A 132,582-nucleotide genomic window follows, 5' to 3' on the forward strand; every position below is an offset into this window, starting at 1 on the left:
TTGTCTGTTTCCCGTCTATTTCCCAGGCTGGGGTGTGGACGGAAGACCGCAGTAGTGTGTGGGTCAAAGGGGACCCTTGCTGAGAGGGGAGCCTCAAAGGGGGTTCAGCACAACGATATTCCTTCCAAACGGGGAACTCGATCACCCTCCGTTAACTCTGTATCCTTACAAATGGGTCTCTGTTTTTTTCTGTTTCTAAATATTTTAAGTGCACTTAAATGAAGGGATTATTTAACAATTTCTGCGGGTTTTCTGGAATTTGTTTTGAGGGTTTTTTTTTCCTTTTTAATTTTGTTTTTGTTTGACAGTGTTGAGTCATCAAAATATTGTAAAGCACTTTTCTGGCTCACTAATTGATACACTCCTGCCTAACTGCCTGCTGTTTCATTTCTTCTTTGTTAAAATGACACTAGGTTTTCAGTTTTGTTGCTTCCCAAAAACAAACGGTGTTGCTTCACTACCCCTCCATCTGCACCTCCACCAGGATGACAGCACGCACACAGCACAAACTCCGCAGATCATTGGTCCTGGGCAGGGAGGGAGGGAGCAGGAGCCGGGAAGGAGGGGGCAAGGGACAGTGGCCTGCCCAGAAAGCTCCCCGCATTCCCAAAGCTCCCCCTCCAGCACTCCTGCCTGACGTTATCTAGCAGATCTCCCGACATCCTCAGCAGGTCTTAGTTGTCTTTGCCCTGAATTGCCAAAGGATTTTTAAGGCTCCTAGAAGAAACTACCAGAAACCAACTGGCCTCAAGCATAGTACTGTGCTTCACAGGCACCCAGCACAGGTGAGACCCCACCTGATGCTAGTAGATGTGTGGACCCTTCCCAGCATCCTACCTATCTGACCTCTGGCTTTGACCTCACCTTGAATCACAGGACTTATTGTTCTTCTAGCCCCACACAGGGTTTAATGTACATGCTGGCCAGAGACTTTGTCCGGGGGTGCCCCAGGCCAACCTTGTCTGGCTCTGACCATGGGCTTGTCCATGAGGCCCTGCCTCTTCCAATTTTACCCAGGTGCCAGGATAGGAAAGCAAACCCCAGTAGTGCTTGGCAACATTAGAACTTCAAAGGGGTATGTTTTTCTGAGAATACCTCTGCCTTTTCCCGAGAACCTTGCCAAAACCAGAGGTTGATCGGGAACCAATATTATGATTCTGACCGCCTGTACTATAGAAGAGAAAATACTGAGGCCCAATGAGAGGAAAGTAGAGTCCAAGGCCACAGTGTGAGACAGGGACTGAGCTGGGACCAGACCAGGAGCCGGATTTCTAACCTGGTGCTATGGTGCTAATTCCAGACTTGACTTCTCTCCACCTCTCCCAGAACATCCACCTGTTCTCTCTTTCTGTGGACCATGTTATAGCATTTTCTAGAGTCCGGCTTGTGAGTTGAGTTTAACTCTGAGGTTTTCACAAGTTTTCTTGAGCTTAAGAATTATCTGGAGTGCTTATCAAAGAAATGGATTGCTGGAGCCTAACCTAGACATACTGGTTTAGAATTTCTGGGGAGAAGTCCTGATATTCCAGTAATTCCTGTCATCAAGAAAGTTTAAAAAAACGTTGTAGAGGTAACTGGGAGTCATCGAAGATGACTAGAAGGTGACTAGAAAGTCTGTTAGGAAAGACTGCAACTAATTCACCTTTGTTTCTATTCAAGATTCCTTGGACAATGATTACAACACATCGGCTTGGCCTTCCAAAAGTATTTCTCTGACTACAACTCCACTTGTTCCATGGAAACTCTGAATCCTCTAAACTTCCTTCCAGCAAGTTCTCTAACTCAAGAGGTTTCCTATATATGAGCTTGCAGATGAGACCTCTGAGCTACCATGAGACATATGCAGTTTACCTCTTGTCCTATGAGAGCTGTTACAATATCTTTTTCCTTTACCTACTCAAAGAGTGGGGCCATGGCCCAGTGCCCAGCATGGCCCAGTTGCTGCTTATTAGGCACTTAAGCTCAATGCCAAGTGCGCAGGAATTCAATGTTGCTGCCATCCCCAATTTCAAATCTATTTACGCCTTATCTTTTCTATGTCCTAGAGACACAGTCAACACAGTTACTCATTCAATATAGATTACTATGGGTCTGCTTGGTACCAGGGCCATTAAGATACAACCCATTCAGACTCACTTCCTTTAAGGCTCAGACATCTGTTGAAAGTATCTGGAGCGAAGGACTGTCTTCCTTGGAATTCCACCTCACCTCCTAAAGGACCCCCTTGACCTGAAGCTATACATATGCACCATGATGCTGTCTTTCCCTCTCAAAGTTCATGTCAAGAGAGACCCAGTGCCTTTCTCTGAATCAATGGTAGGGTCAAATCTCACCTCCATTCAGTCCTCCAGACCAGGCTAACTCCTAGGGCAGACATAGCCTAAGCCCACACTAACTAATATCTCCTGAATATTGAATGAATGTCTTTCCCACACAAATCCCATACAGACCAAGACATTCCCTCCAGTCTCCTTCTTGACCGTTCATACACATCCTCCCACAGCACAACTGAGAAGGCTTCATGGCTCTTAAAGGACTTCCAACAGTACAGTTGAGGGCCTCGTAGCATCAGGGAGAAGTAATTAGAGAGTACAATTATATGAATCCTCTTTTACAGATGAGACAAGTGAGGCTCAGAGAAGTTAAGAGCTTCTCAGAGCTAGGAGCATCGGATATGGTATTTGAATCCAGGTTCTTTGCTCCTAGTTGCTGTGCTTTTCCAGTGCTGCTTCTCTCAGAGGGAGGGAAAGACACCTGACCAAACACGTGCTCTCTTCCAGCTGTCTTACGTGCTTCATCTCGTCTAATCCTTGCAGGGGCCCCAGGAGGCAGAAGTCATCACCCCCATTTTGTAAACAAGGTGCCTGAGATACAGGGAGGTCAAGTCACTTGCCAAGATCACCCTACAAATAGGTAATGAGGGCAGGTTTCCAGTTTAGGTCACCGGGGTCTGAACCTCATGACTTTGCCCTTCACCACGTTGCCCTGCCTTGTAGAAAACTCGATGTCTTAGGATGGTCTCATTAGAAAACCAGCCCTCACGCTACCACAATCCTCATAAATAAGTTACTTCCCCAATCAATGCAATAATGAGCAGCAAAGGTGCTTTAATTCCCAGACTTCCAGCCAGCCGAGTAGAGCGCTCGGTGTAGCTGGTCTGTGCTGTCCCTATGTAATGTCACACAAATTCCCAGCTGAATAAGCACAAAATGTTTTAAAGTTAACAAGCGCATTAGCCCAAACAGAGACATCTTGAGACAGGACTGAATGCCCTTCCACATCACAGAAGTACCTGAAATCATCAAACTAATAGGAGTTCGATGGGCAATTGAAAGGGTCATTGTGAAATCATATTCGGAGGAACTTTATTAAGACACAAATTATGCCCGCTACAAACTCAGATCTTAGCTCATTTTCTCAGATAGGCAGTGACACAGACTTTCTTAGATCTTCCCTCCTACAGTCTTCCTTTCCCCACTGGGAAGAGAAATGGGGGAAGGGAAGCGGTGGGTGAGGCAGACTTGAGATCCCAGCGGGTGCAAAGCGTCTGGGCCACGGGGCAGAATGCGCCAGGACCTCATCTGGGGACCACAGGAACCCCTCTGGGGTGGTTCCTAACAGACACTACCTTGCCCTTCTCCTCGTGTCTTCCCACCCCTGCCCTTGTCCTGTGGGCCAAGTGGGGCAGGGAGAGGACATTGAGGACACCAGCCCAGCAGGCTGCCGTATGGAAAATGAGTCCTCCTGCCCCCGGGGCCGGCCTCCTCCGGGCGTGGAGCTCAGGCCACAGTACTCCCATCAGTTCCCAGTCCCCTCATGCGCGGGTTTGTCCACACTTCCTCCTTCATCTCATCCGACATGCTGTCCATAATTCAGAGATTCCTCAGGGTTTGTCTCCTGCGGGTTAAACTTACTTTCGCTGTAAGGAGCTCCCTGGGGGTGTGAGCACAGACTCACAGCGCACTGAGTCTGCCTTCTCAAACTCCTACGCCGTTTCTCCAGCTTTCTCCTGGCGCACCAAGTACTTCCCCTAAAACACTGCCCGTTTGAACCCGAGCTGCCCTTACGCGCCAACAGCAGAGGCGGGTAAATGACAGCTGGCTTCAAGAAGCACCCTGTAAAAACCCGGACAGGACTTGAGTGGCCAGGCAAAGGTTTCTGAAAAGGCAGCACCATCTTATCATGCCCCAAACTGAGCTCGTTGTCTTCCTCAGCCGCCTTCTCCTCGCAGAGGCTCTGCCCTGGTTAATGGACTCATCAGTCAGTCAGTCACTCAGTCCAGAAAGCCGGGGACAGCCCTGAACTCCTATATCCAGTCAGCGGGCAAGTGCTGTCAATTTAGTCCCCCGATACACCTCAAACGTGCCCCCTTCTCTCTATCCCTAGATAACATTACCTGACCAGCCCTTCTCACCCCCCACGTGGATGATGGCGTTGGCTTCCCCACTGGGCTGCCCCCTGAATAATCCAATTCTCCCCCAACTCCGCTGCCTTAGGGGTCTCCAGGCAACGCAGACTCTAGGCTCAGTAGCTTTCTGTGCATCCAGCCCCAGAGCGGCACAGACTCTAAGCATTTTCCCGCCCGTACTCGACAAGAGAGAGCCACTCCCAGGCGCACAGGCAGCCATCCTAATTTGTACCCATAATCCTCAGCGGGTCTGTTTTCTTCATCTAAATCCCCCTGTCCAGGTCTCCCTAAAACATTGCCAATCACCTGCAGGGAAATCCCTACTCCTCTTCAAAGTACACTTCAGGGGGCTCCTGGGTGGCTCAGTCATTAAGCATCTGCCTTCCACTCAGGGCGTGATCCCAGAGTCCTGGGATCGAGCCCCGCATCGGGCTCCTCTGATGGGAGCCTGCTTCTTCCTCTCCCACTCCCCCTGCCTGTGTTCCCTCTCTCACTGGCTATCTCTCTCTCTGTCAAATAAATAAATAAAATCTTAAAAAAAAAAAAAAGTCCACTTCAGGTACAGTCTGATGTACAAACACTTACCTGCCCCCTCCAATCTCCCCTTAGCGCTAATGAGTCCTTCCTCTATATCTTTATATCCTCAAGCAAATGTGCTTACCTCCTGTCTGTCTCCCTGAACCACTCAAGAGCAGAGGGCTTGCTTTCTTTGTCACACATCCGGAGGGCCTGTCCCACTGAATGAGCGGAACTCAATTCAATCAACCAACCCACTGCAGAAAACTTGCAGTTCATTGCTTTGTGTAAAGGGTCTAAGTATATACTTCTCTATCATCCCTGAAAATGATATTTGAAGGTAATAGATATATCAAGTGACATATTTCAAGTTAAGGTAAAATAACTGACTCCCATCCTAGACACTGGCAAATGGCACAAGGTACACTGAGACGAACAGGGGAAAGCTATTGAGTGGGGCAGCGATCATGAAAACAAGTCACCCGGTGCCAAAATATAACAATTTTTATGGGAACTACTTTGGAATATGATTCTGTGGAGCAGGATATGAGGAGTAAAGAGGACAATGACCAAAAAGACTGCATCTGGTGGCTGTCAGAGGACAAGCATTTTGTTAAACATTTTATAAAGATTGACTCCCTCCACAATCATGCAAGATGCATGCTATTAACTATTTGCAAATAAAGAAATTAGGTTAAATACAGAAAATAGTCCTAGTTTTAGGCTAACAAATGACAAAACAAGAATTTAAATTCAAACCTGATTAGTTCGAAGACCAGCTTCCCAGACCAAATGTCAAATCAAAATAAAGACCATGAAGGTCATGATATGAAATGATAGGCAATACAAACTGAACACCAAAAATCCTACCTACAGCAGGTAGGAATAAGTTCGGCTTCAGTCAACAGTGACGGGAAGAGACAGTGACTCAAAACAGGTAAGTGTTCATGTTTGTCTTATTTCCAAGTCTGAAGATAGGCGGGCCAGGGCTGGGTTGGTGTCTGCGGAACCACTGGTCACTCCCATACAGCCCACCTGCTCATGTCCCACCATGAAGCTCCAGGCATCCCATCCATATTCCAAGAAGCAAGGAAGGAAGGAGAGGAAGAAGAGAAAAAGCACTCCAAAAGCTACTGTAAAATAATGCCATTTAACCCTATTGCCTGGAACCTAATTCCATGACCTCACCTAACTGCAGAGGAAGATGGGAAACGGAGTCTTCATTCAATGCAGCCATGAGCCCCGGTACAAATCAAAGGTTCTGTAAAACGGAAAATGGACATTAGGGTAAACGCATACTGCCTCTGCCACAAGCACTTAATATTAAATATATTATAAATACTGCTATTGCATGAATACACCACTGTCCCTGCAAAAGTAAATGTATACATTTATATATTAATGTGTGCTCATTCAGAAGGACTCCAACCTTTATTAACAAGCCTGGCAAGTAAGAGAGTATGAAAGCGAATGATCGTTAAACTCCTCATGCCTTGGGGCCAGGTGAGGAGGGGAGGAGTGAGTTTTACCATTAATTACGATAATAGATGTGGTTATTCGGAGTGCACATCACATTTAATGCAGAATTGCTGAAGGCTTTGGCTCTCCAGTTGGTAAGGCAAGGACACCTATTTTTACGACTCTTACTTAACGCTATGAGAGATGACAGCCAATCAATTAGACAAGAGGAGGAAACCGCAATAAGAGCAAAATAGAATGTATGGTTTGTATATCAATAGAGAAAAACTCAGCCTTACCCAGTGAAAAACAGGAAAGACGAAAAACACACAAAACAAATGGAAACTAGCACATAAGATGGCACAGGTCAGCTCTCATCAAATAATAACAAAAAACCCAAATGGGTTAAACTTACCAAAATGAGACTCCCACATTGGATTGAAGAAAACAACATCCACCAACACATTGTCTTAGACACATTTCAAGCCAAGAAATAGAGAAAAGCTAAAAAAAATTTAAAGGGGGAGAGATACACCAGATGAATATGAAGCCCAAGAAAGCTGGGAAAGCAGTCCCAATATGGGGCAAAATGGAGCTCAAAACCCAAAGAATAATGTTACATATTGATCAAAGGAAATAGTAAAAATATATGTATAATTATGAATATTTATGTACCTTACGATATAATTGCAATAATAATTCAAAATATATAAAGCAATAACTGACAGGACTGTGGGAAGAAATATATAAATCAACAATTACAGTTGAGAATTTAATATCCCCTTCTCAGACAGTAATAAATAAAGCCATAAAAATTGATCAAAAATAGAGACTATCTGAATAATGCAATTATTGAAGACAGAGGACTTCACACTGGATAAGTACAGAGTATTCATTCTTTCTAATTCTATGTTTAACCTACACCAAGAATGACCATCTATAAGAACACGGAAGTGTCAATAAATTCTAAGTGGTCTGTTCTACTGTAACAGAGGTATCAATGTTCTCTACTCATATTCCAATAACGTTAGAAATTACCAACAAAAAAATTAAATTCAAAATTCTATGTACCAAGAAATAGGATTACATACTACTAATAACTTTTGAGCTAACAAGTCATAACTGAAATTAATAACTGTCCTAAAACTCAGTAAGAATTAAGACACTCGGGGGCGCCTGGGTGGCACAGCGGTTAAGCGTCTGCCTTCGGCTCAGGGCATGATCCCGGAGTTGTGGGATCGAGCCCCACATCAGGCTCCTTTGCTAGGAGCCTGCTTCTTCCTCTCCCACTCCCCCTGCTTGTGTTCCCTCTCTCACTGGCTGTCTCTATCTCTGTCAAATAAATAAATAAAATCTTTAAAAAAAAAAAAAAAGAATTAAGACACTCCACTTCACAATTTGTGGGACTCGCTGATGCAGAACTTTTCAGATACTCATAAATTCATCAAAAAAATAAAAACAGAAATTGAAAACATTCAAGAAATTGCAAAAAATTAAACAGAGCAAATAAAACAAATAAAAAGAAAAAAAAACCCATAAAGGCAAAAGTAAGTGAAATTGATAATTTAAAAAATAGACATTTTACAAAACCAAAAGCTAGTTCTTTGAAGAAATTGACAACATGGAACTTTGGCAATACTAATTGGGACAAAAGGAGAAATTAAAATAAACCAAAGACAGAATGAAATAGGAAATACCTACAGGCACAATATAAATAAAATGATAATAAACAAAACAATTACACCTTAATAAATCTCAAAAACTGAGATGAAATGAATAGATTTCTTCACAATGCTTCTGGCAGGAGCAGAACGTGGGTCTGACCTAGTGAGCAGCATAGCCCACCTTCCCAGCCCCTACCCCACAGACTAAGGGTCTGAGCCCAGATGCCAGAAGTCCACCTGTCATCCTTTATACCCTGAGGCTCATCTCTGAGAGGACACCCACCTTCCATCACTCTAGTCCCAGAATTTTCCAAAGCTCAAATCTGACCAGATAGCACCCTTGTTTAAAACCCTTTGGTGGCTCTGGGAAACTCACAGCCAAGGGGACCCTAAGGAGACATGACAACTAAATGTAACATGTTATCTCTGATGAAATAAATCCTGACACAGAAAAGGGACCTTAGGTAAAAACTCAGGAAGTCTGAATAAAGTATGGGCTTTAGTTACTAATAACATATCAATATTGGTTCGCTCATTGTGATCAATATACCATAGTAATATAAGATGGTAATGATAGGGGAAGCTGAGTATGAGGTCTATGGGAATACTCTGTTCTATCTTGGCAATTTTTCTATAAATCTAAAAACTCCTGTAAAATTAAAAGTTATTAAATTAAGAAGAATCTAGTAGAGGGGAAAAAAAACTTTCAGTGATTCCCCAACCCTTCTAAATTCAAGTCCCTTATCTTGGGAAATGCTGTCCTACTTTGTGCACTGGCATTCCTAGGGGGGTGGAGACCAGTGGCCAGGGCACCAAGAATAGAGAGAGCTGGGAAGCCTGTTTCTCATCACTTACCCAGGCTACAGAACAGAATGGGGGGGGGGGGACACTTTAAAGATAGGGCTCAGGAAAGAAAGAAAAAAAAATGGCTTTGGCTTGGGAAGGGCCCTCATTTTGATCAGCAAAACTTTCCCCGAAAGGAGCCTTGGCATGCCTTGGGAACATGTAGTCACAGCTATAGGGACATCTGCTGGTCGGCACCCTAAGCTTGAGACCTACGGAGTCGCAGGAGCCCCGGCTGGAATCCCAACATTGGCCCAACATTGGCCCAACAGGGGGTTCCTCCACCATCCAAAGCATCGAGATATGGTCCATCAAGGTTTAGTGGTCTCTAAAGCGCCTGCCTGGATCAGATGCTGCTCCCATGGCTGCAGCCGCATTTTCCGATCGCCCTCAACCCTTGGGCCAACAGGCCCAAACATAGACAATAGCCATGGGTCTTCGTCCAAGCTTGCCCCCTTCAGGTCAAGTTCCCAGGGCTCGGCCCAAACCAGCTCAAAGAGTGCCACAATTATATAACTAGTGCTAGAACAGAATAGATGACTTCTACAAACCTTTCCAGCTCTAAAAAATTCTCTGAATTTTGGGGCACCTGGGTGGCTCAGTCAGTTAAGTGTCTGCTTTTGGCTCAGGTCATGATCCCAGGGTCCTGGGATTGAGCCCCATGTCAGGCTCCCTGCTCAGCAGGGAGCCTTCTTCTCCCTCTCCCTCTGCTGCTCTGCCTACTTGTGCTTTCTCTCTCTCTCTCTCTCTCTCTCTCTCTCTGTCAAATACATAAATAAAATCTTTTTTTTTTTTAATTACCTGAATTTCTCCACCAACTTTACGAAGCCAGGCTCAAATCTCCTTCTCCTACCTGTTTCAGACTCATTTTCCATTCCTCTGCAATTCTGCTGGAAATGAATGAAACCCCCTAAGAGCCTCCAGCTTTCCTTCCATCCAGACCCCATGAAAAGAGATTTCTATGCTTGAAAACCCAGTGTGGGCTACAGGAGAAATGCCAGGTGGCCACACATAGAAGCTACTTTGCAAGTTACATTTCATCCACATCCCCCTCACTCATCTTTTGGCAAAGAGCAGAGAGAGGATTAAGAATGAGGAGGATTCCATCAAGTCAGGCAAACTTAATTAGCTGCAATTTCACTGCTGAGCTGCCAGGTAAATTTCACAGTGTAATCACTCCAAGCTCCCGCATTAACACGACAATAACACCTTATAAGCATTCACTATCCCATTTCCCTCCATGCATGGTCAAGCCTAAGAATTAGGTACTAGCCCAGCTACCATGCTTGGTTTGGATCTGGGAAGAATCAAATTTTGTAGAATGTTTCCCGTAAAGAAACACAATAGCTGCTATCTCCCTTTTCCTCCTCCCCACTCACCTCTCCACTCTGGAAGGAGGTTGGACTCCTGTCTCTGGGCCTGTGGGCAAGGCTAGCTGGCAGCGTTCTCGAGCAGAAAGCGGGTGGGAATCGGCCATGAATCCACTATGTAACTTGGGACATTTCGCCCCAACTCTCCAGGTCTTAGTCTTCTCACCTGTACAATGGGAACAATGGCACAGTCTTGTGTGCCTCCAGGCTCGATAGAATTACTTGGGATTATGGAGTATTGTTTACATTTTGCTAACTGAACAGCCCTCCAGTCACAAAGCATCGTAGCAAAAAACAGCAAAGGCTCGGTTATTTAGACAGGAGCCCTTACACACCCACCCTTCACATCCACCTCCCAGCCTGAGATCTGGTGAGTGTCAGTGTCAGCGGCAGCAGGAACACTGGGGGCTGCCAACGTGGGTGGGGTGTCTGTCCCCCATTGCCCAGAGCGGATGTTCGAGGAAAACCCACGTTTGTCCTCAGTGAATATTCCTTAGCTGTTATTCTTCAGAAAGAGCTGACATATCTGTTGTTGGACCTTCACCAAGACATCGATAGCTAATTGTTTTTCTCTAATGGCTTATGGGAAGAAACACGGCGATCCCATAATTAACCAATGAGGTGGACAAGCCAGCTTGCACGGGAGTCTGGACGACCACAAGGAGTGTAACCCCAGCATTGAGTCAGTTACGTGGATAAGCTTTGGAACCAGGCCAGCTGGAGTTTGAATCCGGGCTCTGCGACCTCATCTTTCTGCAGTGTCCTCACTCTTCTATGGGAATGATAATACCCACGTTATTGAATTATTGAGATGCACGTAACACAGCATGTGACTAGCGCTCAGCGTAGCCTTACACGCCAACAACCATGTGGCTTCCACCAGGCGGCAGCTCGTTGATGGGCTGATTTCCACTTAAGAAAACTGAAGATAGAAGAAGAAACACTCAAGGCGATTGGGAGCTTGTAGTATCTGGATTACACTTAATGGCCCAGAAAGCATAGAGGGAAGACAAGCTTGGGCCCCAGAAGTAGCCTCTCACATCTGAGAAGAAGCAGAATGAACTGGAAGGAGGACACGCATGCCCCCCGACCGCGGCTCACCAGCCTGCACAGGTGGCTGACTCAGAGCACACCAGCCACTGGGAAGTCGTCCCGTGTCGAAGGAAATCTTCGCGGTAGACCGGTGTGGGCTCTGGGTCTGCCCTCTGCTGCCACACAGAGCAGCTCTGCACCTGCTTCCAAACGTGGCTCAGAGAAAGCACCTCTCGTCTCTGCCGAGGACGCCCCATTCCTTCCTCCGTCCCCGGTGACCAGACAGAAACTGGGTGGCCCAGTACTTAATTGCACGGGCTCTGAAGTCATGTGGATGTGGAGTGAAGCCAGTTTGGCCCTGGTCCGGCTAGTTTACCTTTCTAAGACTAAACGCCTCTACTGTAAGACGGAGAATTTAATAGAGAAGACACCTCATAGTCTGGTGCATAATGTGAACATGGTCTTAACTTATAGTAAGCACTTGCTAAATGTTAGTAATTTTTATAAAATGGAGGATTTACAGGAGAAGATTGCTCATCGAGTTTTATGCACAATGCAAACGTAAGTCTTACTGCATATTAAGCATTCCGTTAAATACTAGTAATAATTCTTCCTTCAAACTCTTTTGTATTTATGATTTTGACACCTTTAATATATATAGTATTTATAATATATAAAATTATAATACATATAATTTATATTATTTATGCATGCATTCATTCATTCATTCATTCATTTATATGGCTCCCTGTAAGTGTCTACTTTCCTCCTACCTCACTGACTGACACCACTCATTGTCCTTTGTTAATGCAGGCTGTTTGGAAATCTCCAAGTGGTGGGTACCTGGGCTTTGTCCTAGGCCCTCAAACCTCCTCTATCTACCCCCAGCATTTAATAACATCCTTATGTCTAAGACTGCCCCCAACCATGTTAACTCTAGCTCAGATATTTCCACTGAGCTCCACACTCATATATGCACCTATTTACTAGACATTTCCATGTGGATATTGTATAGTAAAAAAGTTTTGCCCCCAAAAAGATCTAGTCTTTGCCGTTCACTCCTGGGAGCTCATCTGTAAACCCCTGGAATGTCCTGACTGATAGGAGGTCTTAATTTGCCGAGAGCCTTGGATCACATCAAAGACTCTACCAATGTGAGTTAGGTTACACAGTATCAGCACAACCAGAGGGACTGGAAATTAAGCTCAGCCACACGAGTGGTCACCAAGACCTGGGTGCCCAGAAGAAGAAGAGAGTTCAGTTAGCCATCCCTGCCATAGTTCCCATCAATTTAGGACTAGCGCTCAATTCCTTATTTCTGTTCTTCAAACACACTAGGTTTATTCCTGCCTCGGGATGCCCACTGCTGTTCTCTTGGCCTGGCTCTCTGCGTGGCTGGCTCCTTCTTGTCATCCAGACCTCAGCTCAGACGTCACCTCCTCAAAGAGGGTTTTTTTGGCACTCAGTCTAAAGTGGCCTCCACTCACCAGCTACTTTCTGATACTCCCCACGGTTCCAATTTTGTCATGTGACTACATCAGCATCTGAATCTGCCTTGTTATTTTTGAACCTGTTTATTACCAGTCCTTACATTAGATTAGGAAATCCATGAGTGCTTGGCACTGGCAGATGCTCATGAGTATTTCTGAATAAGTGAATGAATGAATGAATGAATGAATGCTTTTCTTCCACTCCTCTCTCCAGTGAATATCGATATGATCATTACTTTGAACTCTTTATCAGGCATATTGTTTATCTCTGTTTCATTTCCTTCTTTTTCTGAGGTTTTTATCTTGTTCTTTCATTTGGAGCATATTCCTTTGTCTCTTCGTTTTGCTTGACTCTCTGGGTTTGTTTCTATGACATAGGCAGAACAGCGACTTCTCCTAGACTTGAAAGAATGGTCTTGTGTATGGTCATCCCTTGTGTAGACTGTGTATGCCTGGTGACCTTGGCTGGCTGGCTTAAGCTGTGGCTGGCATGAGCTGGGGGTTCCATGCACTTTATGCTGGAGTTGCCCAGGTGGGATGGCATGGGGGTGAAGTAGGAGTGGGCAAGGGTGTCCCAGGGCTGTCTGCATAGAGGGCACCCTGCCAGGTAACTGGAGCCCAGATGAGTCATGGGCTGGGGGTTCCCAAAAATGCTCTGTGCAGGGAGCACCCTGGCAGGACAGCTATAGCTATAGTGGGTGTAAGTCAAGGTGTTCCAGGGTGTGCCATGCTGGGGACGCCGTGGCCAAGTGTCTGGAACCTGAGCCAGGAAATCCCAGAATGCTCTATGCCAGGGGTGCCCTGGCAAGCCATCTAGAGCTGAAGTGGTATGGGCCTGGAGTATTCTGGGGTGCTTTGCCCCTGTGTCCATGATGGCCTCCACTGTAATGAGTGCTGACCAGGGATGTGTCCCACTGTGTGCTGCACTGAGGCCACTTTGGTGGGATGGCTGGGGCTGGTGGGCCAAGGGGCCCAGAGCTCGCTGAGGCAGCCCACAGCTATCGTGCCCAGGCTTGCTCCTGTCTGCACTATCAAGGCCCAGCACGAAAGTGAAACGTGGCGCTAGTCGGCCTCTCCACCCCAGAGAGAGTTCTGGCAGTTCCTCCATCACCTAGCAGGGTTCAGGAGCTGGATCTTTAATATGCTCGTTGCTCTTGTAAACCATTGCTTTTTTTCTATGCCTCAGAGCGGACAAATGTGCTCCCTCCCTCAGCGCTATTCCTTCCCACTGCTTCCCAGTGTCAGCAGCAGGAGGTCCCTTCTCTCTTGTCATTCTATCTTTTGTTGTGCAGAAACTGTTCAGTCAGCCCTCAGATCTTCTTCAGGAAGAATCACTTTATTTTTTTTTAAGATTTTATTTATTTATTTGGGAGAGAGAGCACGAGCAGAGGGGCAGAGGGAGAGGGAGAAGCAGACTCCCTGCTGAGCAGGGAGCCAGATTCGGGGCTTGATCTCAGAACCCTGGAATCGTGACCTGAGCCAAAGGCAGACACTTAACCGACTGACCCACCCAGGTGCTCTGAAGAATCACTTTATAAAGAGTTATAGATTTGGTGTGTCCATGGTGGAGGTGAGTTCAAGGTCTTCCTATATCGCCATCTTGGACCAGAATTGGAATGAATGCTTTGATTGACCAAACACCATCTGAACAGTATAACCCAACCCACAGGATGAGATCTCCACAGAGCAAAAACACCCATCTTTTCTCTGCTTCTGCTATTTCTCCAAGCAGAGCCCATGACCTCATGAGCACTGAGATTAAAACCCTTCAGCCTTTTTTGGGTACAGCCTAAACTCCGCCCCTTCTGACTGACTTGTACCTGTCTAGTTGACATTAAGGACCGAATAGTGAACTTGGGAGTTATTCATGCTAAAACTCACTCTATTTTATCTAAATGATGCAGTTTGTCTCTGAGGGTCTGCTCAATGACCCGTTGTATTGGTTCCCCCTTCCAGACGGGGTCAGTGCGTGAACTGACTCTCCCCACAGAGAGAGAAAGCAAACTCGCGCTCTTGCAGTCCATCTATCAACCTCGCCCCAAACAGCAGGCGAACCCTGTCCTTGTTCAATTAATTCCGGACAAAATTAAATAGGCCCTTGAGCCCACCTGCCCTTGGCATTCACCGCGAGTCTCAGATTCTCAGGGCTCTGTTCACCCTGACACTGTCTGGCAAGGCCAGGCTCTGCCTCTGTGCCCCTCCCCCCACCTTTCCTACATGTGCCCTGTGGAGCCTCAGGAATTCCTGCAGGGGCCTCTGCTGTCCCTCACTGGGCCTGGCATCCAACAGGCCAAGCTCGTAAACATGGTGTATGACTCTGGCTGGGCCTCCGAGTCCTCTTCTGTAAGATGCGGGTGATCACGCTCATTTGCAGGGCTGTTGTAAGGATTAAAGAGGACGAAATGTGTAAAGCCCAGAGCCTGGCACAGACCAGAACCCCAATAAGAACGTTCACGTCCTCCAAATAATCCATGCTTCATGGGTTCCCCGAGTCCTTTACGCTGGGGGCACCCGGCACTGTCTGGGGTGAGTGAGGGCAGCTGACTATCCCTCCACAGAGAAGTTCAGTTGTGCCAGAGCCCACCATCATCGCTACCTCAGACAGGGGCACAGCACTGACTCCTCTCCAGCGACAGGCTTCCAGCTCGTGCCAATGCCTCAAAGCAGGCTTCGGTGGGCTAGGTCCCTGCCGAGGCAAGGGTCAGGGGTCCGAGATGAGAGCTGACCAAAGTGTAGAATGTACCTGTTGACCCAGCGGTTCTTACCGAACACTCCCCCGCTCTGTTCTAAAAGCTTCCACGGGGCAAGCGAGAGAACCTGCCAGCCACCCAAGACGTGGTCCTGCAGACAGGCCTGGCTCCCGTGTCCCTAGCAGAAGGCCGACCACGCCGCAGGGACATGGACTGCTTCCTCCTCACTTAGAGACAGGTGAGAGGTCTGCAGGGCCACACGCCACGTAGGCTCGGCTGGAATGAGGCCAGGTGAGCACGGGAGCTGACACCTTCCCATCTCTGCCTGCCAGCCCAGAGGGGTCTCTGCCCTGGGAGATCCCCTCTGCACAGGTTGAAGAGAGAAGGCCTTCGCAATGGTGGAATAAAAGGCAGCTCAAAGACCTTTCCTCCAGGAATAAAGGTAGCTGGGGAAGAATGAAAGAGAGAAACCTTCGTCCTTTCGTTGTAGCATTTTTTCCCTCGATAAATCATATCTGAACGGTCACTCTTTGAGATTGGTGGCTTTCTTAGGAATGTGCTTTCTCCCCACTGCTCCGTCGTGGGGTCTGCATATCACAAGACAGAGAGGCTGATGCAGCGGCTCCTCTTATAAAACCTTGGACTGCAACAACATAAATAGCTGAAATAAAACTTTCCAGGGCTCTGAGGTTCTGGCCTTTTTAAGAATTGAATTTATAGGTTGCTCTGCGTGCAGATGTCCCTGCCATTCTGGCTTCTGAAAAGAACCATAAGCCCTGAGTGTGGGGCGGGGTCTCCAGAGCCTCTCACAGGGGCAGTGAACCTGGTTTTTCCAGCCCTAAATGCACTCATTATGTCTGCACCCACCCATCCGTCCGTCCATTAAGGCATTCATCTGTTCTTGCGACAAATGGCTGAGTGCCAGGTTCTGTCCTATAAAGGAGGGACAGAGCAGCAAACTCCCAGACCTGGTCACCAGTCTCGGGAGTGCCACTCAAGGCGAATACAGACAAGGAAACGAGAGCAGCAGCATGCTTTGTCAGAAATAAACTATAACCCGGTTTAGAAATAACTGTGTCTTATTCCCTCAAAGAGACAGCCAGGGCCTTTCGTCTGAAGGCTTAGGCTTCCTTTATCTATCCGATGAGTGCATGAGTAAGCTTTTGTGTCCAAAAATCTGGGCAGGTGATCTCACACTGGTCCCTGAGGGCCACCCTGTTTCTGCTGTCTCCAGCCTGCACGAGGCTTTAAAAGACACCGGATCTGGGCGGGTGGGAGACTTGGTGTCCTGTGTTAACGTTAATCACTCCCTCTCTGCCGCTGGGTTTGTGAACCTTCTCCATGCTCGATGAAGAGGAATTGGGCTGGAGCAGATCTCAATCTTGACTACAGGTTAGAATCACCTGGAACCCTTAAGTCACTATGGCCAGACTACATCTAAGCCAATTAAATCAGGAAATCTGGAGGTAAAAGCAGGTCATCCTTGGTGTTTCAAGTTCCCCAGGTGAATTCAGGCAAGAACAGCTAGTCTAAGGGGAGGTGTTGGCCCCACTGAACAGTAGAGACTTGAGATCAGCTGCATTAGAAGAAGGGTTGGGTTTCTGCTCCTCCTGGGAACTAGAACGTCATCACAGCAGACTTCCCAGGGAAGCAGCAACGTCATTAGCAGATGAAGTAAAGAAGCAGGGGCGCCTGCGTGGCTCAGTCGGTTAAGTGTCTGCCTTGGGCTCAGGTCATGATCCCATGGTCCTAGGATTGAGCCCTGTGTCAGGCTCCTTACTCAGCGGGAAGCCTGCTTCTCCCTCTCCTCCTGCTTGTGCTGTTACTCTCTCTCTGAAATAAAACCTTGAAAGAAAGAAAGAAAGGGAAATGGGCAACCACTGTGGATATGAAAGTTTCAGGGTACTTGTCTACGGAAAGCCCAGAATGACTGGACCTGTTTCTTTATAAGCTGAATCTCAGAGCTGGATTTTCTATTAGTTGGAAAAATTAGGAAATGTGTCACTTTTTGTACCCCAAGTATCATCTAAGCAATTCATCTCTTTTATGCACTCAGTGGCCATACAGGGAAGCAGGTGCTACGAGGGAGGGCGATCCCTGCCACAGTAGCACAGAGGAGGGTCACCAAACTGGCTAGTACCCCCCTTCTTTTTCTGGCACCCTTCAGCCATCCACAGGTGCCCTGCTCAGCTCCCAGCCATGCCCCACAGGGTCATATCCGCTTGGCAAGGGCTGGCAATGGTACAGAAGGGTATCAGGGCCCCCAGGGAAAGGGACACTTTATCCGGAGGTAGAGGGAGGTGGTAGGTAAAACCTTGGTCTCCAGGCAGCCAAGTTCCCCTCAGATTAGCAGAGTTCTTCCTGTGACTACAGATCCCAGCGTACATGTGCTCGCTCAGCTCCCCTGCCTCCTGCCCTCACGCCCACTGTCCTTCCCGCCCCATGCTCCAGCCTCCCTCCCAGAACAAGGAACCTCAAAACATCTGAAATGATTGCTGAACCCCTTTTTCTTCTGCAAAGAGGCTTCTATTCCATTCTTCTGAATTTCTTCTCTTGGCAGCTAAGCCCAGACCCCAATTTTCTCCTGAAGCATATGGCTTCAAGAACCTTCCCTTGTTTACCGTTGGGACTATTGACTGTATTTTGTACAAATAAAAAACTAGAAGTTTGTTCTCTCTGTTGGCACAGCCAACAAGGAACAGCTGGCACCTTTGTAAATGACTCCATTAAGTCCCCGCTCCGTAGTGGGGCAGAGATTCCCACAGCCCAGCGCATCTCAGCTTCGCCTGCAAATGGAATCACCTGGATGGGGTTTTAAAAATGAGTTGCCGGCGTCCCCACCCCCCAGAGGTTCTGTTTTAATTAGTCTGCAAGAGGTGAGGTGCGCCATGCATGAGGATTGCCTTTTAAGACCCCCTCCATGGGATGGTGACACGTGACCAGGGTTGAAAAGCACTGCAGTGGCGCAGGTCACCGGCTTCTCTGCCTGGAGTCTTGCCCCGCCACTTGCCTCCATCACTGACGGAGTGCGTCTCTGAAGTGCCGCTACTGGGGCGGGGGGGGGGGGGGGGGGGGGGGAGAGACATGAGCCAATAAAGCCACGTTACTCACTATCCTCCGGGGTATCTGCAGGTCCCCAGCCAGGGTTTTCATCGCCTCCACGCCCACCTTCGGTTGGCTACAGGCACTGCTGGGGCCACCCCCATCTCTACGCAAATGCGTTTTCCAGGATGAACTGTCGTTGCTTGGTGTGCCTCTCGGTCAGCAACCCTTTCTAAGCATGCATGCGAGGAGGGCGCATCAGACCCAGCCCCCCGCCAGAGAGGAGCAGGTGACCAAGGGGGCCGACCGGCATGTCAATGCCCGTGAATTCAGTGGGAATCCAGTGGGCTTTCGGAGAAGGGGCCGACGGCGGAGACAGCTCTCTGGAGGACGCAGGCCAAGGTGGGACGGGATGGAATGTAGAGAAGGGTAAAGCCAGAGAAAAGGCTTCTAAGAAGAGGCAACACAGTAAGCAAAGGCCGAGGGCAGGAAAAGGTATAACCTTAAGGGGAGGAGATGATGGGCGAAAAGCAAAGAGACAATGGTCCCATGGGGCATCCCTTCCCACTCACCCTATGGCCACCCCTCTGCTGGGCCGTCATGCTCTCGTCTCCGTCTCTGGATCTGTGCCTCTGCCCTCCCTGTAGGTCCCCTACTGTTGGGGGACGCGGGGAGGAGGAGCTGAGCATTTGCTGACCCATCATTTACACCATCAACACATACAGCCTGATTAAACAAACTTCCTCAACATCGGCTGGTTTCCACAAATGTGCGTCCACGTGTTTCACAAACACCCTTCTCGCAGGCGATGTGTTCAGCTCAAGGTCCAAACGGTGTCCACGTGTTGCATTTGGTTGATCTGTCTCTGAAGTTTCTTCTCCTCTAAAACATACTTCCCCACCCCAATTTTTTATGCCGTTTCTGTTTTGAAGAAGTCAGGTCATTTGTCCTATAGCGTTTCCCTCACTCTGAATTCAACTTACTACGTCCTTACGGGAGGTTTAATTAAAAGGGGGAAAAAAAGGCAAAGAATCACCAGCACAGGTGAGAAGCAGGAAGACCTAACTGGGAAATACTCTCGAGAGGAATAGAATAACCGAAACATTGATACTAATCCTTCAAGTTGTGGTTGGAAGAAACAGGGAAAGTGGGAGGCAACTCTGTCCATCCCAAGCCCACTCACAGTTCTAGACTTTGGGCATGTGGTGAGGAAAAGAGTTAGTGGGAAGAAAGGACACATCTGATAGAAGGGAAATGACACTGATGTTTGAACCCGCTCGAAGGAGGTGAACAACGAAAGCCGAAAAAAGAAGCTTTTCCAGTGGCCCCATCCTCTACTGGAACCTTCTTGGGGACGATCAAACCCTTGCTCAGCCATAGCCAGTGGCCTGCACTGCTCCTTCAGTGGACTTTCTCCAGCAATGATGATGGAATCTCAGCCTGGATTTCGTCCAGAGCCTTGGAGAGAGCAAGAGTGCAGGAACGGCTTCCGGAATAGTCTACATGCTGACTCACGTGACCTCCTCTCATGAAGGTGGAGGACCACCCATGCCATCCCCTGTGAACATGTCCTACCGCACCTGGCAGCGGACGTCAATGAGAATGGAGGAGAAGCCGGTCTGAGGTGCTGAGCCAGAAGCCAACCTGTGAGAAAGTTCTCGAGCCATCCCATGTATACAATGGATGCTGGAAGAAACCAGAATGCTCACTGACATTTCGTCAGAATGGGAGTTCTCCCCCTTCAAAAATATACTCAGGAGTACAGTGTATGAGGCTAGAAATGCACCATATATTTCCTCTGTGTTGATGGGAACTGGGTGAAATACAATTTTTTCGGATTTCTTGTTTGGAGAGCACAATCCTGTACCCATACTACAAACAATGAGTATGTGTGTTTCTGAAGTCACGTGGTTGATACAAAGCACATCTCAAGAATACACCTTAAATTTCGATCAACTCTGTTAGCAGAAACAATAGATTATCCTTTTAATTCTTTGTATGAGAAATGATAATGTTCTGGAGAGATGATCAAAGAAAATGAAGCCAAAACAAGTAGGAAGACGTTAGGTACTATACAGGTGCGTTAGGCAATTATTTAGTAAACATTATGCCATCTTGCTGGATTTGAGGATGTTTGTGGTATTTGGCCACTTATTCAAATTTGTGTTTTGTTGTGATTTCTTTTCATATTTTAAACAGTCACTTTTGTACCTGGGGGGAAAAAACTTAGGCCAAAAAAAAAAGTGAAAGCTATAAAATAGATGAATTAAGGAGTGATAATTAGCTTTGCACAATTTCATTTAACAAAAAAAAAAAATTCCTTTAAATAGAGAGTGTATTCTCCCGGGGCTTTTTAATTATGGCTTCATAGAACGTTACCGCTTGAAAAGCCCTTGGAGGGGATCTTCACGCACCGTAGTCCTCTGAGAGCTGGGAGAACTAAGGCGGAGGAAGGAGCCAGGAACCAAAATCACACGGTAAGTTTGCGCAAAAGTAGAGTTAGAACCCAGGCCCCTTGGCCCGCGACCACGTGCTCCTGCCTCCACGTGCCCCGGGGTGGGGGGGCTCATCCGGGGGTTAATCCCATTGTTCACTGGGAAACACACACACACTGAAGAAAGCCCCCCTCCACCTCTGCGCCACCGGGCTCCAGAGCTCTCCAGAAAGCGGAGAGCAAGGCTTTTCCACCTCGGCTTGATCTACACCACACGTAACACTCTCCACGGCGCCCTGACTCTGCCTGAGCCTCCAGTCCGTCTTTCCTGCCACGGGAGAAGCTGGCGGATGCGGCAGGCGCCCCCTGCTGGCCAAATCGAGTATCACAGGCCTGCCTGCCCTCCCCATTAGGGATTTGGCCCCATCCCTCTTGGTTTAAAACCTATCCATAAGCTATGGGGCTAATGTGGAACAATTCTCCACATGGAGGGGGAAGGAAATGTTCCGTGAGACACTGTTCTGTTCATGTTCAGTTGAGACTATGGCAATCGGAATTCCATCCACAAGATCCTGAAAGAATGAAGCCTGGGTAGTGTAGCCCAGAGCAGTGCCTTGAAATTTAATGTAAACAGACCTGCTCCCCTGGGGATCTTGTTGAAATGCAAATTCTGATTAGCTGGGTCTAGGGTGGAGCCTGGGACCCTGCATTACTAACAAGTTCCCGGTGATACTGGTGCTGGCTCACGGACCACACTTTAAGTAGCAAGATTGTGGACAAAAGTGCATGAATTTTGGAGTCAGAAGGAATGGTCTGAACCCCAATTTTCCCACTTACCAGTTGCATGATCTCAAAGGACTTAACCATCTTGAACCTTGAATTCCATATTTGTAAAATGGGCACGTCCACACCTACCTCACTGCATTTTGCGTGGATTATATGGATCCCATGTATGTAAGTTCCTAGCATGGTATCCGGCATGGAATGGGCAGCCGTTCAGGAAATGGTGACTATTATGGGTACTAGTGCATGAATTTTCTCCCAACAGCTTCATGTCCTCAGCAGCTCGCTGCTCATGGATACTAGCAAAAGGCTTAGATTTACACAAACATGGAAATCATAGCATCTCACACTTAGGGACAACATCACGGTCATTTATTAGCCCCCTCACTGCCAAGGTTAGATCTGCCTGTAACCACGAGCCCTGAGGCGTTGGGTCAGTTAGAGCTGGATCCTTAACAGTGTCTCAGGCTTCTTGATGAATGCACACCTTCCCTCACATCCAAACTGGAAAGACACAGAAGAAACAAGATTGATGCCTCATCACCACACTGGAGGTGAGCCGTATTTCACATGTGCTCCAGGCAGACACTGGAACGTGACCTGCAAATAAAATCTTCAGCGAGCCCCCGGGGAAAGTCTCAAAGCTGTGGAGCTAGAAGGTCGGGGTTCACACAGCAGCATTCATGTTCTGTCATTGGGCCACCTCAGAAAAACCTCTAAGTCGTCTGAGACCCATTTCCTCATCTGTAAAATGAGATGATGAACATAAGGTATCCACATGAGACATGAAATGTGGACTGCTTTGAAAATGATCGTCCCCAAATATTTATTTAAAAAAAGAAAGAAGAAAAAGAAGAAGGAGGAGGAGAAGGAGGGGAAGGAGAGGAGAGGAGAGGAGAGGAGAGGAGAGGAGAGGAGAGGAGAGGAGAGGAGAGGAGAGGGGAGGGGAGGGGAGGGGAGGGGAGGGGAGGGGAGGGGAGGGGAGGGGAGGAGAGGAGAGGAGAGGAGAGGAGAAAGAAGAGAAGAGAAGAGAAGAGAAGAGAAGAGAAGAGAAGAGAAGAGAAGAGAAGAGAAGAGAAAAGGATGAACCCCGTTCCGTTGCCTTGGCTCCTCTTTTGTCAGAGGGGCTGGAACTCAAGATAAATCAGGACCTTTTCTCCACAGTTAGTTCTGGACCCAAGGATCCAGGAAGTGAGAGGCAGTAAATGTGACAGAATGTTCGTTTGAAAATAAAATATATTACAATTTATTTTACGGCTGAAGAGTTTAGGTCACTGAGCATTGAAGGCCCATCTTCCCACCTGGGTTACATTTGGAAGAAAAAGCAACAGAAACATAAGGCCCATCTCCATGGCAGAGCCCATGAGATCCTTCTGCAAGGGCCTCTCCAGCTCATCCCTGACTCCATCCCCAATAAGCAGCAAACTTCGTAGTTCCTGGTGCCCTTTCTACCTCCATGGCTCTTCACATGCCCCCACTCCTCGTCCTTTACCTCTATCCTCCCTAAACTTTTGACCCAAGGATGAGTCAGAGCTCTTGGCTGCAACAGAATGTGCCTCCAGGTGACGTAAGCAATGAAACAGCCAATCAGAGGGGGTCAGGGAGCTCCTGGCATCACGGAGAAACCTGGGCAGGTGGTTGGGAATGAAGGAAAGCACAGTCAGAACCATGGCCAAGATCACAGAGCAAACCAGTGCAGGGGGGACCCCTCTGCTGCCAACACCAGGCACCAGAATCCATTGGGGTGTGGACCGCCCATGCCACCAGCATCCCCACCCCAGGCTGACTGTGCCCCCACACTGTCACCATCACCAATCCAAGAAATGTGACTTGTCAGCTGCAGTGTCCAACTGGGCAAGTCTGGGGGACTTAAATTGGGCTTTTCAACTTCCATGGTGGGACAGGTAGCCTGAATTCTAGCCAAACCCACTCAGGTAAAGGGCTCAGATGCCGGGCAGCCGGGAAGACAGCAGACACTGCAACTCTTCCTGAACATCATGGCGGCGCCAGAACTGCCCTGACGTGCTTTTCTCCCCGAGTGTGTTATGCACACATTCACACACAGTCCCTGACCTGTGCTCCCAGTGATGAGGTTATGGAATACACGTGAGGTTCAGTGGGGTGGAGTCTGGAGCCAATGACCAAGAAAGAATTCTTGAGGCATCTTTGGTGCAAAATTGGTGGTTTATTAAAGCACGGGGACAGGACCCGTGGGCAGAAAGAGCTGCTGCCCCGGGTTGTGAGGGGTGGCTGATTATATACCATGGGGTTGGGGGGGGTAAGGAAAAGGGAGGTTGAGGAAATACTTTCATATGTTAAAGAAGATTCACAAGATACCAGAGGCCTTGCCATTGTCAAGTGAAGGTGGTTTTTCCCTCTAGCAAGGCATTAACATGAAGATAGTTGGGAACTTCCTGGAGGCTGCAGATTATAAGGACACTTAATTGTATCTAGTTCCCTTCCGGAAGCTAGGTTATTGGTAGAAATCCTCTGTTCTTGTAAACTGCTAAGACATTTGCAAACTGAGGGAGACTTAAGTCTTGCAGGATCGTGGTATCTATAGGTTAACTATTTCTTTGTCCTTTAGGGCAGCCAGGAGTGCCTGAGGAATGTCACGTACATCCCATGGGGGGGGAGGGGTTTGCGGGGTGTCAGTTTCTGCTTTGTCCTCAGCCTGCCTTCTGTTCCCTCATCACCAGCACCCCTTAAACTTAATCATTTGGTTTTGTCTTTCTGACTGGTTTTCTGTGGCTGCTTTAGGACCAACTCCCCAGAAGTAGACCTGAAGAAGAGGAGTCGAATACCAGTGATTTACGAAGGCGATTCTCCTGGGAAGATCAGTGTGGGGAGGAGGGAGAAGCAGACCAGGCAGAGGAGGAAGCTGAGCAAAGAGGACATCTCCCCCAAAGGTGAAGCAGAGGGCAGCTTCAGGCTGAGCCCTCAGGGGAACTCAGGAGGGTAATCTAAGCCTCAGAATTGTCCCAACCCAAGGCAAGGGGCTGGACTCCCACACTCCACACCCCACAGGCATTGACTAGTGGCAGCCTGGGTGGGAGAAGGAATGTGGGAATAGAAACTCCAAGGTGCCAGTTCTCCAGTAGAGGCCTTCAAGAAGACCAGCAGGGGGCGCCTGGGTGGCTCAGTTGGTGAAGTGTCTGACTTCCGGTCAAGGGTCCTGGGATGGAGCCCCACCTCAGGCTCTGCGCTCAGGAGGAAGTCAGCTTCTCCCTCTCCCTCTGCCCCTCCCCCCAGCTCATGCGCTCTCTCTCACTCTCGCAAATAAAATAAAAAAAAAAAAAAAAGCAGCAGGTGTAAGCTTTAAAAGCACGCCATTGAGAGCAGTGATGGTAAAATGGGGTCCAAGAAGGTAGAAAAGAGCTCTGACACTGTCTGCTCCAATGACCCCACTAGACTGGGAGCCCCCTTGGAAGCTCTGTCCACGTTCCCAGCACCCCACATAGGGCAGGAGCTTAACAGGCATCCAGGAAATGTCCAAAAAGTGGATAAAGGCAGGCTAGAGTGGGCATATTTGCTTCTGGGGGGCAACATGAAGCCACAGGGATGAGCACAGACCCAGACAGGGGCCAAGCGAGCACAGGTCAGGGATTTCAATCTGGATTTACGTTTCCTTTATTATCTTGCGAGTCCTGGCCATACTGTCTCTGTCCAAGGAAAGAATTATTGGGGTTTCCAAGGTCAAAGGACCCCTGTCATTAGAAGGATCCAGTAGGGAGTGAACATGTCTCTAGAAGGTGACCAGGCATGTGGAGTTCTCAGACACAGCTAGCCTACAACCAACTACCCGTCCTCTTCGGAGGATAGAAGCTGGAGCTAGTGCAGATGGCTTCCAGAAGTCACATAGAATACCCAAAGGACAGGGTCAATTTGCTACAGCAACTCACTTCTCTTTATCTACTGGCGAGTGGAAGGCAGGACTGGACAGGCTTATAAGCCCCTGACAGATGTGGTTTCATGGGAGAGCCCCAGAGGCATTCATCCAGGCTGACTCTGGAAAGAGGGCTACTTTTAATCCTATGCCTTTGACTGGCAACCTCAGAGAAAGAGCAGAGCCCTGGGGCAATCTCTCTCTCTCTCCCATTTTAGGATGAGGAAGCAGGGTAGGGTGATTTAGCAAAAGCCCGATTCGGGATGCTAGAGAGATCTGGTCCTTCCAATCTGAAGCAGAGATGTGGCAGACCACCAAAAGAAGGAACCACAAAGTAAGGCCCTCCTTAGGGTCACCATGGCCAAAGTCATGTCATGAGCAAGTCAATGCTTTTAACACTGCCATTGGCTTCTGGAGTTCAGGGCCACTGTGATGGTTATTTTTATATGTCAACTGATGGGGCCACAGTGCCAGATATGTGGTCGAACGTGATTCTGGATCTTTCTGTGAGGGTGTTTTTGATGAGATTTACATTTAAATCAGTGGACTTTGAATAAAGCAGATGGTTTTTCATAAGGAGGGTGGGCCATCCAATCAGCTGAAGGCCTGGATAGAACAAAAGACTGACCTCCCCTGAGCAAGATGGAATTCTGCAGCAGGCGGTCTTTTGACTGAACTGCAACTTCAGGTTCCTTCCAGGTCCTCCAGCTCAATGGCAAACCTTGCAGATTTATATATAGAAAGAGAGACTAGATGAATGTACCTAGAAGGATAGACCCAGGAGGTAGCATGGAGTGTCCACACATCTGGATATAGAGAGCTAAGAAAGCAGACAGAATTTTTCCCAGGTGCCTTTGAGAGAAGGTGGGCCTGTTGGGGCTTTGAAGCCAGAACAAGACTATCAGTAGGGGCGGTGTGAATCTCATGGCTGGGGACAAGATGGGAACTTCCGCTGGGGACCGACAGGAAAGCAGGACAGACCCCAACATCAGATAGGGCTACTCCAGTGGATGTTGACCGGGAAGGAACATCTCCTGCCAGCCCCATCCCACACCAGGAGTAGACACCAACCCCCTGATGCTGTAAATCGACCCAATGAAGAAGACGGGATCGTGAACTGACTAATATTAACCTGAAATACCCCAGTTAATTGAGCAGAATGGGACATAAACTAGTTTCGATTACAAAAAATTAACATTTCATTGCTTGCTCAGCTACCTGAAGTTATGAAGACTGTAAATGGCGTCATCCCACCGAGACAGCACGTCCACGCTATCCTGTGGTACACAGAGGGGACACTTAACCTCTGACACATGGAGCCCGTGTTTTCTTAAAATACACTGATACAGAGACCCCGGCCCAGACAACAGGAAGAGCATCCCTAGAGCAGGAACATTGCTTGTTTGTTTTCAAGATCCCCGGAATATTGTCATGTGAGTACCATTGGAGACTATCTCAGATCTTCCTGTCCATGCCTGGCATGCAATCCTGCATATAGACAACTCGCTGGCTGGACAGACGTAAGCAGACAATTGAGGCTCTTTCCTGTCATTGCTGGTGTGTTTTCTGTCCTTCTGTTGTGGCCAGATTTCACACACAGCCGTCTCAGGCTCCACCAGAAGTCCGAACTATAGTTCAACGTCACTTCTTTCTAATTTTCCAGAAGTCACAGTAGTGATTCATCCCATGCTCTGATGAACCAGTGAGGAAATGACAACAGCCATTTTGCATGGCCATCCCCTCGTCCTGCCAAAACTGTAGAGCAACTGCCCGGAGAAGGCGGAGTCTTCATGCTGCCCCAGCAGCAGGGTCTTGAGGGACGTGCCGGGCTCAGCTGAAGAGCCTCTAGAAATGCTGAGTGTACGGGCTCCAGGTGTGTAGTCCGATGATCCTCACAGATCTCCCGTTGTTACTCTGTCTTTGGAGACCCCAAAATGGGTCAAATGGCCACAGCCAGGACAGAAATGTACCAAGAATGGGTTCATTGCTAAACACGAACGAAACTCACTGGAAAATCCATCAAAATGGGCGTGTCAGAGTAGAGGATGAAGCCACCTGCCATGCCAGGTCCAGTGAGCTCTCCCACGCTGCCTCTCTCCTCAGGTACGGAGGGAAAGGTAAGGGTCACCTGCACCGAAACACTACAGCCATGTTTAAAAGCTGGAAGTTAAGTAATGAGATAATGGCGTCGGCCTTCCAAGCAAGATGAAGAGGCCCATTAACAGACTCTGCAGGACGAACTGCAAGGGTGACAGAGGCGGATGGAACAGGAAAGCAGGCAGGAGACAGATGGGATCTCTGAGTGTGTGAGAGGACTCAAGGTGGTAAGGAAAGCTGGGACAATGTTGGACTAACCTTGCCCCCCAGGGACAACTTTGGCCCCCTCTACGACTTGGGAGGCCCACCTGGGTAGATTTCACCAAGAATTCCAGACCCTCTGGCATAAAATTAGGCCAGTTCAGCCACTGGACACGCTGCAGAGATTAAAAGGAGGAAGGAGGGTGAGGTCAGGGTATTTATTTATGGCCCTGGTGGCCTACCCACAAGGTCACCTGAGGCCGGCTCTGTCCCTGGACACAGTCCTGACTCTCTCAAAATGGCCAACTGCGCGTGTATCTCCCACCTCATGGCGCAAATGTTTCCTCACCTGTCATTGGGGGTGGGGGACGGAGTGACAGCTGGGAAGCTACTAAGCCACAGGTCACTGCACTTTCCAATATAGCTCCCCTGCACCCCGACCTTTGCGAATGAAACTTCATCAAATGACCCTGTGTGGGGACTCCCTCCTCTTTCTTCTTAGGGCTCTGACTAATATAGACACCAACAGCCCCCTAGATCTTTTTCTGGCCACTCTCAGGGTCTCTGGACGAAGACAGATGACATACTCACTGGCATTGAGAAATGATTCCATCTGAAGAAGTAACAAACAGAGACAAGCGAAAAAGCCCATGAAATATGTCTCAAACTTTTTTGAGCCACCATCATACCTTTGAGTACAATTGGCTAAAAAATTAGTGTTCAGGGCTTTTTAAATTGCTGGGAGAAATGGTCCCTCCCTTAAACCAGTAATTGAATTGCTTAATTGAGAACATAAATCTCTATTGTGAATCCTGACAGTTCCTCTTTAAAGGCTCTGTGTGCTACATCTTCCAGCCAGGGCTCCATTGTTTTATAGACGTGTCAGGTAAGTGCTTTTAACGCAAAGTATTCCTCCCCTGGTATGCACTAAGTAATAAAAGTTAAGTTGTTCCTAAAATGATTTTGCGTTTCTGTTTCAGCTATGAGTTAGCGTCTGCTTTTTAAGGTTAAGAATGTGTCTAATGCAGGGTGTCATTAATTAGTTTCCCGATGGCCCATTTGTTCAGGGATTCCATGCCTCTCGAACAAATTGCTAAGCTGTTAATGGAAAACGATATTTTGTTAGGCAGACTTGGGGAGGTGTCGGATTTATTCCTAAAACAGTATGCTAGAGTCAGGCTCTGGGCTTCTAGCTCACAGATGTTTTTTTTTGATTCGGTTATTTATTAGAATACTAATTTTTGTATTTCATTGCAATATTTTGGCCGTTCCATTTGTTTTATTGGCTTAGAAGTGTGCCTTACTTTTTATAAATCCGTACAAACTGGAAATGAGGGGAGAGGCTTGATTACCCCCAAAGAACTTTCTATAGTTCTGTTCAACAACCAACCACCAGTAGAAATATGAGGCTGTAAAGAATATGCATGCCACATATAATGGGGTGGGTCTCTCATCTCATCAAATTGTCCAGCAGCTGCCCCGGGGGGGGGGGGGGACCCATCACATCTCGAAGGGCAGTCACTCGGCCAATCAGAAGAAGCCAAATGGAAAAACCTACCAAAACTCCATGAAGACGTGAGAATAAACGAGAAATTACCCAGAGACACGAGAGGAGAGGACAAGAAAGGTAGTCGACAATACCCAATATTGATGAAAAGATTCAGGAAGAGAGCCATAAGGAAGGTCTACGCTGAATTTTTGGTCAACACCCATGTTATAGGCACAAACTGCGGTTGCCCCACAGGCTTGCCCAAGTGTCCAAGGCGCTTGGCTGGTGGCTGAGAATCTGGGCAGAATGTGTCCCTTGTGATGAATTTGGTTGTGCAAACGCTTAGTATGATAAAGGAGGGGTGGAGGATAGTATGCTGAAGAGCGCCTATCAGGCCTTCATTCACACACACACCCCCGACGTTGGGGTCTGAATGACCCCCGTGGGTCATAGTTGAGGCTTTTAGCCTCACACACGCATGCGCAGACTCTTACATACCTTCACGCCTCTTTACCTTTGCGGATGCCCCTTGTCTCCTCTTTGTAGCAGCCTCTTCTGTTCTTCTTCTGCCATTTAAATTCAGATTTACATTGATAACCCCAAAGAATTACTCTTCCCACTAAACTTTGCTGTCTCCTCCTGCCCCCAGGGCAGGCGAGGGGAGAGTAGGGGGGCGTCCATGGAGAGAAGAAGCCCCTTAGCAAATGGGTTAAGGGTCCCCCTGAGACGAGCTCTGCTGGCCTCCCCATTCTACAGAGTCTGGGGGCTCCCGAGGCCTCCTCTCCTTCAGCTTCTCTCGAGGGGGTCCCTTTGATTGCTGGGCCTCCGACGTTGGGTGCCCCGGGGCAAGAAATTTCCCTGCAGAAGAACAGCTGGCACCCATTTCTGAGTCTGCCTCTGGCCCTGCAACCTCACCATCCTCCGCTTTCCACAGCCTCCTAGGGGGCGAGCTGGGAGCCGTGAGCTCGTTCTCTGAGATGAGGCTGTGAAAGCACAGAATACTCCTCACGAGAGGGCCTTACGCAGCTGCTGTCAGCCGGTCCAGGGGGAGAAGACATTCAGCTCTTATTAAGTGCTTATCAGAGACCCCGTGCTTTACAGATACCATCTTCCTAAAGCCCACCTGCTAACGGCCGCCAGAACACACACGTAACCAAAGTGAGGTGTATTAGCTTGTTGCAGGAGGGAGGGCGCAGGCCGGAGGAATCGTGGAACATCTCATAAGGGGGGAGTTAAGCGACATTACTTACTGAGATCGGGAATGGCTTTGGCAGGGACCGGTCAGCATCTGAAAACTAGGGAGTTGTACAGCACACGAATCGTGCAGGTACACGCCCACGTTCATAGCGGGATTATTCGCAGGCACCAAAAGGCCGAAGTGCCCCAACGTCCACGGATGGACGCACGGATAAAGAAAACGTGGTGCACACATACAGGGGATATTCTCGGCCTTAAAAAGAAAGACAATTCTTACACACGCTACAACTTGGGTGAACCTTGAAGAAACATGCTAAGTGACAAAAAGCCAAATACGGAATGATCCCACTTATCTAAGCTACCTGGAGTTATCAAATTAATACAGACAGAACGTTGAGCGCTGTTTTCCAGGGGCCAGAGGGAGGGGAGAAAGGGGAGCTCTTGTTGAGTGGGTACCGAGGGTCAGTTCTGCAAGATGAAGTGTTCCGTGGACGGGTGGTGGTGACAATTGCATTAAAATGGTCACTTTTAGATCTCCTATATTTTACCACGATAAAAACCAGTCCTGCGGAGTTACTGCCAGACCAGCTCGTGTGATGTCCTCTGAGAACGCAGGGGTCTGCACAGACTGTGAGAAGAGCTGGAGCTCAGTTTCTCCTGCCTGCTGTGGCTTAGCTCAGCGTCTGTTTCGAGAGTCAGAGAACAGCTTTGCCAAGATGTGCTCTCTGTTTCAATTCTCAGCTCGCCCATCTCACGCTAGCTGGTAGCAGAGCTGCCTCAGACGTCTTCAGTCTCCTTGGCTTGTTTGTTTGTTTGTTTGTTCCTCTTTACGACTGAAAGTAGTGGATTCGAGATTCCAACCCAAAGCAGCCATCGTGCACAGCCTGGGCTTTTCGGCGACAGGGCTCCTGTAAAGGGTAAAGCAGGTCTTTGAAAGCTGCAAAGTCCGTTTGTCCCTCGTCTCTAACAAACACAACAACATCCACCGTTCCACGCAGTGATAAAACACCAGTAAATACGGCTTCGTCGGACCCCCGGGACCACACAGACAGAAGGGCAAACCATAATATGTAACACAGTCAAGTGTAGGAAGCATGATAAATTCTAGAAAACAAATAACTCTATGCGCATATAAAGTATCTATATAACTGTGATCGGACGAGCTCACATTTGGTTAAAATCCTCTGATCAAAAAAAAAAAAAAAAAAAAAGAGCCTCCTTTTTGGTTATTTGAGACGGGGTGAGATGTATCCTATTTAAAATGGGAACACTACCGGCAATGTAACACATTCACTTCGGCTTCTCTCAAGTATAAATATGGTGCTGGAGTCTCTCCTAAGTGTAGCTTTAGATCAAGCAGAGCAAGACAGCAGATGATTCCTAACATATGCACATAATTTAAAATCAGGGTCAGCAAGCTTTCTCTGTGAAGGGCCAGATAGTAAATACTTCAGGCTTTTGCAGGCCCTACACAGCCAAAGACTCAGTGTCGACAAATAAGCGTGGCTATATTCCAGGAAAACTTTCTTTATGAGTGCTGAGATGTGCATGTAATATAATTTTCACAGGTCATAAAGTATTATTCTTCTTTTTAATTTTTTCCAACCAGTTGAAAATGGAAAAACCACTCTTGGCTCTCGGGCTGTAGAAACACGGGGCAGCAGGGCGAATTTGGCCTGCGGCTAGAGGTGGCCTCGCCCTGCTCTCGAGCCTGGCTGCTCAAGTGGCAGACAGGCCGGTGGCCTCGGCCCCACCCAGGAGCTTGTTAGAAATACAGAAACTCTGGGGCGCCTGGGGGGCTCAGGTGGTAAAGCGGCTGCCTTTGGCTCAGGTCATGATCCCAGGGTCCTGGAATCGAGTCCCACATGGGGCTCCCTGCTCAACGGGGAGCCTGCTTCTCCCTCTCCCTCTACCGTTCCCCCTGCTTGTGCTCTCCCAGTCTCTCTGTCAAATAAATACATGAAATCTTTAAAAAAAAAAAAAAAAAGAAGAAGAAGGAGAAAGAAATACAGAACCTCCAGCCCCACCCCGCATTTTCAGAACACCCGCTCTGTGTCTGGTCTGCAGAGTCCAGTTGGAGGAGCACTGGTTCAAGGTCTCCAAAGCCAGACTGGTGAATCCCGGTTCTATCATGCGACTTCCCGAGAACTGACCCTGGGGAAGTTCTAAACTTCCCTGTGCCTCAGTTCCCCATGCACAAGGTGGAGAGGATAGCCTTGTCTCCCTCGGCATGACTGTGAGAATTACACACACACACAGCTTAAACAGCATTTGTCACTACTATTATAAAATCTCACATGATGTGACAGTTGACCCTTGAACAACGTGGATGTGAACCGCGCAGGTCCACTTAGGTGTGGATTTTTCCCAATAAATACCATCCTGTACTATGACGTATTTGCTCTTCAGTATGGTTTTCTTACTAACATTTTCTCTTCTCTAGCTTACCTTATTGTGAGAATACAGAATGTAGAACATGTAACATACAAAGTGGGTGTAATTGACTGTTCGTGTTATCAGCACGGCTTCTGTCAACAGTACGCTGTTAGTAGTTAAGTTTTGCGGGGAGTCAAAAGTTATATGTGGATTTTCGAGTGCACTCCCACATGGTTCAATTTCCCAGCCACCACGGGAGACAGGCATGGTTTACCCCACTTCACAGAAGAAACCGTGGCCCAGACAATTGGAGACACTTGCCTAGGGTCACAAAACAAAGGTCCTTCTGGCTCCAAATTTAGTCCTGAGGCTAATGAAGGGTTCAAGGGTACAGAAGGGAGCCGCGCTCCCCAGGCGCCCGGGTCTTCACGTCCAGGGCTCCATTCTAACCCCGAAGAGCCGCTTTGCAGCCTGTGCCCCTCTTAGACCCTGGCACCCCAGGTGTCCAGCACTCCGGCTCTGCCACTCAGCACTCTCCCTGACCGGGACCGGAAGCACTTACCCTTCCATCCAGTGACATTTATCTTCCATTAACTTGCATAGTGTTTTTTACAACGTCTCTTTTTAGTTATAGACTGTAAATTTTCTCTCTGCTGAGTCTTGTAGCTGACTGACTATTTTTCATTATATTTGTAGGGCTCAGGGAAGAAAAAAAAAGCCAATCCCTTTATTTGAGAATCCTGACATTTATTAGCATAATAAAACTCTCAAGATGAAATTGCAGTTTTTCCAGACAATAATTTCATTTGCAGGACAACTTACAAGGAATTTATTTTAAGGCTAGGTAAAACCTAAAATATATGAGAAATGCAGAAAGTGCAGGCCCCAAATAAAATGAAATCAATGTGTTAGGCATAGAAAACTCAGCTGTTGTCTCTCACATATTAACTAGGGGTGACAGGAACAACAGCTTGGGGGCTCAGGTTCTCAGCCCAGCTTGCTCGGCTCTCCAAGCGGCTCCTAGTGTAAGAACTTTCTTCCAACACCTTGAAAATCATCACACCATATTCCCCTGCCACATCACCGCTAAGCCCGAAATAATTGTTGCCGTTTCTGGAGTTGGTATCAGCATTGCCTCCCATTTAGACTGAGGTTTCGTATTGCTCATTTAACTGACCCACCAAAAGGAATAGAAAGAAAGAAAGAAAAAGAAACTAGTGGCAGCCACACAGAAAATCCTCTTCTCAGGAAGACTGAGCCTTCATGGGTTGAACGCCTTGAACAAAGTCACAGAGTCTGTAAGCAGCACAGCCAAAGCTGAAATTCGGTTCCTCTGAGGCTCCTAGAATAGAAGAAGTCTGATAGAAGAAAATCTAACCATAATCGGTTATGGTTTGAAAGCACTTTAGCGTTCAAGAAGCAGGTTTCCCCTCTTCTGTCTGGCTTACGCATTCGGGGGCGCTGGGAGAGAGCGGACAGAGGCCAGGTTGCGAGGCTGATACTACCGAGCACATTTGTATGATGGGTCCTTACCCTGGCTTCCCTCAAAGGCAGAGCCTGCTGCAAATGCCGATATGCTGCCATTTAATGCAGGGGTGCCAGCCCGGGGAGCAGGAAGGGGAGGAAGAGAAGGAGGAGGGACAGACGAGAGGGGGCGGGCCTCAAGATGATGAGATGCTCCGTCCCACAGGACTGTCTTCTCAGAGATCACAGGAAGAACCGCCTGTCCACACAGCCCCCCAGCAGGAGGAGGGGGAAGAAGCAATCTGCCAGCTGCTGTCTCCCATTGATCCAAGGAGTTCCCCGCATGCAGAGTTAACTGCCCTCTCTCGATGGTTGGGGGATATCTTTGGCGTCTGCGGCAATAGGAGATGGGGGTCCAAGGCACCCCATGGGGCAAAGTGGCATGGGCTCATCTCACACGAAGCGGATGGACCCGTAAGGAAGAACAGAGTCCATGCAGAATGACTTGCAGTGGTGGTGACCAAGGTGAAGAAAGGGGCCAAGGATGTGAAGAGGTGGGGAGACAGGAGGTGAAGGAGAGGAAGGGATGTGGGATGTAAGAGATGTGGGACATGACTATCAAGTAAGGTACACCCGTCCACTGGCCAGGCCCAGAGCCATCCCTCCTTTCACTCCCACCAAATACGGTGCTGCCAACATTAATATACTAGGAAGTCCAGGGTGGGGAGTTGAACCCAAGTCGGCTTAATTCCACTATGATATTCCCACCATAACACACTGTCTCTGCATATGTCCGTAAACGTGAGAACCTGAGTATGCACCAAGATGCGATCCCCAAGAGCTGCTGACGAGTCACTGGAAGAATCTTAGTGATATGAAAACTATACTCAGATTAGACTTCAAGGGTCCACATTTGGGTAACCTGCACCAAGAAGGCCAAATCCTAGGGAGCCAAGGCTTTCTTGGATTTTTAATTCATCCCATGTTTTGGGCACATCTGTGGGAATACAGGAAACCACTGGCTCAGTATTGCAAAACCAGGGTCAAGATATGCTTCCGGGACCAAGGAGGGGTGGCAGGAGAGGAAGCAAATAAGGAAGGCAGGGCAGTATCAGTCGCCTAATCTGGAAGCTGGGTCTTAGAAGCCCTAAGTAATTATTCCAATGATAAAATCAATGAGGGCAATGAAGTACATCATTAAAGACACGGCATCTATATTTTCCATACAAATCCTTTGCAATATTTCTTCTATACTCTCCAGGACTTTACAGACAGAACAGGTAGGAAATAACTTAATAGAAAACATTGCTAATTAGTGTTGGAAGACTTCCAGAAGAACTGCATTCATTCAACAAACATTTATTGAATGTCTACCATAGGTTTATATTCAGAGTTAGGCACTGGAATTATTTTGGATTATTAAAAACATGACCCATGTGCTCTAGGAGCTCAGCTTAGGGTGGCCATGGCAAATAAGCTTCATTCTCTGAAGTCATAACTAAACTCTTCATGAAAGAGTTGCATCAGCTATTAGCAATTTCTGTCCTGGGCATCAGGATGGGGACCAATAGCATATACGCCATATATTTCATATCCCTTGAGACATACTAATCTACTTAATCCTCTGGATAGTGGTGGATCTTCCAGAAGGCCATAAGGGTTTGAGCTGGGAAGTTCTTCAGTTGAGGTCAAAAAATGGATGCCCCAAGAAGTCCAACGGATAAGCGGGAAAAAATCATTCAAACAACAGATGGTAGTCTGGTGGGCTCTCCCTCTGTCCACAGGGTTCCTGCAGCAGCTCTCCCCCTGAAACAGTGATAATTTCCTCCTAAAAGGAAAAACAAAGAGGAAGAATTACTTATAACCAAGCCAGGGAAATAAACATCCACCAGAGAGAGGCCAGTTCAAGATAGAAAGTCTATGAATATGTATCTGCCTCCTCCTCACTCAAATTTATAGAAATGACAGAAAAAAACTGCTTTTAAAAAAGAAATAAAGCCATATTGGGAAAATGGAAATAAATCCAATATGGGAAAATGAGAAGGAAGGCCATCAACAAAGCTAAATGTTAAAGAACACTTGAAAACCCAAAGACCTACAGGATGAGATTGTCAGAGGAGTGAAGGTGAGGCAGGGGCTGGAACAAGTATCAGAGGGACAGGCTGGGGAGCCCCAGGGGGCAAAGGTCTTTGCCTCGGGCAGACGGGAAGTGAGGAGAGGCACCGCCCTTCCTTGGGGGCCAGAGTCCACAAAAGCCCAAACATTCCCATGCCCAAAAGATGAGCTACTCCCTGTCAACTCCAACGCTTACAGCATGGAGAGTATGGATTTGGGAAATAGGGACTGTATCCATTGATGGATAAACAGGAAATTCAAAGTTCAGACACCACCTCGTAGCTCAAAACGTATACATACTTAAGGGAGATCATCCCCATAAAAGAAAGACGCCAAACTCAACCATAGAACTGACCCCCAAGAAAATATCATGTTTCTAAAACAAACTGAAAGAGGTTTAAAGGGATGGGTATTCATCTCCTCAGCAGAATGAGAAGATAAATCATCCGTGAAATAAGAATGGGTTATTATTTATGGGGCACCTGGGGGGCGCAGCCCATTAAGCATCAGAATCTTGGTTTCAGCTCAGGTTATGATCTCAGAGTCATGAGGTGGAGGCCTGCATCGGGCTCCACGCTCAGCTCAGAGTCTGCTTGGGATTCTCTCTCCCTCTCCCTTGGCCCCTCCCGCTCGTGCTCACTCTCTCTCTCTCTCTCCCTCAAAACAAATAAATAAATCTTAAAAAAAAAAAAAAAGACTGGGCTATTATTTTTTTTAATTAAAAAACCTGTAAATGAAAAGAGTGCCCATTTAAATAAAAATAAAAATTTCAATCGAAGACCGGAGAAGCAGAATAGACATCACTAAAGTTCAACTGAGTTCCTGGAAGAATTGACGCGTCAGTAAGAAAGGAGACATCTAAGTAGAAAATGGACAAAAGATAGGAACGGATAATCCACAGAAGAAACCCAAAGTGGCCATTAAATATACGAAAAGACCCTCTCTGTCAGTAGTAATTGGAGAAATGCAAGCTGAACAACAGTGAGACAGAGCATCTGCCCATCTGATGGGAAAAAATTAAAATGACTGATAATCCCCAGGGTTGGCAGCAGTGTGGGGAAACAGCCTCATCGAGTCTTGGCAGAAGCATGAATTGGCGCCACATTTGTGGAGGGCAATCTGGCAGATCTTTTCAAATTAAAATGTGCATCATCCTCTATCCGGCAATTCCAGTACGACGGATCCATCCTACAGAAATACTTGCAGCTGTGCCCAAAGGGACATAGACAAGCACATCCCTGCGGCCCCGTTGGTGATCATGGAAACCTGGAAGCTATGGAAGTGGCCATCCTGGAAAAGCACGGGGCGCGTGTGAGGATGTGGCCGGTGCACGTAGTCAGTAGAAGCATTTCAGGAACAGCCAACATCCTGGTAACTTACAAACGTCAGCTGTACTCTTTCAGCCCTTTACACAGGGTATCTCAATGCAACCGCCCAGGGACCCTAAGGAGGTGAGTGCTGTTCTGAAACCCATCTTACTGAGGAGAAAACTAAAGCACAAAAATTTCAGTAGTTGCCCAAAGTCACACACAGGAATGCAGTTGGGATTTAAAACTTAGCAGCCCGCTTCCGGCAACCAGGCTTTGAAAAAAATACACTGTATGATACATTGATCCTGCAAAAAAATTGCTGAGCTATTTGTAAAGAACTGCCTCTGTTTAATCTCACCCCACTATCCTTATTTTTTAGAATTCCCATGGCTAAACTGGTATATTTCAGTTTTTTCTGGAAAAGCTTATCTTTTTGTTTTTTTGAAATATCCATCCTATTGGTATATTTGTTGGGTGGAGAATTGTGTTAAATTTATAGTTTAATTAGAAAAAAAAGAATTGTCTGGTTTATGTGGCAAATAGCAAAACTATGTATTTCCTTATGTACATAAATTTCTTTTTTTTTTTTAAGATTTTATTTATTTATTTGACAGAGAGAGACAGCCAGCGAGAGAGGGAGCACAAGCAGGGGGAGTGGGAGAGGAAGAAGCAGGCTCCCAGCGGAGAAGCCTGATGTGGGGCTCGGTCCCAGAACGCCAGGATCACGCCCTGAGCCAAAGGCAGACGCTTAACGACTGTGCCACCCAGGCGCCCCTATGTACATAAATTTCTGTGTTAATGCCTGGGAAATACTTGGATAGGTACATGGCAAACTAACCCTTCAAGGTGGAGGATGGGAAATGGAGATTTGAAGTGGATAAGGCATTCACCTTGTACTTGATTATTCTTAGAATGTAATCATAAATTAATTGTGTAATTAAAATTTTAATGTATACATGCTGGCCACCAGATCACAAGGGCATAGGTGAACTTCCTCTTTAGTGTAAGAAACTACATTGGAAGTCTCCAACCCTAGATTTGGAAGAGAATAAAGACCTTCAAAAACATCTGTTCTAACCTTCTGATGCAGGAACCATAGCATAGCATCTCTGAGAGATGGACCTTTTCTCCGTGCTTGAACACTTCTAGGGACAAGAAGCTCATCACTGCTCAAAACAGCTTATGCAGGGAGGAAAACCAGACAGCATGGTACAGAGGAAAAGGCACAATCTTTAGAGGCAGATGGTCTGAGGATTAACTCCTGGACCTCGTGGTGCCAGCCATGAAAACTTAAGGAAGCTACTCAAGCTCCCCGGCTTTGGTTTCCTGACCTGCGAAATGGGGCTAGCCTGCCTCCCTCACAGAGCTCTCAGGAAGAGGAAGCAAGAACATGGATGGATGGTACTAGGCATGATGCCAGACACAGAGAAGGTGCCAATATCCACACATGCCCTCCCTTTCTCTTTCCTAGAGTTGTTAGAAAGCTCTTTCCAACGTGGGTAGAAAACTGCCCTAAACCTGGTTAGTCCAGTTTTCCAGGAGTCCTGTCCACCCAGTGTCTAGGTATTTGTAAACAGATAATTTTCTATGTGTTTTACTTACAAGGTCAAGTCAAGAGCTGTCCCTAGAGCCCTGAAGACATCCCATTAAGAAAAAGCAAAACCAATCCAAGAGTCCCTATGACAGCAAAAACCCAATGAGACGGTCCAGGAAGTCTTCGAAATTTTCTACAGCTGCAAAGCTCAGGTAAATGGGCAGCGACCACGACTCTGTCTCTCGGAATCCCTCTCCCACCCTTGTGGTTCACGGAGTTCCACCTTTGGCTTTCTCCCAGTTACTACTGTGCTGACAGCCACATTAACACAAAAGTTGCTTCTGTCTACATATATCATTTGGAAGGCAACATCTTTCCTCATGAGAGGCCTACAGTAGGGAGACAAATAACAAAGAGAGTTCTGGAAAACAAGAATTTCCACACCACTTCACAGTTACAGGGTGCTGTTTTAGACATTACCTCATTTAATGGTCATGGGATCTGAACTATTATTTACATCCATTTGCCTGGTTAGGATGGTAAAGTTCAGTAAGGCTAAGGAACCCGCCCGAGGTCACACACGTACCACATACGTACGCATCCTTGTAGTTGAAACAAGAGACATGGTAGCTCTACTAGAAAAGCTTCTCAAGCCACAGGGTTGACGGCTAGGCTTCAGCTAACTCTAAAAGCTGTGGGAGGCCTGGCTAGAATGCCCTCAAGCAGGCCATCCTGGGGATGAGTTGCAGGTGAGCTGTGGGCTTGGACAGAAGGTGGGTCAACTGGTCCCTGAGTGTTGACAGTAGGGAGCACTCAGATACTTGAGGTGAGGAGAGGTTTAGGGACCAGGGTTGGAGGTGCCTGCATGAGTCAAACGGTAAGTCAGAGAGAAGAACAGCAGGCCCCAGAGCCTGTCTAGACAATCTCTGCTCTCTTCCACCCTGATGTCCCATATCCCTGTGATCCTACGGACCTTCTGGGGCTGCCTGCTCCCTCTCCACCCCATTTCTTAGAACATCTGCAGCCTGGTGCTCCTTCACCTCAAGTCTCTATCAGTCCTATTTCCTGACCAGCACCCCTGTGAAGGATACCTTGTGGAAATCAATGAGATCGGTGAGCGTTGCATGGCGATTGGGGTCCACTCCCAGGAAGCTGTAAAAATCCCCAGAGGCATCCACAAGAAAGTGCTTGAACCCTTTCTGCAGGCGATAGGAGAGGGTGTAACCCCAGATTTTGTCACTGACCCGGACCAAAAATGCTCCCTCTGTCATGTTCTCAAGGAGATCTTCTGCATCTTCTCGGCTAATAATTCCTGGTTTAAAAAAGAAAAAAAAAAAAAAGTCAGTAGGTTCAGCAAACCTTTCCCCTGCCACTCTCCCCGACTCATCCCTGCCCCACACCCTCCTTCCATGGTGTCCCGAAAGAGGGGGCCTCGGGAGCTGTCCAGCACTTGCCTCATTCCACCAAGGACCCATCTTGGCCCAGAGCGCCAGCTGTGAGCCTGGGGAAGAGTTTCTACTAGGACCTGAGTTTAGCACACTTTCCTCCAAATTAAGCCACACTAATTTGGATTAATTGGGTAAGCAAAGAATTAGCAATGAGCCAGAATTAGAACATCTATCGATTACAAATACAAGTCAACAAGCACGGCCCTGTGGAGAGCCTTAAGAGTCTTGCTTTAATGACAACAGCAGAGTGACTTACGATTATACTCCAGTTATCTTGCCAGTACCCATGAACAAGCACCTGAAAACAGTAGGTCCTCTCAAGAAGTAAAACGACTTCCTCCGTCCACTTGTGGGCATTGGGAAACAAGCTTTAAAGGACAAAACTTTCTCGGGCTCCGCAGTCCTTCACAAGCATGTGGTTTCACCACAGTATGGGAGTCAGGTCTGGCCCTGGAGTTGATTATTTGTCAGTGACGATCCCCGAAAAGGCTTTTAGGGAGCTGCTGTCATCTGGATAGAGCACAGGAAGCCGTTTGTGTGGGGACCAGCCTCGCAGGGCAGGGCAGCGGGAAGAGGGCGGGAGCCAGAAAGCCTAGACGACCTACTCCACCTGCCCTCATCTGGTCTACGTGACGCTCAGCCAAGCCCTCAACTTCTCCAGCGTCCTCTGACATTCAAGTGATCGTCTTCCTCCATCCACTTCAAGGGCACATCACGACTTTCAAGTCAGACAAAGAATTCGAAAGCATTTCATAAACTAAGAAACACTGTGGAAATGTGGGTTGCTGTTATCATCATATTTGGGGGGAGAGGAGAAACACATGGTCCTCTTCTCACACCCACTTGTTTACCCTCTGCTTACATTCAGAGGGATCATTTACTGACAGTCACATAGCGAAGGGGTAGAAGGTAGCTGGGCTGTTGGTCCTTGTGACCCTGAGAGGCACTGCACACCGTGACTTCCCCCCCCACCCCCAGCTGTACCCTGGTGCCACACTCAAGCTTTCCTGTAGGTGCTCCCTGCTCCCCCCAAACCCCTGCCATTGCTCTCCTAATTACAGGGGGTGTGCCGGGACTTTCTTTGTGCCCAAAGCAGAAGATATAGAGGCCACCACACTGTCACATGTCCCCCTTTTAAAAACAGCCAACGCAATTGGGGGTCACCTCTGTCCTCCTTGCCCAGAACTTATCAAGAGGCAGTCAAGCGAGCCACCCTCTCCCCAGCCAGGCTGTATAAGTAGGAAACCAGGGAGAAGGGAGGGGGAAGGAAGCAGGGAGCCCTTCTATCACAGGACACCTGAGGAATCATGCACAGTTCCCATGTAGGCAGAAGGATGCACCCTGGGGCTGCTCCAGGGAGGATGTTAGTGCCTTCAGCCAGGGAAGCAGTGACAGCCATAAGAGGACCAAAATGGCCACCTGGAATCTGGTCTCAGCACCGTCCCTCACCCACATCCCTGCCCCAGAAGACCTAGACCCTACATGGGGCTGGGGTGGGGAGAAAAGTAAGAGGAGACAGAGTAGAGTCAAGGGCCAGGAGGAAAAAGGACCAGGAAATGTGGCCCCCACCTCCACTCCACCCACCTCGAGCTAAAGCCCAGACCAGACTGGAAACTGGGATGCAGCAAATTGTTGCATTGGGCAGGAGAAGGAACAGTCCCACTTGAATAGGTCTCGACTTTTAATATCTGAAAGCGACCAGTAACACCAAAAGGACAATGTCATGTGTCTGCCATCGAAAACTTTGAATAACCTCCCTGGACTCTAGCAGAGCCCAGGCTTGGGAACGACAGACACTGGGCTCTGGGACCCCACGCACCCACCGCTCTAGGCTCATTCACTCACTCACCTCGTGCACCGTTGCTGGCTGCTTACCACAAGCCCTCCTTGTGCAGAAGCTGCATGCCCGTCCCCAGCCCCCTTTGTCCCAGCTGACCCTGAATCCTCCTCTTCTCTCCTGGGAAGCCCAGGCTGCTGGTCACCTACACTCTACCTTGTGCAAGTGAGAAACAGATGGCCCTCTGAGTGGTGGGATTCGAAAATGTTGCCTCTGTGGGCCCAAACGGCCGAGCTCACATTTCTGCATTTCAATCCCTCCTCCCCATAACCAGCCCCCTTGGCGGGGTCCCTTTATTCAGTGTGCAACCTGCTCCACCCTGCCAGGAAATCATCGCTGTCCCAGGAGGCTACACGGGATACCCACCTATGAGCTTTCATACACCCGCTCAGATGCTGCAGCGTGTTGTAAACAGCTGTGAAGGGCTCGAGGACAAAACATGGCAACCATGGGAGCACGCTGCTCAGGCCTCCCTCAAGAGAGTCTCTGCTGCAAGGAACAGTGTCCGGAGCTGACAGTCCCCAGCTGCTGCTCGGATCCACCGCTGAAGCGTGCTCTCCCCCCGCTGCTTCTGGCACAGGAGGTACAGGACCCAGTGCCCTCGACTCAGAGCACAGAGGGTTCTATGACTGAGCATGAGGCTAGGGAAGCCGCCATTCCTACCCAGGGTGGGAGGCCTCTAGTGAGCAGTCACTGCCCTGGGGCTTCCCATCAGCCGGAGCGAGACTGTCCCTGAGCTGTGCTCCAGTAGCAGGCTCTTCTTCCCAATGACCCTTCCTTCCCGCCCTCCCTTCACGGGTGTCAGACCTGCACCACGTCCGAAGACTCTCCCCACCTTCACCTGCTCCCTCTCCCCTCTATCCTTCATGGGCATTTCTTCCAGGAAATCCTTGCACTTCTGCTTTCCAGAAGAAGGACTGACACTGAAAGCTGACCTTTGTGCCCCAAGCACCTGGAACATCGGTGGGCTTGTTTGGAGCAGTAATTGAGAGCAGGGACTAAAGTCAGAGCTCAGGCGGGGCCCCTGGGTGACTCAGTCGGTTAAGCGTCTGCCTTCGGCTCAGGTCATGATCCCAGGATCCTGGGATCCAGCCCCATGTCGGGCTCCCTGCTCAGTGGGGCATCTGCTTCTCCCTCTTCCTCTGCCCCTCCCCTCTGCTCGTGCTGTCTCTCACTTGTGCTCTCTCTCTAATAAATAAATAAAATCTTCCAAAAAAATAAAAATAAAATCACAGCTTAGGGAGTTGTTCAATAGGTGGCACTAGGCAGGTAACTTAAGCCTCTCTGAACCCAGGGCAGTGTCCTCGTCTGTTTGGTGGTACCATTAATCCCACCTACGTCGTAAGGGTGTCTGAGCCTACGTTAGATTAATGTGTGAGCGTGCTCACCACAGTGCCGAGAACACAACGCCTACCTAATACACATAATTAGCTTGCCATGGCTGCACCAAGGGTACCGCTCATGCGCCAGGGCTGGATGTCACTTCGTCCTGGGAGCAGCAATGGTCACAGCACTGGCAGGCTGTGCCGCCCACACCCACGCACCCAATCCCTCCAGACAGAGACTGTGGAAGGTGACCTGGGCCCCAGCCCACACCACCCCAGAAGACTCTCTAGGCATCTGGGATAATAAACATCTGTGAACTCCGTCCCCACTCTTTGATACTTACCTAGAAATCAAAACTATAATCTGGCCCAAGACCCAAAGTAATGCAGCTTCATAGTTCAGGATGTCTGACCGTTCCTTAGAAAACCTGACCCCCAGGAGAATTAGTGGGTGGCTGCGAGGCCTGTAGCACACTTACAAGGAGAAGCTGTTACAGTTTCCTGCCCATCCACACTCTGCCCTCCTCATCTCCCTCTCTCTCCCTGGATCGCCTCTAAGCCAAGTGTACTGGGAACTAAGCACTAATCATACCCCAACCCATCCCACCTCTGCCCCTTCTAAACACTCTATGACCTCTTGGCTAAGGAAAGAAGAGAGGCCCTTGCCTCACCCCTTCTCACTGAGGAGAAAGCACACTGCTCGCTTGGGATCATGGGAACTTTCTACCTCTGCCAATGACCAGGGCTGGCTGAGGGCTGCGGCCTTACCACCCAATGCTCCAGGTAGCTGTTCTGGAATGATGACTGGAGAATGCAACTGTAGATCCCTTTGGAGCCAATTCTCACCCACCAATAATGGGAAATGTAATTTTTCCTGTAATTTCTCTCCTTCTTCCCTTCAATAACTATGTATTAAGCACTCTCTAGGAGCCAGGCCTCATGCTGGGCACCTGGGAATCAGCACTGAATGAAAAACAGTTCCCGCCTTCCAGAAGCTTTGACTCTGGACAGAAATAAAGATCGACAGATTTGTTGTTGTTGTTGTTGTTGTTGTTGTTGTTGTTACGAAAAGGCTTACCGTAACCAGTGGTGATCAAGGCCCCAGGTACTGTGGGAGCACCCGGGGGAGGCACCCCCCCCCCCAGCTCTGGTGCCAAGGGTGAAGTGACAGCTAGACTGAGACCAGAAAGGTGAACACAGAGGTATGAGGCAAGGATCTGTTTGCAAAAAGGATTAGCACGCGGTTCTTTGGGGCTGGAGGGAGGGCCATAGTAGGAGCCGGGCAGGAGCCATGGTGAGATACGTAGAGGTCAGCAGGGGCCAAGCCCCCAAGAGCTCTCCATAACATTAGAAGGATTCTGGACTTAATTTCGATGGCAATGAGAAATGACTGATGATCCCCTAAAGAGAAGAAGAATGTGAGAATGTTCAAGGATGAAAAGATGGCCCCGGGAGGTATGAACAGGAGGCAGGCAAGCCAGGGATCTCAATGCAGTGAGGGCTTCTTCATGTGGGGATTGCTTCGTAGCTCCATTTCCAGAGTTGTGGCACTGAGCTCCAGCTCCCGGACCGCAAGTCTGCCAGCGATGGCTTCTGTGTGGAGGCAGGGGGGCCAAAGGACACATCTGGGGTTATGTAAGAAGCCCCCATCACAGCCAGCCCTGGGCACCATCTGGGGACTCTGTGGCCCTCATCTCCTTCGGTCCTCCTAACATCTCAATCATCATCAGTTCATAACTGAGGACACCGAGGGTCAGCAAGAAAAGTGACTTACCGCAGATCACAGAGCTAGTAAGTGCTGGAGCCAGAATTTGAACTCAGGTCCTCGGACTCCAAGTCCAGTGCTCTTTGCTCTACACCCTGTCATCTCATGCACAGGACAGTAAGTGCTGCTGTGAAAGACACAGAAGGAGGATGTGACCTGGGAAAGTCAGGACAGGCTTGAGAGTGGCAACGGAAGGGGATGTGAAGTGGGCCTCTGGGGCCGGGTCGATTCTGGGTGCAAGCAGTGAGCAGAGCTGATGATGTGGGAGGGGAGAAGGAGGGACGCAATGAGTGAAGAGTCACAGCCAAGACTAAGAAGGACGCCCCCGTGGCACATTTATATAAATGGAACATAAGAGAAGCTTAATCTAAGTCTCAGGACAGGAGGAGACACGGAGGATGGGCTGAAAGGCCTAGCACATGTGCGATCCGGATCCTGGAGAATACAGGCGGGAAGGAGAGGAGGCCATATTTAAAGAGTGAATGATTGGGGATTCGTCCAAGACACATCGCAGCAAACCTGCCCAAAGTGACTTCAGGTCTCATTCTGTCAGCCAGAGAGAAAAGGCAGATTATCTCCAAAGAATGAACCGTTAGACTGATGGTTAACTTCTCTGTTACAACAGTAGAAACCAGAGGACAATGGGATACTATTTTCAGTGCGCTGAGAAAAAAATAACAGTATTTAATGAAACTATCTTTCAAGGAAAAGGACAAAATAAAGACAACTTCAGGGGAAAAAAGTTGAGAAAATGACTATCAAAGATAATCTAAAGGATGTACTCCAGGTGGAAGAAATTTGATCCTGAACAGAGAATCTGAGGGGCTAGAAGGAAGGATGAGCATAGACCCTGCAAGTAAATTTAAAAAGATATATTGACTTGCAAAACAATACTAATAATGGATAATTTGAGGATTTAAAGAAAGAATGTTCATACTGACAACATCTGATCAGTTGAGAGTAGAATCGCTGGACTTTAAAAATTCTGTGTGTAGGGGCGCCTGGGTGGCACAGCGGTTAAGCGTCTGCCTTCGGCTCAGGGCGTGATCCCGGCGTTGTGGGATCGAGCCCTGCATCGGGCTCCTCCGCTATGAGCCTGCTTCTTCCTCTCCCACTCCCCCTGCTTGTGTTCCCTCTCTCGCTGGCTGTTTCTATCTCTGTCGAATAAATAAATAAAATCTTTAAAAAAAAAAAATTCTGTGTGTTGAGGAGCCTGGCTGCCTCCATCCAAAGAGCATGTGTCTCTTTATCTCAGGGTCATGAGTTCAAGCCCCACATAGGGTGTAGAGATTAGTAAAATCCATAAAACTTTAAAAAAAATTTTTAAATAAAAATAAAAATTCTGTGTGTTTAGGAAGAGGGTAAAGATACATATAAACTTGAGAATATGTGAAATATGCATGTTACATCCTCTCAATTAGCCACTGAAAGACAGGCATTGAGATGCTATAACCTCCTGCACAGCAGCGGTGGGAAAATGCGAGGAGGAAAGGTTTTTTTTTCAATGAAGCGTGAAATAAGCTAATAACTAAAAACTAACTACGCTATAGTTCCATTGGTATTAAAGTGAAAATCTCACAAAACTAAAGGCTACAGCGTTTGGAGATTACTATATAAACAATAAACGAAGCAAACATCTGGTAGAGCAGATATTCGGGAGAGGGACCACGGCTGGTGGAAGGACCTGGGCGACCAAGCTGAGGAGCACACACGTGCTTCCAGGATGGGTCGCGTTTCCACTTCTGAAGCTTCCTTTGTGCCCTTTACATCCGTATGCGCGCACACGGCAGATATCCGATGTTTAATATTTTACGGATTTAAATATCGTGGCCCTGCACCTCCCCACGCATCCCGCTATGACAGTCATTCAAAGTCGGTCAATGTGCTTTGAGGGATGGGGAGGTTATCACCCAGGAATAAAGGATCACTAGTGAGCTTTAAATGTCAGTATTGGCTGTTTTGAGTCCCTAGAGCAGGGTTCTCAGCCCTGGCCCACCCTGACGGAGTCTTATTTAATTCATTTTGGGTACAACAAGCATCAGTAAAGTTTACAATCTTCTCAGGTAATTCCAATACGCAGCCAGGTTTGAGACTCAGTAAGCTAGAGTGTAAACAGTCCTGCAAGCCAGGGCTGGCAAAGATGTAAAAAGTGGATTTTTACATTCTATGAGCTCCCTCTATATTTTGAGTACTTGGAGGTCTGACCACATTTTACAGACCTACTCTAGAGGGAACATAGATAGGGCCTGTGAGAAGCCGCTGTCAGACGGGAAAGAACTTTTCGTGGGCTGGGGTGGGATAGAGGGGAAGGAGGACTAAAGGGAGGGCCCCCACTCATGTCCCTGCACCCCACAGAGAAGCTAGGAGAGTCCCATATCCCAATTTTGTGGAGAATCTAGCAGGTGCCATGCGCCTGCATAATGTAGCCACAATGAGGCAGCGTGATGATGTATTTGGAGACAGAACAGCCTGGAGGTGATGGCTGCCAGCCTCCCCAAGTTCCTGTGAGTCCTGGAGGGGAGCCAGGACTTCCACCACGTTCTGGTGTGGGATTTGGAACATGGAGGGAGAGCAACCGTCATGTATGGCTGCTGGGAATCAGGACGGGATCAGACTTCCAGAGAGTCACTGGAACACCCCCCCCCATCAGATTAACTGCACATTTACCCTCTGGCCCAACAATTCCATTCCTGAGATATATTATAAAGAAATCCTCACACAGTTCCATAAGGGTCCAGGGCAAGAAATGTAATTGGTTCTTAGATTAATTTGTGGTGCTGATAAGTTGAGGGCAACGTGGGTGTCCAGGACTCGAGGCGAGGATGAGCAAAATTAGGTAACTACACCCTGTGGAATACTGTGCAGCAATTAGAAATAATAGGCCACAGGTAGAAACAGCATGGCTCTCCTCACATATGCTCCATGAGATAAAGTGAGAAACACAAATGATATTTAAAGCACCTCACCTTTCGTGTCAATGTACTTAAGTGCAAGGTAGAGAGGTGGTAGCAACAGCAGCATTTTCCAATCTCTCCAAATCCCAAAGAGAAACAAGCAGAACAAGTCAAGAACAAAACCCAAAGTCCATGGACTACGTTTCCAACAAAACTGGGTGGCAAGGTAGTCCCATGAACCCCAGATACAAATGGAGGTGGGAAGAAACGATCAACGCCAAGACCTTCATGATAACAAGTGTTCCCACAGGAAGAAGAAGAAAGAAATGAGGGTGACCAATGGACCCAAGAGCAGTTAATAGGAATTCACTGGAAAGCAGGAGGCCAACGTAAGAAAGAACAGCAGCTGAAAGCTGGGGAGGGTTTACCTTCCCCAATCCTGGGGAAGGGCAAGAGGCCCAAGGTGACAACCTCTGGGGCCACCTTTGAGCAATGGGAGTGGAATCAAAATTGAGCAAGGTAGGAGAAAAGAAAGGGAAGGAGAAGGTCCAGACCCACGTGGGGGAGGGGAATAGAGCCTGGTTACCCCAGGAAATAAGCTGCCCTCTTTGTGGACACATCACAAAAACAGCAGAAGTAGGGCTCCTGGGTGGCTCAATCGGTTAAGCACCTGCCTTCAGCTCAGGTCATGATCCCAGGGTCCTGGGATTGAGCCCCACAATGGGCTCTCTGCTCAGCAAGGAACCTGCTTCTCCCTCTTCCTCTGCCCCTCCCCATTCATTCTCTCTCTCTCTCTCAAATAAATAAAATCTTTTTTAAAAAATTAGCCACAGAAAAGCATCAAGGTTAAATCATATGTAACGTTACCATGAGAAAAAAAGAAAATAAGGAGTAGAATAACTTCCCTTGGGTGATACATACATAATATAATGTATATACAAGAACCCTTTGAACAGATACTCATTATCATCAGGACGGCTGCTTATTGAAGAGGAAGGGGAACGTGGGTGGAGCATAAAGGAGAGTAAGAAACAAATAAGGGACAGCCTGGTTTCTTTCCACAATGATAATAAAGAATGAGGACAGGGGAATGAAGAGGTGGCCAGTGAACTGAACCTTTAGGACTTAGGGGTATTTCTGAAAAATAAACATCTTTAAGAACACAGCCCAGAAAAGAGGCAAGGTGACCCCAGAACCTAGGTTTATGGGGTGGATGGTCTTCTCTAACAGTTCATTGATGGCAGTTGTTGAAACCCAGAAGGCCTAGCAAGAGTCAAGGCAGGGCCAAGTCAAGTTGGAGGGATAATCAGTGTGGACAAGGGGACCCCCCAGACCCCAACTACTCTCAGTATCCAACATTCACAGGTGCTTCCCACAGCGGTGGACCATCATTGGATTCGTAAACGCAGAGAACACGGTCCAGAGTTGAGGGGCCAACCAGAGCCTTTCTTTGGCTCCCTCCCAAGCCATGAGCTCCCGCTACACTCAGACACCATTTGGGGAAGAGGCCCAATGTTGGAAAGATTGAATATTTGCTAGAATGCAACTGAGTTAAACTGAAAGAGACTCTTAAAACCAAAGAAACTGGACATTTTGAGAGTTATTTTTTAGGCATTATCAGGAAACAGAGGTCCTAAGGTAAGATCACTTATAAAAACAAGTAAACCAATCTTCGCTAAGCCTCCCCTAATCATCTCCCTGCACCCCACGCAGATACTCCCAACCACCACCACCAACTTCAAGTTGCTAGCAAAATATCGATTCCACGGCTGCTAAGTGGCGGCAGCCCCAGGAAAGGAAAGGCACTTGACGCACACCTCCAAAAGACGCTCGGCTATAAGGGACCCATAAATCCACATGTTAGCAAACCCTGGATTCGGTTCCCAGCCCCTCCTCCACCGCCATCCGGGTCCCTGAAATCACTGGCTCCAAACTTAACCTGAGTAACCAAATGAGCTCCTTTTATTTCTGTTAGGGTTTCTCTCTGAAAAGAACAAAATGCAGGCGGGCCAGACACGATGTTTTACTTTTTATGGGTCTCGATTTATCTGATGGGCATATTTCTTACAGCTCTCACTGCAGCTACGCCTCACCGGCCGACAGCTCCTCCATCAACCGGTTAGCCGTTTCTCATTCATTTTTGTGACTTCTCTTTCTTATTGCCATACTTTCCAGACGATATCATTAAAGAGGCTGGAATTATTAAGCTCTTCATTCTCAACAGTTTCTTAAAGCATCCTACAGCCACAGAGATTGCGATGAATGAGTTCACATGCCATTTTTTATAACTCCAAATGAAATTTAACCACGGCCAACTGCCGAGACAAGAGTTTCACTGGACAAGCTTCTTCGTTCCAGATATAGCCGTGCACAATATCCCATGCCCAGGACCGCCTGCTCCAAGCCCACATGCCAGGTTCAAATCACTAACGCTGCTGTTGGGACAGGGGATTCCAACCTCGCAGCAGAAGGACTTCTGAAACCGGCTAGCCAAGGATCCTGTGTAGCACTAACTTCACCTGAAAGTATAAAGTGATTATTTGTTTCATGTCAGTCTTGCTGACTGGACTGACAGTTTCACGAGGACAAAAGACGGGTTTTTTCCTCTCTATGGTAGACATCCTTTGGTCTTGCCCATCCGCGACCAGTTGCCCTTCTTCTGGCAAGGCGACGCGGACCTTCTTTTGGCAAGCCACGCCTCTCACTCACGTCTATGTCGTTGCAATGGGATGGATTCTACTCCTCGCCAGTGATGGTCATGTGACTCAAGCCTGGCCAATCAGAGAGGTCTCGTGCCTCTGGCCATAGTGACTGGTTCAGGAGTGAGCACGTGACCAAACCAGACCCAACAAAGCAGGATGTGGGGACTAGCAGTATTGGGAGTGTTGAGAAAAAAGCACATCCCCAGAGCTGAGAGATGGAGAAAGGCCAGGTTCTGAAACCTTAAGTTCCCTGGATCAGGCAAGGCCTGAAGGCGGCCCTACCTTTGGATTTTTCAGTCACATGAACAAATAAATTCTCCTTTTGACTATATCAGGTTTTTTTCTGTTACTTGCAAATGAATATAAGTTCCATGAGGGCAGGGAAGCTGTCAGTTGAATTTACCACCAAATGCCCTGCAGGGTATCTAACACAACAGAAGCTTAATAATAAATTACAGAAATGCCTTTCCCAGGGAGCCTGCCTCCTCAGGCCCCTGCCCAGGTAATTTGACAATTCCTAACCCTGGCAATTCCCTGTTTTACTCCATTTATTGTGCAAGGACTTTGCAGACTGTACGAGACTTGGAGGTCACTCTTCTGTCATTCTGTGGGAGGGTGGCACTGGCCTAGGAAGGAGCAGACACTTGCCTCAGCCAAGAATAAGGCATGGCAGCTGAAACAGCTGACCTCACGACCCACAGAGGCTAGGTGTCTCCTAAAGGATAGCCGTCTCTTCCTCCTCGAGATGTTCTGGACTGGGAAGGAACTGGCCCCCCTAAGTCCTGCAAGCCCCTGGGGCAGTTATGTAACACAGTCCCTCATCTGTGAGATGGCCACAGGGCTGCTTCACATCACAGATGGAGCATGGACTCTGGATCCGATCGCCAGGGTTTGAGCCCCACGGCCCCCACTCAGTAACAGGGAGCCTCAGGAAAGTGGCTTCAATTCTCTGTACCTCAGCTTTCTCATCGGTGAAATGGGGTTAATGCTAGCAGGAAGCACACAGGATTAAATAAGTCAATGAATGTGCTATTATAAACACTGTGTACCTACCTAACTGCCCCTATTCCTGCCTCTTCCAGAGAGTAGTGTGAGAGGTCAAGGAAGTGTTTCCTTGGCATAGCCAGCACAAAGTAAAAATTTCACCAATTATCTGTTAAAACATAAAAGCCAGCATGACCTCACAGGGGAGGCCAACCAGCCACACCCCATGGAGAGCAAGCACTGCACCCCTGAGGACCAGTTCAAGGTTAAGTGTCCCCTTTCCAGGGATGCCAGCGGCGCTTCCGTGCACCTCCAGATAGACGCAGCCCCACACACGGTCCAGGGCTTCGCAGCAGAGACCCAGGGGCCAGCCTCTCTTGTCCCTCAGCCACCTACCCTCATGCACGACAAAGGCCGAACAGGGGCAACCCTGCCCCTGACAACCTCCTCACACTGGAGAGAAGCCCCAGATACTCCGATGCCCTCTTGGAGGGAAGCAGAGAGGGGAGAAAACCTTAAAGACCTAGTCTCCCGAAAAAAGATGACTCCACTGAATAGGACAAAGTTAAGATGGACTAGAGTTTATTTTTTTCCCCTACGACCCAAAAGGAAGAAGGGGGAGGGGTGATAATTTCATGACATGGGAGAAATGTAGAAAAGTAAAGGGATTCCACTTTCTTTGTGCGCCGACGCTTGCAACTTGACTGCACAAATGTCGGTAACGCCCCACTGCCCGCAGGGGGCGGTGTCTTCGTGTTGATTGCGGGAAGAACCGTACATTGATTGCATATGCAAGCCATGTTGTTCCCCTCCGGGAAGCATTTCTAGACTGTCTCATGGGTAGGGGACACCCTCCTGCCCTGTGCACCCTTGAGGGCTGGTGAGAGGCAGTGTGAATCACAAACACCCAAAAGCAACAGCATTGTTTGGAATGAAACCTGTAAGCAAATGCTCTGGCGCGTAAATCTATGAAGAACTTAATTACGGAGCAGAAGGTAATTTGAGTCTGATAAACTGTTCATAATTATGCATAAATATTAATGAGTTTTCATTTCCAGAAAGGCTTCTCCGCTCCTGTAGCGACTAGACTTTATTCTCTAGCAAACGTCAAAGCCACCATATTGGTTTCTCAGATAAGCAGAGGGAGAACAGCTCCTGGTGAGGGGAGAAGAGTCATGTGATCTGACCTAATGGCCATCAGACTGGACCAGCCGTGCTCTCATGGTTTTGACTAAAGGGCTGTCTGGCTTCAGTTTACACAGCCCAGCAGTGGGTGCTTGGGACACCTGGAGGTGGCTTATTCCATCTCTCAGGACAACTAACTGCCAAAAAGTTCATCAGACTGTGCCAGAGTCAACACCTTATGATTTCCACCTCGTGCTCCACGTCCTGACCTTCAGGCCTCTCACAGGTTGGGGGACCTTAGTGTTTTGAAGACAGCAGCTGTGCCCTGCTCCCCACCACATCTTCCTGCTCAACCCCAAGCCTGCCCTCAGGAAAATGGGAGGCCAATGGCTCTGGCATGAGCTGGGGCGCTGGGTACCAGGGCTGGGAGGAGCTTGGGGCTGGGAACAGGTGGGAAACTAGACTATAGAGTCTGGAACAAAGAAAACCCCAAAATAGCCTGCTGGAGTTGAGGAAGGGTCTAACCTATGATAGGAACGTCCCAGAGTTAGGAAGATAGGAGGGATCTTTTGTCACCACCAGAAATATGATGGGACTGTCGGAAGAATGTTAAATCAATTACATCAACAGACATCATGGTTTGTAGTTACTCTGCTTTTTTAAATCCAAATAGAAAAGAGACAAATTCAGCTCTCTCAAATCCAACTAGATGCCCAAGCCCTGTCCCTTCCCATACATTTTAGTTACCTCCCCCTGTGGATAGGAAGACAAAGATCTCATCAAAACAACCAAAAGCAAAGTGTTAGCTGGACAAGACACAAAAGGCTAAAATCAAAAGCAGGGAGCTACAGACAGCCGGAAGGAAAGAGTTAAGATCTTGAAAACACCATTACGATCTATGCTTTCCTCAAGCAAAAAATAATGCTGCTGTTCTTTGTAATCCTTTTTTGAGACTTTACAGCCAGTGCACAATTTTTTTAAAAGAAGGAAAAAGATTCCTTTATTTCTTAGTTGGAACAGCTTAAGCAAGAACTTAAGAGGAAAGTAGGTCAACTGACCTACTTTTTCCCTCTTTAGAAATTTTTGCATTTGGGATCCGAGTTGGTGGGAAATTTCCACTCCACATTCTGCTCAGGAGAGGAAACTTCGCAATCTGACTTGACGTGATGTATCTGCCACATGCCAACCATCCTTCCAAATGACCCGCGTGTTACCCTCACAGCTTTCAAAACACATTTTAAGATGGGGATCATAGTCGTGATGTAAGAAAATGCAGACTTGTGCTTTTATGGGGGGGGGTAGGCTAAATAAGTATCATCTTCCTTTTATGCAATCATTTGATGGCACCTTTTGCTTTCCTTCCAAGTGACAGCAGTGGCCTAGCCTCAGGGTGGGAGGCCACCATTTACATATTCAAATCCTGATATGCATCTCCAAAGGCTACCGTGTTTATTTATTCCATATGATAAATGTAAGCATTTGTACGCCAGGAATGTTTTAAACACTTTATAAATATTATACATTTAATCCTCATAACAGCAGTACGAAGTGGGTATGACTACTTTCTCTTCAGCTAGTCCTTGCTTAACATGGATTTAGTGCCTGGGTCCTTCTTGCCCGGGTCCCCCATCCCCCATGCTGGCTGCTACCTCTCGACAGCTTCCAAAGCCTCCCCAGGGTCCCCTATCCTCCCCCTTGGGCACCAAGGATGGGGCCCAAGCTGGCTCACTCTCTCCATCTCGGCCCCAGAAATGCTAGCTTCTGAGAGTAACCCCAAAGGCCAAACAGGGCATTCCCAGATGTTCCCTCTAGCTGGGCCAGGAAACCAGCGGCAGCTCCAGTCCACAAGGTCACAGAATAAGCAGGGGTGAGATTTAAAATAAAGAACTCAGGCTGCATCTAAAAGAGGTTCAAGTGAGGAGGGCCTGGGTGGCTCAGTCAGTTAAGCATTCAGCTCAGGTCATGATCCCACGGTTGTGGGATCGAGCCCCTCGTCGGGCTGTGCTCAGTGTGGAATCTGCTTCAGATTCTCTCTCCCTCTCCCTCTCATTCACTCTCACTCTCTCTCTCAAATAAATAAATAAAATCTTTATTTAAAAAAAAAAGTTTCAAATGAACATACAGTAAGGGACAGTGAATCCAGAGGGAAGACTTTTGTGCCCCAATCTCCCTCCCTGAGTAGCAGTATAGTTAAGGAACCGCCAAAATGGAGTAGGAAAGGCCAGGATCCAGAAGCCCTGCATCTCATTCCCGCTCCTGTGCCTCCTGCTGGGTGACAGGGGTTGGTTTCCCAAGCTCTCTGGGCCTCAGGATGACCACCTGTAAAAAGCCAACCGTGACGGGATCGGGAGCAGTTGAGAGTTCCCGCGAAATGATGCTCATGAGCCACCCGTACCCCACACCGGCACGGAAACACGCAAGCCTGCGCAACAGCATCATGCTAGGAGGACCGCCTACGGTCAGCACCGGCCGGCCAATCCCAGTCCTCCCAGCTCCGTGCAGCTCAGAGAAGAGGGGCCCTCCCGGTGCATATGCAGTCCGAGGAGCTGAGTCTAGACTCCATTCCCACCCGGGCTCTGCCTTCGGGCGCCATCTTGCCCACTTCACAAGGAGCTGCCTCCCTGCTGGGCAGCCTGGTGAGTCTGTCTTTCACCCGCAGGACTCCCAGAAGGGCCATCCAGAGGGGGTCCCCCCTGCCGGTACCTCAGCTCCTACACCAGAAACACCACCAGCAACAGGGAAATGAGCGAGGTGAAGAAGCCAACAGTCACGGGAAAAGAACACCCTTCATCCTCAGCCCGCAGACTCCCGGGCGCCCCCTAGTGGCCATCCCTGCGCCCTGGCCGTAGTTTCCAACGCACCGGAGCACCAGAGAAAACTGGAGGCTCAGCAGGAGCAGAGCCCGTGGTCCGGAGTGATGACAACGGAACATGCGCTCAGAATCACACTGTGTCCTGGTCGCCAAGGACAGAAAGCTTAAAGACCCCCATCCCCTCATCCGGTAAGTCCACCAGCCATCGAGACTGCCCAGTAGTAAGCTGTAACCACCAAAAAGCTCTTTCTTCTCTTGAAGTGAAATGTGTCTCTTTGTAAGTCCTAGCCCTCAGCTCTGAATATCCTCTTGAATAATCTCCTTTTCTCAAGACAAAACTCCAGAGATTGAGAAGTGGTGGCCCTGTTCTCCCATCCATCCCACACCAAGGCTTTTCCAAGACAAACATTCCCCTGGGGTGGTCACTAAAAATGACCACAATGACATCTATTTCCTTCCCTTCCCCCAAACACATTGAGATTCACTGAGATCAAGAGCAAGGAGTCTGAAGGTTTGGGCCCCTTCTAGAACCTCACAGCTCTAGGACCTTCAACATTCCTGTCTTCTAACTATGCTCTGAGGTCACAGGGTGGAAAGGCAGGAAACAGTGCCCATTCCACTTGGGAGCTCAAGCTTTGCATGGAAAGCCACCCCCCACTGCTGGGCTCCCTGCAGACTGCACTGTCCATGGGGGGGGAGTACCTCCTCCCTGGGGAAGCCCCCACTTGGCGCTTGTCTGAAAAGGCAAGACAATAACACCCCACCTGAATGCAGGAGAGGGCATGCTCAAGATCCACTCCCAGGACCTGAACAGGGTCCTGTGGGAATAGTTTACCAACACCGACTGCATCAGCCACTGCCTAGCACCGCTCCCCACCAAGCCCTACGGGCAAGCTGCAAGACAGCCAGTGCGTTGTCGCCAAGACAATAAACCGTGGATCACACTGTGACTGTTTTTTTACAAGTAAAGCGCAGGAAGAGCAATGGGGTCCAACTGAGCCAGTGTTCAGACAGAGGATGTTCTTAATAATTTTAGATACATGCTGAAGTCTGAAAATAGATTTCCCCCCCAAAGCCAAGCTCATATGCACTAGCTGTTCTCGGGAGTATTTTTGTAGAACTAGAAGACTCTCTTACAACCCCAGGAACACGATAATGAACAAGGGAGAAAGGAGGAATAACTTTACCACTTTCTCTTTTTACCCAAGGAGACTATTGAGAACTCCTTGGTCTTAGCAGGAAGCCAGTTCTCCTTCCCCTCCCCTCCACCCCTGCACTCTGTTTCCCAGAGTGGGTGGGGTCTCTGGTGGCCCACCGCAGACTCCAGGAGACATCAGCGCTCACACCGACACGGCTCATTAGGGTGGACAAAACACATTTGTTGGCTTGATCTCGAAACCAGTGTTAAAATCCCAATTTCATAGATGGGGATTCAAAGGACATGCCCAAGGTCACAGAGCTGCTAGGTTCAAGAATGGACTCCATATCTCCAGACTCCTTGTCCACATTACTCTTTGGAGCATACAGTGTATCCAAATGTGTTTGAGGGGAGGGAAGAAACTAGGAGTCACAGTGGTCATTTTTAACTACCGTAAAACCCAGCTAAATCAGGGCTCCTGGGTGGTTCAGTCGGTTAAGCGTCCAGCTCTTGATGTTGGCTCAGGTCATGATCTCAGCCCCACATCGGGCTCCATTCTCAGCGTGGAGTCTGCTTGAGATTCTCGCTCCTTCTCCCTCTGCCCCTCCCCTCTCTTGTGTGCTGTCTAGAATAAATACATAAAATATTTTTTTTAAATGTTTAAACTCCAGCTAAATTAACAAGGAATGTTTTACCCAGGAAAGAAAAGATTAATACTGGGGTTGTAATAGATTACGTTATTGGCCAAATTCTCCTTCCCTGCTTGTCTTCACACCCTTTGACATAGAGCTTCGCAGTTCCTCACAGGAAAGGAGCAGGGTATACTTTCCCACCCCTGAACTCTGTGACATATTGTGGCCAATGTTATGAGGTCAAAGTTGACAGTGTCCTGCTTCCAAGACTAGTTCACAAGCCTAGAATGCCCCTTGCTCTCTGGTCCCTGGGAAGAGCATGCCTGGGCTAGCCTGCTGGTCCTTGGGGGGAGCGTGGGGGATTCGGGGAGCCCAGCTGCCCCCACTGAGATGTGCAGCCAAGACCAGTTGAGAACAGAACCCCCAGCCCTCCTGAGGCAAAGGCTCCCTCACAGTTAAACGGGAGCAGGCTGCCTGCGGGCAGGATAGGCTGTAGCCTCGTCTCTGGAAGGACTGGGGAGGCACTCAGGGATGCTGTCAGGGAATGCCTCCACTGGGGAAGAAGTTGGACCACACCAGTAGTTCAGACTTTGAGATTTTAGGTACGAAGCAAAGTTACCCTCAAGAGTTTGGAAACTAACATGGGGCTGCTAGCTTTTTGCTTTTCTGAGCAAAAGCAATATATAAAAATAACTGCCGCTTACTATCACCACCAATTCATAAAAGATAGAACATTTTCACACTACGATTGAGGAAAGGATATCATCATCTTAGAATATGACACAGTCCTTTCCAAGCAAAGACTGTTGGCCACCCTCCGTCCATGAGCCTTTTTTTTTCCTTCTGTCACAGATCAATAAAAACTTTGTCACTAAATAGTTTCTTCTGTGTATTAGCAACTTTCCTGCATGCTTTATGATAGAACTGTCAAGAGAACATGAAATCAGTTACATAAATTATAAGACTTAAATCATGGTTCTGTTTGTTCTGTGACACTATAAAAATGACATTTTTTTCCATCAGGTTAGAAAATAAAGCTAGAGATGAATTCGAGCCCTGCTGTCGTGCCTTTGCCCCCGGCTACCACAAGCACTGCGGAGCCCCCAGAGCCCCTGCCCCACCCCCGCCTCCACAGAACTTCAGAGCCGCAGGATGCAGGCGCTGAGATGCTGCTGATGTCCTTCCATGCTTTTAATGGATGAATGAAAAGGAAAGCGACAATTCAAAGGAAGTTCTCTCAGGGCTACAGGGACGCATAACTGGGACAGAAGTGAGCAGCAGGGAATCCCCTGGGACCAGCTGCAGGGATGTGTGGTGCAGTCACCTGTGAATGTTGACTCTTTTCTTTTCTGGGCCATAAGGAGCCTCTCCGTCTTTCTGTAGGATATGTGGAGGACTGGGGTTGGGGGGGGAGGGAGCTGCTACAAGTAGACGGCTCCCGCTTAACCTCACTCATCAGGCCCTCAGAAGACCACACACCTACCAGACCTACCAGGGTCCAGTGTGGAGAAGCAATGGCTATTCTTTGGGACTGGGAAGACTGGCTCTAATCTGGCACTCCATTCCCACCTTCACCCATTCTTGAGGCATTCAGAGAAAAGGAACAAGGTCCGTAATTTCATAGGCTTACCTTCAGGTAAGGGAACAGACAAAAACAAGTAACAAGATAAAGAGCAGTTGGGTGAGCACTCTTTAAGGGATACGCGAAGTGAGTTGAGAGAAATTGGCAAAGGCTGCTTCAGGTAAGGATTCAGGAAAGGCCTCTCTGAGAAGGAGATATTTGAGATGAGAAATAAGAATGCATCCTCCATACAAAACGCTCGGAAAAGAGCAGTACCGGGCATATCAAAAGCAAGTGCAAAGGGCCTGGGGCAGAAAAGAAAATGGCTTGTTTGAGGAAGAGGAAAAAAGCCAGAGCTGTGGAAGCAAGGTGGACGAGGCGAGAATTGTGGTATGAGGCTGGAGCAGGAAGCAGGACCAATCATCTGGGGCCCTGCTGGAGTTTGAAATTCATTGCAAATAGAAATGGAAGGAAGCAGTGGGTATTAAGCAAGGGAGTGACAGGACCTGATTTATATTTAAAATATTCTCGGGATGCTGTGTGAAGGATGAATTGTGAAACAGGCAGACCAGTGAAGACATTCCTGCGTAAACTGAGTGGTGCCTCTGTGACCTTTATGATGTTGGACAGTCCCTAAACAATCCTACATTCAGTCATTCCACCTGCAGTATGGCTACCGCCTACACTTAATAGTTCACAAACTCCCCTGGCTCCTGAAGTTGGGGATGAAGGGGCACATGGTCTTGCTCGCCCCTGCATGATTTCACTCCAGCTGCCTTTCCTGGAGCTGGAGCCATGCCCACAGCTTGCCTGTGAGGGCCCCCCGTTAGCCCTTAAGAACACACGGTCTCCAGTGCCCATCACGACACTGAGGTCAGCTCTCCATCCGGATGGAATTGAGGACACAGGGAGGCTGGCCAGGAAGGAGGCAGGTAGTTCACACTGCAAGGACACATGGGCCAAGGTGGAGGCAGGCCAAACTCCCAGGAGGCAGGCAGAAGTGAAGAAAAGGCAGGTCAGAGTCTGATGGAGGCTAATCGCAGCAGAAGAGCAGGGGAGTCCTCAGACAAAGCTGGGCTCAGTGCTGATAAGGGAGGGAAGACTCTGGGAGCAAGGCCAGCATGCAGCTTACCCAGAGAAACCCCGCAGTCTGGCCAGACTACTGGAGAATAAGAGACCATATGCAGCACAGCGGAGATGTCTCAGGCAAGTGTCTCCTGGAGAAGCCAGCACCCAGGAGACCAGCCCACTGTGTGGGGACACATGAGTAAGCTCAGCCCAGATCATCTGAGCCTGGCCCATCCCAGAAGAACTGCCTGTTGATTCCAAAATTTATGAATAACCCATAAATGCTTAATTGTTTTCAGCTTCTGAGTTTTGGGGTGATTTGTTACGTCGCAATAGCTAACTGACGCAGAAGAGGCTAATGGCCAAAAAAGACTCCCGTTTCACTGTAGCAAGTCTCTGCTGATACCATAATCCTGTTTCCCGGTTTGGGGCACCTATAGGTTCAGATCACTGGACTGGGATCATGAGCTTGAGATATATTCTTGAACTTGACTTTACAAGGCTATTGGTGATATGATGAAAACTTTCTCCCCAATCTGGACCTGTTTCCTTATCTGAAAAATGAGGAGCTAGACACTTCCAGGGAGCCTTCCAGCTCTCATGTTCTATGCTCGGTTGACTCTGACCTCTTCATTCAGCCACTCTGTCATCTAATCAACAAGTATGTGTTCAGAGCCTGTAGTGTGCCAGCCTATGGTCAGGATCTGGGGTGCAGGCTCAGACCACGAGATGCGGGCTCTCCCCACCAGGAGCTCCCTGTCTTGTGAGTATAGAGAAGACACTTCTGGGGAGCCCCCGATGGCCAAGGAGGCTGTGAGTGAGAACAGTGGGCAAGATCGTGGTCATCCTTCCCCAGCAGAGAGAGGGGAACGGATCCACATTCAGAATCCCCGGGACCTCCAGTCTCCTGGACTCCTGCTCGGAGATGTTTGCCTTGGTCCCTAAGGCCTTGGTGAATGCCACTCAGCATTTCAGCTCATGCCCTGGGGAAATCAACATCTGTGCCTTGAACTCAGCACATCCAATGAGCAACCAGAGGACAGCCATGGGACCTGTCTCCACGCCGCTCTCCCCCAGGCGACCCAGGAGAGCCAATCCTTAACACTTGGAGACTGGCCGGTCTCTGTGGGGGCGGAGCAAAAATGACAAAGTCCAAAGTCCTCCAGTGCCCCTGATGACCGCAGTCCTTCAGGACCTCCTCCCAACCCCAGAGAGAGGCAGACATGTGGCGCCCAGAAAGCCATCCTACCATGGAACCAAGGCGCGATGGATTTGGTGTTCCTCTCAAAGCCGGCTCGGCGAGGCAGCTGCTCCTCCTTAAACCAGCGGACTATGACTTCTCTGGAGACGGGTCTCAGCGGGCGCTCCCAGGTCCTGCTGAGAAGAGAGATGAAGTGTGGAGAGGCAGGGAGTGAGGGGGGGAGTGGAGGGAGGGGGAGGGGAGGGAGGGCCACTGTGGGAATGACTCAGCACGATGGCCACACTCATGCCTGTGGAGAGAATGAAAGGAGTCAAGGTGCATGAAGGCACTTTGCAGATAAGAATGCACCAACTATTATTATTTTTCCCAACAGACCACTGCTATCGCTTGCTTCCAAGAAAGCCACACAGATGGGAGTGGAAAAGAGGACAGGAGGGGATGTTCAAGAGAGAGAAAAGGCATTTTTTTCCCTCTAGAATTGCAGGGCAGGGCACAACCGTCAGCATCCATGAAGGAAGACCATCACATACCAGGAGCGGCAGACCCAGGCACCCGGAGAGACCAGCCATCAGCCTCCCTCCCCGGGGTGGCCCGTGTGTAAAATGAACATCTACAGTGTTATTCATTAAGGGCACTGTTGGTCATAACCAAAGATTTCAAACAACTCCAATGTCCATTAACAGTTTTTGATGAATAACTTCTACCACATCTGTGGAGTGGAATATAACACAGCTACTAAAAGGAAAACTAAACCAGGGCGCCTGGCGGGCTCTGCCAGTAGAGCATGGGATGCTTGATGTCGGGGTCGTGAGTTCAAGCCCCACATCGGGTGTAGAGATTACTTAAAAAGAAAATCTTTATTTAAAAAAAAGAAAAGTAAATAAAAATAAATGAATAGCTAAGAATTGATATGAAAAGACCTCCAAAATATAGTTAAATGGAAATGAAAGTCAAGATGCAGAGCCCTGTGTACAGTATGCAAGCTTTTCTGGAGGGAAAAAAGAGAGGGCTACAACTTTCCACGTCACCAACTACACAAAGGAAGTGGGAGTGGAGACCACACATACACTGAGACAGTGCTCCCCTGCGGGGCAAGGGACAGCCAAGTAGGTGGAGGCAGGAATGGGAGGCGGCCATTTTCTATATTTCCTTTTAAACTTCCTGGTTTGTGAATCATATAAATGACAAGAAAGGAAGGAATGGAGGGAGGGAGGAAAGGAAGGAAGAAATACAGGTATGGTCAGCCCTCCCTAGACCGCAGGGAGAGGGAGAAGGGGGTTATGAATACTCCTAAACCCCAATTAGAGCAAAACTCAGAGCAGACTCTTCTACAGATGAACTGTGGCTCGGGGACCGAGCAGGCACTCACCACCCACCCTCACGGGGCAGTAGCTGCTCAGCAAGGATGGAGGTGTGGGGGACCAAGCTTGGAGCTGGCCTATGGTGGGCACAGGTGGAACGTAGAGGGGCTCCAGGCAACCTCTTGACCCTGGGTTCCGGCAATGATGGGCAGTCACCTAAGTGCCCTTGCCCAACCACTCCGGAGACACCAGCATGTGTGCGGACCCTCCTGCACTCAGCCACGCTCATCTGCAAACCTGTTATCAGAACCAGGGTTGCAGCAGCACGACCTGTGGTTAGAAAAAGTAGCCAGCCCTGGTTTCCCAGCAGCAGGGCCACATTGAACCCATTTGAGGTCTTATATGACAAGTTCTTAGCCTGGGACCTGTGGGCCTTTAAGAGCTTGAAATTATATGCAAACATTTTTGGGTATTTTCATATACACATCTTGGAGGGAAGAGGGTACACAGCTTTCTTAACATTCTCAAAGGAATCCTAGACCCCAAAATGTTAAGACTCCCAGAACTCTAGGGCTATTGGAAATCTCCAAACAGACTCCTCATTGCCCCCCTCTGGCCCCATTACGCAGACTTGAACACTCAGGCCCACAGCTGGGAAATGACGAGCTCCAAATTTCACAGCTGTTGGAGCAGAGCAGGGACTGGATCCCCCAGCCAGGCTGCATTTGCTGAGTCCTCCAGACCCACCTGACAGGTATGGCAAGGGGTGGTGGAGGCCCGGGGCCTGGGAGGTGGTGGTAGAGTCTGGCCTCCTGCTCATGACTCTGGCCAAGCTCTCGGAACATGGAGCTGAGGCCGGCGACGGTGCCCTTCTGGATGGCGCGGAGGGAGTGGCGTCGGTACTCGTCCCTGGCACGCTGAGCTCGGCGGCTCCTCTCCTCATCCGCGGCCTTGGACCTGCGCACTGGAAAGGGGTGGAGAGTGTGTTCACCCAGACCCACAGCCCAGGCCATATGCCCAGCAAGCCAGGATTGGGCCCGGAACCCTGGGACTCACCCAGAGTCTCACAATTCACCTGGATTCACCCACGTGGGCTACATGGAAGTTCAGAGCCCAGGAAGGGAAGGGCAGGCCCAGCTCTGGCCAGCAGCCCTGGGCTTGCCTGTCACCATGGAAGCAGAGACACTCATGACAGTTTAGGGTCATCTGCCTGTTCCGGTGGCCCTGGTCCAGAATGAGCAAGCCACCTCTGAATGGAAATATACACCTCTATATGTATTTCTTTCTGGGAGCACCTGGCTTAGAGCAGCTTCTCAAACCATGTGCCCACCTGCCAGCCTCAACGGCACCTGTCAAGGTGGTCAGCATCTCCAAATACCACTGCCATCCCCCACACTGACTGTAGGCTTTTTCCGTGCCAAGCCCTTGTTCCATGCTTTCCCTACAATATCTCATCACAGACGCTTCCCCCGACCGCCCAGGTGCAGGGCCCGTCACTATGTCTCCGTCAGAAAACCAGCCTCCAGAAGGTTACATAACTACCCCCAAAATAAATAGCTAACAAGGGGGCAGAGCCAGGGTTGAAACCCGAGTGTGGCTGGCCCTAAACCCATGCAGCCATTTCCACTACCTGCACCCTACCTCTCAAGCTCCCTTCCTTTGAAAACCAGGTGTACCTGACACCAAGCCCCTGCTCCCTCGTACAAAAAGCCCAAAGAGCATTTAAGACCCTTCAGTCCAACCTCCTCGTGTTGCTCATGTGAAATCTGAGACCCAAGGAAGGACAGTAACTTGCGCAGCTGGGTCAGTGGCCAAGCCAAGCCAGGAGCCATCCTTCCTGCTACCACAGGCTGAGCTGTTGGAAACCCTGGTGTCCTGGTTCTGCTGCCCTTTCTCTGGTTTGCGGTGGCCTTGACAGCTGCTGGGTGAGTGTGTTGGAGAGAGAGGACCCTCGGGTAGCTCTGTTACTCACAGACCACAAACTCCAGATGCCCCTCTCTCCAGCCTTCCAGCTGTCTGTGTTTCCCACGGCAGGGCCCGGTCCCAGCCAAGCAGCCTCGGAAAGACATCTGTGTGTTGCTGCTTCTAAAACTCTAAAGGGAGTCCTGGAACTGGGGAAATGCCAAGAGAGGGAACACAACCTGTTGGAGGCAAGGTCTAGAATTAAAACCAACTCTTTTGTAGTCTGATTGCATTTCATCAGGCTCCTAACTGCCTTTAAAATCTAATTCTTTTTGTAGAGAACTCTTGGAGCTGGACATGTTCTAACTGTGCATGACGGGTGACTGCGTGTCCCCGGGCAGGTCCCCTTCCCCTCCTGGAGTCAACTCTTACCCAGAGTCTATTCCTATTCCAGCCCCATTCCACACGTGTGTGGCAAACACCCACAACCGACCAACATCAGAGAGCTGGGTTCTGTCAGTGTTTGGAGGATACAAGGTAAATAGCCCTTGTCCAGACGGAGAGCACGTCTACCTCTCAAGTTGTCAAAGACCTCTTCTTGAAACATAATAGAACGTTTCCCCAGATCTGAGGAAGGCAACATGAAGGCCGTCTCTCAGAAAGATTTATGGAAGTGGAGGTCACATGCCGAGGACCCAGTAGGCTGAGCCCCCCAAGAGCAGGTGGGGATTTCCTCTGCTCTGTTCATCGCTATATCCCAGTGCCTACATACACAGGTGTCAGTCAACAGCCAGTACCTATCCTTGGATGACTGCGCCCAATTAAGTATGTAACTCTGAGCTGGGTGCAGACATAACAAAGATCAGACCCTTCCGTCAAGGCGATCCGAGCCTGCCTGGGAAAATAAGACAAGTATCTCTAACACAATGAAATCTGGGACAGATAAATTATCATCAGGGTTTAGGGACAGCAGTTCTCATATTCTGTGACGGAGCCAACGGCCATCTCAGGAAAGGAAGATTCTGGAAAGGTCAATAGAAGTTTTCCAGAGAAAAGAAGCCATCCAGGGAGAAATCTAGGTTTGGTGCCCAGCTGGTTCATCTGTCCGTTCCAGACACTAAGAACACCATAATGCCTGCCTCGCATTGCCATGGGAGGGTCAAAGAAGGCCAGGATGGCCGGGCGTGAGCTCTGCAGCCACTAGCCAGCAAACTAAACACAGAAGCTCGTGCCCTAAAAAGCCAGCGACCTTTGAGAGCTTACCGCCCCTGAGAGACAGGGACACTCAGTGACAGGTTGCGGAAAGAAGTCATACGCAAACGAGGAAGACAGGCTGTTGGAACCCAGCCAGGTGAGGCCCTGAGCCATCAGACACACAGAGACTAAACCCAGCCTCCTAAAGGCCAGCTCTAATCCAGCCATTCTCTTCCTCAAACGCCTTCAGGGGCTCCCACTGCCCACAGGATAAAGGACAACCCCCCCTCCTCCAGCCCTTAAGAAGCATCCTGCCTGCCCCACTTTCTTCTCCAGCCCAATGGCTTCTGAGCTCCTCCCACTCTGTGCTCTGACTCCCCCGTGCTCCGGGCGCTGAGGACCCTCTCCCGCGCATCTGTGCTCAGCCACTCAGACCGGCTGTGATGAACGGGCAGCCAGGGCAGCCAGAAGGGCCAAGCACTGACGGCTCTCAGGGGTGGGGAAGCGGCCGAGGCTGGGAGCAGCAAGCAAGTGGGGGCTCTGCCTTGGCCTGGCCTTGGCAAAGCCAACCTGCTGCCCAGCCCTGATTACAGAAAAGGGACCCACACAGGTGCCTGGGTGGCGCAGTCATTAAGCGTCAGCCTTGGGCTCACGGCGTGATCCCAGCGTTCTGGGATCGAGCCCCAGGTCAGGCTCTTCCGCTGGGAGCCTGCTTCTTCCTCTCCCCCTCCCCCTGCTTGTGTTCCCTCTCTCGCTGGCTGTCTCTCTCTGTCCAATAAATAAATAAATAAAATCTTTAAAAAAAAAAAAGAAAAGAAAAGGTACCCACACAGAGGCACACAGGGTCAAGGACGGCTCCAAGACAGCTTTCCCGGGTTTTTTTCCTCCCTGGCATTTTTTGGTTTTGTTTTTGAGATATCGTTGACATATAACATTGTGTAAGTTTAAGGCAGACAACGTGTTGATTTGGCAAATTCGTATATTGTGATGACCGCCACCATACCTTAGCTAACGCCTCCATCAGCTCCCATGATTCCCGTTCTTTCTTGTGGTAAGAACATTTAAGATCTAGCTCCTTAGCAATCTGGAAGTATATAATGCAGCATCGTTGACTGTAATCGCAGCGTGTTCGCTCTCCAGAACCTACTCATCTTCCAGCTGCAAGTTCGTGCCCTTGGACCAACGTCTCCCCCCAACCAGCCCCTGGTAACCACCATTCTAGTCGGCTTCCGCGAGTTTGGCTTTTTTAGATTCAACATGCAAGTGATATCAGGTAGCGTTTGTCCTCTGACAAATCTCGCTTAGTGTAACGCCCTCAAGGTCCATCCACGCTGTCGCGGATGACAAGATTTCTATTTTTCTCATGGCTTAATAATATTTCATTGTGTGCCTGGGTGTGCGCTCACACACACACACACGTGTGCACACATGTTCCTTATCCACTTATCCAAGGACAGACCCTGAGGTAGTTTCTGTACCCCGGCCTCTGTGAATGACGCCACGACGCACATGGAAGTGCAGGTATCTTTCCGATAGCCTGCTTTCATTTCCTTCGGCTACATCCTCGAAAGTGGGGTTGCTGGATCATAGGGTAGTTCTATTTTTAACTTTTTGAGGATGCTTCATACTGTTTTCCACAGTAGCTGTACCGACTTACATTCCCACCAACAGCACACACTGGGCCCCTTTCCTGCACGTGCCTGCCACACACCATCCGGCTTCCCTAGGAAAGTCCCTGAACACCTCTAGGCCTCAGTTTCCACTTCTGTCAAAATGAGAATGACACGAATGTCTGCCTCACAGAGTGGTCATGGAGAATAAGTGAAACATAAAAACACTAGAAACTATGAAGTGTTCTGGAAAAGCAGTGTCTTATTTGATCAGGCCCCTGATGTTGGTCCTTTCTTCAAATGTCCCAAAGCCTTAGTCTGGAGCCAGGTTGCCTAGATTCAGACCCCAGCTCCATGTCCCCGCTGTGTGACACAGGACAAGTGACTTCATCGCCCTGGGCCTGCGTTTCCTCCTAAGTAAAATGGAGAAAACATAAAGCTGTCATGAGGATTGAGAGAGCCAATAAGGTAAGCCACTTAAAACCATGTCAGGGACATACTAAACACCACGGTTAAGTGTTCGTTAAAATTTTTCTTTTCATTCACCCTGGTGTTGCCAGGTCCAAACCAGAGTTCATGGCCAGTCCAGAAGGGATACCCTTGTTGGTCAATCACAGGAAATCCGCTCTGGGTTGAGCATCTTACCCTAAATTGTCCTTTGAAATCTTAAAAGGTTGCTTTAGTTCCTTCTCAGAATCACGAATGGATTCAGACTGTATCCCATGAATCTGCCACGAAAACCCTCAGCCAAAACCCATGGGGTTTGTTCCTTCTAACCCAGTGAAAATAACCAAAACTCGTATGAGAAGCCACACTGGGAGCAGCCACGAGCATCTTTTGCCCCGAGCCAGTGAGGGTCAGACTCTCTGCGTGGCCCGGCGCACCCCCTGCAGAGGTGAGGCCCCCACACCGAGTCACCTGCTTCCTCCCCCAGCCTCGCTCTGGCCCAAGGTGACGCCCCGCGGGCCTGTCCAGCAGGCACTGCGCATGGGACAAAGGGTGAGCACGGCCACCCCCACTTCTGATAGGATCCAGAGCCTCCTGTCTCCTGCCGGCGGGAGACTGAGGCTCATCTCGCAGTAACACTGTAAAGACAACAAGGACCACGGGAAAACACTGAAGGCTCCAGAAGCAAGACCGACTTGAGAGATGGAACAGTGGACCGAGCACAATAAGACACTACATCACACCCACGAGGATAGCTATTTTTTTTTTAACTTGTTTAATTAGAAAAAATAGAAAACAAGTGTCAGCAAGGGTATGGAGAAAGCCAGCAACTCGTCTTCTGGAGATACACCCAAAAGAACTGACAGCAGGGCTTTGAACCCATTTTTGCACTGCGATATTCACAGAAGCATGCTCCACAATAGCCAAAAAGGTGGAAACAACCCAAATGTCCATCAAAAGACAAATAGGTAAACGCAGTAGGGTATACACACACGGTGGGATATTACCCAGCCCTAAAGAAGGGGCTTCTGATCCCTGCCACAATGTGCATGAGTCTTGAAGACAGGATGCGAAGTGAATAAGCCAGACATGAAAGGGCACGTGTGGTTCCACTGATACTCCACGTACTGTACTCACAAGAGTTAAATACGCAGCGAAAAGAGAATGGTGGTTCCAAAAAGCTGCGGACAGGGTGGATCGGGACTTACTGTTCAGTGGGGGCAGTTTTAGTTTGGAATGGTAAATTTCAAGTTGTGTATCTTACCACAATTTTCTCTTAAATCGACATTCTGGAACATTCTGGTTGGTAAGCCCTGGGCTGAGCATTAAGAAGCCAGAGCACAGGGGCGCCTGGGTGGTCCAGTTTGTTAAGCGTCCAACTCTTGATTTCATCTCAGGTCATGATCTCAGAGTCATGGGATCGAGCCCTTTGTCAAGATCTGCGTTAAGCCCCATGGGGGCACTGCACTCAGCGGAGAGTCTGCTTGAGATTCTTTCCCTTTGCCCCTCCCCCTGCTCACGTTCACTCTTTCTCTCAAATAAATACATAAATCTTGAAAAAAAAAAAAAAAGAAGCGAGAGCATAGCTAAGTGTCGCCATCAGCTAGATGTATACCCAACTGTGTCCCCGCCTCAGCCCTCAGCTCTCTCCCATGCAGATAAAGGGGAAGGTCCCTTCCAGCTCTGACCCCTATCTCAGGGATGCACCCACACCTGCCTAGCCCGGGGCCACCTCCCCAAAACTGAGACACCGCTCTTCAGGACTGCCCAGCCTGGACCCCTCCTGCTCAGGAAGAAACCAGGAGTCCCCCCCGTTTTGGAATCCAACCTCTCCCTTATCAGACCTGGGAACCTCAGCTGCCGCAGCCTTGGAACATTTGCTCGGCTTTACTCCTCACCGTCTGGCTATACTGGGACCAGTTTTCATCTTCCTGGGTCTTAGTTTTCCCTCCATGGAGACAGTACCATCCTTTATCCAAGGGCTGCCAACACTGCCAGACTGGTCTGGAATCACGTCCTCATCTGTGCTCAGGATAACCCCGCTCAGTTCTCTAACACCGAAGACAAACAACAGAAGTTGGTTTTCCTCCCGGCAGAATCTGCAAGCAGTTACATAGCTCCAGACATCGAGCCAGGCCAGTCACTGCAAGAGGCAGGGTTCTTAACACTCTAACACAGTCGGGCAGGGTGTGCACATTATTCAGCACACGTGTCCTTAGTTACCGCTCTGTGCCCACGCTGTGCTGCACAGGACCCAAGCTGCGCCTTGCACGCCTCCAGGGGGCGCAGTCTCTGCGTGACCATCATAGGTGTGTACACAGGTAACAATTTTCTGGCAGATGATAGTGCAGTGTCTTTTTCTAATTTTCACAAGGTCAGCGTAACAGCCGGCTGCCAAGCTGATACTAGGAGATACGGGTACAGCAATGAGCAAGACGTAGTCCTTGCTCTCAGAGAGCTTATCGTCTAGCAAGGGAACCACGCCAGCAAACTGTGGAACTGTGCTGGAGAAGGACATCTAAACTGATGCCTGGTGGACACGTGGGATTCAACCAATAGAGGCCAAGGAGAGGGTCTTCTGGGCAGAGCAGGCTCAGGGGCAGAGGCCCAGCGGCAAGAGGGAGCTCAGGCATCCCTCCTGGAATGGGTCGGCATGGCTGGAGGGAAGCTCTCTGATGGACCGGGCAAGAAGGGAGGATGCAGAAACAGAGAAGGCCATTTAGGAGACCAATAAATACTGGCCAATTAATTTTAATACTTTACCAAAAGGTGATTGGAAGCCACTGAAATGTTTTTAGCAGGAGAGCAAAACGCTGTTTCTACTTCCCAAAGATTGGTTTGGCTGCCGTGTTGGGAATGAATCCGACAGGAACAAGAACAAAGGCTTGGGAAACAGAAATGTAGGTAAAGAGCCATGGGGTCAAAGTTCAGATGGTACCAGGACAATGAGGTGGAAGGGTATAAATTCAAAGAATGAGAAGGAAGTAGAATCCTTACCACTTGGTAAGTCTGGGGACTGATAGTAAGCAAAAAGGAGAGACCAGAATGTTAGCCAAGCTTCTGCCATTGACAGCCAGGTTTATCACCTGGGGCGGGGGGGGGGGGGGGGGGGACTTGGGAGATTGAGCTTCGGATGGGATCCCAGGAGGACATGAGGTTCTGGAAGATCATTAGCTGCTGCTCGTCATGAGACCCCTCTCTAGAGAACTTGTCCGTGGTTCCTTGGACCCCTTCTACCTCTGCCCAGGTAGAAAACACTCAGTCCTTTACAGAATTCAGATGATCCAGTTACATCCACAGGGAAACCCAATGCTTCAAAGCAATATCAATCTGTAGTAACCCCTTGGGTGAATAATATAATGTCTCTGAAAATTAATGAATCATTATACATTTTATATGTGTATAAAAAATGAAAAAGCATCCATAAAGATTTAAATTGTGTAAGTGGGCAGTTGTGTTTAACTTCTGCTGCGTTTTCTGCTCCATGTGACATTGGACAACTCAAATTACCTTATCTACACTTTATCTCCTCATGGGGCGGAGACTTTGTAGAGTTGCTCTGTAAATGAGGTAAATGAGATATTTCATAGAAGGATCTTGGACAGCTCTGGCACGGAGTAGAAGTTCATTAAATATTATATATTCTTGTTACTGCTGTCTTCATTGTGAGGTAAGGGGACTGGAATGCTGCCTTCAGAAAGGGTCCGTCCCACATAAGGCAGAAAGGGGTGGAGGTGGGGAAATGGTGTAGGGATAGAGGCTGGGTAGTGTCAGGAGCTCTCGTCCGACAAATGGGGAAAATGAAAATTTTGTGAGACGGGGAGGCTTCCTGCCCCTGGGGGAAGGACAATAGGCAGTCCAGATATCGAAGGCTGTGCACACAGACCCCTGGGGACTCCACCTGCTGGAGCAACTATCGCCTGGGGAACGGGTGGGTTTGGCACCAAGATGATGGCCCCTGAGACATGAGCCTCAGGGAAAGAAGTGAGGCTCACCCACAGCCAAATGTAGGCCAAGGGAAGGAACACTCTCTCCTCCCTAACTCCAAGGCCTCCGAGGTCCCCACCACCCAAGTCCGGATTCCTGATGGCTGCCAACAGTGACCCCCTGTGGCCACCAGGCACAACTTCAGAGGTTCCTTAAGACCAGGGTGCTCCCCGCACCAGTATGAACCTGGGAATGACTCCGCATGGGGACAACGGAAAGCCCCCAGAGATTCTTGAGCAATTCAAGAAGAGAGAGAAGCCCATGTAGGCTATGAATCGAGCACGTGGGGACTCAGGCTGGCATTATTCTGAGTTGTAAAACCAAACCTACGGGGCACTTGGAGCGGGAGAACGGCTGGAACTGGTTCTGTCGAGAGACACAGCACCACTTCCCAGGCCATCAGTGCACAGAACGGCCCTGCTTTGTGTTACCTTTCCCTCCAGCCCCACATTCGGCTCCACCCCACCCCATCCCCGGGACCAGATGGCATCTCCCCTCCAGCACACAGCATTGGAGAATCATCCACATTAAACCCAGACTCCAGAGCACTCTCTCTTCTGTGAACAAAGAGAATGGAACCAACATAGCTGGACTCCATCCTGGGTCTGAGCACACATATTTCTCCCTGGGCTCTGACCACACACGGCAAAGCAGAGTACAGATTGTGGGGGAGGGGCCACAGCAGAATGACAAGGTCGAGGAAGGAGGGGAGGGGTTCACCAGAACACAGTTCCAATATTCGAAATAGTATCATTTACCAAGTCATGCTGGCTCTTCTCCAAATCTCTGGGCAACTAGACATCACCTAACTTCACACTCCTACAAGTTTGCAGTTGAGAATTAATTAAATTAATTTCTTCCTGGGATTTTCAGAGCTTCTCAGAAGCCACAGCCTGCTCTGCTATTGGAACTGAAAAACGAACTCTGTATTCGAATGATACTAAAGGAAACAATGCCCTTTTTCCCCCCTAACTCGGAGAATTTAATTTAGGTGTTTTATCAAAAACTGCTGCTCCCAGTAGATTAATGGCCCACTATAATCTTTCATATTAAATTAATTGAGTGCAGAATGGCTCTGCTGGTTTTGAATGACAGCCTCCAGAGTTTAGCTCATCATTCTTTAAGAAAGCATAAAGAAAAGAACCAAAATCGTGGGGCCTGCATTATCACATTTTCTCTGCCTTTTGGAGGTTTTTCCACTTTTCGTTGCCACCCGGTGCATTAATTAGCAGTCAGGCAGCACTTGGGCCAGATGATCTCCAGTCTGCCTCCCTCAGGAAACACCTGCCCGGCGCCTAACGGTCCACCTCATCGTGTCGCTACAAAGAGGAGCACTCCTGCGTGGCACTTCCTCCCTCTTACTGTACCCTCCCATCAAGCCTCCACTCAGTGGAATTACCCCCATTTTCCAAATGAAGAAGCCGAACAGCTGAGCAAGAACTTGCTCCCAGTCACACGAGTCAGTGGCACAGCTAGGGCAGGACTCCCAGTCCAGTGCTCCTTCTCCCACACTAGAGTAGCCTCATGTGACTTCACTTTGTAATTGTTCACTATTTTTTCAGTGTAAAGCTTTGTCCTGCCTTTTTTTCTCCTATCTCTTCTTCCATTCTGAATTTAAGTGAGTGAGTTCTTCTTTGGCTCCTCCCCATCTCCCCTTTCTCACTTTCACCTTTGTTCACCATGAACCTCAGGCTGCAGCCACAGGGAAACATGGACGGCGTCCTGGGCACACCATGACCTTGCTTTTGCTCAGTGCTGCTCCCTCTGCTGTGAGGCCCTTCCCTGCTTCTGCACTTCCCCACTTCTCCCAAACCAAATGCCATTTCCTCCGCGGGGCCTTTCCAAATGCTCTATACACCACGATCACGTGCGATTGATTCCTGGGATGCCAGGCTGGCTCAGCACCCGCAAATCAGTAACTGTGATACGCCACATTAACGAAAAGAATAAAAATCGTATGATCATCTCAATAGAGGCAGAAATAGCACTTGACAAAAGTCAGCATCTTTTCATGATAAACACTCTCAACAAATCGGGTATAGAAAGAATGTACCTCATAACAAAAGCCGTATATGACAAGCCCACAGCTAACAGCATACACAATAGTATAAGGTTGAAAGCTTTTGCTCTAAGATCAGGAGCAAGACAAGAATGCCCACTGGCTCCACTTTTATTCACCGTGATACTGGAAGTCCTAGCCACAATAATTAAGCAAGAAAAAATTAGTAAAAGGCATCCAAATCAGACAGGAATAAGTAAAATTGTCTCTGTTTGCAGGTGGCATGACTTTACATATAAAAAACCCTAAATATTTCACCCAAAAATTGTTAGAACTAATAAACCAATTTGGTAACGTTGCAGGATACAAAATCAACATACAAACATCATTTCTGTTTCTATGCAGTAACAATGAATATCCAAAAAAGAAATTAGTAAAACAACCCCACTCACAATAGCATCAGGACGGGTGAAATAGGCAATGGGTATTAAGGAGGGCACTCGTGATGAGCACTGGGTATTATACGTAAGTGCTGAATCACTGAATGCTGCACCTGAAACTAATACTACACTGTAGGTTAACTAACTGGAATTCATTTTTTCAAGACTTTATTTATTTATTTGAGAGAGAGAGAGAGAGAGAGAGCATGAATGGGAGGGGCAGAGGGAGGAGAGAGAGAATCTCTAGAGACTCCACACTGAGCATGGAGACGAACGAGGGGCTCAAGCCCAGGACCCTGAGAGCATGACCTGAGCTAAAACCAAGAGTTGGATGCTTAACTGACTGTGCCACCCAGGCACCCCACTAACTGGAATTAAAATAAAAACTTGGAAAGAAAAAAAAAAGAATAAAATGTTTAGAAATAAATCTAACCAGGGGCGCCTGGGTGGCACAGCGGTTAAGCGTCTGCTTTCAGCTCAGGGCCTGATCCTGGCGTTGTGGGATCGAGCCCCACATCAGGCTCCTGTGCTATGAGCCTGCTTCTTCCTCTCCCACTCCCCCTGCTTGTGTTCCCTCTCTCGCTGGCTGACTCTGTCAGACTCTGTCTCTGTCAAATAAATAAATAAAAAATCTTTAAAAAAAAAAAAAGAAAGAAAGAAATCTAACCAAGGAGACAAAAGACCAGGACACTAAAAACTATAAGACATGGATGAAAGAAGTTAAAGAAGACACAAATAAATGGAAAGATACCCTGTTGTCATAGATTGGAAGAATTAATATTGTTAAAATATACATACCACACAAAGCAATGTACAGATTCAGTGCAATCCCTATTAAATTTCCAGTGGCATTTTTCACAGATAATAGAAAAAATAATAATCCCAAAATTTGTATGGAACTACAAAAGATTCTGAATAGCTGAAACAATCTTGAACAAGAACAAAGCTAGCAACTTCTCACTTCCTGACTCCAAATTAAATTACAAAGCTATAATAACCGAAATAGTATCGTACTTCACATGAAAACAGACATACAGACCAACAGAAAAGAATATAGGGCTCAGAAATAAACTTATGCATAACGGTCAAATAATTTTCAACAAAGGCACCAAGAATACACAATGGGGAAAGACAGTCTCTTCAAAAAAATGGTGCTGGGAAAACTGGATATTCACATACAAAAGAATGAAATTGGACCCTTATCTCCTAGCAAACACAAAGATCAACTCAAATGGATTAAAGACTTAAATGTAAGACCCGAAACTGTAAAACACCTGGAAGAAAACATAGAGAAAAAGCTCCTTGACATTGGTCTTGGTGATGTTTTTTTTGGATATGACACCAAAAACAAAAATAAACAGGTGAGATCATGTCAAATTAAGAACCTTCTGCACAGTAAAAGAAATCATCAACAAAACAAAAAGGCAACCTGCGGAATAGGAGAAAATATTTATAAACCGCATACCCAATAAGGGGTTAATGTCCAAAATATATGGGAATTCACACAACTCAATAGCCAAAAACAAATAACCCAATTTAAAAAAAGGGCAAAGGACCCGAATAGTTATTTTTTCAAAAGGACATACAGATGGCCAACAGGTACATGAAAAAGCACTTAACATCATTAATCACCAGGGAAATGCAAATCAAAACCACAATGGGATATCACCTCACACCCGTTAGGACATCTATTATCAAAAAGACAAAAGACACCAAGCATCAGCAAGGATGGGAAGAAACTGGAACCCTCATACATTGCTTGTGCAGCTGTAACCGGTACAGGCGCTCTGGAAGACAATATGGCAGCTGCTCAAATATGAAACATAGGGTTACCATGTGACCTAGAAATTCCACTCCTAGTTACATACCCAAGACAACTGAAAATTATATGTTCACACAAAGGCACACCAGTGTTCACATCCCAGGGACTCTTTTGTTGGAGCTCCTCTTCCACAGATATGAACAGCTGGGCAAGAGGCACGTATATGGATTGTGTCCACTTGCCATTGACAATGGCAGTGAGCATAGCTAGCTTCCTGCCACCGCTCCGTTGTTTTGAGCTCGCTTTTCTGTTTTAAGAGGTGCCAGGAGTACATTTTTGCACTGAAATCTACGGATGTTTTAAAAACACTTAAAAAAAACACTTCTCACAAAAATAGTCCTTTGTCATTACATTATTTACTCATGGGTTTGTACATTTCTGTTAATGAATGATTTTTTCAGTAGAAAGCACATATTCAAGAACCACAAAAAAATACCCAATGTTCAGAGCAACGTTATTCATAATAGCCCAAAAGTAGAAACAACCCAAAGGTCCATCAACTAATGAGTGGGTGAACATCATGTATGATTCTATTTATATGAAATATCCACGATGGGCAAATCCACAGGTGCAGAAATTAGATTAGTGGCTTCCTGAGGTGTGGCAGGAGAAGGAATAACCAATGGGGACAGTTTCTCTTTGTAGTAAGGAGATCTCTGGAAGTAATAGCAGTGATGGTCTGCACAAGGCGGTGAGTATGCCAAAAGCCACTAAACTGTACACTTTTAAAGGGTGAATTTTATGTTGTGTGAATTGTATTTCAATTTTTTTTCGAGTCTGTTGAATGACTCTGGCGTGTGGTTGAGAAAGGCTGAGGACCAGAGAAGTCACGCCCCATCTGCGTTACCCCTGCCGTGGCCCTGGCTCCAAGTCATCTCTCAGGGGCACCACTGCAACAGCATCCTCCTCTCTCTCACCCCCAAACCCACCTTTACAAGCGGCCCACTGCCCACCTGCATGAACCATGCCTTTTCATTTTCTCGATGTTTTGACTTCTGGGACCTTGCCGAGGCGAGAGAGACTGCCTCCCAGGGTTGGCCAATTCCTAAAGATACTAAAGGACTCACCTGCAAGTGTGCCTTTCATTTGCAAACCAGCCAATCCAAAATATTCCGATCGCTTCCTCTATCTAGCTCTTACCATCGGGGGCACTGTCCACCCACCCTCATTACCCCAGGGTGACGGGCCAGGTGTCAGACAACTAGAGACAGCCCTGTGCCCCAGAGCCTGCAGACATTATTCAGACCAGCCAATCCTACACCTGCTTCCCCTGCCTGGCCTTACCTGCCCCAAGCAAACCACGAGAAAGGCTCCTGCCCACATCGTGTCCCAGCTCCCTCCACCTCCTGATGGGCCCTGGTGCTTCTCCCTGAAGCCCTACGTGGCGTGCCCTGACCCCCTGAGTAATAACTTCTTGCGGCAAGGTCATCATTTCCGTATTATCCATATGATCCAGGTGTTACCATACCTGATTCAAACGAACCCCAAGCCCATATTGAAACACCACCCTTCAAATCTGCTTCCGCCTTCTCTCTCCCCCCACCAACTTTTCTCTACCAGACACTCTCCAAGCTTTGTAGCCTTTGTAGTGGGCCCCATACACCTCCACCTTCCAAGCACATCCCATTCCCATCACCATGCCCTTACGTCTGCTGAGGCCTCCGTCTTGGGGACCCTCTCCTTCTCCTGCCTCTTCGCCTCAGTTGTTCCTGTGCCCCCATCAAGCTTCACTTCATCGTGCTGCCTGCAGAAGCCCACCGGGATAGCCACTCCGTACTCCAACAGTAGTGGTACTTTTCAAAACCAGGACCCTGTGTGTCTGTCTCCCTACTGGATTGCGAGTTCCTCCAAGATAAGCACCATGATCCCTCATTTCTGGGTGCCCAGGACTTAGCCCAGAGCCAGTAAAGTATTGGTAACACAGTCAATGTAGGGTTTTCTTTTTTCATGTAAGCAATCTCCTCCATCAGCATATGAATAAGCTCCTGGGGGGTGGAGCCCTCACCTTCTGGGTCCTTGACAGGGCCCCCCTACTAGGTTGGTCCAGGTAAAGGCCTCAGGGCTTAAGTGACCCGGAAGGATGACCCCACAGATAGACAAGGGGGAGGAGAGAGGGTGGGGAGCCAGGCTGGTCTACTCACGCTGTTCCTCCCACTCCCGTTCCTCGTTCTCGCTGGCATGGCTCTGCAGCTGGGCCTGCTTCAGGGTCCAGTAGAGTTCCTTCGCCCTCTGCTCTTCCTGGAGGCGAATCTGTTCTTCTCCTCGCTTCCTCTCCTCTTCCTCTTTCCTCTAAAATATCGGGGGGGACAGAACGACGTTAGGTCACAAGAAAGAAAGTGCCCCTGTGGCACTGCAGCCAGGCAGGGCTGTCTCGGGGTGGGGTGGGCCAGTGGTGGCAGCTCAGGACAGTCCCTGACACATGAAATGGCCATAGTCTGGCCTGATCAAGGCTGCGGTAAGGATCAAACTGGTTAAAATACGTGGAACAGGGGCGCCTGGGTGGCTGAGTTGGTTAAGCTACCAGCTCTTGGTTTCAGCTCAGGTCATGATCTTAGGGTTGTGAGATCGAGCCCTCTGTCGGACTCCCCACTCAGCGGGGAGTCTGCTCGAGTTTCTCTCTTCCTCTCCCTCTGCCCCTTCCCCCCAAAATAAATATATAAATCTTAAATAAATATATGTGGAATAATTTGTAGACTCCAAAGCTTTCTGCAAAGATACGAGGATGCTGGGCCATCCTTGGCCACACTTACATTCTGGGGGAGAGGAAGGGTGGGTACCATTTTTCTTGGAGGCCAATTAAGCAGGATATGATCATGTCTTAACCTTCTGTCTGGATAAGATATTTCAAAAACAAGCAGGTTTGGGGACCCCCCATCTCCATTTATCCCACTCTGGAGATCCAAAAGGCTGTGTGTGTGTGTGTGTGTGTGTGTGTGTGTGTGTGTGTGTATGTGTGTGTGTGCGTGTGTGTGTGTGTGTGTGTGTGTGTATTTCCCTCTACCTTTGTTCACACCAGAGTAACCCGCAGGTGTCACACGTGCATTATATGCTAAAGGCTCGTTTTCAAAACCAGCAATTCTCCAGACCACTTCACCGCAAACTACCCCGCCCTCACCCAGTGCCCAGAGGTCATGATTCTCAATTATTTTAGCTGTCCCTTCATGTGCTGACGTCTCTGTCTGAATCATGCAGCTAATTTTTTGATTTATCAATTCTAGTCATTAAACTACTGCTTTTCTTTTTTGGTACTTGAATATTGGGCACTTTTATGTTTGCCACACAGGGACAGGCCCAGACGTTTCCTCTCCTCATCCTTACCATAACAACATCACAATCTGTGGTGAAATCAATAATTGGTGTATATATAGTTCACTGCAAAGCCAAAGTAGGATGCTGTGTTCACCAATCATAAGAAGTACGTATCGTAACTTTCTAACATATCTCTGAAACACGGGTACGTCTCACGACTTGCAAGTTGCCTTTTTAAGAGGCAACGGTTTTTTTTCCTTCTTCTTAAAATAATGTTTACTAAATCAGTACTTAACTAATACAGCATCTTATATTCAGTAACATATGGTAGTATGATGGCTTTTTCTTTCCCGAGTTCGTAATTGTTTTATTCTGAAGCTGAATGTTGAAATTGCCCAACTTCTCTAAGATCTGTCGTAAATCTTTCTCTGTGTCTATTTTTATAACAGATAAACAGCAGTTATCTTTTTCCACGGGTCGCCACCGTCCCCAGATGCCAGCCTTCCTTCTTCTCCCATCTCAGTTGGTTGTTACCCAGGTCTCCTGCCCATCCATCCACCTGGGGACTCATTTCTCAGTCCTCCCCAAGTCGAAGCTCTTGTTTCTTTGTTCCATGTTCTTTTTTGGCCACTGTGTCATTTTGCAACAACACAGCTTGCAGGACTTCTCAGGTACGGATGCACGGAGAGACACTCTCTGAGTCTTGTCTGAAAACATCTATATGCTGCCTTCAGATATAACTGTTAATTTGGCTGAGCATAGAATTGAATTGAAAATCACTTTCTTAAAGCAGAATTTGGAAGACTTGACTTCCCAGCATCCAATACCGCCGCTTAGATTCTCCATCTTCTGCATGAGACATGAATTTTTCTCTTTATCGCTGATGTTCTGAACATTGTTAAATGATGTGTCTTGGTGGGGATTTTCTTTCATTGATCATGCTAGGCACTCAAGGAGCTTTCTGCCTGAAGTCTCAGATCTTTCCAGTCTAATACACCTTGGCCTAGAATTTCTTGGGTAATTTCTTCTCCTCTCATTGTTTTTCTCTCTAGAACTCCTGATTGTCAAATGCTGGACTCCTCGACTTGATCCTCTAGAAGTCTGAGCATTTCTCTCTTGTTTTCTCTCTCCTGCCCTTTGCTGTTCTACTTCCTGGTTGATTCACTGATTTTATTGTCTAAATCTACTGCTACATTTTTTATTGCTACATTGCACTTGTAATTCCCAAGCCCTCCTTCTTAGTCTTTGGTTGTCCCTTTTTGCTTCATTGCATCCTATCCTCGTTTCAAGAGCGTAATGTTTCATTTCTGAGGATTTTAGAGCTTTCTCCCCCCCCACCCCTATATTTTGATTTATATCTATTTCCTCTGCTTTTTGCTTTTTTTTTTCCTTTAAAGTATGTCTTATGTGTTGCCTGTCTTTGGTGTTGGAGGCTTTCCTTAGATGTCTGATGTTTCCTGGCTGTCTGTATTCAAGACAGAAAATAACTATACGGATGGGAGACTCAGAGTGTGTAGACAGGACTTCCCTGGGAGGTGGGCTTCACTCCAGGATGACTGGATGAGGAATCAGCCATTTCATGGAGGAAAATACTCAATACTCCAGTGTAAGCATCTAGAGGTGCTCTGTTCTGAGATTATTCCGTGTCTTCTCCTCCATCTTACCTAGGTGGTGTCTGAGCACCAGCATACCAAAGTCTGTGGGGAAGGCAGGCTGCAGGCAGGACAGCCCTGAGACCCTAGCAAGCAGAACCCCTGGCTTGCACCCCACATTTCATGGGAACACCATGCCTTGAAATGCCTTCTTTGCAAACATTCCCCTTTGTGTCCTCCAGGGGTGGCCACAAAGAGTCCTCCCAGGACTGGCAGGGGCAGCAGTAGTAACCAGGTAAGATAAGTACAGATCAGGTCCCGCAGGAGCCCTAGTCTCTTGTTTCTCCCCCTCGGGGTGCTCTCTGACCCTCTCCTTCACGAAAGGGGTTAACCATATGGCCCCAGGGGCTCCAGTACTCATGTTTATGGAATCATTCTGGAGTCCAGTGGCCAGGCCACGGTTCCAAGGGGGTGGACCAGCAAGCCAATGAACCCTCCCAGCCGGCACCTTATTTTTATCACAGGATTGCATGAGATTGGGTCACCAGAACAAAGCTGACAGGCTGATTTTATGTGGTTCAAATTGAAAATTTATGATAAACAAAGACACCATGCAAAAATTTGCATGGCCCTGGGGCGCCTGGGTGGCTCAGTCCTTAAGCGTCTGCCTTCGGCTCAGGGCGTGATCCCGGAGTTCTGGGATGGAGCGCCACATCAGGCTCCTCCGTTGGAAGCCTACTTCTTCCTCTCCCACTCCCCCTGCTTGTGTTCCCTCTCTCGATGGCTGTCTGTCTCTCTGTCAAATAAATAAATAAAATCTTTATAAAAAAAAATTTGTGTGGCCCTGTGCCTCCCAGAGGCAACCCAGGCTGCAGGTGTCCCACGGCTCAGGCTACTCACTGCTAAACGTAAGACCTTTCCTTAATCCTCCTGTTTCCCATCGGCCCCTCGCCTGCTCTCTCCATTCGGCCTGACACACTGAGCTCTGAGCCTCTCCCCACTCCCCATCTCCTTCTGCTCGGAGGGAGGGAGGCAGTAGCTTGGGAGAAATGGGTGAAAATGGGGACATGAGGGTCAGCCGTTCCACGGAGAAACTGGTCACCAACCTGACCTCCCCGCTTCACAGTGCTGGTGCCTCCAGGCCCTGAGCCCAAAGGGGAACCCAGACTGAGCCAGCTCACCCACCCACCCACCCCTTCCTGCAGGCTCCCAGCTGAACCCCTCACCACTCTGTCTCCCAGCCTCCAAATGTCAGGGAACACTTTCTTATCTGTTCCTGCTTCTCATTTTCTCTTTCCAGGGGTTTTAGAACTTTTTCAGTCCTTTGCTACTATTTAAATGGATCAACAAGAGTTGGGGTGGGAAGGAGGTCACTGAGTTTTTAATGCCTCATTTAATAAAAAAAGACAACTCTTTTTGTTTCTTCTGAAACAATATAGATTAAGGATTTTCTTCTAATTCGACAATCCATTTTTTAATCCGAAGGAATAGACAAACTTCCCACTTCCTAATGAGTCACTCTCAAGAGCTGGGCTCGAGGACAAAGGAAGTGGAGTGGCTTCACGTGGTCACTCACCAAACACAGAGCACGCAGAGGCTCAGGCCTGCGTTGGGCTCTGGGGACAGAGCAGTGGCCAAGACACACACCAGCTCCACCTCGGCGCTGGCCTTTCCAGGGGGCAAAACACACCAGACAAATAAAAATCAAGAAATATCAGAAAATAATAACCAGTCTGCAGAGAATTAAAACAGGGGAAAGGACAGAGAGAATTCAGGAGGCTACTTTAGGCTGGGTGACCAGAAGTCCTCTCAGAAGGGTCGCTGTGATCTGACAATTGAATAGTAAGAACACCAATAAGTGAGTATGGGGGAGAAGAAATTTCCAGGCAGAGAAAACAACAAGCACAATGGACCCAGCATTGCAAATGGGCTTGGCATGTTTGAGTATAGCATCATCCACTGTGGTTGGAAGAAGAAAAGTCAAAACTCTATATTTGATGAGTTCGAGATGCCATCTGACATCCCAGAGGCCTGCCATTAGCAGCAGGATGCATGAGCCTGGGGCTTAAGGGCAAGTTCAGTGGAAGATAGTGGCTCAGGAGTCATCTGCGTAGGGATGATGTTTCTCAGCCACAGGACCTAACGCTATCACCGAGAGCAAGAATGCGGATCCAGAGAAAACAACCAGAAATAAGGTACGGAGATGAAAGTACAGCATGGGGAATATAGTCAATAAAACCGTAATAACGTTGTAGGGTGACAGATGGTGGGTGACTCCTTTTACTGTGGTGAGCATTGCCTAATGCAGAGAATTGTTGAAACACTATGTTGCACACCTGAAACTCATATAACCCTGTATGTCAATTATACTTCAACAATAACAATAAAAAAGAGAGAGAGAGAGAACAAGCAGAGTGTCTTGGGCCACTCCACCATTTAAAAGTTGAGAGAAAGAGCTCAAGCTAGGAAAGGAGGCTGAGAAGGAAAGCCAACAGATAACCTAAAAACCCAGAAGGGGTGATGTCTGTTGGGGAAGCCAAGAAAGAGAACGCTTCAAGTAAAAGGGAGTGGTAAACTGAGCTGCAGGCCAGAAGATCACAGAAGATAAGGACAGAGAAGGGACAAGGGACCGGCAGGCAGGTCGTGGCCTCAGGACGTGATGGGAGAGCTGCCCGGTGGGGTGGAAGGGCAGCCATCCAGGTGGCGTGGGGAAGGGAGTGGAAATGACCGCAGACAGCCCTCTGGGGACATCCTCTGCAGACAGGAGCAGAGATAGGCAGTGGCAGGTGGAGGGGAATGTGGGGTCAGGAGGGACATGGGCTCGGATGGGAAATGCTAGAGCTGAGAGTTGGTGACAGATGCAAAATTGGAACCAAAGTCTGACTCCGAAGCAGAAATTTTAGCTCAAAGCCACAAGAAAAAGCTCACTTTGGCAATCACTGGCATCTCAGCAGAACAAAAATCCTTCCCACCCCAGCACGGCACTGCAGTGTATGCCACGGATTTCCCATGCCTGCCCCCTCCACCTCTGCCCCCTCATCTCTGACCCAGGTTGTCACATCACCCAGTACATGGGGCACCGACCAAGACAGCGTCCACCCCGGCTCTTCAGATCTGGCACCTGCCCAGGGAGGGTCTTCCAGGCAGGAGCAGGTCTCAGGGAAAAGACAGTCAGCCAAGGCCTCTCTGAGCCAGAGGGGCTTCAACCGCCTGGTCCTACCTTCCAGGCCAGAGAAGGGGTATACTGGCTTGCTCGGGCTGCGTGACAAAGCACCACAAACCAGGAGGCTGAACCGCAGACACTTGTGAGCTCTCGAGGCCATCTCTATAGAGGCAGGGTGGGTCTCTTCTGAGGCTTCTCTCCTCGCTTTGTAGATGGACCATCTTCTCCCCGTGTCTCACACATCCTCTCCGCTGTGCATATACATATCTGTGTCCAAATTTCCTCTTCTTCTAAGGGCACCTGCCATGCTGAATCAGGGCCCACCCTGAAGACCCTTCTTAACTTATGACCTTTCTAAAGACCTTACCTCCACATACATTGACATTCTGAGATAGCGTGGTCAGGTCTTCAACATAGGATTTTAGGGTGACACAGTTCAGCCCGTCACAAGGAGAAGGCACCCCAGAGAAGGGGCATGACGGACACTTGGCATAATGCTCTCCAAGTTCATCCATGTCGTCACAAATGGCAGGGTTTCCTTCTTTATTAAGACTGAATAACATTCCATTATATATACATCATGTATACATACTGCATTTTATTTATCGTTCATTGGTCAGTAGACACCTAGGTTGTGTTTGGCAAACGGGTACTTTCAGTTATGCAGGATGAATGCATTCTGGACTCACTGCATGGCGCCTACAGTTAATACCATACTGTATACTTGAAATTTGCTGCGAGAGTAGATCTTAAGTGTTTCTACCACACACCAAGGAGGTCACCAGGTAAGGTGACAGATGTGTTCATTGTCTTGATTATGGTCATTTTGCAATGTACACGTATGCTAAAACATTGCACATTGTCAATATATACAATTTTTACTCAAAAATTGTAGCTCAGTAAAGTTGGGGGGGGAACTACCCACAAATAAATAAACGATAAATGGCAAAGCCACGCTGTTCACTCAATCCTCTACGCCCCAGAGTGAACAGTAGTCTGAGAGCCAGGAACCTGCCGCCTCCAGCTCTGAGGAAAATAATCAGCCACTTACTGTGACAAAGACAAGCTCCTCACAGGGCTGGGGACAACAAAAGAAAACATTTTGCAGCTACAGATAGAGAGCATTGCATATTTCCCTCCACGGTCTTGCTGAAATGCCTCAGCCCTCACAGCTGAAGTTGCCTGGAAACTTCCTCTGTTGCGGCTGCTCTCAGAATCCTTTGGCTCCTCCATGAGCCCTGACGAAAAGTCCATCTTTAAGTGTAGCCTCCACAGGCCAATGCAGCCAAAAGACAGATGGGCAAACACTCTCTCCTTCTACCTTAGGAATCGATGCTTTTTTCTGGCCGTTCCTAAGCCCTTGGAGCCATCCGCCTTTATCAATCCCCCATCTCCTGTGAACCCATGGGTAACGCCACAGCGCAGGAGCCCACACCTCATCCCCGTGAAAACTGTCACCGAGACAGACGCTTTTCTGGAAGGCACAGTCATTGTTGTTGTGTTGGGGAGCAAGAACTCCTGTCCCCTTCAAGGGTCCTTCTAGCTGGACTAAGAATCAAACTGACATGAGACAGATTAACAGGAGAAAATCAGATGTCATAGCGTACATTCAAGAAAAGCACGCGGATATGGGAGACTATCAGGCAAAATGAGGGATATGTGTCATCCTGAACTTAGGAGAAGGGGAGTAGGGGTCAGGGATTTCAAAAGAAAGGAGTGCAATTCACAGGGCAATAAAGAGAAGAGCAGGTAATTAGATGTTTGCCCTGCCATACCAATGGGTCACTCAGATAAAATGTATCTGTTAAGATCCCCCATTTAGATTCTTCTATGTAGTTAGAGTGTGGGGCAATAGTTTCTCCTGAGCCCTGGGGGTCTCAACTGCCTTCAGCTCCGTGGGCCAAAGTGGCACATTCTAGCGGCAGGAGGGCTGTCCCAAGCCCCTTCAGTTGTTCATCGGGCCCAAATAATACCATCATGCTTTTCAACATGATGTACTCCGGAAGGGCAGGGCCATGCCTGTGTCTGTCCTTCTCCCGTCGACAGCCCCCAGCACGGGGCCTAGCGGAGAGCAGGTGCTCCGCAAACACTGCCCAGAGGAGTGAGTGAACTAATAACCAAGAAGAAGGTAACACGGGGTTTGTGATGATCGTTGAGAGGGGAAGGGTAAACCACATCGTGTTGTCTTGTTGATTCCAGCCTCATCCAAGACAAACTGAGATCAAGCCTCCCATTTTCTAGAGAAAGCTGGAAAGGGGAAAGTGTCCCCCACTGATAATCCTATTGGAAATAAGGTGGGTGTTGTTTTATAGTCCTACAGGATGGCATGAAGGGCCAAGATGAACTCCAGCCTTAATGGAGGAAAAAACAAGAAGAGAATGCGTGGCCTCGAATAGGAAGTGGTGAAGAACCAGAGGACAATGTAACTGTACCAACTGCGCCTCTCCTTATCAGGAGCTGGGAAGGGAGGGAGCCTAAGGCAGAAGGAGAGGGCACGAGCCTTAGCCTCAGCGTTCTGTGGTCTTAAGCAGAGGCAGACCAGCCAAAAGCAGTCTTATGAGTTAAGAAAGCAAAGAAAGTATGCAAATTCTATCTGGCCTCTTGATCCCCTTTCTTTCTAGAGGAACAAGCACTTCCATATGCATGTAAATTGCATTCAAAGGCGCCAGACACTGCAGAACGGTTTTTAAAAACAGGTTTCCAGCTGTCTGTATCTTCTATTTTGAAGTTCCCTCTTTAACCTCACACAAGATTCTGGGATTCTCCCCCCATTTCCTCAAAGGGATTTTCGCTCTTATCTCTACTGTGATCAGGAGAATTCACAGAACCTGCCTGCATCCTGGACACAGGCAGCCGGTCATCGGTCATCGGGAGCCCAGCTGATACCCACTCCCCCCACGGCTTCCCGTCCAGCATCTCCTCCCTCCTCCAGCCCCCACCCCAAAATCTGCTTCTGGTGGCACAAAATATAAAGTCCCTGGGCCCAGCCGGCACATTCTCTGCTCCCCCAAGCTTACCCCCCTTGCCAGCTCGCCTCTGCAACAGGGTGGTGCCCTCTCCTTGCTCCTCAGCCTGGGTTCTGCGCCTTTGCTCTTCGGTCCCCTCACCCCAGCATCTGATTGATGTCCAGCCTTGCTGATTTCACCTCCACTGTTTCTCTGTGTCCATCCCCCTGAATCTCGCCACCATCAGACTCATCGGTGGCCGCTTTGACTACCACAAAAACCTCCTCACTGGCCTCTCCCTCCCCCCATGCCTTCATCCCCGGCATCATAGCCTGGAGCCAGTCATTCTCAGAGAGGTGGATCTGACCATGTCCCTCTGTATCGAGATCCTCCATCGCTCCTCTGCCCACAGACAACCGTCTGCCTCTCTGTTGTACCATCCAAGGGCCCCACAGCCTACCTTGCTAGGTTCCTGTCTGGCTTCCCCCATCATGTGCTTTTTTCTTGGCCCCCAGCAGACCGGTCACCATTCCACGTATCTCCTGTCCACTTCCCGCTCTGCTTACGCCCAGAATCCTGCAGGTGCCCCTTTGCACACCACCATAGTCCCCCTGGCGGGGTGGGGGCTGAGGGGTGCTCACTGAGTTGTCTCTCTCTCTCCTGGCACCCTATAAGCTTGTAGAGAGTAGGGAGTTTATGACTATGACCACCATCCTCCCCCCAAACAAGCTGCACTTGGGACCCTTAGTGAATCTCATGGCTTTCCTGAGCACTCCATGAACCTCCACATGGAACAGCTCACAATTTATCATCTCTGTCTCACTGAGGTTCTCAAGGAGATCATCAACCAGAAACTCGCTGGCAACTCAACCCCTCTGTAACCTCCTTGTGAACTGAGCCCCAGGACACCAGCTCCACGCAGCCACCTTCCCAGCATCTGGGACTCAGCTCACCTCTGGGGAGGAAGGAGGCCAGAGATTAGAGCAGGGGAGTCTTGCTGTGAGAGACACAGAAAAAGTATTGCTTGCCTTTTCCGGCAGACTTAAATAATCGTACCCCAAATCCAATGATACAAACTAAACATCTCTCTGCTAGGGATTGAGTGGATTTTTATACTATTATGGAATTACTGTTTTCATTTCAACGGGTGTGATGATGACTGTGGGCTCTACAGGGAACGGTCCTCAGTCATGCGAGATGCACACTGGAGGACGTAGGGCTTGATCAGGAGTCAGCAAACTTAGGCTCCCAGGCCAGATCTGCCCTCTATCATTTAAAATAAAGTCTTATGGGGGCTCCTGGGGGGCTCAGTCGGTTAAGCATCTGCCTTTGGCTCAGGTATGATCCTGGGGTCCTGGGAACAAGCCCCTGCTTCTCCTTTTCTCTGCCCTTTCCCGCCCCGCTGGCGTGCGCTCTGTCTCTCTCTGTCAAATAAATTTTAAAAATCTTCAAAAAATAAAATAAAATAAGGTCTTCTTAAAAGACAGCCACACCCATATTGCCTGCCGCTGCTTTTGTGCTGCAACGGCCTGGTGGAGTAGTTGTGAAGAGAGGGTGTGGCTGACAAAACCTAAAATCTTCACTCTCTGGAACTTTACAGAAAAGAGTTTGTTAAGCCCTAGCTAGAGTATATGATGTCTACAGCTTCCTTTCAAATTGCTGAGCAAAACAATCTAGCCGTAGCAACAGAAATATACGTATGTATATATGTGTGTGTATATATCTGTGTGTGTACAGATACAGTAATGGAGGAGAGGAGAAAAGAGACAATACAAATGTGACAAAACATTAATAATCGGTGAACTTCAGTGGAGACTCTACAAGTACTTTTTTTTCTTTTAATTTTGCTGCAAGTTCGAAATTACTTTTAAATAAAATGTTTTGAGCGTAAATATTGCTTCCCTTAAAAACTCGAGAGAATCTCCTAAATATACATATATATTTATATGTATATATAAATATATATTTAAATATATTTTTCTTTAAATTAAATATTTATCTCTCTATCTATCTATAACTCAAGGGAAGATTAAATAAGATCAATAACAATATAAACATGTAACCAGCAATTGCAACAGGTTTTAAAGTAACAAGAACAATCTTATACACAATTACAACAAAAAATATTTAACCTATGGTTTAATGAGAAAAGAAATGTGGAGCATTTAAGTAAAACAATAAATTTTACCAAAGTCCAAAAGATGGAAGCACAACATTACATATAAGTTATTGCAAATGTTTGGGATTGGATGGCCAGTGCATTTACAGGTGTTGGGAAAAAAAACAAACCCACCACCACCACCACAACAAAAACACTTTACCAAGGACAAAAAGAAGCTTTGAGTAACCGGGAGAACATACCATATCCTCAACAAGAAGACTGAATGACTTGGTATTGGAAAAAATGTCCATCCCCCACAAATACATCCGTAACGTTGATGTAATTCCAATTAAAATCACCTTGTGCGTTTTTTTGTTGCTTGGAGGAGGAGCATAGTGACATAAGGATTCAAATGCATCTCGAGTAGAAAGGAAAAAAATGGGTAAAATCAGCCAAGGACATTTGGAAAATGAAGAGCCATGATAGGTTCTTACCTTAGCAGATGTTAAAACTCCTTTTAAAAGCTACAGTCATTAAGTAAGCCAATCTGACTCAGGAATAATCAAAGGAGAAAAAATCCATGAAGCGAAGCAAAGGTTTGGAAGAAGAATCAAGGCAGCAAGTGCAACGAGAGGGGAGAGGACGGGTCATATAATAAACGGTGACGGAACGATGTGCTGACATGTGGAAGGAGAGACGTTACAGCCCTACATCACACCGCACTCCAAAGTGCAGGAAAACGAAGTACAAAGAAATAAATCATGAACGATATATAAAACAATGCAGATTAGGGGCGCCTGGGTGGCGCAGCGGTTAAGCGTCTGCCTTCGGCTCAGGGCGTGATCCCGGCGTTGTGGGATCGAGCCCCACATCAGGCTCCTCTGCTATGAGCCTGCTTCTTCCTCTCCCACTCCCCCTGCTTGTGTTCCCTCTCTCTCTGGCTGTCTCTATCTCTGTCGAATAAATGAATAAAATCTTTAAAAAAAAAAAAACCAATGCAGATTAATATTAGCACAAGCTTGTGGTGGCACAGATCTTTCTTAGCATGAAACAAATCATTTTTTTAAAGCTTGATAGAGTTGGGTAATAAAAATTTTAATCTTCTGTACCCTTGAAAGCACTAAAACCAAAATTAAGAAAAAACAATACTGAGGGGCGCCTGAGTGGCTCAGTCGGTTGAGCATCTGACTCTTGATTTCGTTTCCAGATCATGATCTCAGGGTTGTGAGATGGAGGCCCTCATCAGGCTCTGTGCTGGATATGGAGCCTGCTTAAGATTCTCTCTCTCTCTCTCTGCCCCTCCCCCTGTTCTCTTTCTCAAAAAAAGAAATCCTCTGAGAAAAATATTTGCAGCATAAATGATCTTGAGGCCACTGTCCTCATTGTCTAATCATTATAGGAAAAAATATTATTAAAAAGTATACATGTGTAAATGCCATGAATAATAATAATTGCTGGGATTCAGCATGATTATTATTGTCTTCTTTTCACTTATATGTATTTTCTGAGTTTTCTACCTCCCCCCAAAAAGTGTATTATTCAGGTAGAAAAAAAAATTGCAAAATAGGGACCAGAAAAAAAGTTTTCTTTAGGCAACCTAAGCTTCTTACCCGAGAGCAGTGTAAAGCTCCTTTACCAGCTCTGAACTTTCCCAGAACGAGTAGGTATGCAAGGTTCCCAACAACCCCCTGTCCAGGGCCAGAAAATGTGCATTTTTTACCTCCTTGAATCCTCCAAAAATCTCAAGTTGGGTGTTGTTATTACCTTACTATTATGAACAAGAAAGTGAAGGCTCAGAGAAGTTCAGCAAGCTTCCCAAGTTCCCACAGGACTAACCAGGAGAATTGGAACTGGATCCCAGGCTGCTCTGACCACAGGCTCAGCACTTTCTGGGCCCCTTTTCATGCCCCTTGGGTTGGGAGGCAAAAGGTCTGAGTTCTGATCCTGCTTCTGTCCCCCCCACACACACGACGTCCTTGGCAAGTCCCTTCCTCTGTCTAACACAGTTTCCTCATCTGTCCAGTGAGAAGTGGATTGGCCCAAATGGGGTGTCACATTCCTCCCCGCTCAGACATGTGAGATTTCTGTCCTTATAAAGCTCTCAGTACCAACCAATGGCCAAACCAGAGATGGGCGCCAATAGCCTGGGAGCTGGGGATGGTGGCCACACACAGATGCCCCACACCCTGGCTCACCTTGAACTCCTCACGGATGCGTTCCTCCAGGACTTTGGCAGCCTTCCGGTCCTCCATCTCTACTTTCCACTTCTCTGCCAGGATCCGGGCTTTCTCATTGGCCAGAGCATCCCGAAACTTCTTGGTGATTTCTGCCTCCTTCTGTCTCCTTGCAAGAGAAACCAGCAGGTATGAGCTCATGTAGGAAACTGAAGGACCACATAACAACAGGACTTCAAATAAAAACCAGGAGCACTATTTCTTGGTCTATCAGAATGGCCACTATCCAAGAGCAGCAAAACTCAATGCTTGCAAAGTTGGGACAAAATTGTCACTCTCCTGTATGGTAGTGTAAGTCAACCGAATTGTTCAGGAAGCCAGGGGAAAAAGGACTCAGAAGTCCTTTCTCTTATTCAAGTTCACAAAGGTGTAGGTAGAAGATGTTCATCAGAGGATTTTTATAACATAACAATTGGCAAACAACCTAAATGTTCATCAACAGGACCAATAAGTTGGGTTTCTCATAATGGGTACCATATAGTAATCTTAAATAACATTGTGACTCTATATTAATCAGTTTATCAAGGTGTTGCCCAAATGCTCACTGTGATTATCTTAGGTGCTGGGTCTTGAGTTATTGTTACAATTTTACAGTTAAAATATTGTCCTTAAAAGCTTGAAATCAGTTTCATATGGATTTCCAAGCTTGGCAAAAAAAAAAAAGTTAAAAGTTGTTTACGAGAGAAGTCTGACTCCAAATCTCACTGGAGGCTCAACTATCCACATTGTGTGTGGCAATGCAGCTAAAAGGAAGAGGAACAAACAGACGACAAAAGTGAATCCAAATTCCTCTATAGTCCCAGAGACAACTCAGTGAGGAATACGGGAAACGCATGTCATCTGTATTATCTCAGTGAATCCAAACTACATCCAGATGAAAAGAGTGTTAATGCCCGCACCACAGATGTGAAAACTGAGACCCCAGATCAGCTCACTACTCACCAGTGGAGCCAGGATTTGAACCTATAAAACCTACCTGATAAAGACTCTGATCTTTGGTCACCTCATCTTGGTGGCGCTCAACCGGGTCAACCAGCTGCCCGGCACCGCCTCCCTCCCACCCACAACCTGTCGTCCCTCAGCTTGGACCCGGCCTGGGCTCTGTGTTCACACCCCGCCCAAGACCCATCTGCACCTCTCACCAGAGCTCCTCGGCCTCCCTCTGTGCCTGCAGCCGTGCCCTCTCGGCAATGAGCTCCTCGGAGATCTCTTCATAGGGCTTGTCGCCGGGGCCTTCTCCCATGATCCAGACCCAGACGTCACCATCTGCCCCCAGGAGCCACTGAATGTGCTTGTCGCTTGCTGCCTCACAGGAGGAACAAGAAAGAAAGAAGAAACAGGTCTGAGTTCTAATGAGCCCCGGAGGAGCTAGACGGGCCGATGATGCACGACCATCACACCTCTCTACAGAACGCTGTCATCTGCAAAAAGCATTCCAGCAAGATATCCGCCCGAGTGCAGGTCCACCTCCACCTCTCCCTCCCACTCCCTCCAGGGAGAAGCACAGCTGCCAAATCAGCCCGCTGAAGCAGGTGCCCAAGGCTGGAATCGGCGTCGGCGGCCGAGAGCGGCCAAGCGCCTCGGAGATCTTCAGCAGACAGAAAGGCAGGAGACAGCGCACCTGCGCCTTCTAGCTCTCCCTCCTGTCCACTGGCTGGAAACAAGGAATTGGAGACAGTGTTGCAAGATACACAGCCGAGGCTCCTGACCCACATCAGCCTGTAACACGAGCAAGAAATAAACCTGTGTTGTATTAAAGCCACTGAGATTTCTCGGTTTGCCCGTTGCCACAGATTCCGTGGATTACCATGACTAAAAGGGACATCTGTCCCCAAAGCAGGGTAGTGCTGGAACAGAAATATCAACTATGTGTCATTGCCTTAGCAGTGAGGTGGCATTCAGCCGCAGGCGGAATGAATGGCTAGGGATCCCTGTTAATACAAGAGCAAAACATCTGATAACGTTGTCAGATGCTGTAACTGGAAAGGCAGACCCTCACGCCTTCCAAACCTGCCACTCTCAGGCAAGAGATTGGAAAACAGAACATTGGCGGTGCGTGTTGCTTGCTAGCAGCTGTGTTCAGCAGGGTGTTAAGAGAAAGAAATGAATTCCAGAAAGAATTGAGTGCTTTGCAAGTAAATACGAAAGGGAATAGAGAGAAGACAGAAATCTGGGACTTTGTAGGATTGGATAAACCACCTCCTTCTAGGGCCCAAATTATAAGAGAGGGGATTTTTTAAAGTTTGCGTGACAGAGCCCAAGAGAACTGCTGAGGTGAAGAAAGTGACCTAAGGCACAGAACACTGTGGCGGCCATGAGCATGTGCTCCACCGACATCCAGCTGCAAGGAGCAGAACCCAGCAAGCACCTCAGTTCCTGCGTTCCTGTGTTTGACCCTGGCCATGCTTCCCAGACGTGGCTCCCAGCCTTTGACTGACCATGGTGGGCCCGTTCCTGGGAGACAGCAGACTCTTCGGATGGGCAACATCGATGACCCCCTGACAAACTCCCTTGGGCTGCATGGCTGTCTAGAACACCTCCCCCCGCCCCCACCCTGCCTAGAACACCTCTGCCTGCAGCACCTCCTTCGCTCAAGGTCAGACTTTGTTGCAATACAATGGCCCTCCCACTTTATTTATTAAGCCCTTGTTTGTGTCACCCCATCCTGTCAGTACTCCTCAGAGGAGTCAGGCTAACACAAGTGCATTTAGAGTGCAATCCCTCATATGATTTTTCAAAGAGCCTGAGATAGATAGATAGATGCCCTTTGGTTAGGATAGGAGAGCCACAGGGAAATAGAGGCAGAGAATTACAGTCAACTTGCAAAATATGTCTAGAAAAGAATTTTAGATGTGGTTACAGGGACACGAAGCAATCAGATCAGAAGCCTCCTAAGTTTTTGAGTCTGGACTAAAAAAAAGCCTTTGATTGTTCAAGACATCAGCCACTCTTGGGTACCCAACCTCAATGAAAGAACAGGCGGCCGGTTTCAAAGGCTGTACTGGTCCAAGGAGCGCGTGGTCCTCAACACTCACTTCAGATGAGGCCACGGGGAACGACGAACAAGGAGGAGCCTCCCGAAGGGCACAGTCCTACCTTTATTGAAGGCTGTCCCTTCACTGCCAGGGCAGGAGAGCCATAGAGCCGGACCTGTAGGACTGCTGGAATGCTATCAGCTAGTGACTGAGTGGGGCTCACACGCTCCCCTTTCCCATAGTGGACATTCTCACCCCGCTCTACCGCTGAGTACTGTGTCATAAAGGTGGGGGGTGTTTGGACGACATGCCTTTTCAGCCACATCTAGACATTAGAGAGATCAATGCAGAGCCCATGCAGACTGGACTTTGGGCTGGAGGCAGTGATTGCATGGGACTTGAGGGTAACCCCCTTAAGGAGGTGGTGAGTGTATTTATATGGAAGAGGAGAACACAATGTGGGCGGGACCAGAATGACAACCCGTGACCGCCACCATGCTGTCTGGCACCCCATTTCCCCTCCCTGAACCCACCAGATGACTATTTTCCTCAGCTCCCCTTTGGTTCCATGTGTCCATGTGAATGAATTCTGGACAATGGATGTCAAAGGAGGTGATTTGTACCCTTTCAGGCTGCGACTGTTGCCGTTGTGGGACTTTTCCATATTCTGTTTCTCCTCCGCCCATCTCATCCAAGATGGTGGCACTGCAAGGAAAAAGCAACCTGATTCATGAGTCAGTGTTTGGAAGCCAGTGACACAGAAGAGCTCCCCAATCCACATCAAGAAATAAACCTTGTTTATATTAATCCACTGAAATTTCAGGGTTTATCCATTGCCGAAAGCAGCATTAATTCCCTAATGTAGGAGGGTACTGTTACTTTTTTGCATGGTAAAAGCCACATTGTAATATAGAAACACAGCCTTCGTTATGACTGATAAAACACTATTAAAATTATAAAACTTCCAGATTAATAGTGGGGGGAAATAAATGATATGAGGCTTACCAATCTTGCAAAAATCTGTAAAGGGCAAGAGAAAACAAGCACTATGCAGCTATTAGAGCAGACATCAGTGCCCAGCCACCGCCCCTCTGCCCCACTGTCCTCCCTTATCAGAAAACCCTGATCTGCTCAGGGTGTACAGAGATCTCGCAGCATCAGGAGAGGCAAGTTCCTATGCCAGCCTCAAAGGACAAGTAGAATTAGTGAGGGATCAATGTAGGAGAGACCAAATGTCCCTGTTTCTGACAAAGTAGATGTAAACAGAAGTCCTAGTAAAGGGCTTTCCCCCTCTGAACCGAAGGGGAAGACTCCTTAGGAAAAACCCCTTCACCCTTCTTTTATTTTCTCCTTCCTCCTCCCTGGAATGAGGACATGAAGCCAGGAATTGTGGGAAGACCTTTGCCACCATGAGGAAGAAAGCCACAGCTAAGGGCGAGTAAGCAGAAAGAGAGAAGGAGGGGCGCCTGGGTGGTGCAGTCGTTGGGCGTCTGCCTTCGGCTCAGGGCGTGATCCCGGCGTTCTGGGATCGAGCCCCACATCAGGCTCCTCTGCTGTGAGCCTGCTTCTTCCTCTCCCACTCCCCCTGCTTGTGTTCCCTCTCTCGCTGGCTGTCTCTATCTCTGTCAAATAAATAAATAAAATCTTAAAAAAAAAAAAAAAAGAGAGAGAGAAGGAGATGGGGCCTTGATGATTTTGCTGCGCGGCTATGCCGATACAACTCGTTCAGTAACCTCCAGAGGCTCGCCATTCGAGACAAATAACGAACTTGGAAGAATACAGTTGTATCATTATCAAATGAAATATGATCATATAAATATGAAATGTTGATTTAATTAAGCAACTATTTGCCAGATATTCCATTATGTAAGGTCAAGCACATCCCTAACTGATTTAGATAACGAACACCAAATAACACCGAAGCCCTAAACCCTAAGTATATCCACTAACACAAGAACGTGAACAGAATTAATTCCCCCATTAAAATTCTGATGCTGTCAGATGTGATTAAAAATAAAATCGAGGGGCACCTGGGTGGTACAGTTGGTTAAGCACCTGACTCTTTTTTTTTTTTTTAAGATTTTATTTATTTATTTGACAGAGATAGAGACAGCCAGCGAGAGAGGGAACACAAGCAGGGGGAGTGGGAGAGGAAAAAGCAGGCTCCCAGAGGAGCAGCCCGATGTGGGACTCGATCCCAGAATGCCGGGATCATGCCCTGAGCCGAAGGCAGACGCTTAACGACTGCGCCACCCAGGCGCCCCCAAGCACCCGACTCTTGGATGTGATCTCAGGGTCATGAGATCAAGCCCTGCATCGGGCTCTATGCTCAGCATGGAGCCTACTTAGGATTCGCTCTCCCTCTCCCTCTGCCCCTCCCCCCATGCTCTCATGTGCAGTCTCTCTCTCTCTATCTAAAATAAATAAGTAAATAAATATTTTTTTAAACCACAGTTTTTTTTTTTTAACAAGAAAATGTTAAAAATAAAGAGCTAGGTGACAGTGGACCATGAAAAGCTGAGCAAAAAGAAAGCAGGAGTGGCCATGTTGGACAGGGCAAATGCAAGGACAGATGTGTTAAAAAAGACAAAGAAGGGGGCGCCTGGGTGGCACAGCAGTTAAGCATCTGCCTTCAGCTCAGGGCATGATCCTAGCGTTATGGGATCGAGCCCCACATCAGGCTCCTCTGCTATGAGCCTGCTTCTTCCTCTCCCACTCCCCCTGCTTGTGTTCCCTCTCTCGCTAGCTGTCTCTATCTCTGTCGAATAAATAAATAAAATCTTAAAAAAAAAAAAAAAGACAAAGAAGAATATTGTGTGACAATAAAAGAGGCACCCCACAAAGACACTAGAACAGTCCTAAAACTTGATGCAACATACAACATAGCAGACAACTGCATCAAACAAAAACTCCCAACAATGCAAGGAGAATCTGAAAGTGTATATACAGTGGGGAGTTTTACTATATTTATTTCAGAAGTTGGTGGATCACGTAGATTTTAAAAATTAGTAGAGAAGATTTAAATAATATGGTCAAAAATATTTATTTAACAATTATAGAACTTAATTCCTTAAGCTTTGAGATTACACTTTTTTTTCCTTTCGAGCTTGCAATCATGAGAAAAAAATTATAGGCCATAATCCCAAATAATAATACAAAAATTAGAAATTGATGGGGAGAATAGCCATTTTAAAAAGCCATTAATAAATTAATAATTAAGAAAATATCTTCTAGTGGGCACCTGGCTTGCTCAGTCGCTTAAAGACCCAACTCTTGGGGTGCCTGGGTGGCTCAGTTGGTTAAGTGTCCGCCTTGGGCTCAGGTCATGATCCCAGGGTCCTGGGATCCAGCTCCACGTCGGGCTCCCTGCTCAATGAAGAGCCTGCTTCCCCCTCTCCTCCTGGCTTGTGCTCTCTCTCACTATCTCTTTTCTCTCTCTCAAATAAATAAATAAAATTAAAAAAAAAAAGGGGTTCAACTCTCGGTTTCAGCTCAGGTCACTATCTGTGGGTGGTGGGATCAGGCCCCGCATCAGGCTCTGTGCTGAGCGTGGAGTCTGCTTAAGATTCTCTCTCTCCTCCCTCTCCCCCAGGCCCTTGCCCACCCTGCTTGTGCTCTCTCACTCTCTCTCTAAAAAAAAAAAAAAAAAAAAAAAAGGAAAGAAAGAAAATAAAATATCTCCTAGGTAACCTATGAATCTCAGAAAAAAATAAAAATTGCAATTACATATTATGTAAGGGGGAAATGTAGCCAAAAAACTACAGGCACACATAACAGTGGGCTCAAAAGAAAAATTCTTGGCATAAAGGCTTTTCTTTTGGATGTCTGGGTGAAGATGTACATCTCTTCTCCAAACACGTAACAATAATAGATACAAAATAACAAGACAAAATGCAGAGGAGTACAAGAAACACCTCCAGGGAATCTACAGCAAACAGGAATGTGAAGCAGAGAGCGAGGAGGAAGCCTTAGACTCCACCTGGTCCTGAAGCAAACAGCGGTCACCAGGAATATGACTCCTACTGGGTGAAGCAGAACAAAGGTTCTCTGGGCCAGGCAGGGACGTGAATAGGATCGTTACTGAAGCCAGGTGCTGGTGATGTGCTTGGCAAGTTCCAGGAACAGCACGGAGGCCATTGTGGCTGCAGTCAATGGGGGCAAGAAGGAGAGTGGGAAGGAAGGTGGGGAAGCAGCAGCAGCCCCAAAGGTGGCAGACACTGTTGCCCAGGTCAGGACTTTGGATTTCCTCCTGAGTGAAATGGGAGCCAGGAGAAGCGGAGAGCGGGGAAGTGACATATCTCATTACATTTCAGAATGCTCACTGTGCCCATGTGTGGAAAACAGATGGGGGGCAAAAAAACCTGTGGGCCTGTGTAAACAGGTCCCGTGGCAGACAGTCTCTTCATGGACTAAGGTGGTATGATGGAGGAGGCATAGGGTGGTTAAGATTCGGGACATATTCTGAAGGAAAAAGCAACATGTGCTTAAATTCTGGATATGAACTGTGAAAGAAAGAGAACGAAAAAACTCCAACGTTCCAAGCTTAAACAACAGAATGAATGGGCTGGCCACATGCAAGAAACAACTTGGAGAAATCAATGATTCTGTTTGGGCCAAATTAAGCTTGAGATGCTTATTAGACATCCAAGAGGCAGTTGAACAAAACGGAGTTGAGAGGAGAAGCTAGAATTAAGATGCACATTTTTGGAGTCTTCGGCATCTAGATATTTAAAGCCACAAAGCTAGGTGAGAACAAAGAGAGCGTGAGTATAGATAGAAAAGAGAAGAGGTCCAAAGTTGGAGGTCCAGGACACTTCAACACTGAGGAGGAGGACCCCCAAAGGAGGCAAGGGCAAAGAAGCTTATGAGCAGGAGAAAAACCCTAAAAGAACGATATCCCAGAAGCCAAGGGGAGAAAGAATTTCAGGAATTAAGGAAGCATTGACTGTGTCAAAGGCCGCTCATGGGTCAACAGGATGAAGACAGAGGAATGACCACTGAATTTGGCACCATGGAGGTCATGTTTATCTTGACAAGAGTAGTTTCATGAGTTGGTGAAAAGGAATACTTGGAAACTTGGAAATTTTTAGAGGGAAATAGAAAAGCACATCATTATAACTTTGGGGGAGGGAAGAATTTCTTCTACAAGACATAAAAAGAATGAACTATGAGAGACAATGTTGATAAATTTGAATACAGATTAAAGCTTAAAATTTCTACACAAAAAGGCACACCATAAAGACAATTAAAAATTAAGCTACCAGTGGAGAGAAGATATTTGAATACACATAACTGTCAAATGATTGCAACAATTAATTAAAGCAATAATAACAGCTCACATCTACAGAGGACTTATCTGCTAATCACGGTTCAACATATTTTACATCTATTAACTTATTAATGTCTAGAACAAGCTTTCCCTACTGGGGTCCTGTGAAAGAAATAAGCCCTGTAAAACGTAATTTGAATGATGATTTTTCTCAGTTCTCCCAAAGATGGTACATAGATAGTACTAGCCTCGATGCATTGTAGAAAGGTTAACCCATTACATACAATGGATCCTTTAGGGAAGCTGTTCTCAATTAATTTGCTCTCAGGACCCCTTTACATTCTTCAAAAATACTAAGTATATCAAATGCTTTCATTTATTTGAGTGATATCTACCAATATTTACCATATTCAAAACTAAAACCAGAAAAAAAATTTAATGCTTATTTAAAATAATGGCAAATCCATTACATGCTAACATGTATGGCATTATTATGAAAAATAGCTATATATTCTAGAACAAAAATATTTAATCGGAAGAGTGGCCTCATTCTACATTTTTGCAAATCTATTTGACGTCCGACTTAACAGAAAGCAGCTGGATTCTCATATCTGTTTCTTCATCCACTCTGTTGCAATATATGATTTTAGTTGAAGTATATAAAAATTGTTTGACTTCACACAGATATATAGTTAGAAAAGAGAAGAAAAGAGAAAAATTGAATGTTTTTCAGATAGTTTTTGAAAATTATCTTTGATACTAAGTTGAAACTCAAACAAATAGTAGTTCTTAAAAGTTAGTTGTGATGTGGAACCTGAAAAAATATCAATGAATTTATTGTACTTTGTTATATGACAACTCACTGGTCATGTTAATTTCTTGGTTTTGATCAATGGGCCAAGGTAACCAGATGTTACCATTCAGGCAAGCTGAGTGAAGGCTAGCTGGGAATTCCCTGAACCACTTTGCAACTCTTCCCTAAGTCTAAAGTTATTTCAAAATGAAAAGTTAAAAATTTTAAAAAGCAAAATAAAATAAAAATCCATTGATTTATTTTGTGCTTTGAATGACTCTTTCACTAATGCATGATCTTGCCATGTTATCCATTGGTCCTTTGGAAAATACTGGTTCACTGAGTCAAACAGATATTCCAAATGTACACATATTTTATATTCTAATATTAGAAAAATCATGTTTGTTAATATCACTATGAATCTCATGGGAAAAGCCATTATGTATTTGGGAATTTAATACACTGTTGGTGACAAGTTTCCCCAAAATTCTAATTTTTTCTTGAAAGCTGGGATTTTATCGTTGGCATAAATTCAATCCGTTGTTTTTCTTGAAGTGACAGATTCACTATATTTATTTTCAAATGCCCAAGTCTTACAAAAGACATAGTTTGTCAGTCTTCCTTCAAGTAAAAATGGCATTCTAGGAATAAAGAGGCTAGTGTAGCACGTGACCTAAGAAATCCCACAGTCCTTTTCCTGAAGACACTTGAATATGCAGCAGAAATGCTGTAGGCATACTTCCCACTTTGTCAGACAATAAAATGAATGAGGCTTACCGTTTCATCAAGGAGTGAAACCATCATTAACTTTACCGTAAGTGTGTGATGGTGAAAAAAATACAATGACACGGCTCCTAGGATACCAGCAGATTTACCCACTCTTGGTTTTGCATCATTAGTACAAGTGCAAACATGGTGAGCAGGTCAGAGAACACCTCAGTATTATTGTGAGAACAGTTTTAACCTTGTTGACGTGGCCAGTCTCACACCTCCGGGAATCCAGGGACCACGCTTTACGAATCACTGCTCAAATATTGGGGCTTCATTTTTTTTTTACAGAATCTTGACTGGGAAAAAAAAAAAAAACTATTTATCTGGAATAGGGGCACCTGGGTGGCTCATAGCGTCCGACTCCTGGTTTCAGCTCTGGGCTCAGTGGGGAGACTCCTTGAGATTCTTTCTCACCCTCTGCCCCTCCCCCTACTTATGCTCCCTCACACTCTCACTCTCTCAAATACGTAAATAAATAAATAAAATCTTTAAAAATAATAATATTTATCTGGAATATACAAAGAATATTTATAAACTAATAAGAAAATGATAAAAAAAAAAAAAACCAGAAGAAAGAGCAACAGATATTGTCCCAAATGCCATCAGTTACTGACCAGTTACCAGGAGGGGTACCTCCACCCTCCTTCCACTGCTTCCTTGCTTTTAGTACGCAGAGTTTAATCAAAACAGCAATACGCTTGATTAAAATTCTCATTTTCTGTCTCCCTTCCAGGGAAGAGTGGCCATGTGACAAAGTTCTGGCCAATTATTATAGGTAGAAGGTGGTGAGGGGCCCCTGGGTGGCTCAGTCAGTTAAGCAACCGCTTTCGGCTCAGGTCATGATCCCAGGGTCCTGGGATCGAGCCCCATGTTGGACTCCCTGCTCGGCAGGGAGCCTACTTCTCCTTCTCCCTCTGCTGTTTCTCCTCCTCTCTCTCTATCAAATAAATAAATAAAAATCTTAAAAAAAAAAAGAAGAAGAAGAAGGTCGTAGTGAGAGGGCTGTGAGAAATGTTTGCTATCCTGATACAAATAACACCTAGTCTTTCTTCCCCCTATTCTCCATGTAATGCTAAAATACACAAGAACCACCTGAAAACCCAAAATACTGAGCCACCGTCTAAGATCATGAAAGAAGAACCAGTAACATTAATGACGTCACAGAGCCAATAATCCAGTTCAGGTCTGCCTATTTCTAGATTTTTTGCTTAGTTGGAAAACAACCCCTACCTAGGAAAGCCCCTGGTGAGTGGATTTTCCATTGCTTCCAGCTTAACACATGGCTATCAGGTTCAATAACCTGATCATATCAATATATGAAAAGCCATTTCACAGGAGAGGAAACATAAACAGTAAACTAACCTATTAAAGATACTTAACTTTATCACTAATTAGACACAAGCATATAAAAACGAGAATGAACTATCATTTCACTCCTACAAGATTGGAAAGAATCTTATAAAAAGCCTGATGAGGCAAGTGTTGGAAAGGATATGGAGCAACAATAGTTGTTACAAATTGCTGACGGTAGAAGTTACTGATACAACCACTTTGAAGATCTTTGGTGATATTCGGTTAAGTTGAAAATGCTGTACATCATTACTAAGGAATAGCACTTCAGGTACATAATTTACAGAATCTCTTTCACGTGTGCCCGGAGAAAACTGAACGAGAAAATATTATTCAAATGTAACACTGTTCAAAATATGAAAAATTGGAAACAGCATAAATACCCAATAAAGAAAAACAGACAAATAAATCATGATATGGGTTTATAATGTAATACTCTATAGCAAGAAAAATAAATACATTTGGACAATATAAATATATGCCTTTTAAAAATGCAGAACCACAAAATTAAATTCAGGTTGCATATAGTATAATGCCATTCATATAATGATTAAGCAACATAGTGCCTACAAAATATATATCACAGTATGGCAAGGATATAAGCATCATATGCGTTGAATTTAATAAGGGTTGCATATTGAGAGAGAGATGGGGAGTAAAATTTTAGGAAGGCATTAATGCAGGTCTCTACTGTATATTACGTGTTTAAATAAAAACAAAGAAGGCACTAATGTCAACATTTAATGAAGACATTATGGGTCCAAACACAAGAAACAACAAGTGTTGGAGAGGATGTGGAGAACTAGGAGCCCTCATGCTTTGTTGGTGGGAATGCAAACTCGTGCAGCCACAGTAGAAAACTGTATGGAGATTCCTCAAAAAGTTAAAAACAGAAATACCCTATGATCCAGTAATCGCACTACTGGGTATTTATCCAAAGAATACAAAAATACTAATTCAAAGAGATACATGCACCCTGATGTTTATAGCAGCATTATTTACAATAGCTAAATTATGGAAACAGCTAATGTGTCCATCAATAGATGAATCGATAAAGAAGGGGGGGAGGAATGTTATTCAACTGTTAATTTTAAAAAGCTTTTTAAAAGATTTTATTTATTCACTTGAGAGAGAAAGAGAGAGCAGGAGCAGGGGGGAGAGGCAGAGGGAGAGGGAGAAGCAGAGTCCCCACTGAGTCGAGAGACCAACATGGGGCTCAATCCCAGGACTGGATCATGACCTAAGCCAAAGGCAGATGTTTAACCATCTGAGCCACCCAAGTGCTCCATTATTCAACCATAAAAAAAAAAAAAAGAACAAAATCTTGCCATTTGCAAAAACATGGACAGAGCTAGACAATATAACGCTAAGCAAAATAAGTCAGTCATAGCAAGACAGATACCATATGATTTCACTCATATGTGGAATTTAAGAAACAAAACAAATGAGCAAAGGAAGAAAAAAAAAAGGAAAGAAAGACAAACCAAGAAACAGACTCTTAACTATACAGAACAAACTGACGGTTACCAGAAGGGAGGTGGGCAGGGGTATGGGTGAAATAGGTGATGGAGATTAAGGAGGGCGCTTGTCCTGAAGAGCACAGGGTATTGTATGGAAGTGTTGAATCACTATATTGTACATCTGAAACTAATATAACCCTGTATGTTAACTATACTGGAACTTAAAAAAAAAGATATTATTGGTCTATGAGTACTTATTATATTATTTTCTGTTTTGCCTATATGTTCAAATATTTTATAATGAGAAAATTTTTAAAGCCTTATTTTAAAAAGATGTAACATGAGGGGCGTCTGGGTGGCTCAATCAGTTAAGCAGCCAACTCTTGGTTTCAGCTCAGGTCATGATATCAGGGTCGTGAAATCGAGCCCCAATTCGGGCTCTATGGAATCTGCTGGAGATTCTTTCCCCTTCCACTCCCTCCCCCTCTCTCCTCTCCTCCACCCCACCCCACCCCTGCTTGCGCATAGGTGCAGGAGCGTGCCCTCTCTCTGAAAGAAAGAAAGAAAGAAAGAAAGAAAGAAAGAAAGAAAGAAAGAAAGAAAGAAACCCAAAGCCCAAACACTGGGCTTTTAAAATATTTGCAAATCATATATCTGATAAGGGGCATGTACCTAGAGTATATAAAACCTCTTACAATTCAATAGTAAAAGACAGCCCAGCCAAAAAACGGGCAAAGGATCTAAACAGGTATTTCTCCAAAGAAGACATACGGGTGGTCAACAAGCACAAGAAAAAATGCTGAACATCATTATTCATCAAAGAAATGAAAATCAAAATCACAATATCTAATACTTCACATCCACCAGGACGGCTTTAATCAAAACCATAGATAATAGCAAAAGGTTGGGGAGGATGTGGAGAAGCTGGAATTCTCATAGTGCTGGTGGGAATGTAACATGGTGCGACTATTTTGGAAAACAGGCTGGTAGGTCCTCAAGGGATTGAACATAAGGTCACCAAACGACCAGTGGAATTACTCCTAGGTACACACCCCGGAGAAATGAAAACATATGTGCACACAAAACCTTGTACGTTCAAGGTTTGTACAAGCATTATTCATAATAGCAAAAAGTTGAAAACAACCCAAACGTCCCTTAAGAGATGAACAGATTAAAAAAAATGCACATCTGTACAATGGAATATCATTCAGCCATAGAAAGGAATGGAACAGTATGGACGGACCTTGAAAACATTATGCCAAGTGCAAGAAGCCAGTCACAAAAGTCCACATATTTATGTGATTCCATTCATATCAAAGTCCAGAATAGAGAAATTATAGAGACATGAAGTAGATTAGTGGTTGCCAAGGACTGGGGAAGGGAGAAGGGGATCTAGGGGAGTGACAGTTGAAGTACATGAGGTTTTTTTGAGGTGATGAAAAGATTCCAAAATTGTGGTGATGTTTGTACGTAGTGGTGAATTCACTCAAAACTATTTAATTGTACACTTTATATAAGTGACTTGCACAGTGCATGAATTATATCTCAATGAAGTTTTTTTAATGAAAAAATCACTCCTGGTAATTTATAAATTAATAGGGGAAAAATCAGTTAGGGTATAGGAGGTCTAAACAACACTGTCGACCAACTTAACCTAATTGACATTTATAGAACACTTCACACTACAGCAGAACTCTTTTTTTTTCAAGTGCACACAGAACATTCACCAAAGATAGATCATATTCTCAGCCATAAAAAAAAAAAACTCAACAAATTTAAAATGTTTGGAATCATCTACGGTATACACTCTGACCACAATGGAATCAATCTAGAAATCAATGGCAGGAAGGTGTCTGGAAAAAATCCCTTCAAATATTCAGAAATAAAACAATACAATTCTAAACAATTCATAGATAAAAGAAGAGATCACAAGGTGAATTAGGACATTTTTTAATTGAAGAAAAATGAAAATGCAACATGAAAAACCCATGATGTGTTACTGAAGCAGTGCACTAAGAATAATATAGACCACTTAGATTTTTTTTAAAAAGAAGCATCTCGAATCAGCGGTCTAAGCTTCCACATCAGGAAACTAGAAAATAAAGAACAAATTAAATCCAAAAATAAAAGAAAGAAATAACAGGGATAATAGAAATCAATAAAACAGGAAACAGGAAAAAGTCAGTGAACTAAAAATTGGTTCTTTAAAACCCTAGTAAAATTAATAAATTTTTTCACCAGACTGACTGATCAAAATAGCCAGAAAAGACACAACTTAACCAATATCAGGCACGGAAGAGGGGGCATCGCTGCAGATCCCACAGACACAGGAATTTATAAAGAACTTAATGCCAATAATCTGGTAATTTAGATTAAACAAGTTCTTTGAAAGACATAAAATACCAAAGTTCACTGGAGAAGAAATACACAACCTGAATAGTTTTGTATCCATTAAAGAATTTGAATTCGTACTTTAAAATCTGCCCACAACAAAAGTGTGGACCCAGGAGATGTTACTGGTGAATTCTACCAGATATTTAAGGAAGAAATAATACCAATTCTACACAAACTTTTCCAGAAAGTGAAGAGGAGAGAGTATTTTCCAACTCGTTTTTATGAGGTCAACATTATCCTGATATAAAAAGTAAAGACATTTCAAGAAAACTATGGACCAATATCCCTCACAAACACAGATTTTTAAATTTTTTAATAAAGCAAACTGAATTCAGAAATATATAAAAAGGACAATGTATCATTACCATACAGGGTTTATCATCACCATACAGGGTTTCTACCTGTGGGTAGAAACAACCAGGAATTTAAGGTTGATTCCACATTCAAAAATCAATGAAAGTAATTTGTCACATGAGCAGGCTAAAAAAGAAACAACTATAATCAACTCAACAGACACAAAAAAAAACTTTTGACATATCCAACATTCATTCCTAATAAAAATTCTCAGCAAAACAGTAACAATGAAGAAGTTTCTCACCCTGATAAAATACATCTAGGAAAAATACTTGCTTAACATTATAGTTAATGACCAAAGATTAAAATTTCACCCTTAAGATTGGGAACAAGACAAGGTTGTCTGCTCTCACCCCATTTATTCAACATTATACTGAAGAGCCTAACCAGCGCAATAGGCAAGAAAAAGAAATTTAAAATGTACACATATTGGAAAGGAAGAAATAAAACGGTCTCTATTAGCATATGGTATGATCATCTATGTATATAAAACCTTAAGGAATCTACAAAAAAGACTATTTGAACTAAAAGGTAATTTTAGCAAAGTCGCAAAAAATAAGGTAATGGAAACACAAAAATCAATTATATTTCTATATTTTATCAGCAAACAGGTAAAAATTAACTTTTAAAATACCATTTACAATAGCATTGAAAAACATGAAATAGAGATAAATTTCACAAAAGGTGTTCTCTAATCTACAAAACATCGCTGAGAGGAATAGAGGATCTAAATAAATGGAACATCATACCTTTTTCATGGATTGGAAAGCTCAACTGTATCCATATGTCAACTCACCCCAAACTGGTCTACAGGTTCAATGCAATCTCAAGTTCCTGAAAGCTTTTTATAGAAATCGACAAGCAGATTCTAAAATTTAAGTGGAGAAGCAAAAGTCCTAGATTAGCCAAAACAATTGAGAAAGAACAAAGTGTGACTCACGCAATTCAGCCTCAAGATTTATTACAAAGCTATAGTTTTAAGAGTTACTATGAAGCTACGGATAATGTGGTATTTGCGTAAGGGTAGGTATATGTGTCAGAGAAACAGAACGGAATCCAGAAATAGACGCACACATACGTGGTCAAATGCTGTTCGACAAGAGCGCCACCGTAAATCAGGGGAGAAAGGATTTTTTCCCCCAGCAAATAGAACCTGGACCCTTACTTGACCGCACACATATGCCCATGTTCTACCTATCAACGAGTGGGAAAGGTAATTTCATCTCCCTTTACCTTACAATTTCCCTCCAAATAGAAAGGGAGTACCAGAGATAGGATGACCAAGAGTCCCAGTTTGCCTGGAACTGAGGAGATCCCCAAGATGCAGAAATTGCACTTTTAACCCAGATAAAGCCTGGGTTGACCAAGACAAGAAGGTTTACCCTAAGCAAAGATATTACCAGTTTACCCATCATATCCAACTTCCCTTCTAGCTCTGTCTTCCATGGCTCACAACTCCGAAAAGCAGCAGCCTTACCTTCTCCATGCCCCCAGCTTCTTTGCTCATAGATGCGAAACAATCAGATACCCACTGAATGGAATCTAAACTGAGGGACAAAAAAGGGTGGGGTTATTTGATGATAATGGATCTTGGAAGTGGAAGGCCACCTAGATTCAGATCTGGGATAGTATTAGAAGGGCTGTGTCCCAATGAATAGCACTGGGAGCTGGCCTATAGGAGCCATTGTGCCGAGAGAAACACCAACAGGAAACCAGGAAAAAAAACAATTCTGGCTGCCGCTTTCTGATTCCAGATTGTACCTGCCGTCCTTGGATTCCGGGAGGTAGCTCAGAAGAATCCTCCTTTACCCAGCATGTCCTTAACAAAGTGTCTGGCCACCCCAGCCAGATGGAGAACTTCCAGCATCTCTCCCAGTAGATGCACACAGTAGGTGCTTACTACCTGTGGGTAGAATCAATTATAAGCTGTGATGGTTAGTTTTATATGTCAACATGGCTAGGCCATGTGCCCAACTGCTTGGTCAAATACTAGTCTAGATGTCGCTGTGAAGCTGTTTTGCAGATGTGATTATCATTTACGACTGGTTGACTTCAGTAAAGCAGATTACTCTCCGTAATGTGGGTGGGCTTCACCCAATTGGTCAAAAGACTTAAGCGTGAAAACCTGAGGTTTCCCCTAGAAGAAGGAATTCTGCCTCAAGACTGTAACAGAAATCCTGCCTGCGTTTCTAGTCAGCTGGTGTGCCCTACAGATTACAGACTCACCAGCCCCCAGGATCCTGTGAGCCAATTCCTTAAAATAAATATAGATAGATAGACAGACAGACAGACAGATAGATGTCTCCTAAGGGTAGGGCCACTTCTGATGAAATGGTGCCTTTGAACAAATCCTGCAGGGAAGCGGCTGCCCCAATAGCTCGTGTGTCCTCTTAATATGAGTGCTTTTGTGCAAAGCTGTGAACTTTAATCTTCTGGGAAAGACAAACAAGCAGAAAAGAACTCCACTAGGTGAGAGATGTGCTTTTGCTCATGTTTACCCAGTACTTAAACATACCAGGCTCGACCGGGAGCATCTCTTTTAATCTTGCCCACAGATCCGGGATACGGGTCCTATTATCATCACCCCCAATGTACGTAAAAAGAAACTGAGGCTCAGGAAGGCTTGAGTAATTTGCTACGGTCAAATTACTATGTGGGAGACACCTACAGTAAAGGGAGTGGTCAGAGCCCAAATTTGACCCCAGGCCCTCTGACCACTCACTGTACAACCCACCTCTGGCACAAACGATGTGAAGGTTGGCATGGTGTGGGCTTGAGGTAGGTCATCAATAATGCCAGGCTGTTTTATGTGGTTTTCAGAACTGTCCTTGCTGTGGGTCAGCGACAGACTTGGGGTCGGGTCACACTAAACCACCCCCCCAACACTCTTTTTAACCTGGTGAGTATAAAACGGCTCCTGAACTGGCTCCCCAAGCTCCATGACACATCCTCTAGAAGGCTTGCCCTCTCCTGGGAGAATAAGGGACAAATCTGAGATCTGCCCCAAGACAATAATGCCCCATGTATGTTGGGACTTGGTGTCATTATCCCTGGGAAATCTGCAATTCCCCACCTTCAACCCCGCCTCCCCTCAGTTCAGACGCAGCCTAATCAATGTGCCCGTGAGATCTCAGGACCCCAGTCTCACTGGTGCCCCTTATCAGCCCCATATGTTTATCTGGAACAACATCTGAGGCACAAAATAATCTGTAAAATGAAGGGGTACACATGCACTGGGGGCACAGGCTGACTTCCTACGTCTTTAGCCTCTCACAGAGTCTGACTGCGAGAACCCAACTGTGATGGCCAGAAAATGAATATATCAATGAAATGATAGGATAAAAATAAATGACACCAGGGGCGCCTGGGTGGCTCACTCGGTTAAGTGTCTGACTCTTAGTTTCAGCTCAGGTCGTGATCTGGGGTGGTGAGGTCGAACCCCACAGAGGGATCCATGCTCAGCAGGGAGTCTGCTTGAGATTCTGTCTCCCTCCCCCTCTGCCCCTCCCCCCCAAAATAAATAAATCTTTAAAAATAAATTAATTAAATAATATAAATGTCCCTGAAGCCTAAAGTCATGTAATTCTGCAAGAACGTGGGAGAAATTGGTGTGAAAATGCCCTGCAAAGAATTTAGATCCCAAAGTCAAGTGCAAAATCTGGTTCCAAATGGAAAAACCCTAAGAAGCTTTGCTAATTTTTATGTGAGAAAACCCTGGAAAGCAGTAATGCTAGCTGCTCGGAGACCATTGGCAACCTGTTACTTCAGCACAGCTACCCTGAGCCGGAGCTGAGACCTGGAGTCGGGTTACAGGGAGTCAGGAGCTAACCAGCTGGTGGCCTTTCTCAGAAACTGCCCTCCGCTGACCTCCAACCTGGAAGGGAAGTAGGGAGGTGGAGAGGGGAAAAGCCAGGAGGTGGCAGGCATGGTCACCCCTGTGGCAAGGGGAGAGAAACTAAACCCGAGCACAGCTCACCCCCCATCCCCCTTGCAGCAGGCAGGAGAAGGGCCTCCCTCCACCCAGAGCTGAGCAAAACTCATCCCCTCAAAGTCCTTGGGCTCTGGCAGCAGCTAGGAGAGGACAGGGAACTACCCGGAAAGTCAAGTTCTCTGCTGGGCCACAGATCCCTGTGGCTCCAGGCACTGGCCTTTGTTACCTGCCCAATCCCAGTGCACCCAGGCTCTTGGGGACCCTGCAGAAACACTGGAAAAAGACAAGCACTCTGCCCCCCTTTCTGTGTCCCCCTCGGCTGTGTAGGAGAGAATATTCCTTTCCCTGGATCACCATCAACATGACCTCAAACTTCTTTGACATCTGCCTGTCTTCCTGTTGTAATTTGCCCTGGTGTGGTTTACTTGTGACGTTGGGCTTTTCACTTTCTAAAAGTGCTGGCACTGGACAGGGGGAGCCATAGACCCTGGCGCCCTTCGCCAGGCGGGGCCGCCTCAGTCGGCACCGTGCCGCCGGGCTTGGGGGAGGCAGGAAGGAAAAGGGGCCAAGGCGGCGGAACCAGAGGCCCACGGCCAGGGCTGTGAACGCAGCGCTGGGATGGAACTTTGCGCAGTGGCTCCTATCCTCACAGCCACTCCGAAACCCCTCCCCCATTGCAGAGGAAGGAACGGAGCTGCGAGGAAGCAGGGTGACGTCAGCCCCAGGAACTCGCTCACCAGCACAGCCCTCTCATGACCCTGAGATCAAGAGTCACAGGTACTCTGACCGAGCCAGCCAGATGTCCCCTAAAATAAGTTTTAAAACAGCATATGCTCTTTAATATGGTACCAAAAATCTGGAAGAAAAAAAAGGTGGAGACAAATATACACTAAGAAGGGGTGCCTGGGTGGCTCAGTCCGTTGAGCGTCGGCCTTCGGCTCAGGTCATGATCCCTGGGTCCTGGGATCCAGTCCTGCATTGGGGTCCCTGCTCAGAGGGGAGTCTGCTTCTCCCTCTCCTCTCCACTAGTGCTCTCTCTCACTCTTTCTCTCAAGTAAATAAATAAAATCTTCAAAAAAATACATATATACCATATATCATATATACACGCACACACACACACACACACACACACACACACACACATATAAACATTGATGACTTTCCCCTCAGAGGAAAAAAAATGTAGGGAGTAATGACACTGGTACAAAGTGGAGTTAATGTCCAAGTAATTATTGTTATTATGATTTGATTAAGGGGTGCCTGAGTGGCTCAGTCTTTAAGTGTCTGCCTTCAGCTCAGGGCGTGATCCCAGAGTCCTGGGATCGAGCCCCACATCGGGCTCCCTGCTCCTCTGAGAGCCTGCTTCTTCCTCTCCCACTCCCCCTGCTTGTGTTCCCTCTCTCGCTGGCTGTCTCTCTCTCTCTGTCAAATAAATAAATAAAATCTTAAAAAGAAGAAGTAGTAGTAGTAGTAGTAGTAAGGGCACCTAGTAGTAGTAGTAGTAGTAGCAGCAGCAGCAGCAGTGAGGGCACCTAGTAGTAGTAGTAGTAGTAGTGAGGGCACCTAGTAGTAGTAGTAGTAGTAGTAGTAGTAGTAGTAGTAGTAGTAAGGGCACCTAGTAGTGGTAGTAGTAGTAGTAGTAGTAGTAGTAGTAGTGAGGGCACGTAGTAGTAGTAGTAGTAGTAGTAGTAGTGAGGGCACCTAGTAGTAGTAGTAGTAGTAGTAGTAGTAGTAGTGAGGGCACCTAGTAGTAGTAGTAGTAGTAGTACTAGTAGTAGTAGTAGTGAGGGCACCTAGTAGTAGTAGTAGTAGTAGTACTAGTAGTAGTAGTGAGGGCACCTAGTAGTAGTAGTAGTAGTAGTACTAGTAGTAGTAGTAGTGAGGGCACCTAGTAGTAGTAGTAGTAGTAGTACTAGTAGTAGTAGTAGTGAGGGCACCTAGTAGTAGTAGTAGTAGTAGTAGTAGTAGTAGTGAGGGCACCTAGTAGTAGTAGTAGTAGTAGTACTAGTAGTAGTAGTGAGGGCACCTAGTAGTAGTAGTAGTAGTAGTACTAGTAGTAGTAGTGAGGGCACCTAGTAGTAGTAGTAGTAGTAGTAGTAGTAGTAGTAGTAGTACTAGTAGTAGTAGTAGTGAGGGCACGTAGTAGTAGTAGTAGTAGTAGTAGTGAGGGCACCTAGTAGTAGTAGTAGTAGTGAGGGCACCTGGTGGCTCAGTGGGCTAAGCATCCGCCTTCGGAGGGGGTCATGGGCTCGGGGTCCTGGGATGGAGCCCTGTGTGGAGCCTGCATCAGGCTCTGCACTCAGCAGGGAGTCTGCTTCTCCCTCTCCCTTTTCCCCTCTCCCTGCTCATGCGTTCTCTCTCCCTCTTTCAAATAAATAAATCAAATAATTTTTTTAAAAGATGCAGGGGGAATGAAGTCGTATTGGTCAAGCTCACATCCAAGTCACAATCCTAAAACAGGGAAGCACTGAAATGAGGTATAAGTCTGTGAAAAGGTGACAGAATCACCATGATTGTAGTTCATGCTTCTATAACCCATCCCCCAGCACAAGTATATTGTGACTTTGATACTTTTGATGCAGTTTTTCAGGGTCTGGAGGAGCAGACACGCTGCAGAGCCGTTCACTCAATAGAAACCCTTTACTACCCTTCCCTTCCATCCAGCTCCTGTGACACAGCACGTGTGTGCAAGCTGCGCACCCACGCCCACTCCCCTCCCGCCACCCTGCATCCAGACATCCAGACATCCAGATGCTGGCACAGAGGCCAGCGATGCTCTGGGGCTCATGGCCTCGCAGCACTTTCAGCCTAATGGAGGAGACAGACCACAAACAAGCAAACAGATACATTAAAAATAATAATAATAAATAAAGGTGGCAAATCCCCAGAGAAAGAACAGAGACCGGAGCAGTTGCCAAGGGCCAAGGGGGCAGGGGGATGGGGAGTGAGTGCTTAATGGGTAAAGGGTTTCCTTTCCAGGCTGAAAATGTTCTGGAACTGGATGGTGGTGGTGGTTGCACAACATTTTTTTTTAAGATTTTATTTATTTATTGAGAGAGAGAGCACGCGAGCCAGGGGAGGGGCAGAGGGAGAAAGAATCTCAAGCAGATTCCAGTTGAGTGCAAGCCAGAGTCCTAGGCGGGGCTGGATCTCAGGACCCTGAGATTGTGACCTGAGCGGAAATCAAGAGTCGGACACTTTACCCACTGAGCCACCCAGGTGCCCCCTGAACAACATTGTGAATGTACTGTCACTGAAATGAACATTTTAAAATGGCTAAAATGGTAAATTTTATGTTGTGTGTCTCTCACCACAAGTTTGTGAAAAAGATACTTGTCGCTGTGGAAGCTTCTGTAAAGAAAGTTCGGCAGGGTGTGCTGAGAGAGAGATGGGAATGGGACCCATGGAGAGTGGGTAGTCAGGGAAGAACTCAGCCCTGTGAGGATTTGGGGAGACAGCATTCCCCGCAGAGAGACACAAATGGGTGGAGAGTAGGTTGGAGAGGGGGCACAGGCCCGCAAGAAGCATCCTATTTCCTCTGAATACAATGGAAGCCACTGAAGCAGGGCAATGAATGAGCTAATCAGTGTGTTACAAAGTTTCTTTGGCTGCTGTGTGAAGAAAGGGTTGCAGGGAGTGAGCATGAAGCAGGGGGACATGGCCACACTAGGAACGTCTGCAGGCAAGTACAGGGTTCCAGGCATGGAGGGAGGGGAGAGGACACTGAGCGTAGGAGGGCCCCTGGCCCAGCAGGCATGGTTGCCATGGTTACTGGACTGTTCCCAGGAAACAGAGAGAAGGCAGACGCCCCATGAAAAGGAGCATGTCACACAGCTGTCACACAGGACGGGGCCCACCTGTGGCACCAAGGCGGGGCCAGATTTGCAGCAGGAGCGGCTGAATTCTGAGTCACTGAGAGGATGCTAAGAAGGGTGTCTTAGGGCTGCTTCTGGTCACTGCCCAGGCTAAGCCAACAGGGAGAGGTGAGCCTAGGATGATCCCAGCTGTGGGGGATGCAGGCAGAGGGGGCCGGAGCCCAGCTGGACTTAGAGCACTCCACAGGCTGGACTAAGGGGCAGGCCATTGAGCCTACCCGGGAAGATGCGGGCATTCCAGCAGGGAGCTGGCTATGTGGGTGAGAGGACCCGCCTCCGTGAGTGTGGGAGGGAGGCCTTAGGGGACAAGACAGGATGGGGAAAATGGGCAGGAGGAGGCAAAGCATCATTCCAGGCTCACCAGGACTGAGTAAATTGTGCTCAGGGACCCCAAGGGGCTGGCACACACTTCAACAAACCATAGCAGATGCTTTCTTCCGGACACACTGGGAATGGGATGGGGGGTGGCGAAGGCAAGGAAAAGATCCAGCCAATGGAGCATGTCCCCACTTACTCCTGCCCTGAGCCACCATGCGGCTACTGTATGCCCAGCCTCGCTCCTGACACCCCAGTTGGCTGTGCTCCCTGTGATCTGTCTACCTACAGTCTCAAGGGCCAAAGCTCTGTCCAGTTCATGAAAGTCAGCTCTTAGCAATGTTGCACAAGGGAAGGAATAAGTGAAGAAATGAACAAGCGAATGCACGCACAGATCATTTGTGGAATTAAAGTCTGAGTTCAGAAGTGAATGAATGGAAAAACATTCACCAGATCCAAGGTCAAAGTTATGGGACATGCTTCCTGACTCCACTTCTTAGCATTTAGGTGACTTTAGGCGGATTGAGTCACTTTGTAGCCCATGGCTTCCCCATCTGAAACAGGGTCACAGCACATGGTACATCCCAGACCCTGCAGCAAAAGCTCTGCCCAGCCAACCCCCCAGGCTTCCCCAGCGTCCACCCAGATGCTTCCACAGACAGGACTAAAGCCAAGAGCTGAGATTTGAATGAGATCTGACCTGGAATACACACATTCCTCAGTGTTTCCTCCTCTTTTCCATTCTTTATAAATCAGAAAATTAATTACCTGGAAAAGAGTCTTCTGCACCAGAAACCCAAATGAGTTTAATGTATAATTTACACATGAAAATGTAGACGTCAGTGTGTGACAAACTGCCATAAAAATGTTTTTGCAGTTAAATTTTTGGGCATCTGTCTTCCTCCCTGAAGAGCCACCATGCAGACGGTGTGAGGCCCCAGGGCTGAGGCCGGGCAGGGCTGGGAAGGCAGCCTGTCCTTCTCGCCAGCAAGGGATGCAGCTGTCAGCACAGCCCAGCAGGAAGGCCCCAGCCTGGGAACCAGCAGCACACAGTCAGGTCGGAGCTCTCTCCCTCAGGGGCCAGCGGTGGGTCTCATTCAAAACAGGGGTTTAACCGGGTGCCAGTTCCGTGCTAGACCAAAAGATGGAAGATAGGACGGAGTATGGGCTCATGCTCCCGTGGCTTTGGGACCCGTGGGAGAGCCAGGCAAGCAGGTGATAAATGACAGACAGTGTGGGGGTAGCAGGGGGCAGAGGGGGCCCTACACACCAAGCACCTGCAGAGAAACAGGTTCCTCCCTGCACCAGGAGCCCCCCCCAAAGACTCCAGGGGACAGGGACTAGTCCTGGAGGAGCTCAGCAGGAAGAGGCAGCAGGGGGACACTCCCAATGGGAAGAACCACCCATGCTAAGACAGAGGCTAGGTACAGCAAACATGTTCAGATGGGTGTGACTGTGGCCATGGTGCATGGCCAGGACCGTCCAGCGGGGAGCCTGGAGTGGAGAAAGGAGCTAGGTCGCCAAGGGGCCTGCACACCCAGTCTGGATATAGGACTTTGTCCTGGATTGAAAACTTTAAACAGATCAAGTCTACACTTGACTCTGCTGAGCCGTATGGAGGCCAAGAGGAGGGTTGTTGGGGGGAGTGAACGAGAGAGAAGATGAATGGGCTCTGCGTCCTATCAAGTGCAGCAGCCACAGAAAGTACCATCCCTCGCAGGACCCGGAGTGTTCTACCAGGTCCTGACTCCTTCAGGTGTATCTTCATCCGGGTGCACCAGCCCGGGGGCACAGGATGGCATATAAACCACCTGAAACGCAGGCCGAGCCCCTGCTTCTTCTCTGCACCTGCTACTGCCATTCGGGGCTGGTCATTCTTTGTGCAGGACATTCCCTGACAGCCTCTCTCCAGAGGCCCCAGGAGGCTCCAGGCACAGCCCCAGGCTTCCTCTCACACGCAAATAAGGAAGAGCGGCAGGGTGCTCTGCACTGGCCCCAGCTGAGGACCACTGTGCTGGCATGCACAAGGGAGGGAGGAACGGCATATGCTCACTGCACGCTGGCCCTCCAACCTAGAACCGGTGGCGAAGGTCAAGAGTACGCCTTCTCCCTCACCAAGCGATCATCACCTGTGTCTGAGCCCAATCTGAGATCCCAAAGGTGTCTTCCCAGAACTTGGGCCTCCCACAACAAGACAAAGCAAGTCTCCATTCCTTCACCCCATCACGACGCCCTTCTGCAGCCTTAGAGCCCCACAGACCTGGTCAAAACACAGAGGCCGGGCTAGTGGGGCCTGGCTAGTGGGGCCAGATCCTCACAGAACAAGGGTTTCGAGTCCCCAGCCCTCATCACCCTTGTGCTCGCTTTAAAGAAGACAGCCTGGCAGCAAAAACTTTTCCACCTCCTGGGAGGTCAGGGGTCGACCCCTTGGTGACTCCCAGCCACATACCTCGCTTGACTTTCGGGGGCCTGAGGCCCTCTGCCTGGGCCAGGGCCTCCCAAGCCTCGCGCTCCCTCCAGCGCCTCAGCTGCTCCTCTCGCATTTTGTAGAAGAGAATGTGCTTCTGCACATCACTGAGCTCGGCGAGGAGTTCGGGGTCGATGTACATGTCGTGTAGGATCTGCTGCAGCATGACGTCAGCTGGGGTGCCCCCACCAGAAGGGCAGCCAGCCAGGGAAGCCCTGCAGGGGGGACACCCCAGGCGACTCCTCACCCCCAGCTCCTCACTGCAGGGTCACTTCGGGTGTCCCTTGTCTGTGGAGCATCGCCACTCTGCCTCAGCTCCCAGCCAGGGACAAACGCATCTCCTCTGCCCGGGACAGCAACAGGGACCAGGCAGCAGGAAGCAAAGAGGCAGCCGGGCCCCGGCAAGGGGTGGGGGGCAGGCATCAGGAGCAAGCTAGTCCTTCTGTTGGGTCACCAATTGCCACATCCCAGCAGCGCCTGTGTCTTGGCCTCCCCTGGGGCTCGGGGACAATGGGGAGGGTCAAAGCCTCCAGCTCTGCCGGGCAATGTGCGGAGCCGGCCCTCCCTGGGCTGACAGGTGTCGAGTGATCTGTTAGTGGAAGGTAACGATGACACCAGCCGTATCGATGACACTGCCCAGGCCAGCCAGGAACTGATCGCTCCTCCGCAGGTAAGAGGAGGAGGAGGCCGTTCTGCCTACTAATTCCATGACTCCTGAGCCAACTTCAAATAGGCGGAGGAGCCAGCCAGGAGTTTCTAGGCCCCTCAGCTCTCCCTCTGCCTGCTCCCACCTTGCCAACCTTCTTCTTCTCCAGGACATTGAGCATCCTGACGTAATGCTTTTAGAACTCTGCCCTCTCGCTGTGTTAGCGCCCAGAAAGGAAGCAAAACAGCATCAGTAGGAACAAGGAAGGGGCTTTACCATGGATGGAATTCAAGGACACAAAGGTGGCCAGCTTTCTCTCTCCTTTCCTGTCATGAGGTTCTAAAGCTGTGCGTGTGCTGACAGATGAACCCTCCAGGGCTCAGGTTTGGTTGCTGCTGTTGATCTGTCTGTTGTTGGCTGCAGGTGTCTGGAGATCACCAATCAGAGTGATACAGTTTCTCTGTGCCCTGAATCGGAAGCACCTGGGACGGAGTGGGATGTTGCTTTCAGATGGGTAGGACTGGGTCTAAGAGGTGCTCACAGCTACTCACGGCTGCCACTGTATTCCGACAAGGCAGCTGGGCTCCAGAAGGTAAGTAACCCGCCTATGGCTACCCAGTCCCTAAGTTGCCATCTTGGGACTCTACCCGCTTTTCAAATTTGATGTCCCTGGCAACTGTGAATCTTTTGATGGTTTGAAAATGTAACCCGACCAGAAAAAAACAACTGATGGGGATCTGGCACTGAGGCCTGGTAGGATTGGTGATCTTCATGTCCCCTTCCCTCCCCATGAGGGCCAAAAGTGGATCAGACACCCAAGGGTGATGGACCACAGGTGTGATTGGGTCCTCTTCTCTGGCTGCTAGGTTAGCACAGGACAGGAGAATAATGAAGCTGTTGGGATGAGTTTCAAGCCACAGGGTAGAAAACAAATAGAGAGGGCCAGGCTGCCCCTCCCCTAGGTTTAGTTGGCTTGCTGCAGTGTGATGGAGACCTTGCAGCCTCCACACTGAGGCTCGGCCACGCAGAGCAGTGGCCCTGGACTCCCCGCTCCGCCCTGTCCTCAGTCCTCCCACCTCAGACATCTGGCGACTCCCCCACTTGTGTGCTGGTTCCCTCGGTTTCTTACACCGAGGGCTTCCCTTGCCTAGGGCACAGCTCTCCATGCTCTAACTGTGGTTGGGTGGGAGAAAGGAGTCCAGAGCAGAGACAAGGGAACAAGGGCACGAAGGGAGTCAGCCTCCTGCTGGCAGCCTCCTTCTTTCTTTGGGCGGGGGAGGGAGGGAGACGCCTGCTGCGAGGACAGCAGGAATGGGCAGGCTGCAAGTACGCCTCGGGCGGGGTGGGGCCGATGGCACCCCTGTGGTGGCCACTCTGCCCGGAGAGGGTGGGTGGCGGCCAAGAAGGAATGACACATGCTAGCTCCCCATTTCGTGCCGCAGGGGGCACGGTGCTCCCGGGCAATCCCAGGTCAGTGGGGCGGGAGACCGAGTCGCCAGGCGAGCGTAGCCCGGGTGCCACCGGGTCCCTGGATGGGTGGGAGCCGTTCTGCAGGCTCGGCGCCACCTTCTGCCTGCCCTCCCCTACGGAGGAGGCCGCTCGGCCCGGCCTAGGGCGCCCCCTGGAGGCGGGTGTGAGCGCCTAGAGGAGTTGGGGAGCTCGCCTGCCGGGGGAGCCCAAGGGACCGGACGCGAAGAGGTGGCGTCGGGATGGGGGAGGGCACCCCTCTCCCGCCCCCGGCGCCGTGCGGCGGGGACACGGTGGCCGTCAGTGGCCGCGACCCCAGGGGCAGGGGCCGTGCAGACGAAAGGAGTACCGGCTGGCGACAAAAAACGACGAGAGGGGGCCCCGGCTCTGCAGATGGCTGTCTGCGGCATTTCAACTGCCCTTGTTTTGTTTTCATTTATCATTGGCCGCGTGATTTGTTTAATTCTGCCCGCTACCGCCATTGCTTCTGGGGCGGGAGTACACGCCAGCAGCGCTGCTCAAGGGACTGGAGACCACCTGAATGTCCCTCTGTGGGCTACACCTGTCGCAAAGAATGGGTGGGGCTGTCTGCTTTGGCAAAGGAAGATAATCCACATCCACGGCAGATAAAAGGAAAAGGTGACCCACAGGATATTGTGTGCAGTGTAATCCATTATTTGAATTTGTATGTGATTACTTTCGTGTAGACAAAGGACAAATACGGAACACACATGGCTTCTTGCTTTCTTCTTAGAAGGGGGAGACCACTATAGGCAATTCTGCATTGTTTTATACAGTAAGCTATAGAATACATACGACTGAAGCAAAATGTATTTCAAAAATCCTAAAGTGTGATTCCAAATAATTGGCCCTCCACTCCTGCACCCAGCCCCAGGGAGGGAGGGAGGTGCAGGCAAAGCCAGAACTCCCTGGCCAGGAAGGCTAGAGTGTCGGGATGCATGAACTGCTCATGTCATCAGAGGTCCCTAAACCGGAGAAGGGCTTGGAGGCATTTCTCAGCTCTGGCGCTGGTGCGAAGAGGAGGCTGGAAGAGCAGGAGGCAGGGGAGGAAAGTCCACTGACTTTGGCCAAAGTCTAGGAGGTGATAATACTGTATGGGAGCTGCCAGTGGGGGGACCAAGGAGAGGAGATTTGGGAGACATTTCTTATCCCAGAGCCTCCTATCGGGTTCTCTCTGCATCTGCTTAAAATCCTTTTAAAACTTAAATCATGGCATTCTCTGCTCAAAACCTTGCAATGGCTCCCCTTTTACTCAGAGTCAGAGCCCAAGTCCTCATAGGGGCCCATAAGGCCCTCCAGGATCTGCCTCTCTCCATCCCCACCCCCTCAGATAAGCCCTCCCATCCCTCTCCCTCCACCAGTGCCCCAGCCTGCTGGGCTCCTGGCTTTGCACAAACACACCAGGCATGCTCCCTCCTCAAGGTCTTCCCCGGGCTGTTCCCTCTGTCTGGAACCTCACCTCTTTCAGGTCTTTGCTCAAACTTTTAACTCCTTCCTCTGTACTCCTGATCCTCTCTTACTCTGCTCGATTTTTTCCCCTTATTACTTACTTTGTAAAACACCGTTTACTTATTTTGTGTGTTTCTCTCTCTCTCCCTTTTAGATAGCAAGCAGCGCTTCACTGATTTCCTCCATGCCTGCCACACTGCTTAGTCTACAGCAGGTGCTAGTAGATAAATATCTATTGGAAGAGAATGAAGGAAGGAACTTGCAAGGGGGAATTGATTAGCGCCTGTGCAAATGCTGGGGAGGCATCCCGAACAGGACTCTGGAGTGAAGTTGCTGGAGACTTGGACATAGGAGTCATGAGCAGATAGGCTAAATCTCTGGGGCATTAGGTAGACTGATGGCCCTACTGTAGGCCCCCTGCCCTGGATGCCCCACCACCACCACCCCATGCCCTCACCACACAGTCCCCTAAAGGCTGAGTCAAGTGATGGCCAGAGAACCATATCATCTTGGCCTCGGGAGAGCCTGGGTGCAGCCACTGTGTAAGGATTGGCTGCAGGAAGGCTCTCCTTAGATTCCACTCACCTCCCCTGGCAGAATCACTGGGGAAGCTGCTTCCAAGAGCACACTTGGGATCTTACCAGGTCTCAGTTCTGCAATCCGAGGGCTCAGTGGAAGTCTGGAGTAGTTTCTGCCTTGTCACCAGTTAAGCTGCCCTGAAAAATCGTGGCGGTGAAAATCAATAGTGTCCCCGATGAGTACAACAACTGCATAGAAAATACGACGTGAAAAAGGTCCCACTCACAGTAAGAACCAGATATGAAATCCTGGAAATACATTTGGCAAACAATGTGGGGACCTGTGTGAAGAGAAGTAAAACTCACACTGAGAGCCTGCCTAGGATTTCAGGTGGCATAGGAACATACCACATTCACAATCAGAAAGACCTAATGCCAGAAACTGTCTAACCCATCTGTGTTCGTTGGCGTCTGACATGGCTCCCTGTGAGTCCCTACTTCCTGGTATTCGTGACCCCACATGTTAGGGTTGCTCTGTGCCATCGATAGAAAACGCTAGAACGGTAATCTGTCACTTTTGAGGTTAGGGCATAAAAGGCATTCTGCTTCCCCTTAGGGTTCTCTTTCTCTTAGCACATGGGGAAGCCACGTGAGCCCCACGTGGTAAGGAACTGACGTCTCCTGACAGCAGTCATGTGAGTGAGGTCGACAGAGATCTGGTCAGCTGAGGCTGCAGCCCTGGGCCAGCAGCTTCACTGCAACCTCCCAGAATCATCCAGCTAAGCTGTTCCTAGACTCCTGACCCTCAGAAAGGCTATGGGATATATATGTGTTAAGCTGTCGGACTTTGGGACAATTTGTTATGCAGCAATGTAAAACTAATACAATATCAAATTAATTTATATAGTTAATGCAATGTCAGGCCAAACCTGAGAATTCATTGGGAAGTGGGGGAGAAGCCTGATAAAATGATTGCCAAGTTTGACCAAAAAAATGAATAGATGAGAACAGACTAGAGAACACTGAGGAATATTGAACTCTGTACTGCCCAATTCAAACTTATAAAGCAAACATTTCAGTTCTGACACAAGAACAGGCAGATGGAAGTGAGAAAGCCCAGACACAGATCCAGACATATACGGAATTATTTAGTACGTGGCCAAAATGGCAGTTAATAAGGGGGAAAGAATGAATATTCGTCCAAGAAACAGACCGGAAGTAGTCAGCTAGATCCTTGTCTGTCACCTGTGATCCTACCAGGACACCCTTCAGTGGCCGTGAACTCTGGGGCCTCTGCAGTATTAGTCATAAGCACGAACATTTCAAAGTAACTGATGGGGTCAATATATGAGGTTTAGATTAGTAAATCACGGCAGGTCAATGGGATAAAATGCTGTACAGCCATTAAAATTGCTGTCCAGAAGACCATTTGTTGACATAGAAGGGTGCTCATTATGTACTGCTAAGACAGAAAGCAGGTTGTAAAATATTATGTGTACTATGGTCTCAGCTGTATAAATGAAGAAAATAATATTTTAACTCCTACTGCCTTTGAAGGAGACGAAGCAGGTCCAATTATAAGGAAAGGCCTGGGGTGCCTGGGTGGCTCAGTTGGTTAAGCATCTGCCTTCGGCTCAGGTCATGATCCCAGGGTCAAGGGATCAAGACTCATGTCAGGCTCCCTGCTCCCTTCTCCCTCTCCTCCCCATTCCTGCTCACTCTCTCTAATTTTTTTTTTAAAAATGAATGAATGAATGAATGAACGAACGAATGGATGAATGAAAAGGCCCGTGATCTGGAAACCTTGCCAGGTGTGGATGTGCTCATCTGGGAGGCCGTGCTGGGGTGAACCAAGCAGCTCCATGTAACACAGGCTGGACATCAGGTTCCAGAGCGGCAGAGATGGCAGGGGAAGGAGAGAGGAAATGACAGATGGCCACACAACCCAAGGCTGTGGACCACCCTGTTCCAAATCTTCATCAAAATGATTTAATTCTCAAAAGGCTTGACATGAGATTTCTTATTTACGGGAAAAACAGAAAACAAACCAAAAGAAAAAACAAACAAACAAAAAAACCCACCCTTAACCTTTATCCAATTCTGCCAGGACAGAGGAACAAAACAGAGACCACTAAAGGGCACAGGAGCTGGGTGCCTGGAATTAGCAGAAATCATGGGAAGAGCTGGGGGCTCTCCCCACCATGAACTGGTGGGGTCCAAGGACCTCTGCAGGGCAAGGACACCCACGCCGACACTGTAAACAAAAAGACTACAGTACAGACACAATCATGCATTTATGATAATGGCGGCAGAGCCCAGGCTGCAGCTGGCCGGGCCTGACATTTCCACGACTCATTTTCCTCTTCTGTACATGCGGAAGAAATGGCGGCACGCATTAAGCAGATAAGGTAAGCTATGTCAGAGTCAGCCAGGCACATAGTAGGTGCCAATGTGAGCTCTGTTTCCCTGCTCCTCAATCTGGGACCTGATTCCTCACTAGCTTGGTGAGTCAAAATATTAGGTGGGGCTGATGGACTGTGGCAGCTAGTTCTGCTGCCCAGAGAGCTTTCCCAGACACAGTGTGACTCAGGCCTGGGACCGACAGGCCCGCACTGGGAGAAATCGGCTGATGTTCTAGAACAGTTCTAACTTGGGGCTGCTGCCCCTCCTGTTCCCCACGGGGGAGAAGGTCTTCGTGCAACAGGAGAGAACAGGGCCGACATGCAGAGCGAAGCAGAGACACTGATGGAGGGAACACCCCCGTAGTGTGAGGTCCCACCCCCGCACCCAAGGCCCTGCTCCCTCTCTGTCTAGGAATGTCCCACTGTCCCTGCCTGCCCTAGGAACCGATAACCTTGCTTGAGTTAAGCTCACTGCTACCCGTGCATCCTGACCACCCCAGTGGCTTGGCTTTCTCTCCATTTGTCTTGCCAAGGATGCTTCAGAGGTGGACAGGACACCAGTTAGCTGAGGCACCTGGGGCAGAGCATCTCGAAGGGCTCTTCTTGAGGCCCCACTTCTCACAGGAAGTCCTCCCAGACCCCAGGCCTCTCTCTGAATGCAGCTGTCCCACCTCCTTGCTGCCCCAGTCCCACTCCCTCTGTCTCCCTCCTGGAATCCAGGGACACAGCAAAGGAAGAGGCAGTTTCTAGAGGAGGTGAGCCCTTCGTGCCTGCACACAGCGAGTGGACGAGGAAGCTCTGGGTCCTCGGGGTGGAGGAAGTATTCAGCCAGCTGCCACCTCCCCCCCACCATCTGACACAGACAGACGACCGACACTTGCTTGTGCTCCTGCACCCCGAATCTCTCCTAGAGCCCTAGTCCTGCTAATTAGAAAACACTCTGCTCCATCCAAATTCCCCTGGAACAAGGCCACTCAGCATAAATAGAACAGATTGGCTAAGCCCCAGCCCAGGACTGACTCTTATTAACTCAAAGGGCAGGAGCAACTCTGGAGCCCCAGATGGCAAACAGGCTTACATCACAGGCAGCTGCCCACGAAGCCCCCTCAAGGTCCCCTGGTACCTGCTGAGGACCACACAACCTGTGAGCACAGCCTGCGGTGCCTCGCAGCTGCAGACATGGTCACATCCAAACCGCAGGCCCAGCCCCACAGGCCCCAGCCTGTCTTGACCCGCAGAGAGAAGCAGTGCCCTTGCCTTGGGAGCCCAGACCCCCAGGCCAGGTTCTGAGGCACCAGGGGAGCCCTGAGCCCCCCTCCCCCTGCCATCCTCGGAGGAGCAAGCAGGGAAGAGCTGCTAATATCTCTTACACGCCCACTGTGTGGCAGCAGGCACTGTGCCAAGGGCTTGCTTTCTCTATCTCATTTAATTCTCAGAACAAGATTATGAAGCGAGAGATTCGATTATCCCAAGGTCAGCTTTATTGTCAAGGCCAAACAGTTGCTAGCGAATCCAGGATTTAAACCCACCATGCTGAGCTGGAACAGGTCTCTCTCCTCCCACCCCACCCCAGCCCACCCTCCAGCCCACTCCCCCCCCCACATTTGTTCTGAGTTGGACAGTCCTTCCAGGGCCATGGAGCTGTGCCCACACCTCTCCAGTGGCCAACCTGGAGGGCACTGAGAGGACTTCAGTGTGCCACGTGCCCCCCATCTGCTTGCAGACCACATCCTGCAGAGTCTACACTCCTGCCCGGCATGGTGAGGTGCCCAGTGCCTCCAGCCACTCTGGTGGCTGAGCAGAGACCGTGAGCTAATAAGCAAGCCAGCCCCGTGCAGACTGGGCCCTCAGTTCCTTGCAGAGGGAGCTTCTGGAAGACAGTAGAGCCAGTTCTGTTCTTCATTTCCCTCAACTGTGGGAGTTGGGGCACAGACCCCTGGTGTCCTCCAAGATCAGACCTCTCCTCTTCTTGCTGGGTGTGCAGCCAGACCTTTACCAGCTGCCTGTGACTCAGGGTAGCATCTGCATTTCGACCAAGGGAATGGGAGCTCAAGGGGTGTGCCTGGCCCCCAGGCTTCGTTCCTAAGACTGCCCCTCCTCCCCTTCTTCCCCAACCACCAGCTGACTAGAAACGACTCCAAAGACCTAGGATTATTTTTCAAAGCCACCGAAGTTTAGGGGATGCTTGCCACAGTGGCTAGCCAATTTGTACTTCACCCTCACGCCATGGCCCTCCCACACTTGAGCACGCATCAGAATCTCCTAAGGACTGGTTAAAAAGAGATGACCAGGCTCCATCCCAGAGTTTCTGACTCCAGAGGCCTGGAGTAGGACCACATAATTTGCACTTTGGACAAGTTCCCAGGTGACGCTGCAGTGGCTGGTCTGGGAGCCACACCTTGAGAACCTCAGCACTACCGCCTAAGCTGTGGGTTGGAAGAACTATCCCCGTTTTACTGAGGAAACGGCCCCCGGTCCCTGGCTCTTTCTTGAGCGCTGTGTTGCCAGCGCTCGTCCATTACAGAGCACCCATCAAAGAGTCTCTTTCCTATGTGAGAAAACCACCGAACACCGTCTACCCCCTGCAGCTTCCAGGAATCCCATGGAGATCCACAGGGAGGGGAGGGAAACGCCCTTCAAAATGTAATTATGTTTGAAAAGAGATTCAAATGCACACATTACAAACAAGGGGAATCCCAGGAATCGTGCAGAAAGGAAGAAAGGGGGAATGAGACCGACATCTGTCACATTGGTTGTCCCAGGAGTGAAGTGTTAAGGATCTCCCCATCAGATGAGACGTTTCTTAGAGAACGGATGACCTGGCATTCTGTTGACTACAGGGGAGCTGATGGCATGCTCGGAACCCAGACGATGTCCACCCTCCTGGATTTGGCTGCTGGGTGGATGGCAGGGCCCTCAGCGGAAATGAGAGAAAAATGGAGAGGAACAGTTTGGGGTGTGGGCAGGATTTGGTACTGGGGAAGAGAAGACAAGTTCAGTTTTGAATGCAGCTCCTGATGGGTGTGCGGGGGTGGCCGCGGGACTAAAGCAGCTTTGCTGACACCCAGGCTCTCGGGGCAGCAGACACAACCTGACCTCCTGAGCCATCCATCCACTGCTAAGAGGGCAGCCAGTGTCCCCAGGACGTCTCCCACAGTGGCTGACCTTTACTTAGGGCACCTGGGAGATACCCTAACCCCCAGACTCCATTTTTCACAGTAAGAGATTGGCTCCTTTGGATTCCCTGCCTGGGTCCAATTTATTAAAAGTGAGCTGTGGCCAGAAAGATGAGAGATGGAAGGAAATCTTTTTTGAAATAAGCAAAAATATTCTGGATGTCTCTGGTGGAAAACAATGCATTGTCTTGGGTGTGCTCTTACAATGATCTGATTCTAGGCTTTCATTACCTCTGAGCAGCTTTACAACGAAGCTGTAGAGTTAATGCCAAATACTTCTTGTCTATGGACGTGCATAGCTGTACATATCTGAATGAAGCCCGACGACTCCCTTTCCCCCTGAAGAAAAAGTCAGTCTCCACATTCCTTTACTCCATATGGATTTATGTGATTTCTCCTTCAAACTGACTGTTAATCTTACCAGCTCCCTCACTTAATTAATGAGTTAAATAAAATTTTTGACACATGCATATGTAATGTTACATAAGTAATGCTTTTTTGGGGGGAAAATTATCTCTAACAAAAGGCACACACTGAAGACCATTGGCTCTCAGAGTTGAGAAGGAAGACTGGCCCTGGTCCATGCAGCACAAAACCCGCTCCCAGCCCCACCCATATCACCCCCACCAGGAGATGGCGAGCCTGGGCTTGTACACCTCCAGAGACAGGGTGCTCATTTCCTCCCAGAGGCCACTCCAATGCTGTTCAGATAGGCCCACAGCTGTGCTCATTTTAAAAAACAGGGGGAAAAAAATAGATCTAAAACTAAAAGAAAACACCAGGCCTGGGCCCAGTCCCTGCAGACAGATGAATGACTGCATCCAAATAATCACGTACAAACAGGGCGAGACCTGGGCTCTTTGCAAAGGCCCGGTGAGGCTGAATGGGCTGGGCAGGGAGGGTGAGAGGGAGGACCACGGGCCAGACGGTGGCAGTGACTGCAGACTTGAGACTGCCGGATTCACACTGCCTTAGAACAGAACCTTGACCCAGCAACCTTCCTGACTGTGGGGGCTCCCACAGGTTTTTAGACACAAAGATTTCCTCCTGGGAGTAAGCACAATGGGGACCCATGCACCTGTCTTACACACACACACACACACACACACACACACACACACACTCGTCTCCCTGACTCCTGGCTTCCGTCCTGCTGAGGCTGCCCCACCGCCTGGAGGGACACCCTCACCCATCAGAGGTGGAAAGGACACAGGTGGCCTCCTGGCCTCGGGCCCTCACTCTAAGGCCTTGGCAGGTCCCCGTACTTCTCTATGCATTTGTTCTCCTGACCAGAGTGGGACCAGCTGGGGTCCACCCCATCCAAACATGATGCCCTGCCGCGTTTGGGGCTTTGGGGCTTTGTCTCCTGCAATGCCTGGTTTGGGGCTCTGTCCTCTCTCCCATGCCAGGCTGCTTGAACCCCTTTTCCCCCACATCACCCCTCCTGGGCCCCTTGAAGGCAGGCTGTGCTGCTACACTGGGTCCCATGGGCTGGCCTCTGAGGACAGCCCTCATCCCCTAAGAGGGAGAGGGACACTCTGCTTCCTCTGGGGGCTCCAGGGACTTCTGGAGTTGTGGTTTCCGGCAGGAAAAACCCACACTCCAGGTGAGAAGCGACGCCCTCCCCTGACTCCCCACCTCTATGACACAGAAAGCAAACAGACCTTGAATTCCAAATGCCTGCTGAGTCTCCTTACAGAGCTCCAGGCCTTGTTCCTGAAAGGACAGACAAGTGGGCATTTCGCGTCAGCCTGGCTGGACGCCTGGGCTGTGACTTGGAACCCAGGCCGCTCAGCCTGGTGGGGACTGGCAGCCACCACCAACTGCTCTTCACTAATCTTATCAGCAGTAATTCGGGAGGCACGTACTAAGTGCCCTGGACCGACATTAAACACTTTACCCACCTCATCTCACGTCATCCTCCAGACAACCCCATATGGGGCTGTTATTATCCCCATTTTTACAAAGAGGGCTCAAGGAGGTTAAGTCACTTGCCAGTAGCCACACAACTGGCAGTAGTTGGTGGCTGGGGAGTCATGGTTCCCCGGGCTATTTCATCTCCACTAATTAATGGAATATTCCCGGGCACCTTGTGAAATAAAGATAATTAAAACGAAGAAACCGAGGTACTAAGTTTTCCTTTTTCTTTTGAGCCCAAACTCAAACTCAGGCTCAGGCCTCTTCCCACCACAGCACAGGTCCTAACCTTCCCTCTCCTCTCAGGTAATGACTTTCGTTTCGTGGCCCCGGCAGTGCAGGGGAAGCGGAAGAGCCCGCCACAGTCCATCCCCATCTCCACTGGGGATGCACTCCCACGGAGCCAAGACCTCCTCCTCTCCCTCCCGCTTGTCTTGGTCTTACCTCCAGCAACTAGCTGCCTCTCTGGGGAAGTGGCCCCGCAGGCAGGCAGAGCCCCACGTGGGCACCACCCTTCTTCAGAGCAGGATTAACCCAACCACCAGGGGGCGGCAATCAGGCGTGAGCTATCTGGACCCCAGAGCCCCATCGCAAGCACCCAGGGCATTCGGGGAGATGGGGAGGCTCCTTGACTTCACAAGTGTCACATCCTAGAGCTTCAGCCAGGCTGGCAGGTGCGAGGTTGGCAGGTGCCAGGCTCGTGTCTTCCCAGACTGTAGCTCCCTCCCTATGCAACCTCAGGGGCAGCCCTGAATCCTGAATGCTTGTACTTCTAAACAAGGATGCCACCCAACGACACGGTTCCCCCATGACCAGCCAACTCCCAGGGCAAAAGCAGACGGCTAGGGCTCCCTTGCCCATCTCGCTCAGCCTCTCTCTGGAACCTGTGCTGTTAGAAGGCCACAAAGGCTACTGGGAAGAGTCCTTGGAGAGACATCGCCCCCCTCCTATCTAACCCCATGGCCCAGAAGGAGCCCGTACTTCCATCGCGGATGCTCACAGCACCCTCACCATACCAGCTGTGGGCTGGCAGCAAGAGACACGCCCCAGCCCCAAGTACCCAATCATTACAATGTCAGCCCACCTCCTTAGAGAACGCCTTTAAAAACATGTTTTTCTTGCAAACTGTTCTAGGAAGGTATTCTAACAACAAAACACCATGGAGTTTTTATAAGCCCTTGTAACAACAAAACACCACACCAGCTAAAACATCCACCCACAGAAGCATCATGAGAGTTGCTGGCAGCCTCCTCAATGTTCACCCCCTTCCACCGGGGTCTGTTGCCCTGAGGTGTGGTTTGAGAGGGAAGGACGAGCACAGGGGGTTCTGGGGTGGGGGAGGGGGAGCTTCCCTCAACAGCTTCAAGACCATGCCAGTCCCATCACAGTAAGGCCCCAGGTTGTCTGCGATGGGTCTGCGCTCCCTCTGCCGTGGCCGATGGGGACACTATGGAAGACAGAGCAGACAGAATAAAAGAAACCAGATCCTGTTGGCGTCGCTGAGCCACTTGGATCAAACCAACCCCGAAACTCACCCCACCTCTGGACTTTCCAGTTTCAGGAGCCAAAAACCTCCCCTCATTGTATAAACCAGTTTGAACTGGGTTTTCTGTTACCTGCAACTGTAAACATATTCCCCTGGACAGAGCAAGGTTCATTCACGGGCTGGCCCGTCCTGCCGTGGGCGGTGGGCCCGGGAAGACGCACCGTGGATGGGCATGCACTCACGGAGAAAGATTTCTGAGATCTATTAAGTAAAATTAATTGTTGACTGCTACATAAAATATGATTCTCATTTGTGTGAAAAAGATACTTGAATATGCATCCGCATTTTCTGGAAGGGCACTTAATAGTGGTTGCCTCTGGGGAACGGGAAACGTACTTTTTCACAGTATACTAGCCCACGTGTAGATTGCTTATACATATAAAATGAGTAGTTTTAAAGTTGTTTGAGGTGATAAAATTACAGTCCAAGTGATCATTTATTTTGGTAGTTATTAAACCATGCCTCCGAAGCCCCGCTGAAGTACGAGACGCAGAGCACGGGAAGAAGGCAGAGGAGAGAAAGAATGGTCTCCGCCCTTCCCGAGGAACACTTCCTTTTCTCCTCCTCCGAAGCTGGGCTCTCTGAAATCGGTCACTCCACGGGAACAGCATTCACTTGAATGTAGCCTTGACTTTTTCTTCCTGTCAAAGTCACTCCCCAGTCCTTGTTCCACAGCGCCTATGGCAGGTTTTCCAGAGGCACCCGGGAGACCCCAAATGCATTCTGAGAATGAACGTACCTTTTTACTGCAGTCTAGAGGAGGAAAAGCCAGGTCTTGCTGAACGGCACTAAAGGTATACAGTTCTCTGGATTTTCAGTGCCCCGTCGGCCCTGGAAGGCCAGGCAGCAATCTCTTGAGTAACAGACACATGCTTATGGAAGTATCTTTACCAAGATCCCTCATTTGGCACGAGTTACCACAGTTGAGGGGAAGGCAACCTAAACATCCTGTGGTCCCATGGACAGACACCATGCATGACCCTAGAGCTGGAAACGCCCACCTGTGAAGGTCATACAGTCATCCTACTCACCTGGTACACCTAAAGGCATTGCGCCTCTGGGTGACAGGGCTGAGCACTTGATGCCTGGGCAGGACCTTCCTAGGATGCCGAGTCCTTCCTTGGGTGCTGGGACCATTGCAATAGCCCCTCACCTCTCTCTGTGCCTGTGCAGTCTGTGCTCTGAGGCTGCTGACCAAGAGTGGTCAGGTGGCCCCTGCTACTGAGACTGAGGCCTTCCCTTCTCTGCTGGCTTCTGACCAGGCCTCCTCTTCTGGGGAGCTCTCCTCTCGGGGTGGCTAAGATTGCAAAGCCCTACATTCCTACACATGCCCATTACTACTCTGGTGGCAGCCCCTTACGCAGTATCCCTTGGAGAGAAGGCCAAATCTGACTCCTCGCCATCCAGTGCAGAAAGACCTCTGTGGGCTTGTTGGGTGGAGAGCAGCCCTGGCCTTGCAGGGAAGTGAGCCTGCTCCCCAAAGCCCGGGCTTCGGGGCAAGGCTGAAGCACTGTATTCTCCCAAATCCAGGTACACAGGCAGGAATGAGCACTCCCCTGCCTTCTCCAAACGTCTGTCGACCTGCCACAGAGCCCATTAGCTGGAC

The 132,582-nt window shown here is 48.1% G+C and overlaps 1 protein-coding gene across 3 annotated transcripts; it reads right to left on the bottom strand.

Moving 5' to 3' along the window:
- Positions 1-33,722: 33,722 nt before the first annotated feature.
- On the bottom strand, positions 33,723-119,732 carry SH2D4B (SH2 domain containing 4B). Of its 3 annotated transcripts, none has more exons than XM_045783564.2 (8): positions 117,817-119,732; positions 93,020-93,179; positions 91,839-91,986; positions 78,735-78,882; positions 63,940-64,156; positions 61,940-62,064; positions 40,491-40,711; positions 33,723-36,268 (listed from the first exon to the last, which is right to left on the bottom strand). In XM_045783564.2, exons 1-8 carry the CDS (start codon positions 117,998-118,000, stop codon positions 36,176-36,178), a joined length of 1,296 nt encoding a protein of 431 aa, XP_045639520.2. In that variant the 5' UTR covers positions 118,001-119,732; the 3' UTR covers positions 33,723-36,175. The 3 variants fall into 3 exon arrangements, with proteins under 3 accessions (XP_045639520.2, XP_087719107.1, XP_045639521.2); XM_087862981.1 differs by lacking the exon at positions 117,817-119,732 and adding an exon at positions 93,499-94,406; XM_045783565.2 differs by lacking the exon at positions 40,491-40,711 and having other exon boundaries at positions 93,020-93,183; positions 117,803-119,732.
- Positions 119,733-132,582: the final 12,850 nt, after the last annotated feature.

Source organism: Ursus americanus, chromosome 6 (assembly GCF_024610735.1).
Source record: "Ursus americanus isolate L20-20 chromosome 6, mUrsAme1.1.p, whole genome shotgun sequence".
NCBI classification, from domain to species: Eukaryota; Metazoa; Chordata; class Mammalia; order Carnivora; family Ursidae; genus Ursus; species Ursus americanus.

Coding starts and splice junctions, on each gene's coding strand:
- SH2D4B (XM_045783564.2), bottom strand. CDS start 118,000: ATGCTGCAGCAGATCCTACACGACATGTACATCGACCCCGAACTCCTC. Junction 78,883..91,838: donor GCATCCGTGAGGAGTTCAAG/GTGAGCCAGGGT, acceptor CCGATATTTTAG/AGGAAAGAGGAAGAGGAGAG. Junction 36,269..40,490: donor ATCTCATTGATTTCCACAAG/GTATCCTTCACA, acceptor TTTTCCTTTTAG/GAGGAAATTATCACTGTTTC.